This window comes from Magnolia sinica, chromosome 15, assembly GCF_029962835.1.
Source record: "Magnolia sinica isolate HGM2019 chromosome 15, MsV1, whole genome shotgun sequence".
Taxonomy (NCBI): Eukaryota; Viridiplantae; Streptophyta; class Magnoliopsida; order Magnoliales; family Magnoliaceae; genus Magnolia; species Magnolia sinica.
The window spans coordinates 51159959-51304137 of record NC_080587.1 but is presented as its reverse complement, the minus strand read 5'-3'; the positions used below and the strand labels follow the sequence as shown (position 1 = coordinate 51304137).

At 40.5% G+C, this 144179-nt stretch overlaps 1 protein-coding gene across 1 annotated transcript; it reads left to right on the top strand.

Moving 5' to 3' along the window:
• The first annotated feature begins 38857 nt into the window (after window positions 1-38857).
• Window positions 38858-95854, top strand: LOC131227258 (uncharacterized). The gene is made up of 5 exons (XM_058223002.1): window positions 38858-39061; window positions 39146-39195; window positions 86537-86663; window positions 89355-89459; window positions 94822-95854. Exons 1-5 carry the CDS (start codon window positions 38953-38955, stop codon window positions 95445-95447), a joined length of 1017 nt encoding a protein of 338 aa, XP_058078985.1. The 5' UTR covers window positions 38858-38952; the 3' UTR covers window positions 95448-95854.
• Window positions 95855-144179: the final 48325 nt, after the last annotated feature.

The window sequence follows — 144179 nt, the reverse complement described above, 5'->3', positions numbered from 1 at the left end:
AATTCATATCTAAATCATTACAGATAAAAAAATTATTCACCAAATAAGTTAACATTCTCATTAATTAAGGGGAAATACATGTATCATACAACAAGATTAACTTATAATAAAATGGTAATATTTGGGATGTTACAATTGATCATATTCAAGTTAGAGAATATATGTAAGGTTGGGATAGGATAAATTGGTGACATACTGTAATACCTCGAATTTTCATAGCCCGAGTCCATACTCATGCCCGAGAATTCCAAGTGTTAATAATGTAATAATTGGATGCTTCAAAATTGCACCTTATCTTCTTCTTCTTTTTTTCATTTAGATCACATTCACTTATATTCACAAAGGTGACCATTCACAAGAATAAAATCAACTATACTTCATATTCCTTCAAAGTATAAAACCAATCAACTGTTTAACGCCCTTTCAAGTGTGAGCTTATTAAATTATTCAAAGTTTTGCAGTGAAAAATAAATAAAGCTAAATGTAATGATATCCTTCTTTATTCAGAACAATCTTCATAAAACGATTATTATCTGCATATTCGGTCTATGCTTCACTTGCAACGTCTGTATTTTTGGAGAGGGTCAATGCTTTACTCATAGTGATGATTATTATTCAAGATTAACAATAATTTAAGAGATTCATAAGAATAATGTGAGGGTTCTTATACATCTCGTATTTCATGAGTGGTATCGGCATGTGCAACCAATCTACATGAATACATGCCTATCATAATGTGTGCAGTTCATCATATGTAGTGATCATCACAATGTGGAATATAATTCATAGAAAACTCGGCTCGCCCCGCATCCCATACTATGGAGATTCATCGACGTGTCCGACGGTATCGTGGATTTACATGAACACCTCAAAATGATACAATACACGGATAAGATGAATTATATGGCACGATTTGTTCATGAAGCGACTATTTGTGATATCTAATCTCGGAAGTGATATAACATGCATTGCAGATAACTTACATCATTTTATGCACAACTACCCAAAATCCATGGAATTATGTGTCAACTAAGATGGTCACTACCCAGAGCGCATTATGTCCATAATAAAATATATGAACTACTAAATGTGAGACTTCCAACACATCACTTGCATCAATAGAAAAATAAATCGAACCATAGGAGTTTTGAATATCGAAGACATATGGCCAAGCCATAAAGAGAGGTGGCATAAGGTTAACCTAATAAAGGAGAAGAGTGGCATTAAGCTAACTTAATAAAAATAAGGGGAGAGGAGAAAAAGCCAACTCAACATGGAGTGGAAAGACGCATCGCTCTCGAATCGATGAAGGGCAAGGTTTGTATTCATCACCCCACATAAAATTATAAAAATCATAATTAAAATCATACCTTAACCATAATTCTCACAGGGATAAATATTCATAACGGTCCATTAATCAATAGCATGGAAATCACAGTAAAAGGAAAATATGCAAAAATACAATAAATCATGTATAAATCAATTCAAATTAGTGTAAGCTCACCTTAGCTTTATATGTAAACTTTATGTAGATCTCAATGTAGGAGGGCTTCTACATAAACCACGATGTTGCTCGAGGAAGAGGGAGATAACACACGTGTGGGGAAGGAAGAAAATGGATGGGTGACTAGGCTTAGACGTCTCTCTCTCTCTCTCTTTCTCTCTCTCTCTCTATCTATCTATCTCTTCCTTGAACGTGAGAAGGTGGTGGCCGTGGGATTTTGAGTGGAGAAGGGACAAACGCCCCCTTTTGTAAAGGATTTCTCAAATTGGTTTATCATTCCACTTGAATTGGGTTTCTCCAATTTGTCTCTTCTAGTGATCTTTCTTTAAATTTAATTCGTTCACGGAGACGGGGTTGTTGAATAAGTCCAAGGTACATAATTTTGTTGGTGATTCGAAATTTAAATTGGCCTATGTTGAAAAATCTCCCAAAGGGTGCCAAAACTGATTTAATCTCAATTAACTGTCCACGCTTAAGGATTAAGGCCCAATTTTGGCAGAAATTTGTAGTCAAGATAGTCAAATTATTGGGCAAAATTTGGTAGTTGATCGATAATGAAAAAGCTTAAATCTTAAATTTCACATTTTGCACCAAAAGGAAGGAATTGACTCTAAAGCAGTCAACATTCAACGGTGTAGGATTATAGATCAAGGTTCTCACATTTCACACTCGGTCCATATAATAGACAATCCAAGTCATTCATATGAAGGGAAATATCTTACTACGACTACCCATGATCTTTCCTCACTCAATGGACACCAAAATCAACGGTTAAATGGATGATTTGTCAATTGGGTCACTTTTACAATGATCTAAGGGCTAAAATTTGACCTATATAGTTAATTTATGATAAATAAACATGGTATAAAATTTTACATCAAACGAATGATGATAACCATGTGATCTAGAATTCAAGGGTCTGGGTTAATAGCATTTTTTTAATTATTGCTGATATAAGAGTTTTGGAAAATCTAATGGTTTTACATGGTTAAAGGAATATTTCTAAGCAATTCTTACAAAAGAACTCATATCTAAATCATTATGAATAAAGAGTTATTTACCAAATAAGTCAAAATTATCATTAAAGGAAGGTACATATACCAAACATCATCATGGATGGTCAGACAACATGTTAAAAAAAGTAAAACTTAATGGTTAGTATTCTGACTATGTATGTAGGTGGATGTACGGTCAGTTTCGTAAACAGATGAACAGAAAGTGGGTTTGTAGAGTGATCAAGAGGTAGAATATATATATCGTTAGATTCAAGTAATTTGTTCACATATGTAAGTTCATCATATTGTAGTTTTGATGGTGGGTTAAGCATATTCATGGGTGGTGAACAAGATGAATGGATTAATGTCTTGATTCGATATGTGTACGAGCGGATGTAGGATCAGGTAGTTAGTTTACTATGATCGGGTGGTCCAAAATCAAAGTAGACGGTCAGATTTCTTTACCTGGTGGTAAATAGTTGATTAAATGGTTGGTTATGAGGGACAAGTGAGAATACTTGGATATATGATGATCATATCTTAAAAATCAACAGTTAGATGACTTAATCTATGCATAAAGATTATTCTAACTGGTCAAATTCAGGTTAGAGAATAGATGTAAGGTTAAAATAGGCTAAATTGGTGACATACACATGTATAAACTAAATTAAATTTCATGGTAACACTCGAAAACTTTTAATACTTGTGTATTGAAAAGTTTGGGGTGTTACACATACACATGTATATGCTAAATTAAATTTTATGGTAACACTTGAGAACTTTCAATACTCAAGTATTGAAAAGTTCAGGGTGTTACAATGGGTGTTTTGTGCGCCCACGCAATAACGCTCTGTTGTGCGTATTTGGTGGTTCACATGTGCATATGCATATAAATACCCACTCTCCCTCTCATTTGGATCGTCAACAAAGTTTGAGGAGCATACGGGAGCCCTCATAGTTCAGAGTCGAAGACTTCAGGTATCTCGCAACCCGAGTGTAACGCCTTAAATTTTCATGACCAAAGTTTATACTCGTGCCCGAGAAAACTAGGTGGTAATAATTGAATGAATTTGACGATTTAAAAATCGCACCATGTATTATTTTTTTTCATTTAGATTACATCTAGTTACATTCATGAAAGTAACCATTCACGAGAATAAAATCAACTGTATTTATTATTTCATTCAACAAAGTATCAAATACCCTCTCAACGGGAGTTTATTACATTATTGAGTTTACAGTGGAAGTATAAAATTAAATCATAAAACTATCTTCTTATACATTAATTAAAATCTTCCATGAGGAGATGGTCCTATAGGTTTTCAATATGTACATCACTTGAATCATATGTATGGTTGGAGAGGGTCAATGTCCTACTCATAGTGATGGTTATCCTTTAAGATAATTAATAATTCAAAAGATTCATAAAAGTAATGTAAGGGTTCTGATGCGTCTTGTACTCCACCACTACGAGGGGTATCAGTATGCACAACAGTATATATATGAATGCATGCCAAGCAAAGTGTGTACGACTCATTATACGTAGTGATCATCACAATGTAAAATATAATTTATAGAAAACCCGACTTGCCCCGCATCCCATAACTACAGAGATTTATCGGCATGTTTGACACTATCATGGATTTACGTAAACACCTTAAGGCGACACAACAAATGAGTCGGATGAATTACATGACACGATTTGTTCATGGAGTGACTATTTGCGATATCCAATTTCAGAAGTGATGTGACACATATTGCGAATTACTTACATCGATTTGTGCACCACTACCCAAACTCATGGAATTACGTGTCAACCAAGAGGGTCACTACCCAGAGCACATTATGTCTACGATAAATATTTGAATCACTAATTGTGATACCTATAATACATCACTTGCACCAAAGAGGAAATAAATTAAATCATGAGAGTTTTGGAATTCCAAGACACATGCCCAAGCCTTAAAGGGAGGTAGCAAAAGACTAACATAATAAAGAAGAAGAGTAACAATAAGCTAGCTCAATAAAAGAGAAGAGTAACAATGGCCAACTCAACAAAAGAGAAGGGTAGCAACGGTTAACTCAATAAAAGAGGAGAGTAGCAAGGACTAACTCAACAAAATTGGTAAAGGCAAAGGGCAAGGCTTGTATCCATTACCTTACATAAATTAATAAAGATCAAGCATAATTAAAATCATACCTTAACCATAATTCCCAAAGGATAAATAATTGATGGTGGTAAATCAAACAATTGCAGGGAGAAAATTATAGTAACATGAAAGCATGCAAAAGGCAAGATAATTCATATCAACTTAAGTCAAGGTAAGCTTAAAGGAGTCCCTCACTTTAGTCTTAGATCTAAACCCTAGGTAGATATCTATGTAGGAAAGCTTCTACATGAAAAGTTTTCACATGAATCACGACATCGCTTGAGTAAAAGGGAGACGTCATACATATGTAGAAGAAAGAGGGCGTCTAGGCTTCTTCTTCTTCTTCTTCTTCTTCTTCTTCTCTCTCTCTCTCTCTCTCTCTCTCTCTCTCTCTTTCTCTTTCTCTTTCTCCTTGGGCGTTGGAGATTAGGCGTGTGAGTGGAGAGGGGAACACACACCCCTTTTAAAAGGAGCGGGTGTGTGAGTGGAGTGTATTTCACATCCCACTTGGATTGGGCTTCTCCAATTTTTCCTTTTCTGAAGATCTTTCTTTAAATGTACTTCATCCATTGAGTCAAGGTCGTTGAATAGAGCTAAGGTGTATGATTTTCTTAGTGATCCGAAATTTAAATTGACCTATTTTGAAAAATCTCCTAATGGGTGCCAAAACAAACTTGATCTCAATTAACAATCCACAGTTAATGATCAAGGCCCAATTTTGGGAGATATGTGTAGTTAGGATAGGAAAATAGTTGGAAAAAATTTGGTGGTTGATCGATGGAGGAAAAATCTTAAATCTAAAATCTTACCTTTTGTGCCAAAAGAAAGGAACTGGCTTCAACCTTCAACGGTGTAGGATCATAGATCGGATTCTAAATTTTGTATAACCTCATAGTCGTATGAGACCAAAGTTTAGTCCAAATTTAAGTTACGATGGACGAAAGGAAATGATTAAATCGAAAGATCTAAATTTATAAAGAATTGGTAAGCCTTAACAAGATAACTTCACGAATAAGGAAAAGCCTACTAAAGTGATGTCTTCATATTTCAAAATTGGTCCATACTATGGGCAATCCAAGTCATTCATATGAAGGAAAATATCTTACTACGACTACCCACAACATTTCTTCACTCGATGGATACCAAAATCAACGGTTAAGGGGATGATTTAACAATTGGGTTACTTTTACAATGATCTAAGGGTTGAAATTTGACATATATGGTTAATTTATGATACATAGGCTTGGTATAAAATTTCATATCAAACGGATCGTGAGAACCATGTGATCTAGAATTCAGGGGTTTAGGTTAATGGCATTTTCATAATTATTGCTACTATGGGAGTTTTAAGAAATCTAATGGTTCTAGATGGTTATAGGCACGTTTCTAAGTAATTCTTACAAAAGAACTTATATCTAAATCATTATAAATAAGGAATTATTTACCAAATTAATTAAGAGAATGTACATATATCAACCAATATAATGGATGTGGTGAAAGCCCACTACGGTGTGAGTGTGTGAGGGTGTGTAAAAAAAAATCCAATATAATGGATGACACCCTCATCCATAGCTCAAGTGGTAGACTGAGTGAAAGATACCTCGTTTCAACACTTGAGGTCTTGGTATCAATTCCTAGTGGGGGTGGCTAACAATTAAGTGTTAACTGACAGTGGGGTGTACTAACAAGCTAACAAAAAAAACTCAATATAATAGATGGTCAGATGACATGTTAAAAATATAAAAACTTAATGGTTAGTACTTTGATCATGTATGTAAGTGAGTGTACGATCAGTTTATATACAGATGATCACAAGTGAGTTTTTGGAGTGATCAAGAGGTAGAACATATATATCGTTAGATTTGAGTGTCTTGTTCACATGTGTAAGTTTTTCAGATTATAGTTCTGATGAAGGGTTAAGCATATTCATAGGTGATGAACAAGATGAACGGATCAGAATCTCAACTTGATGCATGTATGAGCAGATGTAGAAATCAAGTAGCTAGTTTATTACAATCGGGTGCTCCAAAACCAAAGTGGACGGTTAGATGTCTCTATCTAGTAGTGCATATTTGACTGAGCGGTTGGTTATGCTAGACAAGTGAGAATATTTGAGTATATGATGATCATATCTTAAAATCAATGGTCATATTGCTTGATCTATGAATGGAGATTATTCCTAACTATCATATTCGTGTTGGAGAATAGATGTAAGATTATGATAGCTAGATTAATATCGTACGCATGTACATAATAAGTTAAATTTTATGGTAACACTCGAGAATTTTCAATATTCGGATATTGAAAAGTTATGGGTGTTACACCAAGAGATGGAAGGAAGAAGACAACATCACAGGATGTTGGCCTGTTGCACGCCCGTGCAACAAGGCTTGTTTGTGTGACCATGCAATAGAGGCCCCAATGGCTTATTTGTTGTACGATTTTACAGATTCATCCATGACTCACCCTCCTATGCATGTATTCTTCGAATATCGTGGTGAAGCATCAACCAACACAACTCCTCTGTCATTGCGACGGACGCCATACAAGCCGAGATGTTGTTGAAATAATCATTAGATTATCTCTTCAATTATAACACCTTGTATTTTCTATACTCAGGTGTTACTATAGAGATCTAAATAACTTTATACATGTATGAGAACGCATGTAATTTACACCACACACCTCCATCCAACTATCCTCAATCTATCCATCTTGACCATTAGATTTAAACTATGATAGCCACAACGTATCTGCAAGGTACTTTGAGTTGACCCTTGATCTTTCAACCTAAGATTACATCAACAATGATGATCCAACCGTCAAGTATATTCGTCATCCATAGATTGAACTATCTCTCCATTTAATCTCAAGTAAGACTAGCACATCCTCTAGGATCTCGATCTTCTTGATAAGTGGAATAAACCATCCATCGTCAATAACAAACCCTTGATCATCAAACCCGCCATTCATCAGGCCGTAATAACTAAGATTTATAATCCGAACTCAATCATCACCTGAACACTTTAAGTAAACCAAATGATTAGCTACAAATTTTAACTCAGATCAAACTAGAAAACTCTAATGTTGATAATCAAGCCATCCAACTATTAGATCACTTAACATCACTATTTAAAATTCCTAATTTCGTACTATAGGTACCCTAAATTAATGCAATCGTCATGGAATTGTTGGCATATATCACTAGATCCCTCTATGGTTAGGCTCATATCACTCAATATGGAAATCCAGCACTGACTATCATAATCAAGTTATTTGATCATTAAATCCATCGTTAATTACCCTTTTAAACAAGTCCAAAAACCTTGTACTTCAGTGTGAGTCAAGTTATGAATAGATCTAACCATTAAAAGACACTTAAATCACTAAGTGCGGTCCACCTAATCACCTGATTGACCCCCACTCTGCATCTCGTACCTTAGCAGGACCTAACAAAACTGATGAATGGAATGGATATCATCAATATACATTAGGGTGGGTCCCATTGTAAGTGCGTGTGCACGAGGTGCACATGCGCATGCAACGCACCAAAGTTGTCAACACGGTCAAACCGTGTTGACCTGTGAAATTTCAAAAGGGGAGAGTTTCTCTGCAAATCTCCTGCCCGACTCCAGTTTTTTTTAAAGGGAATAATTGTCGTTCGCAGCCATAGTGGCCCACCATTTGAGATCAGATGGATGATCTGAACCGTTCATCTTGGAGAACTCACGGGTTTGACCAAAACCATACTCGTCCTCCACACTACTATGCATGTGCATACGTGCAAGCTTACGCTTAAGAATGTCACATGCGACTGTGGTTTTAGGAACGGTAGTTCTGTTGCAATCCTAACCATGCACTTGGAGTGATCTCAGCCATTCATTTTGTTGAACCCTAGCCGTTCTTACGAATTCTTCGAGCAACCAGCGCTCTTTCTCTCCACCGCTAGGAAAGATTCAAGGGAATCTTTTAGGTTAAACAGCTGGTGAGATCGTGACTATTTGTAAGCCTTTAGAAACTCTTCGGGAGCATCCTAGGTGTCAATCCTAGGGCATTCTCATAACCTCATTCGCAGGAGTTTGGAGATCTCGCACGAGATCTCCTTCTTACAAGAAAATCGCCTGAAATCAAAAATCTCAGAACCCACCAAGTTTTTGTTTAAGCCACTCTAAATGGTGGGTCCCACGATGATCAGTGATTAAATCCAAACCATCCATATGCCTCAAATCAAGTGATCAGCCCTCCGATGAGAACTTTCCATGATCAACCACCTTCTTCTCCAACCGGCTGGTGAAACCCATCACCTTACATGGGACCCTGATCCTTGATCTGAGTGGTCCATTAGATAAATCAGGACCCCAAAAACTCATACATAACGTCAGAATCTCTCCATACAATCAGTGGACAGGATCATCTTCTCAAAACTCTTACGAACTAAAACGCTAACCTGTAACTGATTGGCTGATTAGTTGGGATAAAAGCATTTAGTAACAAGTTAATAGAACCCTATTTAAAGACTTCTTTTAGGGCAATCTCTTCCCAGAAAGAGAAAGGGAGAGAGAAAAAGAGAGCGTCATCTTGAGTTATGGTGAATATGGGTCGAGTCCAAATCCTCTCTGGTCGAGTGGTGAATGAGAGAGAGAGAGAGAGAAATAGAAGGAAGAAAAAGAAAAAGAAGAACAAGAACAAGAACAAGAAGAGAGAGAGAGAGACGTTACACCAAGTGCCACACCAACTCAACCTAACTGAGTTAGGCCTGACTGGTGTGAGACCCGTATCCTAGCCCGTACCGTTTCATATGCCTTCGCGGTCCTTCCGGTCGAATTTAGGTGACCTGCGATCTATTATTAGGGTTTGCGCGTGATCCTGAGTCGTGTCCTGTATATTAGAGTCGGTTCGACTTAAAACTTATACCCTTACAACCGTGTCGTCGCCGCGGTTCCGACACCGCGTATTACGCGCCAAGGCGATACCTGGGCCAACAGATGTGGGCTCGTGTTCAGTTTGAGAAAAACGCCACGCGTTGCGAATTCTAAGAGAATCTCTACAACATATCCCATCAATCAATCAATCAAGTACACACCCTATCTCAAGTACAAGCACCCATCCCTTCTTTTCCTAAGTCAACTCTCACTCTCCCCACCCATCCCTCTTTTACCCAAATTTCAAACAAACCCATACCTCTCCATCCCCTTCCTTACAACACCCATTCCACCCATCCCCTATCATCCCATCTCATTCTCTCTTCACTCAAGCAACTCCCAAGAGAAGCCAACGTCCAAGGCATTTCCAAGCACCATGAGAGCTTTGTGTGGCCCACTTCCTATCTCCCATCCCCACCCTCCAAAACCAATCTCGAATGTTAAATCTCATCTATTGGAGCTCTAGAATGCATGGATGGAAGGAGAAGTCCATGATCAAAGGTGGGTGTATTTTATGATTTGATTTATGTAATTTTGATGATTTGAGGGCCCACATTTGGTGAGACCCATCATGATGTATGCATTATATCATGGAGGAGCTCATAGTGGCGGAGCTCCTCCCATATCCACTGATCTCTCTCTCTCTCTCTTTCTCTATCTCTCTCTCTCTTGTGATGGGTGTGGCCTACTTGATCCACGCCATGCAACCGCATGGACCACACGTTGATGTATGTATTCTAGATCTACCCCGTCCATGCATGGGACGTGGAGCCCACCTTGATTTAATGTGGGGTGACCCACCCTTCCGTGGACCCCATCGTTATGCATGTCTTCCATCCACACTGTCCAATGCTTTAGACGGTGCTGGACACCGTGAGAAGGTGTTGTGGTGCCCCACTATGATGTATTAGTTTCATCCACACCGTGGACGGTGCTGGACCTATTTAGGACGGTGCAGCCTTAGCTGCTGTTTGACTTCAGCAACTCCATGGACCCCTTGACATACGTATTATATCTGGACCGTCCATCAAATGGACGTCTAGTGGGGACGTGGACCACCGTGATCTATGTGTTTCATCAACGTTGTCCATCCATTTTAACTAAGACGTGATTGTGGCCCACCTGGCATGAATTGATGGACGGTGGGGACCACAGCTATGAAGCTGTGGTATTGACATCAGCAGGTGGTGTGGAACCACCTCAATGTACGTGTTTCATCCCAGCTGAGGGACCCACATTAATGTATGTGTTCTATACTTCCATCGTCCATTGGGCAAGGACGGTGGGACCCCACCTCAGATGATGTATTGTATTCACTCCGTTCATCCTTTTCAGCAACGCGTGGGGCCCATCCCACACGTGTGGCACATGTGGGGTGGGGTCACCTTGATGTATTTATTCTATATCCAATATCGTCCATTCATCTGGCCAGATCAATGGCCCACCTGATCCTGACCGTCCAGGTATTGGACGTCCAGCAGCAACTGCCGCTGGAGCGTTTGAAGGGAAAGATAAATATCAGTTTTGTTCTGAGCTAAGGTGGGCCACACCACGTGGCACCACCCTGATGTATATGTTTTACCTACACCATCCATGGTGCATGGGTTTTATCATGATCGTCCATCTATGGGACCCCACCTCAGATGATGTATCGTATTCACTCCGTCCATCTGGTTGGGCAGTTTGGATGGTGTTGTGCTACCCCACTGTGATGTATTTGTTCATCCACACCGTCCAGATGATCTGGACGGTGTTGGAGATGTTTGTACGGTGATGAGGACTCCACCATGATGTATGTATTTTATGTCCACGCCGTCCTCTGCCGGTCCCACCTTGATGGATGTGATTCATCCACACCGCCCGGCCATGTGATATGGTCCACCTGTGATGTATATTTGAGGCCTATATGTGAGGCCTAATGTGGTGTATATCAGGCCCAAGTGATGGGGCCCGTTGTTATGCATTAGGCCCATGTGATGCAACCCACTTGTTATATATTAGGCTCAGTGTTGAGGCTCATGAGCGAGGCCCAATGTGATGTATTCGAGGCCCATGGGACGTGGCCCTTTGTGATGTATACCAGGCCCATATATACGGCCATTGAGTTGTATTTGTGGCCCATTTGATGAGGCCCAGTAGATGTAATTGTGGCCCATTTGGTGAGGCCTAGTATGATGTATTGTGGCCCATTTGGTGAGGCCCAGTATGATGTATTTGTGGCCCATATGATAAGGCCCAGTGTAATGTATGTAAGGCCTATGTGATAAGGCCCGATGTGACGTATTTATAGCCCATGGGATGTGGCCCATTGTGATGTATTTTTGGCCCATATGGCGTGGCCATTGTGATGTTTTTGTAACCCATTTCATGAGGCCCATTATGATGTGCATTAGGCCCATGGGTCGTGGCTCGTGTGATGTATCTAAGGTCCATGTGCAGGGCCCACCTATTGTGTATAAGGCCCATAAGTGAGGCCTATTATGATGTATTCGAGGTCCATGTGATGCAGCCCATAGTGATGTGTATGTAGCCCTTGTATGAGGCCCATTACGATGTATATTAGGCCTTTGTGTGAGGCCATGGGCCCGCTTTATATTTGGCTCTATGTGGGCCACTACTTGGGAGCGATGTTGGTCGAATGTCCACATTGATGGGCAATGATGGTTAAATGTCCACATTGTGACCTTTCCTTAGACCCTTTGTTAGACCGATTCCAATTGTCGATTCCAATTCTGATTGTCGATACTGATTTTGATTGTTGAGGCCGATTCCAATTCCGATTGTCAAGGCCGATTATCGAGGTCAATTCTGATTATCAAGGTCTTTTTTATTATCAAGGCCGATTCCGATTGTCGAGGCTGATTGTTGAGGTTGATTCTGATTATCAAGACTGATTTCGATTGTCGAGGCCAATTGTTGAGGCCGATTCTGATTGTCGAGGCTGATTATCGAGGCTGATTCTGATTCTCAAGGCTGATTGTCGAGGCCAGATATCGAGGTCGATTGTTGAGGCCCAATATGATGTATATACGGCGCGTATTTGAGGCCCGTTGTGATGTGTATTCAGCCCGTTTTTAAGGCCCAATGTGATATATATGAGGCCTATGTGATGAGGTCCATTGTGATGCATTTGAGGGCCAGGCGATGGATCTCATTATGATGTATGTTAGGCCCATGTGAAAGGCCATCGTGATGTGTATTAAGCTCTTGAGTGAGGCCCATGGTGTTGTATATTTGGCCCTTGTGTGAGGCCATGGGTCCACTATATGTTAGGCTCTATGTGGGTCATTCCTTGGGGGCAATGTTGGTTAAATATCCACATTGTCAGGGTCGATTGTCGATGCCGGTTATTGATATCGATTATGAGTATGTGACTGCATAGCATCATGATACATGCCCATACGCATCATGTGCATGTTTGTTATGAGATGTGGTTGACCATTGCATATGTCATTCGGCAGGTTGTTATAAGACTCCTTGATAGGCGGAGGTTATCTCACATGAGCGCACAGTATGTGCAGGATTGATGCATAACTGGATTGTATGACTCATGCATCTTGCATTGTATTATGATTACTGTACACCCTAGTGACATCAGGGCCATAGCCTCCATAGGCACATCGTGGATGGCCAGATGGGACACCAAAAATATGTTAATAGCATCGAGATGCCATAAATGGCCCCGAGTAAAAATTCTTAAACCTCCGAAGCCAGGAGACGCCCCAATATTGAGATCGAGTGGATACATGAGCACCCGAGTGCCGGATACCATAAGGTCGTGTCTCCCACTATGTCGTGGTCAGTTGGGAAGGGATGTGGCCTTACCCGCCTGAGAGTAGGGGGCATAGCTAGGCTGAGTTTGACCAGCTCGTGATGGGTCCGCTATCGATGTGCCGGCTAGATATTGGCTGACTACTGGTCAGGCAGATAGTGAGGTCTCTTCTACTTGCATGGTCGCGCGTCAGTGGGCGGCGATTTGCATGTACAGTATACTAGACCCCAGTGATGATTCCAGAGATGAACAGTACTGATATGTGGACTTATTAAGCAAGATTTGTATACTCATTCATTCATTATCCACTTGGGCTAGTGGTGCGCAACTATTTGTTACGTATACCTTCGCAATGGCCAGGATTTCGGTTAAGGCGCGCGACTGACCTGAGATCAGGAGTTTGCCACATTGAGTCTGACTATCTAAATTAGGTATGGGACTGGTTTGGATAGAAGTCTCTTATGATGGACCTCATAGCCTGCAATATTACGTACTATCATCCCGACTTCACACTCTTGCATGGTCATTCGCACCGCATATTGCATTGCATCCTCGGTATCTGATGCTTGACTCTTTATGACTGCTCATTTGCATAGCTAATTTGTATTGCATACTCTAATATTGTTTGACTCATGGACTTGTCAGTATTTCTGCTTACTCTGATATCATATAATTCATGATCTTACCAATATTTCTGACATTATATGATTATGATGTTGTATTTGTGCTTGGCACTTATCTTGCGCACACACCTTCACCACCTTCTAAGCTTTCTATAAGCTTATGCACGATAGATGCATGCAGGTGACGTTGATCGCAGTGGCGTTGAGCTTGGAGTGTGCAGCTGTCTTTTAGAGCTTTAATTTTATTTTGACATATGTATTTTCCTTTCAGCATTGTATTCAAAGTTTATATTAGTGGATATATGATGATGATGTTACTTTTGTGATTTGGGTAAACTTGTGGTTATGCTTCTTATGAGATAAATGTACGTTGGAAAAATCCTCCTTGTAGGATCCTAGGATCGAAACCTGACACATGGACGCTGGGAGCCGAGAATGGGGTACTACAGAGGCTGTCAGCACTGGATTTGGCGATCGGGATTCCTGTGAATTTGATTTCCGGGTTTGGGGCATGATAACTGGAGTCTGGTCTAGTCCAGCGACGTAGCTGGGCAGGTTTAAAGAAGAGGGAGAAATGAAATGAGAAGAAGAGAAAACATAGAAAGAGAAGAAGAGATTGAGAGAGGCAGGGACACAGTCCGAGTCGGGACCGAGTCTTTATTGTGAATCTGCTGCCGAATCGAGTTTGGGTGCATCAGTCTTGAAGAGAGGTTGTGTCAGAGATGATTTGCAGGGAGAGAAGGAGAGAAGGAACAGAGAGAGAGAGTGGACGAGTTCGCCAGTTGGCACTACACTAAGTTGAGTTCCAACCGCAAGTTCAATGACTCAGTGAGTCATTGAGTTCGTTGTAATGTCTGCCTGAGTTGGGCTGCTGGACTTGTCTTCAAAAGAAAGAAAAGATAGTGAGAGTAGAAGAAGAAAGCAGAAGGAAGAAGGAAGAAAGAAGAAAGAAGAAAGGAAAGAGTGGAGAGAAGAGAAGAGAGAAGAAGAAGGAGACTCCTAGCCTACCGAGTTGGCTCACTGAGTCAACCAGCTAGTTCGTAGCAAGCTAAGTTGAAGTCAGGCAGGTATAGATCTTCTGTGAGGAATCAATTAAAATCAGCTTGGGTTGGATTAGATCCAAGGTTTCTTGAATTTAAAATCGAGTGTTGGCAAGAAATGTGCCCATACCAAAGGTGAGGAACATCCCACATTGCTTCATCCATTCCAATGAATTATAAGCTAGTTTTAAACCAAATGTGTAGGGACATTATAACTGCGTAAATGTTGATTTCACTCCCTTTTGATCATCAATTGACATTGACAATCATGAATGAATGCTTAGACCTTTTGATAGGAGTTTGCATTATACTCCCTATGCTACATTTTGAATTGCTTACTTACCTGTACGTATGTACTAGCTATGACATGAGGTAAGGAATCTTGTTTCCATCCATCTTAAGAATGGTAAAAGTTCCCCATTACTACCTATATATGCTAGATTCATTTTAGTTTGAATTTAATGTGCTTTAAAATTTAGAATAATGTGAATAGTAATTTATTTCTTTTATTTCTATCTTCTAAGGATGAACTTGAGTTAATGTTTTATTTGCTATTACTCAAATTCTATTTTAATTAATCATGTATATAGGATTTAGACTTGCATTTTTATATTACATTAGTGATTGTTTGAATTGAGCTTTCTTCTATTAATCATGTCATGAGCCTTGAGATTTCATTTCATTTTATCATATAAATTGTATGGTGAGAAATATATGAGAATGTCTTTATTTGTAAGAAAGGTGGAATGAACGTTTAATTGTTCCTATTGGTTTAATCATTTGTTAAGAATCTGAAGATTTGATATGTTTACAATTTAAAGAGCAATCTTGTCACATTTAAGCAGTGTACATGGATACCATAGTGCATAACATCCACGCACATATGAGGCTTTTCCGGGATTTTAGGACCTACTCGGGCGTACCCCGTGTATTTTTCCAGGAGGTTAGACATCATTGGGCACACTCACCTCATGGCCTTTTTTAGGTAGTTAATTTACCGTGGGCAGTCTACATTGCCTTTATCAGATAGTTCATCTACCGTGGGCGGTCTACATGGCCTTTTCCAGGTAGTTAATCTACCGCGTGCGGTCTATATGGCCTTTTCCAGGTAGTTAATCTACCGCGAGCGGTCTGCATGATCTTTTCCAGGTAGCTAGTTTTCCTTAGGCGTACCTTCGAGTACTTTTCCAAGTGACTACTTCTCCTTAGGTGACTCTTTATTTTGACAGTTAGATGTGCATCACCAGATCTATGACTTTAGCGTACATTCATACATCCATTCATTTACAGATAAGTTCATATTATTCTGGTTATGAATTGACGTGTTGGTTTAAACTATGTTGGAACTATTTGATATGCATGAATCTTTGAGGAAAAGTTTCACTGAGTTTTCACTCATTTAATCATGTGGTTGCACCAAATAGGTGCAGGTTTGATGACAAGTGGAGACCCTTATGATGGGATTCCAGGTTTAGCTGAGGAGGAGTATGGCGAGGAGGACTTGTATGCGGATGTAGTCGAGCCGTTGCAGCTCCACTAAAATTTTAGGATTTACTTGCTTTTATATTTCAGACTTTATATTTTGCTTATATTTGAGGATTGTACTTAAAATCCCCTGTTGAGGGATTTCACTTTGCTTCCATTTACTTGTATTAAACTTCTTTGTTATTACTCTTGATATTTTTAGTTTATACAGTGGCTACTTTACTTTATGTTATGAAATCTACTGTTAATTAGATGTATGATGGTCCATTTTATAACATAATACTCAGTTCTCAATGAGGAGCAATTATCCTCAGGTTTTGAGAACTAAAGTGTTACATCAATATATTGTTTGAATGTAATTTGTTTTAGAATCAAGGGAAACGTTAGGGGATGTAATAAGAACTTAAAATCAATAAAATAAGCGATGATGTTTGTTCTTCGATCTTCCTTTGTTATTATTAAATGTTATATTTCAATCTCAAGTACTTATTGTTGTTTAAAATACCCCCTATCACCCATAGACGAGAGGCCAAGCTAAAATATCAAATAGGGAGATCAAACAAATCTTGAAAGACTTGTCACTTGCTTGTGGAGTTGGAGCATAATGCAGATTGAGCTATAAAGACTTTGAATTTCAATCTTGACAAAGCTGACTCACTTCGCAAATTTCAAATGAATGAACTTGAAGAAATCCAGAATGAGTCTTACAAGAACTCATGGATATACAAGGACATAATGAAGGTGTTCCATGACAAGAACATGTTTCAAAAAAAATTTGAACCATACAGAAGGTCATTCTGTATAATTTGAGACTTCATATTTTTTTCAAAAAATTGAGATCTCGTTGGACCAACCCCTTTGTAGTCAAAATGGTTTATCCTCATGGGGTTGTCGAGATAGAGAATCCGGCAAATGACAACATTTTTTAAGTGAACGGTCAACGCCTTAAGCCTTTGCTAAGAACTTTGATTCAGAGGATATGTGCATTCTTGTGAAAGATCCTGTTTACTAGGACTGACATTCTAGTCTGATAGAGGTCCCCCTCCCCATTTACTACTTTCTTAGGTTAGGTTAGAGTAGTTTAGGTTTGCTTGAGTTTTTTTTTTTTTTTTGTGACCTGGAAAACCCCCTTAATAGAAGGAGAATTCATGCAATTACTTTGATCCTTCTCAGGTACTCTCTCTTACACACATCTTCTTTTCTTTTTTCCGTTGTGTCATGTTATGATGCATTGCATATCTTTTGACATTAAGGACAATGTAGATTTTATGTTGAGGGTTGAGATTCGATGGAATTATCAACATTTTTTTCAAAATATTCAATCCTTAAATTTCAAAATGCTTTTTGAAGTCTGATTTTTTGTATACTTGAGTGTGTTTAGGTATATGATGATGAGATACAAGCATAGAGTCTAGTTGATTACTAGATTTTTGAACAAGTTCCTTTAATGAATTGATTGATAGGAAGTCTTAAACATCAGTTGTGTAACACCTCGAAAATCGGAGGTCGAGCAGAAGCTCAACTCCCATATTCCAACGCATCACTTATGCAACATAGATAATAATGTTTAAATGTTGTCCATATTAGTGTATTAAACATGAGTGGGATTATACTAAAACAACATATCATATTCCAAAGATAATTAAGTTAAGCAAGCGGAAGACTGAGATAGGTATATAATGTATAGAAGTGTTTCTCAATCCCTAAAGTATGAGTATGTTACTAGGCTGAATATATACATGTGTTGATCCAAAATTTATAAAATATGAGTATGTTACTAGGCTGAATATATACATGTGTTGATCCAAATTTTACAAAATACAAAAATGTAAATGTCCAACTAATCCTTGTAGTCCCTGTAATCCCATCGATCAGTATATGGTCTACATAGACCCACCTGATAGCTGAATGTAGGAGAATTCTTCCTCTACGTCTATGAAATCCCAATAAGCAACATAGACATCGTCGCCACCTGCATCTACAATAGAGTATGGTTAGTGTTTTAAAATATCATCCCAGAGTGGTAGTGAGTGATCAACTCAGTGGTACTATAAGGGAAAGGTTAACATGTTATCAATTCAGTCAAGCAGTAATGATAAAGCAATACAACAAACATTCTCTAACTACTCAGGTTAATGCAAGGATGATATGTGGTAATGATGCATGCCCTCGCCTGCATTCCCTCAATGACACCATCTCACAGTCGCGCATGCTACTCCCACTGTGCCTTCATCGCCCAAGCACATGCAGTGCGGTGCATGATCGTGTTAGCCGAGTACTTGATTAGGCCTATTCATATGGTAGATTCGGGAAGCTAAGGTACCTCCCTTTATATTACTTACCCAAATGATGATCCATCTAGGGTCGTCAATCCTAGTTAATCACATACGATAGGCAAGTTATAGGGCAACATCACCCCTATTTAAAAACAATGGATAGGTAAGTTTATGAGTTTACACTCGAGGTCACTACGGGAGGCTCGTCACCATCCGCGTAGGCCTATTTATACTCGAGGTTATTACAAGAGACTCGTCACCTGATCGTAGGCCGACAGCTCGAATACAATGTCTCATATCCCGTATTCGGCTCACAAGTTTAAGTTGCTCATTGGTCACTACGGGGAGGCTCATCACCCCAGCATAGGCTGACAGCTCCTACCACGGTGTCTCATACCACCATGTCCAGCTCATGAGTCTTAGCGGATCGTGGTACCAACGTTAAACGGGCTTTACATTGGTAAGTAGTACCTTAGATTTAAGCAGTAGCGTCCATACATGGTAAACACACATTAGGCTAATCGGGTTACTTGACAAGTTTGATTGGTACGAGCGCATGCTAAATTAATCGACATGGAGCACATGCGCACTCCTCGTGGCCTAACCACTGCCGATAATCACCGTATGACTCGGATTCATCGAACGTATTCATTGTGGCGAAACTAGTTCGGTCACTTGATCGGAAACCGTTACCGATTGCCTGGACTACGTATTAGTCTCAATCATACTCAAATATAATAGGCATTCATATGTGATAGTCAAAACAGTATTTAACAACCAATTCAAATATAAATCTCATTTGAGCATTTTAACAAACACATAGTGAACATATTATCATACATATGTATTTCGTACATAAATCACGTAATTGAATTTAAATTACATGAAGGAATCCATTCATATAGCTAAGGTAGTTGAGAATCTTATCTCAACACCCTTATTAAATGCATTTCATCAACAATTACTCATTCAGACATTTTATTAAACACTTAGACTACACATTTCAACATACATGAAATAATTTAGTTAAAACATATATTAGGGCAAATCCATTCACAAAGGAGCTGACATACATACAACAGTCATGTAATCTAGATTAATAGTTATGGCAAACACAAGTCATGATTTTACTTTCATTCAAACATTTCAACAAACACATGGAATGCATTATATTTCAATATAGTTCATATATGTGTAATACATGGATATCGTCGTATCTAAGTACATGTGGTAGCAATCAAGTCAGTCATAAATCATTAACTGACATTGAAAGCCTTGAAAACCATAACCTAAATATTTATAGTTCGCACCTTTCGTCGGTATGCTCGTTACGAACTCGGTTCGTACGCCATGTCTTTGTCTACGGCACAACAACTACCTAAATATTGAAATAAGTTAGTTATTTCACCGATTTCTCTATTTGGATTCCTAAAACAGATTAGGGTTAGGATTTCTTACCCAAAAACGGAGTAAAAACAAGTCAAGTAACTAGACGTAAAGGCGATTCGATGAGTGGAGTAGTAGAACAGGAGTACTGCAGCAAACCCCAAAGGTTTCCCTTAGATCTCCACTCTTATCTCATCTTTTCTCTCTTCTCTCTCTTAGGGTTAGAGAAAATTCGTATGGAATGAGAGAGGGTGGGTTAAGGGCATTATATAGGCCCAGAACTGATGTAAATGGCCCCAGGGCCATGTTATACTTAGGTAATATCCAAAGGATGTCTGTTTCGAGCAAACAGGACTCATCTAGAGGTCCATTACTCGCATACGGCATGGAGTAAGTTCCATGACAATGGATCTAAGCCAGGTTAAGGTTTCGGTTCGATTGTATTTATAGATCGACTGTGGAGGACTTGTATAATTTGGTCAGAATCTGATGGTCTGTAGTATTCAATTTCACCCACAAGTGAATGGTCCAATTTACTTAAGTTTGAGTTCTTTTTCTAAACATATTCGTGTTTCTCACACATTTTGCTCAAGGCTCTAGTTGTGCGTTTCTGGGTACTATTCGGGCTCGATCCTGCGAGGTTGTTAAGCTAGTAAGGTGGTCATAACCTTATAGTTTCGCGGTAATCGGACTTTCAACATGCGGTCTAGGTCCAATACGGAGTTTCAATGTGCTTTCGAGAGCAACTGGATTTTGAGATTGATCCTAGGTTTTTAGGTAATATTGGGTTAGCAATTCTAATGGTGTTGGGTCTTGCAGTTTGTATAAAAAGTGGTTCAAGCTAATTTCACTGATTATTTAGTTTAATACTTAATTAATTATCGTCTAATTTCTAAAGGATTCGGTCCTTAGTAATTTCTGCCTAAGGTGGTACTCGGCTCTTTGTACGAATTTTTCCGAGACGTTATAATTTACCACCCTTAAAGAAAAATTTCGTCATTGAAATTAGTACCTTTTCGTACTCCTCGAGAATCTGAGGGTAGTTCTTATGGACCTCAGCTTCTGTTTCCCAAGTTGCCTCTTCTTCAGTGTGGTGAGTCCACAATACTTTCACAAGAGGAATCACTTTGCTGTGTAGCACTTGTTCCTTCCTATCGAGGATACGTGTTGGTCGCAATACATAAGTAGCATCTTCACTCAACTGTACTTGCTCCCATTTGATAATATGGGAAGGATCGAGAACGTATTTCTTCATCATCGATACATGAAATATGTTGTGCACACCTACGAGTGGTGTGGGCAAAGCGAGACGGTATGCCACCACACCCACTCAGTCTAGTATCTATAATGTGCCAATGAATCTCGGTGTAAGCTTCCCTTTCTTACCAAAACGAAGGACTCCCTTCATTGGAGAAACTTTCAAAAACAAGTGGTCCCCAACCTCAAACTCTAGCTGTCGCGTCGTGTATCGGTGTAACTCTTCTGTCTGCTCTGTGCTGCAAGAAGTCGACACTTAATGATGTCAATGTTCTCAGAGGTCGCCTGTACTAAATCTGGGTCAATCAGGTTTCTCTTACCAACTTCTGCCCAATAATATGGTGCTCGACACGGACGCCCATACAGTGCCTCATAGGGAGTCATGCCAATGCTCGCTTGAAAGTTGTTGTTATAAACAAACTCTACATAGGGAAGACAGTCATCCCAACTATCTTTGAAATCGAGCACACATGCCCGTAACATGTCTTCTAACACCTGATTTACCTGTTCCATCTTCTAACACCTCGTATGAAGCCTGATTCCAACAGACCGTTGATCCGTCTCTTCAATTCCTCCATTTCACATGGAGGCATGTGATATGTCAGTAGCGAGATGGGTGTCACACCAGGCACAAGGTTAATAGTAAAGTCGATCTCACACCGAGGAAGTAGTCCAGGTATTGTCCCGAACACGTCCATAAAATCTCAGACTACAGGCATGTTCCCAAGTGCCGGACCATCAACATTCTCTAGCAACGTCATATAACAACTAATGCAGTAGTACCAACTGACCTAAACTGGAAAAGTAAAGGTCGTGCCCTCAGGTCCATGGGCTGTCACCACTCTAGTATCGCAATTGATCTCTGTCTTCACCTCGGTGAGCCAATCCATACCGATGATGACATCATAATGACACAGCGGGGCAACAATCAGGTTAATGAGTACTATTCTGCTTCCTAAGTTTATCGAGCAACCCTTACAAATCCTTGATAGTGTCTGAGAAGGTCCTTGTGGCGGTAAGGAGTCTCATCCCAACCATAGGAGTAGTTTTCAATACTAGTCGCTTGACTGCTGCGCTTAATATTATTGAAATAGTGGACCCAGTGTCCACCAATAGGAAGACTGGTATACCTTAGATACATGCTGTGACTTCGAAAGCCAATGGTGTTGCGGTTGCTGTCTCGGAAGCCTCAGCTGCAAGTGAGTGCACCTGAGCTTGTTGAGGATGATTTGGCTGCGCTGCCATAGGTCGTTGAGGCAGCCTAGATCAAGGTGCGGGTGGCCGGTAAGATGGCTTTGCAGGCGGTGCTGATCGTAGAGGTGGAGCTGAGATACGTTGCGGCATCAGACGGTTGGTCTTCTGAGGAGGGGCAAAACCATTGTCCCTCATCCTAGTAAAGCAGTAAGTGTCAGTATGGCTCAACCTCTTGCAGTAGGTGCACCACATATCTGATCGCCTCAGCTAGGTCAGTGGAGCCGTAAGTTTGGGAGGTGAATCTATACGTGGCCTCTTGCCGAGGAACAGTCTGCTCGGTAAATCAGGTCGAGGCCTCGGACCCATGGGTACACGTGTACGGGACAGTCTATCCTCATCCTACTCAGCTCACAGGGACATGTTCACTAGCTCAGCATAATTGGGAATGCTAGCGTAACACATCTTCGTACATATTTCAGATCGCAGAGCCTCAGAAAATCGCCGCATTCGCATTGGCTCGTCTGCTAGTATCAAAGGAGCGTATCTGGCCAGCTCCGTGAACCTATTCTCATATATATTCCGACACTATCATCCCTCCCTGTCGGAGGTGAAGAAACTCTCCCTCCTTTTCATTGCGGTAGGTGAGGGGGAAGTACTTCCCATGGAAGCGGGTCTTAAAAGCTTCCCACATCCATACAAACCCAGTAACCACTGTCCATAGGATGTTGTCCCACCATAGACTAGCTTCTTTCTCGAACATGTATGTAACCAACTCGACCTGCTCTGCCTCAGTGCAGTGCAGCGGCTTCAGCATCTTAAAGATGCGGTTAAGCTAGTACTCGGCCTCCTCGGGTCTATGAGTACCCACAAAGGTGGGAGGTCGGAAGAGCTCGAATCGCTCAAATAAACCGCTGGCATTCATGTTTCCAGCAGGGTGTGCAGGTTGTGCAGGCGAGGCCACGCTCATGTTCTGGGTAAGGGCCCCCACGATAGTGGTCCAAATCTACTGCTGCAGCATTAGGAGCATCATCTGCCCCAACCTATCAGGAGAAGAAGCCGCCTAAGGCATGTATGGCGTCGAGGAAGACGTGCGGTTCTGTTTCGGAATCGGTGGTGCACTAGGTGTTGGCCCATTTGTGGGGCTAGTGGCCGATAGAGAATCTGGCATAGTCTTATGATTCGGGCCCAAACTGGGGTCCATATGACTATCGCTTAGGGGAGGTGCCCCGTCACTCGATTCGCCAAGTGCAAGACGTGTCATACTCCGAGTGGCCTTAGGTGGCATTCCCTATATACAACATAGGGTGCAACATGTGTGAGATTCAGAACAAGGTTACTTAATTTGTCAAAAATTTCACACAATCCACAACAAAGGAATCTTCATGCATTTCATTTAACCAAAATTGTCACAATACATGAGATGTAATCTTACATGGATCATAACAGAAGATGCATGTTACTAAGGCTTTAAACACTAAAATACACCAACAACTCTAACATATTACTAAGCCTATCAAGGCTATCACATGAAAAATAGGAAAACAAAGAAAACCCAAAGACGACTACACCATATGACTAGTCGTCCGACTCTAATGATGAAGGAGGAGCACCTTTGTCCTGCATGCAGCACAGGAGGGTCTTTAGAGTGCGGGACATCTTCTTGAACTTCTGTTTCATATAGGCCTTATTCTCCTCAAGCTCTTGCTTCACTTCGGCCCAGGTCTCTCTGATCTCCTGTCTCAGGGCGGCCTGACTCTCCTCAATTTGAGCCAAGTGGACTTCTAAGGCAGACCGATCATGGTGGTGCTCATGTGTTGCAGGAGGAGGGCCCCCATCAGAGTCTTGGGTCTCCTATTCTTCCTCTTCCTACTCTTCCTCATCATCACTTCCCCCTTCATCACTTCCTTCTCCCACACTTCCTTCTTCAAATTCTTCTTCCTCCTCCTCTTCACTGCTTCCTTCCTCTTCCTCTATCTCGTCACCATACTCATCAAGTCGGGCTTGACGTTGTCGCGTCCCAATGCCCATGTTGTTAAGTGTGGTGTCATTGATGAAATAGATCGGCGCAAGCTCATCCGTGTTAAGTCTGTAGCCGAATTCACGAGCAAGCTTGCATGTAAGTCGACCGAATGGGAGTGAAATATCCGTCCTAATGGTCTACATAGACCCACCTAATAGCTAAATATAGGAGAATTCTTCCTCCTCGTCTATGAAATCCCAATAAGCAACGTAGACATCATCACCACCTATATCTACAAAAGAGTCTGGTTGGTGTTTTAAAACACCATCCTAGAGTGGGAGTGAGTGATCAACTCAATGGTACTATAAGGCAAAGGTTAACATGTTATCAATTCAATCAAGTAGTAATGATAAAGCAGTACAACAATCATGTCCTAAGTACTCTTGTTAATGCAAGAATGATATGCTATGATGATGCATGCCCTCGTCTGCACTCCCTCGGTGACACCATCTCACAGTCGCATATACTACTCCCACTGTGCACTTCCTCACCAAAGCACATGCAATGCGGTGTATGCACGTGTTAGCCGAGTTTTTAATTAGGCCTATTCATAGAGCAGATTCAGGAAGCTAAGGTACCTCCCTTTATATCATTAACCCAAACGATGATCCATCTAGGGTCGTCAATCCTAGTTAATCACATACGATAGGCAAGTTATAGGGCAACATCACCCCTAATTTAAAAGCAGTAGATAGGCAAGTTCAGGTCGCTACGGGAGGCTCGTCACCTCAACGTAGGCCTAGTTTATACTCGAGGTCACTATGGGAAGACTCATCACCTCAGTGTAGGCTGACAGCTCGAATACAGTGTCCCATACAACCATATTCGGCTCACGAGTTTGGGTTGCTCACTAGACATTACAGGGAGGATCGTCACCCCAGCGTAGGCCGACAACTCGATCACAGTGTCCCGTACCACTATGACCGGCTCATGAGTCTTAGCGGATCGTGGTACCAAGGTTAAATGAGCTTTACATTGGTAAGTGGTACCTTAGATTCAAGCAGTAGCGTCCATACATGGTAAACACACATTAGGCCAATCGAGTTACTTGACAAGTTTGATTGGTACGAGTGCACGCTAAATTAATCGACATGGAGCACATAAGCACTTCTCGTGGCCTAACCACTACCGATAATCACCGTACGACTCAGATTAATCGAACATCTCCGTTGTGGCGAAACTGGTTTGGCCACTTGATTGGAAACCGTTACCGATTGCCTGGGCTACGTATTAGTCCCAATCATACTCAAATATAATAGGCATTCATATATATAGTCAAAACAATATTTAACAACCAATTCAAATATAAATCTCATTTGAGCATTTTCGCAAACACATAGTGAACATATTATTATACATATGTATTTCATACATAAATCACGTAATTGAATTTAAATTACATGAAGGAATCCATTCATATAGCTAAGGTAGTTGAGAATCTTATCTCAACATCCTTATTAAATGCATTTCATCAGCAATTACTCATTCAGACATTTTATCAAACACTTAGACTACACATTTCAACATACATAAAATAATTTAGTTAAAACATATATTAGGGCAAATCCATTCACAAAGGAGTTGTCATACATAAAACAGTTACGTATTCTAGATTAATAGTCATGGCAGACACAAGTCATGATTTTACTTTCATTCAAACATTTCAACAAACACATGGAATGCATTATATTTCAACATAGGTCATATATGTATAATACATGGATATCGTCGTATCTAAGTACATGTGGCAGCAATCAAGTCAGTCATAAATCATTAACTAACATTGATCGTCAGTACGCCTGCTACGAATAGCTGCACCTTTCGTCAGTACGCTCGTTACGAACTCGGTTCGTACACCACGTCTTTGTCTACGGCACAATGACTACCTAAACATTGAAATAGGTTAGCTATTTCACCGGTTTCTCTATTTGGATTCCTAAAACAGATTAGGGTTAGGATTTCTTACCCAAAAACGGAGTTGAAACAAGTTGAGTAGCTAAACGTAAAGGCGATTCGATGAGTGGAGTAGCAGAACAGGAGTACTGTAGCAAACCCCAAAGGTTTCCCTTCGATCTCCACTCTTATCTCCTCTTTTCTCTCTTCTCTCTCCTAGGGTTAGAGAAAATTCGTATGGAATGAGAGAGGGGTGGGTTAAGGGCATTATATAGGCCCAGAATTGATGTAAATGGCCCTAGGGCCATGGTATACTTAGGTTATAGCCAAAGGATGTCTGTTTCAGGCAAACACGACTCATCTGGAGGTCCATTACTCGCATACATCATGGAGTAAGTTCTTTGACCATGGATCTAAGCCAAGTTAAGGTTTCGGTCCGATCGGATTTGTAGTTTGACCGTGAAGTACCTATTTCAGTTCAATGGTCATCGTCACTCGATCAGGGCCACAAGTATACTGACATGTGTAGGGAAACTTTCCTGATCCAAGGGTATAATTTGGTAAGAATCTGACGGTCTGTAGTCTTCAATTTCACCCGCAAGTGAATGGTCCAATTTACTTAAGTTTGATTTCCTTTTCTAAAGATATTTGCATTTCTCACACATTTTGCTCAGGGCTCTAGTTGTGCGTTTCTGGGTACTATTCGGGCTTGATCCCCGTGTGGTTGTCAAGCCCAGTAAGGTGGTCATAACCTTATAGTTTCGTGGTAATCGGACTTTCGACGCGCGGTCCAGGTCCGATACAGAGTTTCAATGTGCTTCCGAGAGCAACTGGGTTTTGAGATTGATCATAGGTTTTTAGGTAATGTTGGGTTAGCGATTCTAATGGTGTTGAGTCTTGCAATTCGTATAGAAAGTAGTTCAAGCTAATTCCACTGATTATTTAGTTTAATACTTAATTAATTTTCGTCTAATTTCTAACAGTTTCGGTCCTTAGTGATTTCTGCCTAAGGTGGTACTCGGGTCTTTGTACGGATTTTTCCAAGACGTTACAAGTTAACTCTAGTTCACAATCCACATTTGACTCCTAATCCTTAAGGTCAACTTAAAATCCTAGTGTTAGCTTGATTATTACTCAAAAGTGTTAGGAATAAAGTCTGGAGATCCTTTGTCTACCTTGATATTTAAAAAAGAAGCAAAGGGCCAGCTAAAAAACATAGAAGAATCGAAAAGGGATACCTATTACATATGCTTAAATGAAAAAGAAAAGAAGAAGAAGAATAAAGGAGATAGTGTGAAAACCGTCGATGAAAAATCAAAAACTAAAAAATAAGTGGAAAGGGAGATGGGTTCGAAATCAGTGACTTGTGTCGATCTGATTGCTTCTGGGTAATCGTCCTAGCTAACCTTATGGTGGGAAGGATGACTTCTAGTGATGATGAGTTAAATTCACTAAGTACACTGGAAACATAATGTTTGAATGCATTCAATTAGTTGATTGATGAATGAGAACTTAGTTTAATTGTTTACTAGTCATATTAGGTTTTAAATTGACAACATCGTATCTTTGTGTCTCTGAATTCTATATACATATGCATTGGATTACATAAAATGATATTCTTTTGAAAGACATTTGAAGTTTGAGATATGGACTTAGTTTTCGCATGTTTTGCTCAGGACTAGCAAAATGTTGGTTGAGGGGAGAGGGTGTTGAATAAGAAATATTATATATTTACCCTCATTTGTGTATTGGTTTTATACGCTTGTGTGTGCTAAATTGATCTAATTATATGCATTTTGCTATGTGATATGATTTGGAGAGCTAAGATGCAAAGGATGATTAAAGCAAAAAATTTAAAACTTGAAGAATGATTAAGAGAAGGTTTGGATGTTTGGAGGACAAAATTGAAGAATTCAAGTACCAAAGATTCAAGAAAACCAAATGGCAACGATGAAAAAAAGTCTAAAAAATCACATGGTCTAATAACAAAATTAACAAACTGTTCGGTCCCACCGAATGTAGGTTTAGTCCAACCGAAAGTGTTAAAAACAATCTAGCAAGAAACAACGATTTTCAGAATAAATTCGGCTTGATTGATAGGTGCGATCGAGTGATGTTTGGTGCCATCGAAGGAAGGTTCAGTGTGACATAAAGGAGACAAAGATTTCAAACATGGTTTGAAGAATTTTGGCTGCAATAGAAAGTTAATTTGGCTTGACTTTGGTGTGACCAAAGGTTATCATCAGTGCGACCGAAGCGTAACAAAAGTGTGAAAAAATTGAAGTCGGTGCAAAGTTTGTGTAGAATTTTCCTATTTAAATGGGTAATTTAGGTTGTTCTATATATAAATTTAGGTTTGGGAGAGAGAGCAAGATGTTGCAGAGCTTCTATGAAGCCTTTTTCTTTTTCAATCTTTTGGTTTTAAGTTACTTTTCATGTTTTTGTTTGAGTTTAGTTCAATTATGATAATAGTTGGCTAAATTTTTTAACTAGGGCTAAGATGTGAAACTTGTAGTTATTTTTAATATTCTAATTTACTTTGATTCAAGTTATATAGTTTGAATGTTGAACGATTCAGTGATTTTTGTCACGCCCCAAACTCGGAAACTGGGCTCACAAAATTTTCGATCACCAAATCTAACGCCGATAGCTTCCGTAGTACCCCATTCTCGGCTCCCAGCGCCCATTCGCCAAGTTCCGATCCTGGGATGCTACGAGGAGGATTTTCAATATCAGTTTGATTCGTAATAAGCATAACCAAAGACTTAACCCATAAATAACAACCAAAAACTCCATCACATTTCTACTATGATAAAAAACTTTACGAGTACAATGAGCATAAAGGGAAATACAATGATAATGGACAAAAAGCTTCAAGATGATCTGCTAAGCACTCCTTCCTCAGCGCTGCTGCGGTCCAACATCACCTGCACGCAACGGTCGTGCATAAGCTTATGGAAAGCTTAAAGGGCGATGAAAGTGTGTGCCAAGTAGTAGTTATGCAGTATCAGAGTAATGCGGAACATGCTGATAAATCCATGAATATCATTAGCTGTACCAAGGTTATGTGTAAGACCCGTGTCCTAGTCCGTACTGTTCCGTTGGCTTCCGCGGTCCTTCCGGTCAAATTTCGGTAACCTTCGCACCGTATTCGGTGTCTGCGCATGATCCTAAGCCAGGTTCCGCGCACCGATGTCGGCTTGATCCGAAAGTTGTATCATAGCGACCGCGTCGTCGCCGCGGTTCCAACGCCGTGACTTGCGCATCGAACCGATACCCAGGTAAGAAGATGCCGATCTGCGTTTATTCCGAGAAACACCGCGCGTTGCGGATTTCGAGGGAATCTCTACAAGTAGTCCCATCAATCAACCATTAAAGCATCTCATACCTCAAGTACAACAACCCATCTCCACCTTTTCCAAAAGTCTACCATCTTTCCACCTCACCATTCCTCTTTTTCTCATTTTCAACCACAACCATCTCTCTTCTCCACCAATTTCAAACTAAACCATACCTCTCATCACTTCTTTCTTACAACCATCACTCCACCCATCCCTCCATCCATTATTTTTATCTCTCCCTCTCATTCTCTAGCAATTTTTTTAAATCCCATGAGAAATTTCACACATCCAACTCTCTCTCTCAACTTCAAGTGTGGCCCACCCTCTCATCTCTAATCTCAACCATTCATCTTTCATCAACCTCCATTAAAAGTGAAGGTAAGGAGCTAAGGAGTCCAAGGGAGCAAGGAGAAGGAAGATAAGGTGGGTGATTGTCATTATTTTAAATTTTAGGGCCCACTTGTTGGTGGGACCCATTTGGATGTATGTGATTTAATCAAGAGGGCCCATAGTGGCGGGGTTCCTCTATCTCACCGTGTATCTCTCTCTCTCTATCTCTCTCTCTCTTTCTTTCTTTGTAATGGTGTGGATCCCACCAATACGTGTTACATCTCCTCCGTCCATCTACATCAGACGGTGTGGCCCACTCTATTATAGGTGATGATCCACACCATCCACTGTTTGGATGGGCCTAATGCATTTTTTTATATATATACATATATAAATATATATGTTATCTTTTATATAATATATAATATATATATATATATAATATATAACATGATATGTATTATATATATAATTGATATATATATATTTGGTGGGCCACGTCCATGTGGGACCCACCACAAGGTATGAGTTTATCCACACCGTCCAGCGTCACTGGACGCTGGACGGGTGAGCCCATTTGTTTGCTTTTAAAAAAAAGAAAAAAAAGAAAAGAAGAAAGGAGTGGTGGGCCTCTCATGCAAGCCCCACCTTGATGTATAAGTCAAATCCAAGCCGTCCATCCTCTTCCTCAGATTATTTTAGGCGTTGAGCCGGAAGTTGAGATTAATCTGACAATCATACGGGCCATACCATGGGAAACAGTAATGTGTACCATTAAAACCCACTCTGATGTTTTTATTCGCTAAAAACATGCTATATATCGGGCTCGTTTGAATGGTCTTGAGATATGGAAGCTAATGAACGGGATGGATTTCTCTGATGTGGACCCCGTCTGTGGAAAACCACAGAAAAGTCTTTTTTTAAAAAAAAAAAAAGAAAAGGGAAGAAGCAGCGCTGGCAGCGCCCGCGCTGGCTGCGGACGGACGGGTGGGCTGGGGCTCACGGCCCCAGCTGTGGGCCCCACTTGATGCATTTCATCCATCAGGACCGTGCATTTTATGGGTCCCCACGGTCCAACCATTCATTCCAAAAATCAGCCACAAACGGAACTCAGGCGGGCCACACCATCTAAAATCATGTAAAGACATGTCTAATCATATAAAAACCCTTGGTGGGGCCTACCTGAAATTTGGATGCGACTGAAACTTGGTCTGTACCCTCAGCCAAGTGGGACACACATAATGAGTGGGCTGGATTGTGGACCACATCACGGTGGGCTCCCTATCCATGTGTAAAATAAAATAAAATAAAATAAAATAATATATATATATATATATATATATATATATATATATATATATATATATATATATATATAACGGTGGGCTCCCTGACCGTGTACTGGGGATGCAAAAAAAAAATAAAATAACGGTGGGCCCCGCCCACGGCCCATGTGACCTTATGAATAGTTTGGGTGGAAAATAAACATTCCAGTGGGCCCAGTCCAGTGGGCCCTACCTTGGTTCAAGTAGCTTTATGAACAATTGGGTGGAAAATAAACATTATGTTGGGCCTTAAGCTGGGTGGAAAATAAACATTATATTGGGCCTTAGGCTGGGTGAAAAATAAGCATTATGGTGGGCCCCACTTATGTAAGTATTGTAAACCACACCCTCCATTGGTGTGGGCTCCATCAGGATGCATGTGTTTCATTCGACTATCCAACCATTTTGGAGATATTTTAAGGCCCATTGTGGAGGCCCATCTTCATGTATTGGTGATCCTTGTAGAGGCCCACCTTGATTTGTATAAGGCCCATATTATGAGGCCCATTGTAATGTACGCAAGGCCCATGTGACTAGGCCCATGTTGATGCAGGTGTAGCCCGTCATTGAGGCCCACCTTGATATGTATATATGAGACCCATGTATGGGGCCCATTTGATGTGTTGGAGGCCCATAGGTCAAGGCCCAATAGGTCATACATAAGGCCCACTGATAGGCCCATGCTTGCAGTGTAATTCCGCCATGGCATATGTATTGACATTCATAACGGGCCACGCTTTGGGAGCAATGCTGGTTTGGCGTCCACATTGAATGGATAATGTTGGTTAAATGTCCGCATTATAACTCTCCCTAAGGCCCACTGATAGGCCCAAACTTGTGGTAAGTAGGCCGTCTAGGCCCATCTCCATTATACCTAGAACCCATCTCTTATTACATGTTTAGTATAGATGCATGATTCATGATCATTCGCACCATATGTATGCCTGATGTGAGGAATGACCAATCATAGCATATACCTTTGGATAGACTGGTTATGGGCTCCCTGATAGGCGGAGTTGCCTCATATAAGTGCATGGTATATATAGGGCTGTTGCATGACTGATAATATGATTCATGCACTTGCATTTGTGTGATTGTAGTTACTGTATGCCCTAGCGACATCAGGGCCATAGCCTCCACAGATACATCGTGGATGGCAGGATTGGAGACCGAAAATATTTGATTCTAGCATGCGGGCACCATAGATGTCCCTGGGTGAAAATCCCTAAACCCGATGGTACCAGAGGATGACTCCAATGTCGAGACCGAGTGGATATACGTGCGCATGAGGGCCGAATACTAAGAGGCCGCGTCTCCCACTGTGTCGTGGTCGGTTGGAAAGGAGTGTAGCCTTACTCGCCCGAGGGTAGGGGACAATACTAGGCTGAGTTTGACCAACTCGCGAATGAGTCCGCTATCGACGTGCCGGATAGGTATTGGCAGACTATTGGCCAGGCGGATAGTGAGGTTTCTTACGCTCCCTTGGACTGTGCGGTTAGGAGAGCGACAGTGCCATTTGGAGTGTATTGAACCCCGGTGATTATCAAGAATGAGAACTGTACTGATACATGATGAGGATTGGCATGCTTGAGTTGCATCTCGCATGGCTGTGTTATGGCCGATAGCATTCATATCTTGCACCGCATAGCCTTGATACGGCTGATTGCATTCATGTGCTCATCACCATGATTCCGCATTACTCTGACCTTGCATTTTGAGCACGTTTATATTGCGCACACATTTACACCACCCTCTAAGCTTTCCATAAGCTTATGCACGATTGATGCGTGCAGGTGATGCCAGGACGCAGTCACAGCCCTAGTCTCGCTGTAGTTGGAGCGTGCAGCAGAGCTTCTGGAGTTTTGTTTCTTTTGTTGCATTGTATTTCCCCTTTCTGCCGCATTGTACTCAAAAGTTTTTGATCATAGTGGATTTTGTGGTGGTGTTCTTGTGCTTATTGTTTGTGGGTTATGCTTTTGTTATGCTCATTATGAATCATACTAATGATTTGAAACCCTCCTTGTAGTATCCCAGGATCGGAACTTGGTGAATGGGTGCCGGGATCTGAGAATGGGGTTCTACGGAGGCTGTCGGCGCCGGATTCGGCGATCGGGAATTTTGTGAGCCCGGTTTCCGAGTTCGGGCCGTGACATTATGCGATGCAAGGTATGAATGATGTTGGCCATACCAAGGCCATGCGATGCGAGATGCAAGCTCAAGCATACAAATCCTCATCTAAGTCCACATATCAATACAGCTTAACTCTGAAATATAACCGGGGTCTAGTACACTCCAAACTAGATTGTCGCCCCAACGCGCGCAATAAAGTGAGTGGAAGAGACCTCACTATCCGCCTGCCAATATCGGGCTCGGCTCATCGATAGCGGACCTATTCCTCAAGCTGGTCAAACTCAGCCTAGCTTTGTCCCCTCCTTTCGGGCGGATAAGGCCGCACCCCCTTCCAACCGACCACGACATAGTGAAAAGCGTGACCGTTTAGTAATCGGCACTCGGCGCTCATACACCCACTCGGTCTAGATGTTGGAGCAACCTCTTGGTACCACAAGGGTTTAGAGACTTTCACCCAGGGATATCTATAGCACCTCATGTAGGACAAGATTTTCAGTATCCAATCCTGCCAACCACGATACGCCTGTGGATGCTACGGCCCTGATGTCGCTAGGGCGTACAGTACCATATCATACAATGCGAATGCATGAATCACACTATCCAGTCATACAACAATGCTGCGCTCATGTAGAGCAACACTCCCTATCCGGGAGCCCCTAAACAATCTGCCCGAAGGCATATGCTATGATCAGTCATTTCTCATATCAAGCATGCATATGATGCGTATGATCATGAATCATGGAACTATACTAAACATGTTATATGAGGTGGATGCTATTCATAACGGGGATGGGCTTAGACGGCTTACAAGTATGGGCCTAACAATGGGCCCTAGGGAGAATTTTAATGCGGACATTTAACCAATATTATTCTTACAATGTGGACATCAAACCAACATTGTTCCCAAGACACGACCGTCATAAACATCAACACATAAACCACGGTGGAATCACATTATAATGGGCCTTATGTACATCCCATTGGGCCTCGACCCATGGGCTTCCAGTACATCAAATGGGCCTCATAACAACGGGTCTTGTATATATATATATATATATATATATATATATATATATATATATATATATATATATATATTTCAAAGTTAGCAATTTAGCGTAGAATGGACGAATCAACATAAAATGGGCCTTATAATATCAAGGTAGCCTCAACAACGGGTCTTGTATATATCAAAGTGGGCCTCAACAATGGGCCACAAATGTATCAAAATTTATAATTTTTTTATATAAATGAATCACCTCAGAAGATCAACTGGATCGCACTTCAAGTACCAGTGGTAATGATGATCTCCACCGTTAAAATCTTATAGGGCCCACCGTTATGTATTTTTGGGATCTGACCTATTCATAGGTTAAATTGGAGATAGATGGAGTGAGAGCAAAAACATTAGCTCGATTGGAACTACCGTGGCCCTTAAGAAGTTTTGAACGGTGAATGTCACTATCCCCACTATTTTTCAGCGGTGGGGATCCACTTGAACCATGGATCTGACTCATTCTTTAGCTCATACCATGAAATGAGCTTTTAAAATAGTTGGACGATTTGGATGCAACACATGCACCATGGTGGGTCCCATATAAATGGACTGCATGGAGAGAACACATGCATCATTGGGGTCCCACCGTCCAGCACTGGACGGTGTGGTGAAAACACATACACCGTGGTGGTTTCCACCGTCCATAGCCGTGGACAGTATGAGTAAAACACATACATCAATGGTGGGTTCCACATGTGGCCCACCATAACGTTTGTTTGCAATCCAACCCGTTGATCAAGTCACACGGCCCCTGAATGCAGAGGGAAAATAAATTTTATAATGATCCAAAGCTTCTGTGGCCCAGAAAAGGGTTTCAATGGCAAACTTTCATCATCACTGTTTCCTGTGATGTGGGCCACCTGAGTAACGTATATGGCTGATTTTTGGAAGGGGGGCTCACTGCCCTAAGGGGCATCAAATGCAAGGTGTGGATTGCCCGACACACATCACGGTGGGGCCCACAACTGGGACCCAGGTCCCAGCCTATCTGTCAAACACAGCAGCAGGCGCTGCCTGCTTAATTATTTTTTTTTGAAAACAAAGTTTTCTCGCGATTTTTCATAGGTGGGCCCCGCATCAAGTGGATCCGACCCAACCATTGGTTGCTATTGCTTAAGACAAGCCAAACAAGCCCAATATTCAAGGGGTTTTGGCATATAGAATCATTAGGTGATTTTTCAACCGTAAAAATCACAGTTTGCTATGCTATGGCCCACCAAAAATTCAGATCAGCATCATTTTTCGGCTCAACGCCTAAAATGATCTGAAGAATGGAATGGACGGCGTAGATTGAATACATACATCAAGGTGAGGCCTATATGAGTGGGCCACCCCAAAGCTTGGAAACAAGCTAATATTTGTGTTTTCCCTTTTGTCTAGCGTCCCTGGACGCTGGACGGTTTAGCAATGCACATGCATTGAGGTGGGCCCTGCTTAGGTGGGCCACCAAATGATGGATGGTGTGGGTACAACACATTTAAAGTGGGCCCCACTTATAAATGGCTTGGATAAAATACCTGCCTCATGGTGGGGTCCATCCTGATGGGCCACATGACTATATTAACACAAGAAAAGAAAAATGAAAAAGAGAGGGAGAGAGAGAGAGAAAGAGAGAGTGGGACACGCATAATGGAGGGACCCCGACATTATGGGCCCTCCCTTGCAATCAATCATACATCAAGTGAGTCCCAATATATGTGGGCCTATCAAATCAAAGATCAACGGTGGGGATTCCTTTCTCCACCGAAATAGAAGGTCTTGATGACCCCTTTTCAAACTAGAAAGTAAATGTCATGATGGGGTCCATGGATAATGGCCCCATCATTAAGTGATATTGATAATTAAGGTGGGCCATCGGCCACATCTTAGGGTCCAAAGTAAGATCCATACCATCGATCGGTATGCCTCACTTGGTCCATCATGAAAATATGAAAAACTAGCCTATAGAAGCACCCACCGTTTGATCTTCTTGGTCCGTTGGAAAGTCGGTCTCTTTGTGCTTCACTTTAATGGCGAAAGATGAGGTTTGAATGGTTAGGATGATGGATTTGATGGGAAAGTGGGCCACACAACTCACTCTTTTCTCTCTTGAAATGGCTTGGACGTGCACTCTCTTCCCTTGCTTAGAAAGTGTGTTGAGAAATGAGAGAGAGAGAGAGAGAGTTGTAAGGAGAGGTGATGTGTGATGGAGTGATGGATGTGAGGTGATATGATACTTGACATGTATGGGTGTGTAAGAGAGAGGGTGAGAAAGAGTTGACTTTGGAGAGAGAAGGCATGAGTTGCTCTTGTACTTGACATGTGGTGATTAATTGATTGATGAAGTGATTGATGGGATCGATGGATGTGACATGTTGTAAAGATTCTCTTAGGATTCGCAACGTGCGGTATTTTTCTCGCACCGAACACTGGCCCACATATCATAGCAAAAGTATCGGATCGGCGCGCGAGTCGCGGCATCGGAACCGCGGCAACGGCGCGGTCGCAATGGTACAAGTCTTGAGTTGAGTCAATTCAGGTTGACGACGTGTGACTCAAGGTCGCGTGCAATTACCGGTTAAGGGTCGAAGGTTACCGAAATTCGACTGGGAAGACTGCGGAAGTATACGGAATGGTACGGTCTAGGATACAGGGCTTACAATTTTAGTTTAAATAAAGTTTTAATTTTATTTTACTTTGATTTATTGTTGACTCCGCCCATTTTGGATGCCTAGGATAGCTAAGATTGTTGGCATAATATTTTACAAGTAATTAATTTGTAAAATTCATGGATTTATCGTAGACTACGTGCATAATAAATACTTTGAATTGTCTACGATTAATAACTTAGTTCTTTAAGTGTGAACTTAATAAATTGAAATTAAAATTTGTATTGGTTTGTGAATTTTAAATTAATTGCTCTATCATCTGGCTGAATAAGATAGGACTCCGATTTTAGTTGTATTAGCTAATTGAATCAAGTAAATTAGACATTTAGAATTACTATAAGTGAATTCTTGGGGCTCTAATGTTTTATTTTATTGATTTTCTTTCTATATTACTTAGATTTCTATCATTGTTTTATTTATTTATTTATTTTTATTTTTAAATTCAAGTTTCATAATTAATTTTAGCTTTAGGTTTAATTCTAAAATATTTTTAAAATGCACAAATATAAATCTTTGAGAATTCGATGTCGATTTCATTGAGTTAAAATTACATCACAACTCCACTTGGAGTTGTTATTCTTTTGGATTGATCTCATTAAAATAGAGAAGCAACTTAACATGTATAAAATCTACGCTGTTGATTATCGTAGACCACCCTTTTTATCATTATCCCCAAAATAGGATGATTTAAAACTCATGTATGCCACCGAAGATAAAAATTATACCCGAAAACTCTTAAATTTGGTGACATGGCCCATTAAGGTTTAGCATGCGGTGAATTTTATCATACGTAAACACTGAAGTCGGCCTCACACAAATCAGTGAGTGGTACTTTAATTTAATTTTGGATAATCATGTGTTCTAGATTCAATGGTTAAAATGATGCTATCGATGTACGCGGTGGATCTCATGGAAGTTAGAACAGGTGGCTCTCCGTTAGGGAAGAGGATTAGGTGCGACCCGGCCTGGCCAACACAGTGTGGCCTTGATCATGGGTCGCACCTTAATATATTTACTGTATATCTACGCCGTCTGTCCTTTTATCTAGGTCAGTTTAGCTCATGAGCCCAAAAACGAAGAAATCCAAATCTCAGGCGGACCACGATACATCATGGGAAACAATGGTGATTGACCATTAAAAAATATTTTGGATGGAGATGATATTTCTTTTTTTCCTTCATCAGGTCTTTTTGACCCTATCAACATGGTGGATGGCAAAAAATCATTATTCATTAAATTACGCATTTTGGTGGGCCATAGGAAGTTTTTAATGGTGCGCGTTCAATTACTACTGTTTTCTATGGTATGGTTCACCTGAGATTTGGATCTGCTTCAATTTTAGAATCATGCTTAAAATGAGCCGGAAATGGATGGACGGTGTGGATATACAATACATTCACCAAGGTGGGCCCCACTATCAGTGCCGCACCGTGTTTTGTAAGGCGGGGCCCGCACCTAAACCCCTCCGGTGAGTCCAAAGGTGAAGTCCGCGACGTATGGTATTGCAATCGTCGCGATGTATGGTAGCGAAGCTGTTGAAGAAGAATCGAAATCAAGATCCTAGAGAATCGCAATCGCATTGGTGAGGAGTTTGGAGAAGGAAAATGACAGAGAAGAAAGCAGAAGTGTTCGAACTCAACAATGGAACCCTTGTCGTTAAAATCAGTAATTGGGGCGCTACCATTACTTCCCTTCTCCTTCCTGACGTCCATGGTATGGTTATCGTCTCTCTCTTTCTCTCTGGTTACGAGAGCAATTGTATTAATTTCTTCTTTTTTGGGGGTGTGAATGTTTCAGGAAATGTCGCCGATGTGGTTCTTGGATTCGACTCTCTCGACTCATATCTTGTGAGTTCTCTACAACTACCACAATCTGAGCACCCTTTTTGAATTTGAACCCCCCCTTATTGATAGATGCACCCTTTCTTTCTAGTTTTGGTAGTATTGATAGTAGAAGATTGCGCTGTTGTGATTACAAAAGGCAGAAAAGGGAAAGGGTGTATCTATCCATCGGGTGGGTGTAGATATCAATTTCCTAGCTGGGTTTTTATTTTTATTTTTTAAATTAAGGTTAGAAAGATGGTGTTTCACAGAGTAACGGCTGATTGGCGTTAATGGCTATTTAATGGTAAAAATGTATATAAAAAAAAGGAAGAAGCACACTAGAAAAAGGATGGCCTCGTTGTTATTGAGGTCGGTTCCTCTATAAACAATTTTAAAATTAGTCATTTGGATGCCTGTAAATTGGGCTAGATGTAAATGGTTTACAGGCAGGCAGTGTTTGGATGCTGAAAACTGCCTGTAAATCATTTACAGCTTTTAGCTGCAAATGAAATCCCTCTGAAAAGTTGTGATTTCATTTACCTGCAAATTATTTACAGCCTAACGGCTATAATTTTGAACTTTTAGCTGCAAATGAATTCCCTTTAAACAATTTATAGGCTATCCAAACACAGACAACTATTTACCTGTAAATATGTTACAACTTGAAGCCAAACATTACAGGCTGTAAATGATTTATACTTGCATATCATTTGACCACATACAAAATCTACAAGCATCCAAACGAGCCCAAGCTTATTCTACAATTTTTAGTGTGGGGACACCGTGATGTATGGCCCACATCCACTCCGTCCATAAGATGCAACCCTATGAGTTCACCTTTATCCCAAAAAATGAGACAAATCCAAAGCAGGGGTTTAGATTGTGTGTGGGACACACCTTGTTTTATATATGCCATCTAATGCATTCATAAGATGCCTCCCACTAGGATGAGTGGACACCCCCAAAGTCAGGCCATCCTTATACGGTGGTGGGCCACAACATGTGATTTTATTATGATTTTACATTGGAGTGGCCTCCTTGAGCTTTGTTTCCGTTTGAGTTTTTGTATCTAACGAGAACTTGAGGGGGCATACATGATGGACGGAATGGATGTTGTTAGCACATCACTGTCAAACACAATGTTGTACAATAAGCTTTTTGACAAAAGTTGTAGACGAAGCGACCTCTATATACCATAACTGTTGCTGTTATATTTAAAATTGGACTTGTGAAAATGATGGCAGTTATTCTGCTTAGCCTGCTTGTTGACTACACCCATGATTCTGTGTAGAGCTGTACACAAGTCGAGTTCGAGTCGAGCTAGAACAAGCTCGGCTTAGCTCAACCCCACCATGACCCAAGCTCAAACTCAGCTCAACTTGGTCTTTGACCTCACCCCTTTAGCTCAACTCGGCTCGCTGGTTCGAGTCGAGTTGAGCTGGGATTGAGTCGAGTCGAACGAGCTATTCGATTCGATTTGAGTTAATATTATTTTACAAATAAATGATAAAAAATCAAGATTGTTAGAACTGAGACAGGTGCAATGGCAGTGCATAACAAGTTAATACAAGCTAGCAAATAACAATATGAGAATGTTATAAGAAAACCATAAACTCACTCAAAATTTATCGGCATCTTGTTAATATGGTACATATGAGGAACGCCTTCCCGACCGAGGGATAAGAGAGTTATCACCTTCATCTGAACCCGATCCATCAACATCACTTTCGTCGATAGGAAATATGTTTGCAGTTCCAGATGTGTTATCTTCTCTAGGGTAATTGTTTACTTCTTCCGAATCAGAAGGTGGTGAAACTTCATCATCGTGTTCCTGTATAGATTTAGCTAACTTTTTCTATCTTCTTTATGAGTCGATTTATAAGGAGTTCCCAACATCTTATAGAATGATGAGAGCCTGGAGAGAAACTTTGATGTATTGTGGCTCTTATTTGTTTCCATGCTCGGCTCTGCCTCGACGTCATGATATCTTGGAGGACATCGATATCTAGATGCCTTCGCCTCTTCCCTACTTATTTTTAAGGCGAGTTTCAGTTGTTCTTCTTTTAAAGCTTTCAATCTAGCATTTTTCTCTTCTTCTTTCTTACTAATTTGTTACACTCTCTCTATTTATGAATCTTCATCTATTACAATAGGCTTTTTATGATATTTTTAGTGGCTAGTTGAATTTGGTGTGGAGGGGGTGAGAGTTTTCTTATTTGAGTCTAAGAGAGCCTGGAATAGAATTGGTACTTTCTGTGAGGCATTAGGACATGGTTTTGCGTCTCCTCCCCGATCAGATAGATGTATTCTTAGCCGATTTGTCTTGTTGACGAATTTGTCTCCACACAAACGGCATTTAATCTTCATTCTTCTAGATGTTGGAGAGTAGACTTGGGTACCGTAATCCCAAATGTCGGGGGATGGGTCATTAAACGACATTTCTGCACAATGATTTTTGTTAATAATGAATAACATTTTAAGGAGAATTCATGGGGCCGATATAATTTTCAAGAAATAAATTATAGTAGGTTCAAAATTTCAATGTCAATGTCAAGTACTCCAAAAATAACAGAGATTAAAGTCTTACGGAACAAGTAATAAGATCAAGATGTCCAAAATATTTAAAACAATGTTTAAACTTTAAACATATGAAGGTGCAGTGCTAGTCTCATTTAGACTCTTGGTCTCGTCCTCTTCATCAAATGAACTGCCACCCCAAACTGGACGTAACCAATCTTGCGTACAAACGAGCGCTTCAATTGTTTTAGGTGCAAGTGAGCTTTCATACTTGTTCACACCCTACTACCGGTGCTAAATGCGGACTCTGATGCCACTGTTGTTATCGGAATTGATAAAATATTTCGAACCATCAACAACAATGTAGGGTATTTTCCTTCACGAGGTCTAGTCTTCCACCAGTCTAAAACGTCAAAGTCTTGACTGGAGACCTTCATGATTAGCTCCTTGAGATATGCATATAATTCTGATTCATTTGTTTGCTAACTCGCTTCATCTTGTTCTAAGGCTGAGAAGTACTCATCGAGAAAATTGTCATCACCTATAGACGAACTTGAGTCACGTTCATGCATAATTTGTGTATCCTGACTTTTGGTAGAATTACCCACATAAGAAGAGTACAATTCTTCAATTGCCACACGAACATTAAATGTTTCAACTGCTGCCTTGTCAAACAGATAAATCTTCTTATAAACGTAACTAACCAGTCCTATTTTACAGCGAGGTTCAAGTACAACAGCTAAAGCCATCAATAGGTGACATTCGCTCCAGTACTTTTCAAATTTCACTTGCATGCTTAGCGCTGTATTTTGAATATAATCTGAACCTGTTGTGACACTTCTTTGAAGAGCATCCTTAATCTTCTAAAGCTTTGGAAGAAACAGATTTGCCGTTGGATATTTATTGCCAAAAAATAATTTCGTGCAGTCATAGTAAACTCGAAGAAAACTACGAACATCTTTCGCTCTTCTCCAATCATCTTCACTAGGTAACCAAGCATATGTTTTATCACGAACTGCAAATTCTGGGAATGCAATTTTCAACTCAACTGCCGCATCCAACATTTCATATGTTGAATTCTAACGGGTGCACACATCTAACTTCAATGTTTTTTGAGTTCCAACATTTAAACGTTGGAGTACGTCATTTCAGATACTAAGTCTTGATGGTGACCCCTGTATATACTTCACGCTCTCTCTTATGTTCTCAATCGTGCCGTCAATTATTTTTATGAGTGATGTGAGCAACTTGTATGTTGGAGTCGCTTCCTTTAGATGAGGCAAATGAGAGCAATTGTTGGCCTGAACGTGGGATTTTTAGACTCTTAGCACAATTAATAGTATGTCTGTGATAATGTGAAGTTGATCCTCCAGAATGTTTTGCGAATGTTGACTTGCAATGCTTACATCTAACCTTCATAACACGGTTCGAACCTTCTTTCACCTCAACCTCTTCAAAATCGTCTCAAACTGCTGATCTTTTTTTTTTTTTTTTCCCATTTATTCGACATATCTGAATTTAAGTTTCTTTCATCTTGTTCCACTTCAACAACTAGAGGGGATGTGGCAGATGCACCAACACCAGGGGCAGTAGGGACATCCTCACTAGCCATCTTTAAATATGAAAATAAGAAAACACGCGTAAGATATATGAAGTTCGAAGGTGTGATTTGTAAGTAGGCGTTTTCTCACGTCTCCTAACTTTTAATTTCACTTTTTATCCCATTTAGTAATATATCATGTACTTTACTCACACAATTTACATGCGATTCGAAAAATCGGCAGTATTTCCCCATAATTCTCCAAATATATGTAAAAATTCTCTACTGGTTGGGTGTCATCACCATTATCTGTTATTTACAGATGGGAGGCAGTCAACTAGTTGAAAACCATATATTCAGAGAATAAATTGGGTTGATGCACTGAATCTCGAACTCTATGTAAATTGTGTAAGCAATGTTAAGGTACATGATATATTACTAAACGGTCCAACATGGACAATTTAAGAATTCATATATATATATATTTATATATATGATATCAAACCAATAATTGATTTGAATATAATTTATTGTATATGAATTCTTAAACGGGTAGGTAGATTATTAAATTCATCTGTCAAGTGTGTTAAGTGTCAAGTGTTAAGTGAAGTCGCTCTAAAACTAATTAATTTGTGTTTAATTGAAGTATACAACTATAAATCATATATTTAATATATGATTTGTAGTTGAATACTTGAATTAAGCATAAATCAAATTTAAGTAATCTAATACAAGTATACACAAGTTTAGAATTTCTTAAATAATCTCAAATTCAACTACTCAAGTAATTTTCTAAATATATGTAAAAATTCTCTACTGGTTGGGTGTCATCACCATTATCTGTTATTCACAGATGGGAGGCAGTCAACCAGTTGAGAACCATATATTCAGAGAATAAATTGGGTTGATGCACTGAATCTCGAACTTTATGTAAATTGTGTAAGCAATGTTAAGGTACATGATATATTACTAAACTGTCCAACATGGACAATTTAAGAATTCATATATATGTATATATATATATATATATATGATATCAAACCAATAATTGATTTGAATATAGTTTATTGTATATGAATTCTTAAACGGGTATGTAGATTATTAAATTCATCTGTCAAGTGTGTTAAGTGAAGTCGCTCTAAAACTAATTAATTTGTGTTTAATTGAAGTATACAACTATAAATCATATATTTAATATATGATTTGTAGTTGAATACTTGAATTAAGCATAAATCAAATTTAAGTAATCAAATACAAGTATACACAAGTTTAGAATTTCTTAAATAATCTCAAATTCAACTATTCAAGTAATAAAAAATCATATTCAATCCAAGTAAATCACTTTTATAAAACACAAATCCGACGCAACCCAACTTGACGCTGACCCAACCCACACCCCGACCCAACACGACGCTGACCCAACCCGACACAACCTGACCTTGACCCAACCCGACGCTGACCCAACCGTGATCCAACCCGGCCCTGACCCAACCTGACCTAAACCAATGCTGACCTAACCCGACGCTGACCCAACCTTGACCCAACCCGGCCCTGACTCAACCCGACCCAACCCACACCCTAACCCAACCCGACCCTGACCCAACCCGACGCAACGCGACCTAAACCCTGACCCAACCCAACGCAACCCTGACCCAACTCGATTGCATTAAAAAAAATATTTTCCTGAAGTAGAGTAGAGTAGAGAGAGAGAGAGAGAGAGAGAGAGAGAGAGAGAGGGTCTGCGGACGCTTGGCTCGTTGGTTGGGTGGTGCTTGCTGAATTTCCGCTCGGAAGTCGGACGCTTGGCTCGTCGGTCGGGTGGTGCTGCCGAATTTTTGCTTGGAAGTCGGAACGCTTGCATAGTCACTCGGCTCGGGTAGGGTAGCAAAAGGAAAAGACGAGGGGGAAAGTGAAGGGTTTAATAGGGTTTAAAGTTTAAAGTTTGACTCATATATATATATATATATATATATATTGAGCGAGTCGAGTTTGAGTAAGGTTCGAGCTCTGTTTCGAGTCGAGTTGATTCGAACCTGACCAAGCTTGAACTCGACTCGATTTTATTCGAGCTACAGTTATTTGCGCTTGGCCTGATCCGAAGCTTTTTGCAAGTCAAGTTGGAACGAGCTCAAACGAGTCAATTCGAGCGAGTTTATCGAGCTATCTCAACTCATGTACAACTCTAATTCTGTGCATGTACAGTGATGTTGGCTGCCTAAAAAATCTTGAAGATTGGAAGATCCTGACAATTTGATTGGTGGTCTACAAAATATGGTTGAGTAGACAATCCATATTAAAAGGAAAATAGTCCAATAATCAAAGATTAGAATATTTCAATCTAAGGGATTTATTTGGATGTACTCCATCCACAGTGAAAACCATCATATCAACGACTTGGATCCTTGAAATATCTCCTAATATGTACATAATACTACATGTCAACAAAGACTGAGTTTGCTGATGAGCAGAACTGTATAAAGCCTGTCTTCCACATACAACATCCCATATTTGGAAAATAATGACCATTATTTAATGGGCTTTTGTCTTTGCTCGACACTGCTTAGAATGACCCTTCCTGTTGTAACAGTCGTTACGGCCGACATTGTGACTCTTTTTTTTTTTTTTCCCTTCAAAAAAAAAAAAAAAAAACCTTGCTTTTGAGTTTTATTCCTTGATTTTTTACTTCTAGCAAAAGGCTAGACTAGAATATGAGCTTGGCGCAACTTCCTAAATTGTGACTAGTAATCCACCATACAGTGGTGCAGAAGAACACCAAATTGAGATCACCCAAAATGTTGGCTCATTGTGGGTGGCCTAATTGTCTAATTGATGACCATCAGTTGAGAGTTACCACATCAGATGGTAGATATCATTTCATTTGTGTAATTTTTGGTCTAAAATCCATCTGGGCCCACAATTTGGATGGTCCAGATTGTATTCATGCATGCCATACAAATGGTCGAGTTTCCACAATTAGCTAGTTGTTGCCAATTCTCAATTATGGTCTAGAGGAGGTATTTCTCTATATGTGTGTGTGTCGCATGCGCGCTGCATTTCTGTTCTGCGAGCTACTATTGTGTAGTGATTGGCCAGTATTTCTGTGATCTAGGCGGTTAATCTGGTAGAACCCTACCCAAATGATCAGTGAAATTTTCAAGTTGTGACCATTGGCTAAACTGTCCTTTTGCATCCCAAGATTAATACCCTCTATGGAGGAGATTATTCAGGCATGGCCATCCATGGCAGAGCTCGCATGAATTATGCTCGGATCAACAAAAGGTGCATAATGCCTGTAGTGTTGCTAGGCCAAACAAGAACACACTATTTTGCTGGTGAGCATCACGAATGCTAGACTTGTATGTTAGTTTTGCGCAACTTAAAAAAATGGTGGTGGAAACTCTTCAACCGTATGCATTGCACAGTTTTACAGCAATCTGGACTATCCTAATCACTAACCCAACTGCGGATGGAGCTTAACCTACAACTTGCATGTGAAGATAATATTAAATGCCTGATTTTTCCATTCAAAATTTTCATAGTTCACTATTTTACTCTTAACCATCCATTCGATAGCAATTATTTGGATGGTTGGGATTGCTTGATCAGTGTGATTTTACGGATATGCTATATCTGCAATGGGAGCCACAATTTGGATGGTCTTGATAGCTGTACATCACTGCCACATGGATTGGCATGAGCCACTACCATTTTTTTAAAATTGTGCAGAACTAACATAGGAGTCTTCCCCTGCGCCACACCTCATTTTCTCTTCGAACAATGATGCACGTGCTTCAAGCACATATCAAGACCTTTGATTTGTTGCACTAACATGAGAATGAGCTACCTCCCAACAATCAAGTGGTGATGGCTAACACAAAGTTAAGCAAAAAGTGAACAATGGTTCATGTTCAATGCACGAAATTGAAAATGATCGGCCCATTGGTGTTGTCCAACCGTGAATTTTGGGTTATGGCTCATCCATGTGGTCTCCTTCCAGATCAACAGTCCTTGTCAAGGTTTTAATCAATGTTGATTGGTTTCTGAATCATAAGATATTAAAATTGTGAACCAAGGTTTCGATTTCGTAAATTAGCATTGAAACTGAGTTACCCACTTAGTAATATGCCCAATCTTTGAATTTTCCACCTCAAAAGAAGTAAATAACTGATTTTACTGGAACTTTTAGCTGCACATCTGTTCAGTAGAAGCTAAAATTGGTTTCCTTGCATTAGTATTTTAGTGAATAGATGTTAGGGAAATACTTATGTTTATGTACATACAAGACCTGGAATAAAAAAGGAGAAATTGCTTGAGGTAGTGGGCCACGCGGGCTATATGTGCGGAAGTTTGGCGGAGCTAAGGAATGAATGGCTATGTCCTAGAGCATGTATAGTAGTTCAGTTTTCCTGCTCCACTTCCGGCAGATGCCTTCTTCTTGAGTTTATCGATATTCACTATTGGAGGTTTTAAATCAGGTTCACCTTTAACCTATACAAGCGTACACTCCTGTTGGAGGCCTACACAAGGACTTACCACATACATACCCGTGTCAGTGGCCTAAACAAGGACTTACCACATACACATCCGTGTCGGTGGCCTACATAAGGACTTATGATGCAGGACAATTAACTACTTGCTTTAAAAGCTCGAACTGTTAGAGCATGACGAATTAATCTCTTTATCTCATCGCCCAGGCCCCGCATCTCATGGGTTAGGACCTTGGCTGAACCCCTTTCGTGGGCCCCAAATCACATGGGCCGCCCACCCCGAGTGTGTTCCCACATCTCACGGGCTACCCCACTTGAGCCCGGTGTGAAATGGGCATTAATCACCCCTGGTAAGGAGTCTCGAACACGAGACCTCCCCCGTGGGCCCCAAATCGCATGGGTTACCCACCCCGAGTGTGCCCCCACATCTAACAGGCGATCCCACTCGAGCCTAGTGTGAAAATGCCCCTGCATTAATCACCCCCGGTGAGGAGTCTCGAACACGAGACTTCCCGCTTTGATACCAATTTGACGCAGGACAATTAACCACTTGCTATAAAAGCTCGAATTGTTAGAGTATAACAAATTAATCCCTTTATCTCATAGCCCAGGCCCCACATCTCATGGGTTAGGACCTCGGCCGAACCTCCTTCGTGGGCCCCAAATCATATGGGCCGCTCACCCTGAGTGTGTCCCCGCATCCCACGGGCTACCCCACTTGAGCCCGGTGTGAAATGCTCATTAATCACCCCTGGTAAGGAGTCTCGAACACGAGACCTCCCCCGTGGACCCCAAATTGCAGGACATGAAAATTAAATATGATATGCGAGATTTCAGGCTTAAGATCACATTAGTTCAGAAACAATTATACAAATTCCATATCCCACATGAAAGTCCAAACATTCAATTAAGGGGAATCTATGTAGGTCCAGGCCTACAATGATAGGGTTGGATCAATAAAAATTATGAACCAAACGATACTCAAAGATAAGAAATATTCATCCACACATGCATAGTAATTAGTCCCTAATCCAAGGGATTCAGAAATTCTAATTCGGGGAACCCTAGGGTGAGAAAAGGGGCATAAAATTGGAGATTTGAGTAATTTAGGATTAGGTTTAGGTATTTTGGGTAAAAGCGGAGTGAAAGAGAGGAGAGAGACGAGCCAGAGAAGTACCGCATGCGTGGAAAACAATAATGGCCCAGACGCACGTGCGTGTGATTCCGGGCGCACATGTGTGGGGCCCACTATTCGGAAAAAGGCCACCTTGGCCCTGGTCAGCCAGGGATGGACTCCAAAGCTCCCAAATCTCAGCTCGATCTGATGTACGGTTTGTGTGGGTGCTCCACCGAAGTTTCAGCCCTCCTGTGGGGCCAGATTTTGAAATTTTGATGTGGGGAGGAGAATTGCAGTAATAGATAATTGATTTGAAGTGTAGATGATGGGGTAAGGTGAGAAGAATGGATGGTAGAAGATGGGTAGTAGAGATGGTGATGGATGGGGGTAAATCGGGATAGATGTGGCTTCGCACCACGGTAGTTAAACTTTCGATGAAGAGAGGGCTTCGCACCCAATTAGGCTTCACAACTCAGAGAGTAGGAAAACGCAGAATTTTTATTAACCTTCAATGAATGAAAAAAGCTACAAGGGGTGCCTATTTATAAGAAAACCCTATACCTCAAAACTCACGCCATGTGTGCAACCTATTACTTGGCGATGAAGTAAACCAAAATAAAAACTAATTAAATAAATCTAAAGCGTTCATGATGTTCTAAATAACATTAATAAGCAAAACCTAAAATATAAAATCAATCTGACTAGTGGGCCACGATCATGAAATCCCATGATGGGCTTTTCTTCACTAACGGGCATACTCTTTTGAATCAAAACTCCGTCTTCTAGCTAGGAGGCCCTCCCTGAACATCGTCATCGATCCATATCGACGGTGGGGCCCTCCTGGCGTACTTGCGTAGGGGGGCGGCGTGAGTGCGGGTGATGTCCCCATCAATTCTCCCCGGTTGCGAAAATTTCGCCACTGGCGAAATAAAACTCCTGAATCGCTTCAGGATGTCAGGATTAAGTCTCTGAAGCTCCTCCTTAGTGAGCCACGTGCTGTCTAAAGCTGGGCGTGACTTCCATTTAACCAAGTACTTCTGAAACCCACCGTCCGACGTTGAAACTATCTGATGGTCCAGGATATCCTCTATTTCCTTTTTGGGTGTGTGAAGGTTAGGTATGAGAGGTAGAGGTTGAGAAAATGAGTCGGGAAAGATAGGTATGGGAGGTATAGGCTGGGAAGATGGGTCGGGACGGATAGGTATTGGAGGTAGAGGCTGGAAAAATGGGTTGGGAAGAGTAGGTATGGGACGTTGAGGCTGGGAAAATGAGTTGGGACAGGTAGGTATAGGAGGTAGAGGCTGGAAACCCGCCGTCCGACGTTGAAACTATCTGATAGTTTAGGATATCCCCTATTTCCTTTTTGGGTGTGTGAAGGTTAGGTATGAGAGGTAGAGGCTGGAAAAATGGGTCGGGAAGGGGCCATTGTTCAGGAGATAAATATGGGGAATGAGGACGGGTAGGCGAAGGGCCGGACAAAGTATCAGCGGTCCCCTGAAAAGTAACTAGATCTTCCACGTTGAATGTGGAACTAATTCCCATAAAAGGTGGAAGATCTACATCATACGCATTGAGACCGTTTCGTTTTATAATTTTAAAGGGTCCAGCGCTATGCGTGTGTAACTTACGAACGGTCCTCGGAGGGTACCACTCAGGCTAGATGCGGACTATCACAAAGTCCCCAATATTGAATTCTTTGAAACGTTTATGTTGGTTTGCAGAAAATTTGTAATGTTCATTACTAGTAGTGATCTTCTGCCTGATTTCTTGATGCCATGAATGAATGTGATGCGCAAAAGACTCTGTAGGCTTTGACACCCTATGGGACAGTGACATAGGGACAAGATCAATAAGTTTTCCAGGTTTATAAACAGTAACGACTTCATAAGGACTGAGACCTATTGACCTATCGACAGAACTATTAAACGCAAACTCGGCTGTAGGTATTACGGTGTCCCATGTTTTGGTGTGCTCTATATCCCTCCTAGGGGGAGACTCATCTGGTAGATCATCAGAAAAGACATCACGTAACTCATCCATTATCGGAATGGCCTCAGTGGGTAACTTTACACTAGCCTTTGGTGCATTCTCTCCAGCCACAAGGCTGCACATGTCGTACCCCTCAAAATAGTGGTCTTGATGTCTCTCCTGGGGTGGGTGCATGGGTGCACACCTATAATTGATTCATTTACCAACTCCATTCATTGGTTTATCCTCCAGGCTACCTGCTTGAGATTGGACATCTACCCCAATGGTGGGGTTTGTCTGATGATGGTCTTTGGTCGGGTAATGCGTATATCAAGCTGTTCAAAGCATTGGTCCATTTCCAAGCGCTTAATCAAAAACTCCAACTTCTGGGACAACTTGTTTAGTGACTCTTGCAATTGTTCCATGTTTAGTGCAGGGTGCCAACCAAAATTCAGCAATATAGTTGTCAAAATATAAGGTTTTTTTTTTTTCTTTTTTTTTAAATTTTTAATTTTTATAAGAAACAACCTAGTTTCTAAAAACGAAAAAGGAAAGTTTTTTTTAAACAAGTTAAGAAAGTTTCTAAAAAAAAGCAACCTAGTTTCTAAAAACGAAAAAGGAAAGTTTCTAAGAAAAACAAATTAGGAAAGTTTCTTAAAAAAAACAAATTAGGAAAGTTTAAAAAAAAAAACAAATTAGGAAAGTTTCTAAAGAAAAGCAACCTAGTTTCTAAAAACGAAAAAGGAAAGTTTCTAAAAATAGAAAGTAAGTTTCTAAAAAAGAAAAAGGAAAGTAGACTAGTTTTTAAAAAAGAAAAAGGAAAGAAAATTAGTTTCTAAAAAAAGATTAAGAAAATTTCAAAAAAATTAGTTTCTAAAAAAACAGAAAAGGAAAGTTTCTAAACCTATAAATAGAAAGCTAAGTTAATTTATAAAATAATTCAAATAAGGGGATAACAAAAAATTTCAGCAGCTTATGTCAGGGTTTATGGACTTCTAAACAGCCATATATGATGAGAATTGATGCGTAATGGACATAAACAGCCAAACCTTAAACATGTAATGAATTCCCCTACAAGAACCCTAGGCTCTAATACCAATTTGATGCAGGACAATTAACCACTTGCTCTAAAAGCTCGAACTGTTAGAGTATGACGAATTAATCCCTTTATCTCATAGCCCAGGCCCCACATCTCATGGGTTAGGACCTCGGCCGAACCTCCTTCGTGGGCCCCAAATCACATGGGCCGCCCACCTTGAGTGTGTCCCCGCATCCCACGGGCTACCCCACTTGAGCCCGGTGTGAAATCTGCATTAATCACCCCTGGTAAGGAGTCTCGAACACGAGACTTCTCCCGTGGGCCCCAAATCGTATGGGTCACCCACCCCGAGTGTGCCCTTGCATCTAATAGGCGACCCCACTCAAGCCCAGTGTGAAAATGCCCATGCATTAGCTTACCACATACACACCCGTGTTGGTGGCTTACATAAGGACTTATACACGTACTCACTCGTGTGAGTGGCGATACGATCCTACATAAGAACCTACGCGAGTTTGGGTTACAAACTCTACGCTCAATCCTACACAAGAAAGGAGTATGAATGGACTCTTACAATTGACAACTTGCTGGATTGAGCCCCTTTCGTAGCATTGTGCTTGAGTCGCTTCTTAAAAGCTCTCCCGTGCTTGGATCTACTTCTCAATTTCTCCCTTCAACGTTGATGTCGATGCTTCAACTCTTACCGTTGTTTGCCTTGCATATGTTGTGCCAATGAGGTAACCAAGGCAAGGAGGTTGGGTGAATATCTTACAACACATGGAAATGTTGTAATTCATAGGGGATTCACCTAGAAGGGTCTTCTAAGAGTTTAGATAAGGATTTGACTATAGGCATAGTGTTTAATCTCTAGAATGGCGAGAGTTCATCCACATCTTCGAATAAGAGCATGAAATTCTCATTAGAGTGAAGAGTCACAAGAAAATTTGCATGAAACTCTTTGGATGGAGGTTTAGGATGTTTGGTATGAGTGGGAAAACACCTAGCCTCTATTTGCACTAAAAGCCAATGTAAATGCCCAAAAACCGAATGCCCTTTATGAAACATTTGAGATCCAATGATAAAAAAAATGCAGAACTCGGTTCCATCTATCGATCGATCGCATTGTCGATCGATCGACCAGATCCAGCTTATATCCAAAAAAGCTTGCTGGACGATTTGTGTTTCCCTTGATCGATCGATTGAGGGCCATCGATTGATTGAACGAAATTCAGATTTACTTGAAAAGCTTGCTGGACAATTTTGTCCAAGTTCGATCGATCGAGATTGATTGAGGCTCGCTCGATCGAATGATTGATCGATGACCACTCAATTTCTATTGTTTGGGTAGTTTGTTTCACAGAAGCCCAGGACCTCTAAAGCCTTTCTAAGCATGTTCAATTAGGGCTCCGAAGGCTATGGGATAATCAATCATGGGTTTACCTATTAAGCCGTGATCATCTAGAGGTTTGGGCAGTTTGTTTCACAGAAGCCCGAGACTTCTAAAGCCTTTATAAGCATGTTCAATTAGGGTTCCTAAGGCTATGGGATAATCAATCAAGGGTTTACCTATTAAGGCATGATCATCTAGAAGTTTGGGTTGTTTTGGGTCGAGGGTTAGGATCACCAGGGCACCTCATATACCTGTTCTTTGCTCCTTAATGCTCATGTATTAATATGTCTTCGGTCTTCAGCTTCCAATGGCTCAACCGACTCCCTAACACACAGACGTATGTGATTGACAAACAAGTTGCACAAATAAATGCACTAACAATCTCCCAATTTGTTAATTACATGACAAAAATCTAACCTAGACAATGTCATGGTCCATACCAATAACATATTAAAAGAACATAAAATATTGCATATCAAATTACAAATGATTTACAACTCGATACAAACAAAACATGTAAACTTGCAATGCTCTCTCATAATTGCTTCCCCTATCTTTATCAATTCTTTTAACAACAAACAAATCGTGCAAAAGAGAATTTAACTTGTTTTGGTGGGACTCCATCTTTCTTCTCCCTTTTGTCAGTATTTGACAAAGAGTTAATTCAATGAATATAAAAATAAAAACATAAAATGAAAAGAAACTCTATAAGTCATACATGTTACTATAAACACATAGTAACAAGGGTTTAAAAGGTGCACATCAATATTAAGTACATGGAGCATGCTTATTATGGTCATTTAAAGAGATATATAAATCAAAATAGAAATGATCAATGATAGTTTAGCAATAAATATATGATACTTAAAATTAAGCAATTTTAAAGCTTAAACTATAAAAAACAAATGAGGCTATAATCCTCGAATATACCAATTAAGCACAAGATGATGCTAAATCTTCAGATTTATCAATTAAGCTCACACATAAGGCTGAAATCCTTAGATTTAATTATAGAGCAAAAGATAGACCTTCTAAGGTCACCTATTCCTCTACACAACCTACTTGGGTTTGAATTTTTTAGGACCCGGACTATGTTCGAGAGGGGGAATGATTTTCTTAGATTCATCTCTCTTAGGTGAATTCCTAGTTGGAGATCTATGTTCAGTAGGTGATTTAACTATGTGAGTCCTACCTTGATTAACATTGTCTTTGATTCGGATTTTTTCCTTTTCATTAAGTTGAGCAATTATTTTGAGCAACACCTTCATCCGATCGGTCTTTTAAGGAAGGGTTGGAAATTCTCTCTTCTTTTCCAGCGATCCTTTAAGGATGCTTCTCCATCGGTGTGCCAAATTTTCAATAATGAAAATTTTACCAATTTGCTTAGTGATTGGGGTAGATCGGACCCTTTTTCATATCAAGCATTCAAATCTAAAGTGCCCAATATCTCCACAAGCATGGCACACAAGAGAGGATCTTGAGCTGCATCTTGAAGTAAACGACTCCTTTTGGATTACTGGAGGGGTAGATGTAGAGGCAAATGTGTTACTATCAAGTTCAAATCCTCTATTGTCCTTAATAGGCTTACCCATACTATATTTACAAAGTTCTTCATGTTCTAGGATAACCTTATCTTTCCCCTTATGGGAAAATATCTGTTTATACCCTATTTGACCGGTTCCTGTTTTTGGTCAAACTTGTGCGAATCACACGTTTGTGTGATTAACGATCGTAAGATTATTATGAGAACATGCGACCGAATTCCGAAAGAATGCTATCAGATGTCGAGTACATTGTAAGTAGTTGTTGTGGCGTGACCGAGTTCATGTGACTAAACAATTAGTTAGCTAGTAGTCAAGTTCGTATACAGATGTCAAGAATTCAGGGAACGCTAGATCGTGGGAAAAATCTAGAAGCAGAGAGAGGGCAGAAACGATTATGATAACCGTCGAATCATGGGAAGGATCCAGAATGACTGGATCGAAGCTATAAACAGAAGAGGATTTCAGTGGGAAAAGTCATTTCACATCAACCCAAACAAATCAACAAATCAATTATCTTCAATTATCTTTGAATTATCCTATCAAATTTACATTCCATAGTGTAATCTCAACTTTTATTAAGTAATTCCTTTCCTTTAGAGTAATCATTTACTTACCGTATTTGCTACTTGCTTTCTTTAGCTTAATTTGTAGTATAAATATAGTAGTCGATAGTTATAGTTGTAATCAAAGCACTCTTTAGCGGTTGATTTTAATTTTTCTTTTTAACATTCCACTGTTCATGCATAAGAAAGTCCTTTTGTACGGAAGGCAAGGAGAAACCCATCATCAGAGGACGAACCCCTACCTCTGACCATTGCCTGATCCATTTACACTTTGAGCGAGTGGCTGAATAGGTGACCGGTCTCCTTAGATCTCAGTCATACTCAGTGTCTGCCTACTTTGGCGCTCGGGGTCATTGTTGTTCGGTTTGAATTGGAACCGCAATCCCAATTCTGACACGCCTACGCACCCGTCACCCGTGCTAGAGAATGGATCGTCAAAACAACGACGAACAAGTTTCTAGCACGTCGGGTCGGACCCTATTATATACCACCGATTTAGTTATTGCTAGAATGCAAGGAAGGAGTGGTAGAATTGTCGGGAACGAACCTGCAATGCCAACCGCACCACCCCTGGTGGATGATGTGCAGGTTCAGGCACCTCCAAGTGAAATTAATTTGAATGTCAACTCAACCGGAAACCAAGCAGGGCCACCGATGGCTCACCCTATTCTTTTGGATGAGGTATCAATGGGACTAAGGGATGTACATACAAATATTCTAGATGGTGTAGGAAAATGCAAGAATTCAAGTGGAACAACTCCGTCAACAGGTGGAAAATACCAATCGTTATATGTCCAGTCAGACTGAGGCCATGCAATGATTATTGGTTGTTATGACGGAGCGGACGCAACCTACGCAGCAAAATAATGGTTGTTTGGTCGGTAATGCTGTCCCTTTCTCGCCGACGCCACCATTGCAGCGTAATATGCCACCTACTCAAGATGTCAGAAATATGCCGCTTCCGGCAGAGGTCAGACGACTGGAGCAGGAAGCTAGAAATTATGATAATAGAAATCAAGGACCACCAATGGGATTCTACCAATCGTAAGCACGAAGTTTACTGATTTATACGACCTTACTAAGAAGGTCTCTGAAGATTTACTTCGGGAAAGGGCTAGGCAAGCAAACTCGTCAATCGGGATGTATTACAATGATCCTAATTACGAAATTGCTATCGTTGAAGTGGTGGCTAAGAAACCACTAATCTGCCCGGTGTTGGCTAAGGCAGAGTCAGTCGCTCCAACAACTCAAAAGACTCGGAAAGTATACACCTTTGATATTACTCGGGCTGAGGAGATTTTTGACTTGATGTTAGAAACAAAGTTCATCAAAGTTCCTATTAACCACAAGATACCTTCGGCCGAGGAACCTAAGAAGGTTGACTATTGTAAATGGCGTAGATCCCGCTCCCATTCCATTAACAAATGCGTTATTTTCAGGAATTTTATTCAGGAATACATCTACTGTGAATTACTAAAGTTTTCGGAAAAGGAAAAAGAAGCCATGCTGATCGATATTGACCCATCTTCGGCTAGCATGGAGGTAAACACAATCACAATCTACTTGAGAGATCGACCTCGACCGAAGATAGAACTCGGTTCAGGAAATCTGCATAGAATGAGTGGTCAATACGTTCCTAGACAGCAGTGGGCATCTCAATAACAGGGCACACACGGGCAGAAGAACCACCGGTTATGTGATCGCTGTGCCGGAGAAATCCCTTGGCGCCCTAAAGAACGTTCCAAACCGGAAAATCACTATCAAGGCAACGGTTGAGATCGCCAGTGGCCAAGGCAAGTAGCGTCTCATCGCAGCCGCATTGGGGATCGCTTTCGACTAGGATGGTCAAACCCCCCGCTACATGAGAAGGGGTATGGAAGTGACTTACGCATCCAAAATTCCCAGTGGTATCGGAAAATCTGACCAGAACTTGGAAGCACTAGTGACAGAGAAATATGGCTGCAATGAGAGGGGCAAGGAAAGAGAACGAAGATCTTCTTCGACCGAAGCGATTACTTTGCTTGTCGATCAGGAGAAAGGCTACTCTAAAAAATATCGAAACATCGGCCGAGTTTAAAGAAAAAGAAGACGGTGCCGGCAACTTGTCGGATTAGTTTAGTTAGGATTGCCTCCCCACAGAAGAATGGTTGCCCGGTGAATTCACGCCCACCATGAACAAGCTAGAAGATATGATGGTGGATTCGCCGATTGGCCTCACGAGGAACGTAGCCCCTAGTCAGACTGATGGGATCATGTCTGATACATTTGGGGGGCAAGGTTTTGTAATGCAGGGGCATTTTCACACTGGGCTTGAGTGGGGTCGCTTGTGAGATGCAGGGGCACACTCGGGGTGGGTGCGGCCCACGGAGGAGGTCTCGTGTTCGAGACTCCTCATCGGGGGTGATTAATGCGCATTTCACACCAGGCTCGAGTGGGATAGCCCGTGGGATGCGGGGACACACTCGGGGTGGGTGGCCCATGTGATTTGGGGCCCACGAAGGGGGTTCGGCCGAGGTCCTAACCCATGCGATGTGGGGCCTGGGCTATGAGATAAAAGGATTAATTCGCCATACTCTAACAGTTCGAGCTTTTAGAGCAAGTGGTTAATTGTCCTGCATCATTTTGTTAATAGTATTGTGTTTGGTTTATTGCCTTCGACGGTATTTCGTTGTAATACGATGCTCATGCTGTTGTCTGATTTTCAGGCAAGAGCTACTCAACCAAACACAATGCCTGGCGATGTGGAAGAACATGTTTCCCCAGTTGTTATTCAGCACGCTTCTTTCCTGTACGATGAAGGGAAACAAGGCAAAGTATCACACATCGACACGGTCACCGTAGCAACCGATGGGGCCACCGATAGAGTAATTATCGATAGACCCACTACTGACATGATACAACACCTCAAGTCGTTGTATATCTTAGCTCATTTGGACGGATGTCCGATTACTAGAATTTTAGTAGACAACGGGGCTGCAATGAACTTATTGCTAAAGAGAATGATGGCTAAACTAGGGAAAAATGTGGCCGATTTGATCCCTTTCGAAGTAACTGTTAGCAATTTCACCGGCCACGTTACCAATACGCATGGTGTTCTACCGGTCGATCTTACAGTAGGCACTAAGTTTGTTCTGGCACTGTTCTTTGTAGTTGATACTTCGTCAAGCTACAATGCCTTACTAGGAAGAGACTGAATTCACTCTTTTGCATGCATTCATTCTTCTCTTCACCAGTTTGTTATCTTTTGGAATTAGAATAGGGTGGAGCTTGTTTTGGCCGATAACAAGCCCTTTTTGGCCACATCAGATGCCAATGAAGCTTATTACTATGGTGAGGAAATAGGGCCTATCAGGTTCACTAGAAGGAACAAATATGGGCGGCCAATGGGTATTTCAGTAAAGAAGAACCTAGACAGCATGATTCAGGCTATGTTGGCACAAGAAAACGGGACCCAACCGAAGGGCTTAGCCCTCTATTGGTCGGTTGTTAGTTGCATTATCGAAGAGATACCATGATCGTAACGACTGAAGGTGTATCATGCCCGACTGATTTCACGGCCAGGATAAAGAGGCTCGAAGAGAGCCTGGAAGGAAGCGATGAGGGTATCTTTATGAACTTGGCTGAATTGGATGGATCGGGTGAGGAAGATAGTTCTGATATAAAAGATCTACTAGAAGAACTAGAAGAACATCGACCGCAGGTTCAAGACCCGCTAGACAAAGTGAATCTAGGGACAAATCAAGATCCGAAGCCTGCGTTTATAAGCAACATGTTACAACCGCCCGAGAGGGACAAAATAATAAAGTTATTGCAAGAATTCACGGATTGTTTCTCGTGGGGCTATCACGACATGCCAGGATTGGACAGATCGTTGGTTGAGCACAGGTTATCGACCAAAGAGGGATATCGGCTGTATAAACAGCCTCCAAGGAGGATGACGGCTGAAGTCACTCTCAAAGTCAAAGAAGAGATCGAACGGCTTTTGAAAGCCGGGTTTATCGGACTGATCAAATATGCAGAACGTATGTCAAATGTGGTCCCAGTAATGAAGAAGACCGGTAAGATAAGAGTATGTGTAGATTTTAGAAATTTAAATCTAGCCATTCCCAAAGATGAGTATCCTATGCCTATGGTCGACCAGTTAATCGATTGAGCTGCTGGGCATGGGATTGCGTCATTCTTGGACAGGCATTCAGGGTGTAATCAGATATATATAGCCTTGGATGACGTACCAAAAACAATGTTTAGGTGCCCGGGACCCTTGGGTACTTATTGCGGGTAGTGATGCCTTTTGGCTTAAAAAATGCGGGAGCAACATATCAAAGGGTGATGAACGCTATCTTTCATGATATGATTAGCCGATTTATGGAGGTCTGCATTAACGACCTTGTAGTTAAGTCGATCGATGTGGAAGATCATTTGTCCCATTTGCGTAAATCCTTCGAGTGAATGCGGATCCAGAAATTAAGAATGAACCCAATGAAATGTGCCTTTCGAGTGTCGGCCGGTAATTTTCTAGGGTTCCTTGTACATCAGAGACGAATCAAAATCGATCAAAATAAAGCCCATGTTGTGATCGATGCAAGGCCACCAAGAGTAAGGTTGAGTTACTGAGGTTTTTAGGCCAACTTAATTTCTTGCGATGATTCACATCTAATTGTACCGGTAAGACTAACATCTTTTCTCCATTGTTGAAATTAAAGCAAGGGGCCGAATTTTTATGGGAAGAGGAACATTAGTTGGCTTTCAACCGAATTAAGGAGTATTTGGCGAAGCCACCCGTGTTGATGCCTCCTATCAAAGGCCGGCCACTTAGGCTATATATAGCGGCCTCTGCAGGGTCGATTGGAGCCCTCTTAGCATAAGAAGATGATTCGCGGAAAGAGAGAGCAATCTACTATCTAAGCCAAGTGTTGCTCGATCCAGAGACTCGATATTCGTCCATAGAAAAGCTATGTTTATCTTTATACTTCGCAGCTACTAAGTTAAGACATTATTTGTTGGCCGAAATGGTTAATGTAATTTCAATCACTGATCTAATCAAATACATGTTAAGTCGGCCTATTCTAAGCAACCGAGTTGGTAAATGTGTGTAAGCACTATCTGAATTTGATTTGCATTATATACTGCCGAAAGCTGTGAAAGGTGGGGCCATAGTAGAATTCTTGGCCAGCCATCCGTCAGACTTAGAGGAGCATATTCCTCTTGGTATTATGGATGTATGTGTTGTGCAAATCAACCCTTGGAAATTAATCTTTGATGGATCAAGAACCCACGAGACATCTGGGGCCGGTATAGCGTTGATTGCTCCCAGTGGGAATCGACAAGAGTTCGCGTTTCAATTGGAATTCGAGTGCACTAATAATCAAGCCGAATATGGGGCTATGATAATCGGCTTAGAGATATTTGTTAGAATTACAGGTAAAGGATGTGATGATCATCGAGGATTCTTAACAGGTGATAAACCAGATGGTTAGTTCGTTCAAGTGCACTAGCCCATCTTGATTGCCGTATTACGCGGTGGCCATTCAATTGATAGAGCAATTCGATGACGTCCAATTAAGGCACGTTATTCAAAATTACAATATAGATGCCAACGAAATTGCACAATTGGCAATAGGATTGGAAATCTGCAAGAGATTGGCCGGTTGGTCGATCACAGTTCCAAAAAAATCATTGCCTTCGGTCTTCCGAAGGGGAAGCATAGCGGAGGTTTGTCTAATCGATGCAGAAGAAAATGATTGGAGAGCCCCTCTTATGGGTTATTTACAGAGCCCTCGAAGTAGAACCGACAGACACACAAGAAGATCGGCCATAAATTATGTTATGATGGATGACGAGCTGTATCGTAAAGGAGCCAACGGAGTTCTAATTCGATGTTTGTTAAAGAATTAAGCGATGATTGTCATGGAAGGGGTCCACGAAGGTGTTTGTGGGGCCCACCAAGCGGGAATGAAGATGAAACCTGTGCTCAGGTGTTATGGATACTTTTGGCTTGAAATGATGGCTGATTGTGCTCGATATGCAAAAGGTTGTGAGGCTTGTCAGAGGAATGGGCCAGTTCAACATGTTCTAATGGCCGAGTTACATCCTATTATAAAGCCTTGGCCGTTTCGAGGATGGGCGATTGACTTGATTGGGCAGATCTATTCGCCTTCAACTAAGGATTTGTTTATTATTGTAGCAACCAACTTTTTACCAAATGGGTCGAAGCAAAACCCATGCGTAAGGTCGATCAAGAGGATATTATCAGTTTTATAGAAACTAATATCATTCATCGTTTTGGTTTTTTGGAATCCATTACCATGGACCGAGGTGCAACATTCACGGCCAAGGAGACGAAGGCTATGGCCAATCGATATGGGATAAAAATTCTTGATTCAACTCCATATTATCCTCAGGCTAATGGTCAGGCCGAAGCCAGTAACAAGGTGATAAAAAATATCCCGAGGAAAATGATACGAGGAAACCCAAGTGAATGACACCTTAAGCTATCCGAGGCCCTATGGGCCTATAAGATATCACCTCATACTAGCACAGGGGTCAGCCCGTTTATGTTGACTTATGAGCATGAAGCGGTTTTGCTTCTGGAAGTTATGGTTCCATCTATGCGAGTTTCCCATCAATCATAGCTAAGTCCGATTGAATTCACAGAGGCATTGTTGGCCAAGCTGGAAGAAATGGATGAGACTCACATTAAAGCATTGAATTCTATCGTGGCCAACAAGGTGGCCATAGTTCGAGCAGATAACAAAAGGTTAAAGGAAAAGCCTTAAAGGAAGGAGACGGTTTGGAAAATGGTCCTTCCTATCGGTCAAAAGGGCTGAACATTGGGAAAATGGTCACACACATGGGACAAACCATTTGTCATAGAGCAAGTTCTAAGGGTGGGTGCTTACCTCCTTAGAGATTTAGATGGTAATGTTGCTCCATCGCCTATAAACAACCGATTTCTAAAGCAATATTGTCCTCTACTATGGGAGGTCGTAAGAAATCAGGTCGAACCAGTTTAGTAAAAGTATTAAATCGCAATTAAATAAAAGCCCTAGATAATAGGGGCCTAGTTGATCTAATTAAATAAAGGCTTCGAAGGCCATCAATTATCAGTCCCTTATAAGTCATAATATATATATATATATATATATATATATATATATATATATATATATATATATATATATATATATATAAAAGAGGGTCAGACGGGTCACCTCTTAGCCCACTTGGCGTGAGCGAAGGCTCGAGCAACAGCCAACAACGACTCTTGTATCCTTCGCCCGGTTCTTTCTCTCGTTCTAGGACACCCGCAGACTCACGAGCTTAGCTGAAGAGCGCTCGATGTAGGCCAGGCGACTATCTAAGGCCGTTTTTTCCATCTCGGCCGATTTTTCTTCAGATTCGTTGATAGTGACACGACTTCGGTAGAGTTCCAGTTGGGCATCCACAAATGCGCCAAGCTCAGTGCTCCCTGGACGATCACTATCCGGAAATAGTCGATTGGTCTCGGCCAAGTCATGAAGTATGCGGTCGCGAGAATGGGTCAATAACCGCAACATCTTCTGGTTGAACTCGTTCTCGCGGGTCCAATGCAGCTGGTTCTTCCAAGTAGCTTCAGAACGGGCTGATAGAGCACGACACTCTCTGCCGAGAGCCGATAGGCATCTCAAGGCGGTTGTGCAGCGGTCAAATTCGGTGTCTGCTTCAGCAAATACATGCCTGAGGTGTTGGAGTTCTAAGAAGGTATTTAAAAGTTCCCAAGAAGGCCGCTCTTGCTTAGGGACCTTGCTGATGCCCCGGAGAAAAGAGAACTGTTCATCCGTTGAGTTGTGTAAGAAAGTCTTTATAGCTTCGTCAACAGCTTCATCCAGGAGCTTAAAGTAATCCATTAAAGATATAATTTTTGCAGAAGCGTTGATTAAGGTTAGCCCGTTTGACTCTTAAGTCGTTGTTTTATAGACTGAGATTAAAGGTGACTGTCAGTGTTCGAGTTGTCAGTATCGCTATAAGTTTCGTTGGCCGGAGATAAAGATATAATATCGTTATCGTCGATAATATCGCCGATAACCGGAAATTTGGGGAAAATGGAAGAAACATGGGGAAAACAGTGGAATTTCTTAGTGAAACTTCAGGACATGCCTAAATACATATATTCGTATATTTAGGAATAAAAAACTACAAAAAAGACTGCATTACATAATAAGTTTTCATTTAATGGGAAAACATTAATATCATCCAACATGTTCATAGGTTCACATAGATCTGAATGGAACCTTCCTAGGGCCCGCTGTGATGTTTATTTATCATCCAACATGTTCATAGGGTCACATATATCTGTATGGAGGGAAAACATAAATATCATATTGATCCAAAACTTTTGTGGCCCCCAAGAGGTTTTCAGCGGTAGGCATTCAATCCCTACTGTGTCTTATTGTGTAGTCCACTAGAGGATTTGATCTGCCTCATTTGTGGGCTCATCAACTAAAAAGAATGGATGGATGGTGTGGATGAAACAGATCATCACGGTGGGCCGCACAGTGCCCCTGACAGGACAATCTGTCTCTAGCTAGGTCTTGGCAGGTATAATACCCAGTCCACGCCTAGCTGCGACCAATGTTTCCATTGTCGACGAAAAATTGATAATATCGCCGATATTATCAGTGTCACTGGACCAGCGATACCGAAACACCAAAAATTCGTTTCTCTTCCTAATGTCGATGAAATATCGGCAATATTTTCGATTTTATCGGAAAAAAAATAGTTATCAGCGACAACTCTTCCTATTATTTCGAAAAAACAAAATAGATACAGAAAAAAAAAAAATCTCTTACCATTTTTTTCTCAAAATCTGCCTGCGGGAGTGGCTTTCGGATGGATTTGGTGGGCCAATCACGGTCGATAGCGCTGGATTTTCAGAGGTAAGAAATCTCCTTTTTTTTTTTTCTTTGAAAAGAATAGATTCGACCCAATTCCAGCGAGGTTGAAGGGGATTTGGGTTAAGATTTGAAAAAGAGAGAAGTTTCGGGAAAGATATTTGGGATTTTTTTTATGCGGAAAAAACGATTGAGGTTTTCCGGAGAAGATGAGACGAAAGGGAAGGGATTGGCTGGTGTATACACCAGCCTGGGTACGTGTCATGCGATGACGAGCGCTGACGCTTCTCCAGCTCCGAGTTGTACAAACGGTTCAAAGGAGATCAAAGTTAAATGGGCCCCAAAATGATGTATTTATTACATCCATACTGTTCATCCATTTTTCAAGATGATTTTAGGGCACGAGTCAAAAAATAAATCATATCCAAAGCTCAAATGGACCACCCCAGAAATAGTAGTGGGTAATGATTTTCACCGTTAAAACATTCGTAGGGCCCACTATAAAGTTTATTTTCAATCTAATCTGTTCATAAGGTCAAAAATACCTGGATTAAGAGGGAAAATAAATACAATATTGATCTAAAACTTCTGTGACCCCAAAAGGGTTTCAATGGTATGCGTTCAATCCCCCATTGCTTTTTGCGGTGTGGTCCACTTGATCTTTATATCTGTGTTATTTTTCGGATCAAGCCTTAATACGAGCTCATAAAATAAATGGACGGTTTGGATATAACACATACCTCATGATGGGACCCACAGAACTTGCTAACGTCAATGCACCCAACTACTTGGTACACCAGCCCAGACAAAAGCTCTCTTTTGAGAGTGTGAACTTGGTGCAATTACGCTTTACAAATGATGGTGCGGCTCTCACGGCGGGCCCACCTTGATGTATTTATTTTTTATCCATGCTGACCATAGGTTTTTCCAGATCATTATAAGACGCTAGCCCAAAAATGAAGCAGATAGAAATCTAAGCTGGGCCATATTTTAAGAAAGAGTGGTGGTTGAACCTCCACCATTAAAACTTCTTCAAGCCCACATTAATGTTTTTGTAATGTTTATTTTTCATCCAACCCATTAATAAGGTCATGTAAACCTTTATGAATGGAAAGGAACAAATATCAGGTTGGTCCAAAACTTTTGTAACCCATGAGAAGGTTTTAATGGTCAATCACCACTGTTTCTTATGTAAAGGTCCACCAAAGATTTGAATCTGCTTCAAATTTGAGATTATACCCGAAATTGATTTTTTAAAATAGATGAACAGGATAGATATACAACAAATATATCAAGGTGGCCCCATGGTAAGTGTTGTACTGTCTTATGTCAGGCTAAGGTTGCACAAAATCCACTCTACTCTTTGCACCACTAAGTGGCTGGGAGTCAATACGCCGGTCTATTATTTATTTATTTATTTATTATTATTATTATTATTTATTTTTTTTCAATTCATCCCAGCAGGAATGGGACCATGAACAGTTTGAATGTATATAAACATCACGGTGGACTAGGGAGGTTTATTTGTCATCCAAGTTGAAACCTTCCTAGGAGCTATGGCCCGCAGTGGTGTTTATTTGTCATCCAAGTTGTTCATAAGATCACATGGAGATAGATGAAGGTAAAATACAAAAATGACATGGATCCAAAACTTTTGTAGCCCCTAATGATTTTTCAACCATAGGAATGTTCAATTCACATTGTTTCCTATGGTGTGGTCCATTTGAGAATTGGATATGTTTCATCTTTGGGATCACGTCTTAAAATTATCTTGTAAAATGGATGGATGGGGTGGATAAAATACGTAAATCACAATGGGCCCCACACAGTTGATTCAGTACGATAAGCATACTGATTTATACAATGCACATGTGTCACTTGTTTGTATCTGTGGATTGATGGGTCGATGTTCTATGAGGTCATCATAATGATAAATATTTTATCAATGTTGTCCATTTATTTTAATAGATAATTTTAAAGCATGAGTCCAAAATAAGACATTTGCATCTCAGGTGGACCACACTAAGGGAAACAGTGGTGATTAAATGCCCACCATTACAATCAGTGGTATGGCCCACCACCAGATTTTTGGATCTGCCTAACTTCTAGAACATTGTCCTATTGTGGCCTTTCAAAACAGATGGTAGGAGTGGATTTGTAACGTACATCTCTATCACGCAAAAACCACACTAATTGGATAATCTAATCCATCCTTGATTTGGTATCTTTGAGTTCATTCACTTTTTCATGTCTTAATTACTGTACGCCAGCTGCATTTGTAATATATAAACTCATTTTGGTTGCTATTAAAGTGATTTTTTATGGGATCGTATGCCTTTTGTGTTTCATTAAATGAAAACTTATTATGTAATGCATTTTTTTTTATTTTTTATTTTTTGCAATTTTTTCATTCATATGTAAATATGTGTATTCATACATGTCCTAAAGTTTCATTGAAAAATTCCACCATTTTCTCCATGTTTCCCCCTTTTTTCCTGCATTTCCGGTTATCGGCGATAACGATATTATATCTTTATCTCTGGCCAGCGAAACTTGTAGTGATACCGACAACTCGAACACTGGCTGCGATAGAGAACCAACCATGTGAGTGGCACCTCAATAGTAGGGCCCACATCGATGTATGCATGGTATATCCATGCCATCCATCTGTTTTGCCACATGATTTTAGGGATTGTCATAAAAATAAAGTAGATAAAAATTTTAGGTAGATGGTGTAACACTCAACACAAAATAGTGGTTATTGACCAATAAAAATTGTGTGCCACAAACATTATGAATCAAGCTGAAATTTGCTTTTTTTTTTTTTCGTCCATCCAAGTCTATATGAACTTATCAATAGCTTGGATGGTCAATAAACATTATAGTGAACCCTAGGAAGTTTTTAACGGTAGGAGATCAATGACCACTGTTTCTTGTGGCATGATCCACTTGAAACTTGTATCAATTTCATTTTTTGGACCATGCCCTAACATAAGTTGTAAAAGAAGATGGACGACGTGGATAACAAACATCGAAGTGGGCGCTACAGACTCCCCCATTCGTTTACTTCTAAAGGTAGAGGATTAGGTGTGGCCTGGCCTGCCTGACCTAAGACGGTGCAACACTTATGGTTGGGCACACCTTGGTGTATTTATTGTATAACCACACCATCCATACGTGTTTAAAAATCATTTTTGGGCATGATACCAAAATAAATCAGATTTAAATCTCAAGTGGGCCATGCCATAGGAACAATGCCCATTAAAACTTTCTAATGGGTCACAAAAGTTTTGGATCAACCTGATATTTATTATTTTACTTTCATCCATGTTTATATGACCTTATAAAGAGGTTGGATGACAAATAAACATTAAAGAAACATTACGGTGGACCTTAGGAAGTTTTTAACGTAGAGGTTCAAGTAACACTCTTTCTTAGAGTATGGTCTACCTGAGATTTTGATCCAATTCAATTTTTTCCTCATGCCATAGAATGATTTGGAAAAACGTATAGACGGAATGGATATGCAATATATGCATCAAATTGGGCCCTACCGTAAGGGTCACACCATTTCATTGCAGCCCGAGTCGCGCTAAATCGACTCTCTTAAGTGATAGGAGAGGTCGAGAGAGTTCAACAAAAGAGTCTTTTTTGGTAAACCTGCAAACGGCAATGGCGATTTCGATGCTTTTTCCGTTAAAACTCCCAAAAATCTCTCCCCAAATTCATATTTATTTCAAATCCCAAATCAAATCCCTGTAAGCCTAGGTGGAAATTTAGTTTCCTTTCAAAGCAATTTTATTAGAAGGAAAAAAGGGGTTTTAGGTTTTTCTTACTTGTGAAACATCCGGTGCTGTTGACCGCGATTGGCCAACCAAATCCAGCCGAAGGCCACTCCTTGAGGTAGATCTTGAGTAAAAAGGTAAGAGAGTTTTTTTTTTTCCTATATTTTTTCCGAATTTTTGGAATGGTAAGAAGGTCATTGCCTAATGTCGCCGAAAACACCGCATTTGTTTTGCCTATTTTATCGAAATCTACAGGGTAGTTGACTGATTTTGCCAGTGATTCGAAAATCTCGCCGATAATATCGAAAATATCGGCGACATCCAGAAGAGAAATGAAATATTGGGGTTTCGGTATCGTAGGTCTGGCGACACCGATAACATCGGCGATATTATCGATTTCTCGTCGATAACTCAAACACTGGCGACAGTTAATGTGCACGATTAATTAAATGACGATTGAGTTCTTGATAATAAATGAGATATTCCCGGAGTCATGAGAGGAAGCCGAACAATCGGAGCTTTATTCGAGAATAATAGTTCAAGTCCTGAAATGTCTAAGTGCTGCATCTATGGTTTACAATACCAAACACGCATGATTGTGAAGTGGGTGGCTGCGCGTAAGTAAGATAAATGGTTCTAACTTAAGAACCATGGTTTCTTTAAGGGTCAGTGACCAATTCGGGCAAGTAGAACCATTTTCCTTTGATTAAATTTATATATATCTATCATAATAGCGGCCGATTGTTTTGATAATCGGGCTAAAATATGAGGTTATCAAGCATAACTATTCCATGGCTGCAAGGCAAACATTTATAAAAGAAAAGGCTTTTCGACTAAACATGCCTATATCATTTCATTACTCTGCTAGTTTCAAACCGCATGATTACATAAGATTGGAGGATTTCCTTTGATAGTAAGGATGGCACCAAGGTTCAGGTCTACTTATTACAAGATACCTAAATGGAAAGAAAAGGATGGAGGGGACAAGTTGTGGCAAAGAAAATGGTCAATGCTATGACCGTGCATCTCCGGTCGGTCATATATCAACCCACCTTTCATGCCAGGTGATGTTTCCCCTGAAGTAGTCCTACCTATTACGTTCTGCCAAGCCATCTCTTGACAGAAGTGGTAGGGCCCTAGATGGCTTGATTCTCGAATCCCTTTTGGCCGATACATGATCAATCTCGTTGGAGATTGAAATTTCTAGCCGAAAGGTAATCGGGAATTTGGTCAATGAGCTATTTCTTTCTTGATGAGCAGATAAGCTCGGTCTGGGTATAGCTTGTGGACCTAAACCGAGCCATAAGTCATCCTTGTTTACGAAAAGCCTCACCGACCATGGCCTCTCATTAAAAGAGTCATGTCCATGAGATCTCTCCATTACGTTCTGCCAAGCCATTTCTTGAATAGTTGGTGGAATCCCTTAATCCGGAGAAAGAAAGGGAATGATAAAACGGTTGACGCTCGATTGCCACAACATCTGGTTTTTGGGCTAACTGGAAAATTCCCATGATCACCCGTGTTGACCGACCATTTGTTATACAGTCGGTAGTATTTAGAAGAAAGGGGGAGAAAGAGGACATAGGTCTGGGTAAGATCTAAGATTTAAAAAGGTTTTTTGGTTTTGGAGTTGGAGAAGGGAGATTTATCTCAATCAAAGATGGGCGTAAGGAAGATCATTGGTTTGTGAGAACTTGAAGCCCAAAGTCTTCATTTTATAGGCAGGATGAAGCGAATAAGGGTTAATGCGTGTAAAGGAAGGGCGTCGGTTGAGTTTTCCAAGGCATAAATGGAGTTATCATGGAGGCTTTGAAAAACAGCGAGAGGTGATTTCATTTGATGTCACATATCACAGCAAGAGAAGATACGCATGAGAATGGCTTAGTACTGATAGCCATACCATAGTATAGAAGTCAAGAGGAGTGTACAAATAAGTTATTCATCCCATGCATGCGCGTGTTCAGAGTAAAAGATGCGAGGAGACTAAGTACTAGCCGAAAGATTTGTTTTATTATGATGATGGTCACCAACCGCGCTGATACATAAAGAAAGAAACTTAAAAGTGAAAAGGCCAATCAAACTATGCCTTTAGATCTTCAAACTCGTTTAGGAGCGTTTGCATTTCCGCTTCATCTTTTTCCTTGGCGGGCCCCCCACAGTCTCCTTCAATGAGAATTGGTAGGAAATGAAGTAGTTGATCAACGCAAGTAGCGATCGTATGAACCTCAAACCTAGCCGTTCTCTGTGCAGTATAACTCGCAATCGACCGAGCTTGATATATATGAATCTGTTCATATATAAATTCTAAATCTGTTGAATCGGTCGTATCTTTAGCATAAAAGGCGCTGCCTTGTTCTTGTAGTTCATATGTGATGCCAGACCGATACGACTGTAAAATTCAGATCATTGATCGATTGAATTGATGAACCTGAATGCAACTTATTTTGTGGTACCAAGCTCGTTCATAGTTGCCGCTCATTTTGGCCGAATCTTTTATGGCCGCTTCTTGTTGCTCAAGATGGCATTTATTTACACTATGACGGAAGGAAGCTTTTTCATAGCGATCCGCCATGGTGGTTAGCCGCTTTAGTTTCTGGAGTAGTTCTTCTACCCGGTGTTCGAAATATCTCCGATATTATCGAAATATCTCCGATATTATCTTTATCTCCAGCTCAACAATACCGATAATACTGGTAGCAATACCGATAACTTTAGTAGTATCAGAAATTCCAGGTATTAGAAATGTATCGCAAAGTATCGCCAACAAAGCAATAGCGCTAATGTAATCATCAATATCAATTATGTAAATTCCAAGTATCGCTTGTCTTACCAATGCATCAATATCGCCAATATATTGCTAATATTTTCGATTATGTAAATTATAGGTAATAATTGTGTCACAAGTGTATTGGTGATATTTCAATAGTATTGCCAACGTATTGGTATCAAAATTTTGTTTATTAGAAAAAAAATATATTTCATTTTTTTTTTTCATGGGCACATGGTTGTATGTAGTGTTTAATTTGTCATTGATACTATTGATAATATCTCGATATTATCAATATTGCAACATGTGAGATATTGAGACCACAATCTTTCATTTCACTTCCAATTGATGATGATTTCTTTGTGAAATAACATGTGTTGTTGATATTTTGCAATATCGATGAATGTTTGGATGGAAGGTTGGATAGTTAAATAGGTCAGAGGGGATGGTTGAATCGATTTCTTACAACAAAACAAGCGTTTAAGGCCCCATTAAATGGAAACTTGTTATGTATGCATTCTTTTTTGCAAAATTTTTAATTTCTAAATATGCAAATATGTACATTTTAACATCTCCTGATGTTTCGCTGAAAATTCCACCGTTTTTCCTATGTTTCTCTGCATTTCCGGTTATCAGCGATATTATTGGCGATATTGGTATTGTTTCTGTATCCTTGGCTAGCGAAACTTGTAGCGATACCGATACTTTGAACACTGCTTCTAGCTGATCGTTTAGTTCGGCCGAAGGATTACGACCGAGTGAGCATGAGGCGTCGGTAACGATTCTCTTTACGTCGGAGGGTAGGAAAGAAAATGAGAAATCTTTCAACCTATTCTCTAAAATTTCCTGAAGATATAAATCAGCTCCAGTAATCAAAGGAGGCGATTCAATGGCCGTGGTATCGTTGGGATTAATGGTGGAATTTGGAGTATGGGATTATTTAAATAGCCTAATTGGATAGCCCATTTCTCATAATATGCGCGGTTATGGAAGCCTCATGTTCTAAGCTTGTTCACAGTATGGGCAGTTAAGGCAAACTTTACGGAAATGTGCCATGATCGGCTAAAATGGAGGAAACACGTAAGGCGTCTAACTGTATTGTAAGGCACCAAATTCTTATTCTCAAAAAGTATCTTAAGAGCCATTTATTTACATGGAAATATTACAAGCTGGAAGATAAAAATTCTCAGAAAAATTCTTCAGCATTTGCCATTCGTCTTTTGGCCGCCAGCAGTGATGCTTCTCCTTTGACCAAGGATCTGGATGGTTGATTCACATCTTCTAGTTGTGAATGGGCTGCATCGACCAACTGAAATATTGCGTCCGCGGTTTTGGCTCGCTCTGCATGTTCGTCTTCTAATTGTTGGTCTAACATTATCAATTCGGCCTTTAAAATTGTAATTCTCTAGGCTCTCGATCTTTGCTTCAGAGAGCCTCGCTGCAGTATTTTGGGTTGAAAGAGTACGAGCAATCTCTTGTATGCTAGCTTTCTTGAGATCGATCACTCGTTTATCAGCTTCTAAACAACCGACCACTGTTCGAGCATGACAATATATGTCAAGCATACCTTGGAGATCTAGAAGTGATGATGCCTTAATCGTCAAAGATGGATTCGATTGAGATAGCATGTAGGCTGAATCAGTAAGTCGACCAATCTTTTCTGTCAATTCAACATCAAAGGATTCAGATAATCCTTTCCCAAGGAGATCATATAGCTCAGATAGTAGGTTTTGGAAGTCGGTGTGGCAAATAGGGGATTTTTCTCTATGCATCTCTCTAGCCAAAGCTTTCTCTATTTTGGAAAGAGTGTCATTGACTGAAGAAGGTTTGATAGGGGTAGAAGTTCCGTCTCTAGAAGCTATTACCGAATGAGGAGGAGAAGCAGTCACGACAGCCGTCTCAGTTGCGGCCGACGTTGTCATATTTTCAGTTAGATCAATTGTGGTCGATCGCTCAAACTCGACCGATTGATTTTTCTCAACAACTGTCACTACTGGATCAATTATCTCCGCATGAATATCGACAACCGCCGCCTCTTTGAAAGCTATTTTCTCGGTCTCAACCACCCGTTTGGGATTGGTTTGTACATTGGTCGTCACCGGCTCGGTTGGTATTGAAGAGTCATCGGTAGTGGATGGCAAAGGAAGTGCTGAAGCCAGAGTTAGCTTGAAAGGCCGAATGAAAGAAATCAGAATTTTTTGTTGTGAAGGTGATGGAGAAGGAGATGTTTCTTGTGGGGTACTCTCCGCACCACCAGAAAGAATACCGGTCTGGGATACATCACTTGAGAAGGTATCCTCCGTGCTGGTTGTAGTGTTTGAATCTAACACCACTGTAGCCACTGGGGTAGAATCTTCAAGAGTCATGGGAGTGACGACTGCAGTTTCTGTCTCACCAGTGAAGGTGTGAGACACCGGGGGAAGTGCAGCCAACGGAATTACTAATATCGGCTCGGTGTTCTGTCCTTGAGCAAGTGCCGATCTAGGCAATTCCTAAGTCACTTCAAGATCAAAGTAAGTATGATCAGTGCTAAAATGAGAATGTCAGGATAAGTAGGAAAGTAAAGCAAGCAGTCTCCACCTAGACTGAGAGGGAATGTAGTTCGGACTCTCTCCATGAATAGATGCGAGATTTTTTATGGTATTCGAAAATGTTAGAGGTGCAGTGGGAAATGGTGGTGGTTGCAAACAGTGTTCAAAATATCTCCGATATTATCGTTATCTCCAACTCAGCGATACTGATAACATTGGTAGTGATACTGATAACGGTAGTAGTATCAAAAATTTCAGGTATTAGCAATGTATCTCTAAATATTGCCAACGTATCAATATCACTAATGTAATCGCCAATATTTTCAACTATGTAAATTCTAGGTGTCGCTTGTATTTCCAATGCATCAATATTGCCAATGTATCACTAATATTTTCGACTATGTAAATTCTAGGTAATGCTTGTATCATAAATGTATCGACGATATTTCAATAATATCGCCAACGTATTGATATCATCAAAATTTTGTTTATTGGAAAATTTTTTATTTCAAATTTTGTTTTTTTTTTTTTTTTCATGGGCACATGGCTGTATGTAGTGTCCAGTTTGCCATCGATAATATGGAGACTATCACAACATGTGCGATATTGAGACCACAATCTTTCATTTCCTTTCTAGTTGTTGATGATTTCTTGGTGAAATATCATGTGTTGTTGATATTTTGCAATATTGATGGATGTTTAGATGGAAGGTTGGATGGTTAAATAGGATGGATGGGATGGTTAGATTGATTTCTGACAACAACACATTCTTTTAAGGCACCATTAAATGGAAATTTGTTATGTATTCATTCTTTTTTCAAATTTTTTTTTTTTTAAATTTCTAAAAATGCAAATATGTACATTTTAACATCTCCTGAAGTTTCGTTGAAAATTTCACCGTTTTCCCCATGTTTGCTCGCATTTCCGGTTATTAGCGATATTATCGACAATATCGATATTGTTTCCATTTCCGTGGCCAGCGAAACTTGTAGCGATATCGATACTTAGAACACTTGCAAATGATAGGGCTTAAGGTATTTGTCAAGCGGAAGATCAGGGTTGTCCAGTCTCTCTCTGTCTTGGATCCATTTGCAAAAGCATTTATTTATATGAGCTTCTTCATGTTGCTGAATGCTTGTGGCTATTTCTTCAGAATTATCCACTTCGCTATAATAAGGCCAATATTTTACTTTGAAGTATTTTTCAAAAGCTCGAATGGCCTTGATAGAAGAAGTATCTATTGGTTTCTTAGTTCTTTTTTGCGACTGGTGTTTTGTGGATGAAAAGTATTCTAGAGGATTTGATCGTTGCAAAGAAACAAGCATGAGGATTTGGGGGAGGACTGATACCTCCTAGTTCAGAAATCTTCCTCGGAGCCATCCGTTGTGGCCGAGCAGCTGCCAAAATGTCGAGTTGTTCTTGGGTGATTTGTGGAACATCTGGGTACGGAAGTTCAGCCGCTGGGGTAGAGATTGTACTAGTCAATCTTGTCTTCGCCCTTGTCCTCCTCCTGGCAGTGGTAACAGGGAAAGCAGGAAGAGCTCTCTTCTTACTCTCTGTTAGGCCTAGGTGAGAGCAGAGCCGATGTGAAAGTTCCTCGGTGCTTCAACCGCCTAAAAGCTTGGCATATTGACGTTTCCACTAGGATATAAAGTTATCCAGCACTGCGGGGTGTTTTGGATACACTGGCAATTTGTAGAGCGACTACTTCTTTATGGTAAGATAAGTTAAGAGATTTAAAATTCCTTATCAGTGACTACCACGCGACTGAATGGAGGTTGGTTATTAGTTATGTGAATGAGAGGACAAGGGATGTGCTGTACGAAGCCTAATTGCCGAGGGAACAGAGAAGGATGATACTGTTCAATCCCAGCTTTCACATTTTTTCCTTTCTCAATCACACCTCCGAAAGCCAAATCTCAACCAACAACAAAACAATTCCAAGCATGATGAAGCTGGCCGATCGCATGTTCGTTAGTAGGATCAAACTGTCTGTTAAGCCATTCTGGTCTGTAAGTATTTTCTCCTGCAAAGGGTATGAAGGATGGATTATTGTCAGGAAGATCAAGAGAGGAATTCTTGCAGATACTTATCGACGGTAGCAATTTCTACAAGGATATGTAAAATTCGGTCGCCATATGAGGAGAACGATTGATCGATTTGTTCTTGACTAAAGAGTCATGGTTGAAAATACGCGACGAACCACATCTGTACAAGCCATATAGGACTTCCGGCTGAATATAATCCTCTTGAATTAACTTCGTAGAGACCCCTCTACAAATGGTTGAGAACGAATGGCGCTAATGCTATTCGTTGACCTTGGACAAGGCATTCGGCTAAAGCAACATACTCGATCATAACTTGTTAAGCACTAACGCATAGGAGATGGCGGTAGATCTAAAAAAGAAGAAAAGCAAGATGTTCGAGCTCCTCGACCGGTCCTGTGAGTTTGCGGTAAGAGTTCATGAAATTAGTGTACCCTTTAACATTCTTATTGGGGAAATTCTTGCATTGCTCGGCTTTCACTTTTGTGTGATAAGGTATATCGAAAGGGGTAAGTTCGGCGAGATGGCAGATGTCCTTAATGGAAACACTCATCGATCCACAGCCAAACATATAGGTGTTGGTAGAGATACTCCAAAATGATTTTAAGGCTAGAAGAAGAGGGATATTGGGGAAATATTCGAAAAGAGAAATTTGATACATTTGAAGATGGCTAGTTCTTTCCATAGATCTCCGTATTGGGCCAATACTCTGTTGAACCAATCTTCCCATCTAGGAAGAGGTTTCGGCCATAACCTTGGTATTTTGAATGCATTTGCTGTATCAGGTATAATTCCAGATTGGATCAACATATTGCTTCTTGAATAAGATTGGGAAGAATGAATCTAAGAGTTGTAGTGATTCGGCTGAAATGTCTGGAGAGAATGAAGGACCTAAACCATAAGCGTCTTCGTGAACCAGAGATTTAAAAATTATATCCTTTGAACAATGGTCTGCAAAGAGATCTATCACGGATATGACGTCTTTTTGTTTAAAGGTAGGATTAGATGAAGAAGAAGCTAAAAGAAGAAAGAATTGTATGGAATGTGAATACAAAGCCGCACACACGCGCGCGCACGCACACACATACACATAGGTTTAGAGGTTGCATTAATTAGGGAGCACGCCTCTTCGTAGCAGAACAACTCTTTTTGAAGATATGTGTCTATTCAAGTTGCATTCGCCGTTTTATATCAATATGATTGATATTGGCGATAGGCGACACGTGTGAATACTTAGTTTAAAATACTCAAACGTCGCAGCCCTACTCTTCGAAAAGATAGCGACGAGGGGGGCAATGTTTATACCCTATTCGACCGGATCCTGTTTTTGGTTAGACTCATGCGAATCACACGTGTGTGATTAACGGTTGAAAGATTATTGCGAAAATATGCACCGAATTTCGAAAGAATGCTATGAGATGTCGAGTACATTGTAAGTAGTAGTTGTGGTGTGACCGAGTTTAGGTGACTAAACAATCAATTAGCTAGTGTCAAGTTTGTATACAAATGTCAAGAATTCAGGGAATGCTAGATCATGGGAAAAATCTAGAAGTAGAGAGGGCAGAAACGGTTATGATAACCGTCGGATCATGAGAAGGATCCAAAACGACTGGATCGAAGCTATAAATAAAAGAGGTCAGCAGGAAAAGTCGTCTCACACCAACCCAAACAAATCAACAAATCAATTACCTTTGAATTATCCTATCAAATTTACATTCCATAGTGTAATCTCAACTTTTATTAAGTAATTCCTTTCCTTTAGAGTAATCATTTACTTACCGTATTTGCTACTTGCTTTCTTTAGCTTAATTTGTAGTATAAATACAGTACTTGATAGTTATAGTTGTAATCAAAGAACTCTTTAGCGGTCGATTTTAATCTCTTTTTAACATTCCACTCTTCATGCATAAGAAAGTCCTTTTGTACGGAAGGCAGGAGAAACCCATCATCAGAGGACGAACCCCACCCTCTGACCATCGCCTGATCCATTACACTTTGAGCGAGTGGCTGAATAGGCGACCAATCTCCTCAGATCTTGGTCATACTCGGTGTCTGCCTACTTTGGCGCTCGGGGTCATTGTTGTTCGGTTTGAATTGGAACTGCAATCCCAATTCTGGCACACCTACGCACCTGTCACCCGTGCTGGAGAAAGGATCATTAAAACGGCAGCGAACAATATCATTCCAAGGATCTCACTTCGCGCGGTTAAGCCTTTCAGGAGGAATTTGCTTTGATACCAATTAACATTGCACGAGGTGGTGGGCCACACAGGCTATTAAGTGCGGAAGCTTGGCGGAGTTAAGGAATGAATAGCTATGTCCTATAACGGGGAGGGGGGTTGTGCCAATTAAAATGCAATTGTCTTATTTAAACTAATGTACCAATTAAACTAATCAAGACAGATAACACTAAGGCTTCCAAGCCAATAGTGGGTTCAATCACATAGACTACAAAAGATAAGCCAATTATGTAACTGGTCTGCAATTGATAGTGAGCTTGTGTGTGCATTACAAGTGTCTAACATACAATACAATTCAAGCATTCATATAATTTAACTAATCAAACACATAAGCATGAATAAGAATGTACACAATTCATAACCACAAATACAAGTACGTATAATGGTTCAATTTCTTTACTCAACTCCCAAAGAATACATCTTCTTGAGTGTATCAGTATTCATAATCGGAGGTTTTAAATCAGGTTCATCTTTAACCTATGCAAGCGTACACTCCTATCGGAGGTCTACACAAGGACTTACCAAATACACACCCGTGTCGGTGGCTTACACAAGGACTTACTACATACACACCCGTGTCGGTGGTTTACACATGGACTTACACACGTACTCACCCATGTTGGTGGCAATACAGTCATATACAAGAACCTACGCGAGTGCTTGAGTCGTTTTTTCAAAGCTCTCCCATGCTTGAATTTACTCTTAAATTACTCTCCTGAACGTTGATGCCGATGCTTCAGCTCTTACAGTCGTTTGCCTTGCATATGTTGTGCCAATGAAGTGACTAAGGCAACGAAGGTTGGGTGAATCTCCTACAACACATGGGATTGTTATAATTCTAATGGAAATGATTTGACTATAGGCATAGTGTCTAATCTCTAGAAAGGTGAGAGTTCATCAACATCTTCGAAGAGGAGTATGAGATACTCATTAGAGCGAAGAATCATGAGAAGGTTGGCATGAAACTCTTTGGATGCAGGTCTAGGATGTTTGATATGAGTGGAAAAATACCTAGCTTCTATTTGCACCAAAAACCGCTGCAAATGCCCAAAAATCGAATGACCTTTATAAACATTTTAGCTCCAACGGTAAAAAACGGCTGGAATTTGGTTTTGACAATCGATCAACCAAGCTGTTGATCGATTGACTAGATCCATCTTATATCTAGAAAAGCTTGTTGGACGATTTGTGTTGCCCTCGATCGATCGAATGAAATTCAAATTTATCTAAAAAGCTTGCTGGACAGTTTTGTCCAAGTTCGATCGATTGAGATCAATCGAGGGTTGCTCGATCGATCGAACGATCGATTAATGACTGCTCGATGGCTGGGCTGCTGTTTGGTCAATTTGTTTTGCAGCAGCCCGATACCTCTATAGCCTTTCTGAGTATGTTCAATTGGGGCTTCTAAGGCTATGTCATAATCAATCAAGGGTTTGCCTATTAAGACATGATCATCTAGAGGTTCGTGTTGTTTTGGGTCAAGGGTTAGGGTCACCATGATACCTCATATACTTGTTCTTTACTCCTTGATGCTCATGTCTTCATGTGTCTTCGGTCTTCAACTTCCAAGGGCTCAACCGACTCCGTGACACACAAACGCACGTGATTAACAAACAAGGTGCACAAATAAGTGCACTAACAAAAGGAAGCTAGTTATCCAAACAGGCCATCTGGTTTCATTGCATTAACATTTTAGTTAATTGCTATTGAGGAATTGCAAGTGTTTGTGTATAGACAGAGTTTGAAAAAAGTATATTTTAAAAAGGGGAAAAAAGAAAGAAAAACAAGAGAAAATCAGAGTTATTTTATTTGTTTTATGGAAAGTGGAACTATAGGATTTGTGATCAAAGGCTATTCCAAGAATCAGCCATGGTTCAGTAATCTAGACCACTGGTCTGTTACATCACATAATGAGTGCTTCATGTCCAAATATCTCATCAGCAGACAATGGTAACGTACTAATGTTTCAATTTGTATCGAATGTATAAATGGATAGGAAAAGATACAGTTATAGTCAATTGAAAGAAGTCCCAAGATTGGTGGCTAGCATCTTCCAATCTAGGAGATTTTTGGGATATAGTCTACCCATGGTTGAATGCTGCAGCAGACTAGTTGATGCGGACATCAGACCCTTCAAAGTTTATCAAAGACGAAGGCGGCTGACGAATACATCTTTATGGCTTGATGATGGTTCATGGCACAACCGAGGATGATTTTGAAGATACGATTAATTGCAAAACTAAGGATGATTTTGAAGACCTTACACGTGTCCTTGGATTAATTGAAGGCCCCACGTTAGGAGGGCACACGTGTAGGATGAGTTAAAAGACTGATCTGTTATGCATGATTTTTTATTTATTTTATTTATTTTATTTTTTATTTTTTTATAAGAAAGCTTTGTTTTGCGCATTTATTTTTACTTTTGTTATAGGGGTATTTTAGTCCATTTTTTTTAAAAATCGAATTTTATAAATAGGGTGCTTTCTATCCTAAACCTAATAATATTTTTTTTAATGAAAGCTTGGTGCCTCCTTCCACTCTCTCTGTGGTAAGTTCTTCTCTTCTCTTCTTCTAACTTCTATTTCTAGCCCTCCAACCTTCTTCTTTTCTTTTTATGCCTAGTCTCTCTCTCTCTCTCTCTCTCTCTCTCTCTCTCTCTCTCTCTCTCTTTGGTTGAATACCTTGAAAATCTGAGAATTGATCTCAACCCTCTCTCAGATTTTCCAGCCGTCCCTATTCTAGAAATCCTTTGATTTCCTGGACTAGAGAAGCTACATTGATTGTTAGATTAAAACCATGCAAGATCGGGAGGTCTCATCCCTCGCCGGATCCAATCCACACATGATTTGAATACAGTACCACATGATTGTGATAATGGTCTGCAACGATTGCATGTTCCCTTTATTATTCTCTTTCCTATGATGTGGAATGTGAATATGTCAATTGATTTGCTTGGTTTATTTCGCCGGATCATTTTTGTGCTCACACAGGCATTCTAGTTTAGACTGTCCTGCATTAAATTTGGTATCAGAGCTTTAGGTTTTGCATGGTTTTTGTTAGATCGAGTTATCTGAACTTAGGATAATCCGTTTTCTCATCTAGGATTGTCTAGATAATTCCAGATCTACATCCCACAGAAATTGCGAACCTGATTTTTCAGATTCAGAGTCCTGTGAGATATAAATTTGAATTTCCAGATTTGTTTTTTCATTCTAGTTAAATCTGAAAATCTGCAACATTCATACATCATATAGAAATAGGATCATACATCCATATTGAGGTTTGTTCAAACCTTAGAGTCGAGTTTAGGAAAATCAAGTTCGAGTTTTTGGTGTATGTTCGCTAGAAGTGGTAAAGGTTTTGGCCAACACCCCATCATGAGTAACGAGCAATTAAGTGACCACCTCGCTCAATTACTCTAAAAGATAACTGCCATAGAGACATCCAACAAAAATATCGAACGAAAACTGACCGCCACCGAGGCTAGACTTGAGCAATTAGAGGCATCCCAAAGGGAGAACCCCACTGTTGGGGGAGATGTGCAATCGCAGGCGGGTGGTGTTGGTGAGGGGCCAGCCCCAAGACAAACCCCCACCAATGGCGGGCATGTGGGTAGAGAATGGGCATATCAGGACCGCTTTGATCCCGACGAGAGGGCCATGAAGAATGTCAGGATTGATGTCCCGAGCTTTGATGGTCGCTTTGACCCCAATGCATTCCTTGATTGGTTAGCTGACATGGACTACTATTGTGAGTGGCATGAGATGTCAGAGAACCGACAAGTGCGGTTTGCCAAAATGAAGCTTGTGGGGCAAGCGAAGATGTATTGGACCAATAATGAGCGTAGGATTGAACGGGTGGGAGGAGCTCCCGTTACCCAATTGAGTGAGATGAAAACTATGCTAAGAGAGAAGTACCTCCCTCTCCCTTATTGCTAGAAGCTCCTGGAACAATGGCAATCTTTACGCCAAGTATCTATGCCCGTCACGGAATACATCGCAAAATTTGAGGAATTTATGATGCGGTGTGACATTGAGGAAGACCCTCTAGTATCGCTCATGCGTTTCAAGATGGGCCTTCGATCGGTTCTTCAGCGTGAGCTTTGGGCTCGTCCTGTGACCGATTTGGACGATAGGTACCAAGTGGTGCAGGAATTGGAACAGTATCTGAAGACTCCTATCACAAGACGGTTCGATTCCCGAGACTAATGTTAGGACTGGTTCTCAGGGAACTAGATCCGACATTGGCAATCAACCCAGGGCGCAGGCAAATATTTCGCCTAGGCCTAGGTATGACAAGAGAAAATGCGTCCTTAGTGCTGGTCTAAGTGGAGGACAGAATGTGCGATGCTACAAATGTGGGAATATTGGCCATTTTGCAACTTGGTGTCCCATTAAGAGCAAAGGAAAAGCCTTAGTCATAGGCGATTCCCAGGATAGTGAGTATGATCAGGGCGGCTCTGAAGTCGAAGAATATCAGCTCATAGGATCATTGAGTGATGAGGATGAGGTCGGTGATGATGCCACACTAGCAGTTGTTAGGTGTGTGCTAGCCCAGACTAGAAGTAGTGTTGACTGGCGTCGCAATACTATCTTCTACACGATTGCCAAGTGTGGCGAGAAAAATTGTAAGGTGATAGTGGACAGTGGGAGTTGCCAGAATGTAATTTCCACTAGCATCTCAGGCCGTCTAAAGTTAGAGGCCACCCCTCATCCTGACCTGTACAAAGTCGCATGGGTAGACAAGACTTGCCTTCCTGTCACCCATCAATGTCTTCTACCCATCAAGTTCGAGTCTTATAAGGAGTCCCGGTGGTGTGATGTGTTGCCCATGGATGTAGGTCACATTATCCTAGGCAGACCGTGGCTATTCGATAATGATGTCACAATTTACGACCGTTCTAATGTGTGTACCTTTATGCACAGAAGAAAGGTGAGAAGGCTAGTGAGCCTGAAGAATTGAGAAAATCCACACCGAAGTCTTTCCACATCATCACAGCTAAAGAGTTTGAAAGAGAGACTGAGGAGGATTCTACGGTGTATGCCTTAGTGGCTAGAGAGGCTACACTAGAGGTACTAGTAAGGTTACCCCATGAGGTAGCCTCGGTCTTAGAGGAGTACAGAGATGTATTCCTTGAGGATTTGCCGGATGAGTTGCCACCCATGAGGGACATCCACAATGCCATTGATCTTGTCACTAGGTCCACTCTACCAAACCTTCTTCGCTATAGGATGAACCCTGCAGAGCATGCAGAGTTGAAGAAGCAGGTAGATGAGCTCCTGGGAAGGGGTTTCATCCAGGAGAGCATGAGCCCCGTGTGTCGTACCTGCTTTACTGACACCTAAGAAAGACGGCACTTGGCGCATGTGTGTAGACAATAGAGCCATCAACAAAATTATAGTCTAGTATAGGTTTCCCATACCTAGGCTTGATGACATGTTAGACATGATGGCTAAGTCCACCATTTTCTCCAAAATAAATCTCAAGAGTGGATATCACCAAATTCGTATACGCCCCAGTGATGAATGGAAGACAACCTTCCAGACGAAGGATGAGCTATATGAGTGGTTAGTCATGCCTTTTGACTTGACTAACGCACCCAACACTTTCATGTGGGTGATGACCCAGGTTTTGAGACCGTTAATGGGAAAATTCTTAGTGGTGTACTTTGACGATATCTTAATCTATAGCACCACTAGAGAATCACACCTTGAATATTTGAAGTTGGTCTGTAGCGTCCTTAGGGCAGAAAAATTATACGCTAACCTTAAAAAATGTTTGTTCATAGTGTCAACAGAAGGGATGTGTGTAGACCCAGAGAAAGTCAAGACCATAGTTGATTGGCTTGAACTGAGGAACATCTATGAAGTGCGAAGCTTCCATGGCTTAGGCACATTCTATCGTCGGTTCATTAGGAGTTTTAGCAAGATTATGGCTCCCATTACAGAGTGTATGAAGAAGGGAGAATTCGTGTGGTCGAAAGTCGTATTTAAGGCTTTCAAAGAAATTGAGGGCAAGATGGTCGAAGCTCCCGTCATGCACCTTCCCGACTTTTCTAAAGTCTTTGAAGTTGCATGTGATGCATTTGGTATTGGTATAGGTGGAGTCCTGAGTTAAGAGAGTTATCATGTTGCCTATTTCAGTGAGAAACTGAATGAGGCAAAACAAAAATACTGTACTTATGATAAGGAATTTTATGTGGTAGTGTAGTCTTTGAGACATTGGCGCTACTACCTCCTACCGCAAGAATTTGTCTTATTCTCTGATCATGAGGTCTTACATTATCTTCACTCCCAGAAGAAACTTAACCCAAGGCATGCTAAGTGGGTTGCGTTCCTTTAAGAGTATTCGTTTGTCTTGAAACACAAGGCCGGAGTAGAGAATAAACCAGCCGATGCCCTTAGTCGTAAAGTGGCGTTACTCAATTCTTTGAGTGTAGGAATTGTCGGCTTTGAGCAACTGAGAGAGATGAGTACTCCACATGTCCAGATTTTGGGGGTACCTATACGCTACTCTCGAGTGATCAACATGGTGCGGGGGATTTCGTGTTGAGAGACGGATTCCTTTTTAAAGGAAATCGTTTATGTATTCCCCGTACGTCCCTCCGTGAATTCCTCGTCTGGGAGCTTCATTCGGGAGGAATAGCTAGCCACTTTGGCCACGATAAGACTATTACCCTCGTAGAGGATTGTTTCTATTGGCCAAGTCTCAAGTGAGATATTGCCAAAATTTTAAGGCATTGTAGAACGTGTCAGATGACGAAACAACAAAAGAAAAATTCTAGATTATATACACCATTACCTGTGCCACATGCTCCGTGGCAAGATATTAGCATGGATTTTGTGCTTGGGCTTCCCAAGACGAATAAAAAGCACGATTCTATTTTTGTTGTTGTGGACCGCTTCTCTAAGTGGTGCGTTTCATCCCATGTTCTAAAACTTCGGATGCGTCCAATGTTGCTAAGGTCTTTTTCGGTGGTGTGGTCCGACTCCATGGTTTACCTAAGACCATAGTGTTTGACCAAAATGTTAGATTTACCAGCTATTTTTGGAAGACACTATGACACATGATGAGAACACGTTTGCAGTTTTCTACTGCATACCACCCCCAAACTGATGGCCAAACTGAGATGGTTAATCGTAGCCTTGGAAACCTCTTACGATGCTTAGTGGGTGAACACGTGAAAACTTGGGATTTGATTCTGCCTATAGTTGAGTTTGCCTACAATAGTTCAGTCAATAGATCTACAGGGTTGAGTCCATTTGAAATTGTTAGTGGGTACAAACCTCGAATGCCCATAGACTTGTTACCCATGTCAGTTACCCAAAATCTTTTGAGTCAGCCGATGCATTTGCTCGACACATTCATGATTTGCATGCCCATGTTAAACAACGAATAAATGTGAGTAATGATAATTATAAATGTTCAGTTGACCAACATCGTAGGTGGACAGAATTTAATGAAGGGGATTATGTAATGGTTATGATTAGACCAGAACGGTTTCTTTCGGGTTCGGCTAAGAAATTACAAGCTCGCAGTACTGGACCATTGAAAGTATTGCATAAAATTGGGTCTGATGTGTACAGGGTAGACCTTCCACCTGAAATGGGATTAAATCCGATGATCAATGTGGAAGATCTAGTCCTCTATCCTAATCCTTCCATTGTTTCTTCTTCCCACCCTTGGCCACTTTCTGACTTTACTTCTCAACCTACTCCACCCCTTCTGCCATCAATTGACAGTAAGGAAGAGATTGAAAGGATAGTGAATGAGGAGATTATTTCTACACGAGATGGGGGCTTCCAAAGGTACCTCGTCAAATGGAAGAACAAGCCACCATCCGATTCCACATGGCTTAGAGAAGCGGAACTGCATCGGATTGATTTGGACCTTCTCGAGACGCACAAAAGTTTTAACTCGACGGAGCCGAGTTCTTCTCACCCCAGGGGAGTTGATGCGGACATCAGACCCTTCAAAGTTTATCAAAGACGAAGGCGGCTGACGAATACATTTTTATGGCTCGATAATGGTTCATGGCACAACCGAGGATGATTTTGAAGATATGGTTAATTGCAAAAGTAAGGATGATTTTGAAGACCTTACACATGTCCTTGGATTAATTGAAGGCCCTGCATTAGGAGGGCACACGTGTAGGATGATTTAGAAGACTGATCTGTTACGCATGATTTTTTATTTTATTTTTTAGAAAGCTTTGTTTTGTGCATTTATTTTTACTTTTGTTATAGGGGTATTTTAGTCATTTTCTTTTAAATTCGAATTTTATAAATAAAGTGCTTTCTACCCTAAATCTAATAATATTTTTTTAATGAAAGCTTGGTGCCTCCTTTCCCTTTCTCTCTGTGGTAAGTTCTTCTCTTCCCCTAATCTCTTCTCTTCTTCTAACTTCTATTTCTAGCCCTCCAACCTTCTTCTTCTCTTTTTATGCTTGCTCTCTCTCTCTCTCTCTCTCTCTCTCTCTCTCTCTCTCTCTTAGTTGCTATTGACCTTGAAAATATAAGAATTGATTCCAACCCTCTCTCGGATTTTTCAGTTGTCCCTATTCTAGAAATCCTTTGATTTCCTGGATTAGAGAAGCTGTATTGATTGTTGGATTGAAAACATGCAAGATTGGGAGGTCCCATCCCTCACCGGATCCAATCCACGCATGATTTGAATACAATACCACAGGATTGTGATGATGGTCTGCAACCATTGCATGTTCCCTTTATTATTATCTTTCCTATGATGTGGAATGTGAATATTTCAATTGATTTGCTTAGTTGATTTCGCTGGATCATTTTTGTGCTTACACATGCATTCTAGTTTAGACCGTCCTGCATCACTAATGCTTCAAATTACCAAACCATCGGCCTCACTTGTTATGTATCACAGTTTCTGTTCCAAAAATTCAGTGATAACTACAATTACATATTCTTACCCTCGATTTACATTCTTTGATCAGAAAGGCAATGCACCATACTTCGGCTGCATTGTTGGTCGAGTGGCAAACAGAATCAAAGAGGGGAAGTTTACTCTCAAAGGGGTGGAATATTCATTGCCCATCAACAATCCGCCTAACAGTCTCCATGGTAAGGGATCATTACATCCGGAAATTTTGAAATGTTTTCGTCATCCAATCATATGACTGTAACATAAGTTAGAAGGTCCTGATTATGTTTGAAATGTTGAACTTGTCTGATTGCATTTAAATGGGATTGAGCACAAGTATAGTCTTGCAGGTTTGTACTGTCAATTATAAATGGAAATCTATATAACTTCTGATTATGACAAATTGATAAAATTTAGTGAATCTTGATTTCTTAGTCGTGAACTGAATAGCCTTAAAAATGGCCTCAAGAAAAAAGGGATCCCCCTGAAATGATGAAGCACTGAAAATAAAAAATAAAAAATCCCATTTTTATTGTGGAATTTAGAGGATTATATGATACATAGCCTAAGGCTTTGCACTGTCTTAGGGGCTTTCAAATCTGACAAGTGGGGCTTATACTTTGTTAATCCAGTGCATTGTTCTGTTATGCCCCATCTTAGCCTCCAATCTTTTTGGCCTTTTTTTTCCCAGTTGAATGCAAATGCTTTGACAAGTAACTTCTTCATATTCATAACTAGTATTTAGTTCTTTTCTCCTAGAAAGGCCATGAAGAATTCTGTCCCATAGTTATCTGGCTTGTGGTCAGTTTACTCTAACACAGTTCGCATTTTGCTACCCTCTTAGAGACTAGAGTGAAATAGCTTAAAGGCCTGTTTGATTTTCTAAAGTAAATGTAATTGCATTGTAAATAGGTAATAATTATTTACATGTGTAATTACGACATCATTTTCTAGGATTGATTTGACTCTTACTTTTCTCAACGCTAAAATCAAGGATACTGCCAAATATTTGTGGGCCCCACTGTGATGTATGTGGATTATCCACACCGTCCATCTGTTAGGCCAACTGAATTTAGGGCATGAGCCAAAAAATTAGCCAGATTTAAAGTTCAAGTGGACCACACCACAGGAAAAAGGGAATCAAACACCCACTGTTAAAACCTTCTTAGGGCCACTGTTTACTTTGGTGTGGGCCACTTCAACGTTGGATTTGCCTCATTTTTCGGCTCATGCCTCAAAATGTCATAGTAAAGCAGATGGACAACATGGATATGTCATATACATCATGGTGGGGCCCACAAATTTAAGTTAATCCTTTTGGACCGTTTTCCCAAGCAGAAGTACCTGCCTATTTCCAAACAGGGTGAAATTGTAATAAGTAGGTATTTACAGGGCATTTACAATGAATTTGAAAAATCAAACAGGCCCTAAGGCTGTGTTCTATATATAGTATTGGGTAGAACTGCAATAATTACTTGAATAGAGAAGAAATGAGCAATTTGTTGTTATCTAAGTATTCATTACATCTACCCTTCCGAGGGCCTTGGGCCTAAAATCAGGCTAATCCATGGCTTAGGTGGCCCACACCATAGACAAGAGTTGAGAGTGGATGCCCAGCCGTTGAAACCTTCCTGGTTGTTTATAGGGTCAACCAAGATGTGGTTCAGACATCCAACCCATCCATTGTGTGTCCTATTTGGATCAGGGCTCACCCCAAATTTCAGGCCATTCCAAAACTCAGGTGGGCATTGCCAAGTGCTTTATACACCCCTTCCCCCACTCCAGAGAGAGATTTCATCTCCAACTTGAAAGTAACATAATCGCAATTTGTAGGTTAGGTCATTACGGATATCAATGAAAGTTATTTCAATTTGGTCATTGCTGCTGCTTTATTGAAATAATTTTTTGCAACTCAGTTCGCTAGTGCATCCAAAATGCAGCCTACATAAACTACTTGGTTTGCAAAATCAATTAGCAGTTCATGCTTGTAAGGAACGAACTTGGTAATTATCGTCTCTACAAACTCCAAAACTGCAAAAGCATTTTCTTTTCACGAATGATCTGCCATAGCTTTAATTCCTTGTTTCGAGTAAACCTTTAATTTCTTTAATTTAATTGGCAGATGACTATCATATTTGAGTTTTCCTGCTATTTGTAGTGAGGAAGAAGCCTTCAAATTGCAGTTACATTGCTTTTAAACCAAACTTGAAAAAATAATTGCAATTTGGAGCACAAACTCTCAATCATGCCAAAGAAGAAATTGCAATTTGGTTATTTCACTTAGGGCGTGTTTGGTTGCACCAAATATCATGAAAATGCACCCTTATACTGCGCTAATAATTGCAGTTCCATATGACAATGCATCCAAATGTACTCTTAAAAAAATCCAAGACATCTTTATACCTTTTTGATGAAGAATGTAAGCAAGCTTAAAATTCAGACATCCTTAGACTGTGTATGAATGCACAAGTGATTTGAATTATGAATATTCTTCTGGGACTTGAAGAAATAGCAAAACTTAATGATGTTTTCTACCACTCATCATGGGATGTAGGACTCAAAATGAATGTACTTTTCTTTCAAATCCAACTTGAAGGTAATGTAATTGCAGTTTGGAGATCCTCAATATGAATGCTGAGGAAATCACAGTTTGGGTTTTTCCACTTCATTACACTAATTATTGCAATTCAATTTGATATTGCATCCAAATGCACCCATAAGTACTTCAATCATTTTGAAAACACAAAATGTTGACAATGTTGCTGGCTTGCATACATGTCAAATTAGATTAGATTCTTTCCTACTTCACATTGAACTGCAGTTCCGAGATAAAGAATTCTCAAAATCCTAATTTCTAAAACCCCCATTTTCTGAATTTTTCTTCGATTCAGGGGGAAACAAGGGTTTCGATAAAGTGCTTTGGGATGTAGCGGAACGTAAAGATGGTGAAACCCCATCTATCACCTTCAAATATCATAGTCCAGATGGTGAGGAAGGTAAATCTTTTCCTTTTTCCCTACAGAATAGAAAATAGAGAAATTTTAAAGTTTGCTTGTAGCACAAAATTACAGTTATATGAGTTGCATTTGGACACTTGACTCTCTAGTCAATTGATCTGTTCTCTCGATATGGCCCAACCCACTCCGCATGCGCCACATGCAAAAATCACACTGATGGACCACCCCATCCATCCATTCAATGTCTGCCAAATTGGATGGTCTGGATATATATATATATATATATATATATATATATATATATATATATATATATGGGAAAAGGTACTATGCGCTCGAGTTGACAAGACTGTCCCATGAGGTCGAGCTGTGTGGGCCCCACCGTGATGCGTTTCGAACATCTACCCCATCAGTCTGATGCACCATTCCATCGTGGGCCTAGGTCTCAAAAATCAAGTCAATCTGTGACTTATGTGGGCCACACCAGATACAGAAGTGGGGAGGGGCCCTGCACCATTAAACCATTCATAATCATTTTTTGGGCGCACCGAGATGTGGTTTGCAAATCCAGCCCATCCATTATGTGTGTCCCACTTGGATGAGGGTTCAAACCAAGTTTCAGCAGCATTCAAAACTTAGTTGGGCCCCACCAAGTGCTTTTATATGTTTTAACGGTGTCTTCACATGATTTTAGATGGTATGGCCCACCTGAGTTCCGTATACGGCTGATTTTTGGGATATCCGATAATTTAGAGGGGACCCATCAAATGCACAGTGTTGATGGTCGACACGCATCACGGTGGGACCCACACAGCTCGACCTCATGGGAGCTTATTGTGAGGTCGAGCGCATAGTACCTTTTCCCGATATATATATATATATATATATAGAGGGAGAGAGAGAGAGAGAGAGAGAGAGAGAGAGAGAGAGGAATGCTCACCGATTCGCATGTTATTACGTACGAACCTTGATGTCAGCTGAAAGATTTGATGATCTGACGTATAGTCTAGATGACGTTCGAGTTTGAGAGTGAGTTTCGGTCACACGCACCTCGCGAAGAGAGAGACGTTCTCCCACTCGCACGCCTCCTGACGCGGGCTTCCTACGGAAGCCTTTTGTAGGAAGTTACTGCGCTGGGATGCTAGGTGGGGTCCACCATGATGTTTGTGAGAAATCCAACCCATCCATCCGTTTTGCGAGATCATTTTAGTACATTAGATCAAAACTGGAGTGGATCCAAAACCCTAGTGTGCTACACGAGAGGAAACAATGGGGATTCAGTGACTACCGTTAAAACATTCATACGACCACAAAAGCTACTTATCAGGCTAATTTTTTTTTTTTATGATTTTACTTCATCCCATTAGGAATGACCTTATAAATGGTTTGGATGGCATATAAAGATTAAGGTGGAGCCCAAGAAGGTTTGAATGGTAGGGAAGTTTTTCCCCAGTTTTCCATCTTGTATGGCCCACTCGAGTTTTGAATCTGCCCCATTTTTGGTCGTATGGCCTAAGATGATCTCAGAAAACAGATGAACGGGATGAATTTCTGACAAACATCACGGTTGGCCACATATAGCATCCTAGCACGCCTACTTCCTGCGATAGGCTTCTACAAGAAACCCATTGTAAATGGAAACGGATTGGCTACTTCCCCTGCCACTAGCCAATGGCTAATGGTCGGTGCTTTGTGGACCCCAACATGGTGTATGTGTTTCATCCATGCTGTCCATCCATTTTTTCAGATAATTTTATGGTATGAACCCAAAACTAAGGTATATCAAAATATCAAGTGGGGCACACAGTGTTGATTGAACTCTCACCATTAAAAACTTCTTGGGGCTACACAAGTTTTGGATCAAGTTGATGTTTGTTTTTTGCCTTCATCTAGGTCTATATGACCTGATCTACATGTTGGATGTGAAATAAACATTACAGTGGGCCGTAGGAGGTTTTTAATGGTAGACGTTCATATCACTACTGTTTTCCCATGGTGTGGTCCACCTGAGATTTTGATATGCCTCATTTATGGGATAAATTATTAAAATGATGTGTAAAAATAGATGAACAGTGTGGATAAAACACATAGATCATGGTGGGGCCCACATAGCACCGACCACTAGCCACCTAGTTAGTGGTAGCGTCACTAGCCAAACCGCACCCTCAGTACGCAACCGGATTGGATGCGAATTACGTCCTACCCCCGCCCGTCTCCAGTTGGGAAAGGGCAGCTACTTCGATGGCCACCGTGATGTGTAGGTCTTATCCACGCCGTCCATCCATTGTTTCGTATCATTTTAGGGTATAAACCCAAAAATGAGGCATATCCAAGGCTCAAGTGGACTACATAATGGGGATTAAACTTTTATCGTTGAAAACTTCTTGGGGGCCACAGAAGTTTTGGATGGAGCTGATATTTGTGTTTTCTCTCCATCCAGGTCTATATAAATTTATGAATAGGTTGGATGGCAAATAAATGTCACGGTGGGCCCTAGTAAAATTTCAATGGTGAGAATCATTATCACGGATACTTCCTGTGATGTGGTATCTGGCTCATTTTTGGGCTTATCCCCTAAAATGATACAAAAAAATGGATGGACAGTGTGGATAAGACCCCATACATCACGGTGGCCACTCAAAGCTGCTGCCCATTCCCAGCTGGAGATGGGCAGGGGTAGGACGCAAACGGCGAGAATCTAGTAGCGGATTGCGTACTGATACGTATGTAGCGAGGTGGCTACTGAGAGTGCTTTGTTGGCCCCACATGATATATATTGTTTTTATCGAAGCTGTCCATCTAGTTTTTCAGATCATTATCAATTACTAGCCCGAAATGAGAGAGATCCAAATCCTAAGTGGACCACACCACAAGAAAATAGTGGTGATTGAATGCCCACCATTAAAAACTTCCTAAGGCTCGCTGTAATGTTTATTTGTCATCCAACCTGTTGATTAAGTCACGTACACCTGGATGAAGAAAAAATGAAAATATGATTTTTATCCAAAACTTTTGTGGCCCCTAAGAAGTTTTTAATAGTAAGTGTTCAATTAGCACTCTTTCCTGTGGTGTGGTCCATATGAGATTTGGATCTTTCTCATTTTTGGGGCTCATGCCATAAAATAATTTGGAAAACAGATGGAAGGCGTGGATAGGATACATACATCATGATGGGGGCTACAAAGCACCGTCAGTAGCCACCACGTTACCAACACTTGCGTCCGATAATCTATAGAGGCTTGGCAATGGGTTTCCCGCATAAGCCTGTCACAGGAAGTTGGCGTGCTGGGATGCTATCTGGGGCCCACCGTGATGTTTGTGAGAAATCCACCCCGTTCATTTGTTTTGCGAGATCATCTTAGGACATATGACCAAAAATAGGGTAGATTCAGAACTTGAGTAGGCCATACAAGATGGAAAAGTGGGGAAAGACTTTTGTGGCCGAATGAATGTTTCAACGGTAGTCACTGAATCCCCATTGTTTCCTCTTGTGCAACACACTAGAGTTTTGGATCCACTTCAGTTTTGGTCTAATGTACTAAAATGTTCTCACAAAATAGATGGACGAGTTGGATTTCTCACAAACATCATGGTGGGCCCCACCTTGCATCCCAACACAGTAACTTCCTGCAAAAGGCTTCCGTAGGAAACCCGCATTAGGAGGGTGTGAGTGGGAGAGCATCTCTCTCCGTGATGTGCGCGTGACCGAAACTCAATCTAAAACTCGCACGTAATCTAAACCATACGTCAGATTCTACGACTAACATCAATGTTCGTATGTAATGACGTGCGAACCGGTGCGCAGGTGAGCATTCTTCTCTCTCTCTCTCTCTCTCTCTCTCTCTCTCTCTCTCTCTCTCGCTATATATAGCAAAAGGCTTCCGTAGGAAACCCGCATTAGGAGGGTGTGCGTGGGAGAGCATCTCTCTCTGTGATGTGCGCAAGACCGAAACTCAATCTAAAAGTCGCACGTAATCTAGACCATATGTCAGATCCTACGATTGACATCAAGGTTCGCATGTAATAACGTGCGAACCAGTGCGCAGGTGAGCATTCCTCTCTCTCTCTCTCTCTCTCTCTCTCTCTCTATATATATATATATATATATATATATATATATATATATAATGGGAAATGGTACTATAAGGTCAGCCTCATGGGAACTTCCCATGAGGTCGAGCTGTGTGGGCCCCACCGTGATGTCTATTGAACATCAACACCGTGCATTTGATGGGTCCCCTTTAGTTTATGGGATATCTCAAAAATAAGCCGTATAAGGAACTCAGGTGAGCCATAGCATCTAAAACTATGTGAAGACATGCCTAAAACATATAAAAGCACTTGGTGGGACCCACCCGAGTTTTGAATACGGCTGAAACTTGGTATGATCCCTCATCCTAGTGGGACACACACAATGGATGGGCTGGATTTGTGAATCACATCTCAGCGGGCCCAATAAATGATTATCAAGATTTTAATGGGAGGATAACCCCTCTCAACTGTTGTATGTGGTGTGCTCCACCCAAGTCATGAGTTGACTTGATTTTTAAGCACGTGGGCCACCATGAAATGGTGCATCTGCGGTGGCCCCCACACAACTCAACCTCATAGTACCATTTCCCTATATATATATATATATATATAGAGAGAGAGAGAGAGAGAGAGAGAGAGAGAGAGAGAGAGAGAGAGAGAGAGAGAGGAATGCTCAACTGCCCACCAGTTCTCGTGATAACTTTTTGAGAACTCATTTCTGGTGATATGAGTCCAAAATCTGAACCGTTCACCTGATGTAGTATCCCATAAAACCTTCAAGGCTCAACTTTTATCCTGATCCAAAACTCTGGTGGCCCATTGTAGAAGGAAATAGTTTCCCCCCTTGATTTTCCTATATCTTTCATCATGGCCCACCAAAGTTTTGGATCAGGGTAAAAGTTAGGCCTCAGGGGTTTCATAGGGTGCTGCATCAAGTAGACGGTTCAGATTTTGGGCTCATATCACCTGAAATGAGTTCTCAAAAAGTTCTCATGAGAACTGGTGCGCAGCTGAGCATTCCCTGTGTGTGTGTGTGTGTGTGTGTAGAGAGAGGGGGCAATGCCATATATTGCCCATGGGTCTCAAGAATCATTTGAGCAGATGATCAAGATCATCCCATATGTGGCTTGCAAAACTGATGGTCGCAAGAGCTCAATTTTTTGACAGATGGGAATATGATCTGTGGGGTGGCCCATGAAGAGCAAACTAGACAAAATGAACCAACTGTCCTGTCCGATTTATCGGAATGTGCCCATGTCAACCTGTTGCAATGCCAGCTTTAGCACTGCTGTAAAATCAATGGACCATTTTGAATAAATAGATAGGACTAGTGCATTTTCATGACTAATTTGTTGATTTAAGAAACCAGGTTACCCTGGCGATGTCAATGTGACAGCAACATACTCATTGACTTCGAGCATGACATTACGACTCGACATGGAAGCCGTGCCTAAGAATAAAGCAACTCCAATCAATTTAGCTCAGCACACCTACTGGAACCTAGCTGGCCACAACTCCGGTGACATTCTCAATCATTCAGTTCAAATATTGGCAAACCACATTACCCCGGTCGATCAGAATTCGATCCCAACAGGTGAGATCATGCCAGTTAAGGACACTCCCTTTGATCTCACGACTGCGAAAAAGATTGGCTCTACGATCGGTCATGTCCCTGGCGGGTATGATCACAATTACATACTTGATTTTGGAGAAGAGAAATTGGGTTTGAAACATGTGGCTAGAGTGCGGGACCCAACAAGCACGAGGGTCCTCAATGTGTGGGCCGATGTGCCTGGGGTGCAGTTTTACAGCGCGAACTACGTCGATGGTGTTGTTGGTAAAGGTGGGGCCATCTATGGGAAGCATGCAGGGTTGTGTTTGGAGACACAGGGATTCCCGAATGCCATAAACCAGCCAAACTTCCCTTCTGTGGTGGTAGAGCCTGGTGAGAAGTATAGGCACACCATGTTGTTTGAGTTCTCATTGGGAGAGTAATCTTCAAAGGAATTCATGGTGGGTGACTGGGCTCGATTACCTTGGCAGTTCCTCACCATTTCTAAAACGATAGTGGCCCGACCATCCATCGTGTGCAAGTCATAGTTGTATGGCAATCTAGACCGTCCAAATAGCTTATCCAGCTGTGGATGAAACATAGCCCAAAAATTACTGAGATAGTGACGGTAGCCATCTGATTTTGTCTTTTGAATCTGGACAATTGTTTTACTTTTAACCATTATTGTATTTATCCATCCATTGGATGGTTAGAATTGCTTGATCAGTGTGATTTTTGAGCTATGCTTCCTTCACATGTGCCACATGCGATATCCTTGCACGTGTGCAACATGCTAGGACGAGTCATCAGTTGTTTTTCTAAAATGATGGTGAACTACCACCGGTTTCTTGTCTGGCTTGAATAAGCTTCTTCTTTTATTTATTTATTTTTATTTTTATTTTTTAAAATTTATTATTTACTTTTTTGTTCTCCCCTATTTGGGTTTTAATCATATTTTTAGCATGAATGATGGCATTAGGCTTCAGCTAATAATGTAATTGAATTTTGATTTGGGAGATGAATTGGCACTTTCATGTAGGGGATTGCCATGTGTGCGTGTGTATTACAGTCACTTGTAAACTGGGTTACCTCCACAGAGGATGGTTAGCAGCTCGTGTGGGCCCCACGAGAATGTGTATGTGAAATTCAGTTAGGCCCAAGGCCCAAAAAGCAGGCAGGTCTGTGATTCAGGTGAGCCATACAAAGGTAAACAGTTGGGAGAATGATGTCCACCCTTGATTTTTATAGGGCCATTGTTACGTTTGTTCAGGCCTAAAAATTACAGTCCCCATTATCCAAAAGGCTTAAGAAAATGGTTAGGAGATGTAATTAGATTCCTTAGAGATTCTACGTGTAAGACAATTCGGGTCAATTTGGGTAATTCGTTGGACCTCTGACCAGTCTGTACCTTGTGACAGTCCTGCCTTGAAAACATATCCAAAGAAGAATCTCACCTTAGGGTAGGCAGTAACTAGAGCTGGGCACGGGTTAACTGACTCGGTAGACTTGACTTGTTTATACAGACTCGATCCAAAGTAGACTTTGTTCAATATGAACTCAAACCAAGTGGAGTTTGGGTCACCCAGTGACTCGACAGTCGACCTGAAATCCAACTTGGGTTGGAACTGACCCGAGTCATCCAAAACCCGGCTATATCTATATATATATATATATATATAGGGAAAAGGTTCTATGCACTCGACCTCACGAGTCCGTCCCATGAGGTCGAGCTGTGTGGGCCCCACCGTGATGCGTTTCGAACATCTAACCCATTAGTCAGATGCACCATTCCATCATGCACCATTCCATTGTGGGCCTAGATCTCAAAAATCAAGTCAATCCGTGACTTGTGTGGGCCACACCACATACAGAAGTGGGGAGGGGCAATGCACCATTAAAACATTCATAATCAGTTTTTTGGGCTCACCGAGATGTAGTTTGCAAATCCAGCCCATCCATTATGTGTGTCACACTTGCATGAGGGTTCAGACCAAGTTTCAGCAGCATTAAAAACTCAGGTGGGCCCCACCAAGTGCTTTTATATGTTTTAACGGTGTTTCACATGATTTTAGATGGTATGGCCCACCTGAGTTCCGTATACGGCTGATTTTTTGGATATCCCATAATTTAGAGGGTACCCATCAAATGCATGGTGTTGATGGTCGACACGCATCACGGTGGGGCCCACACAGTTCGACCTCCAGGGAGCTAATCGTGAGGTCGAGTCGCATAGTACCTTTTCCCATATATATATATATATATATATATATATATATATATATATCATGGTGGGGCTCACGTACTGGGTGTAGCACATCATTAAGGTGGCCCCACATTGCAAAATAAACGGACAGTGTGGGTATAAAACACTTACATCAAGGGGTGGCCAGCACGTCAGATGGATGGACGATTTAGATGAAATACATCCATCAGTGGTGGCCCCATCTACCACCATCTAGATGGACGGATGGATAAAACACATACAGCGAGCTTCATGGCACTGTCTAGATCTATCTGGATGGTGCTGATGCTCAACATAAAAGGTGGGTCCCACATGGGAGTGGCTCACCCAATACGCAATATAATAAATTATATAATATTATATATGTGGGAAAAGGTACTATGCGCTCCACCTCACGATTAGCTCCTGTGAGGTCGAGCTGTGTAGGCCCCACTGTGATGCGTGTCGACCATCAACATCGTGCATTTGATGGGTACCCTCTAAATTATGGGATATCCAAAAAATCAGCCGTATACGAAACTCAGGTGGGCCATACCATCTAAAATCATGTGAAGACACCGTTAAAACATATAAAAGCACTTGGTGGGGCCCACTTGAGTTTTGAATGCTGCTGAAACTTGGTCTGAACCCTCATTCAAGTGGGACACACATAATGGATGGGCTGGATTTGCAAACCACATCTCGGTGGGCTCAAAAAATGATTATGAATGTTTTAATGGTGCATGGCCCCTCCCCACTTCTGTATGTGGTGTGGCTCACACACGTCACGGATTGACTTCATTTTTGAGACCTAGGCCCACGATGGAATGGTGCATCTGATTGATGGGGTAGATGTTCGAAACGCATCACGACGGGGCCCACACAGCTCGACCTCATGGGAGTTAATCGTGACGCCGCAGTTAAGCGTTCCTCTCTCTCTCTCTCTCTCTCTCTCTCTCTCTATATATATATATATATATATATATATATATATGGAAATGGTACTATGAGGTTGACCTCATGAGAACTATCCAAGAGGTTGAGCTGTGTGGGCCCCACCGTGATGTGTGGTGGACATCTACCCCATCAGTCAGATGCACCTTCCATGGTGGGCCATGGGTTTAAAAAATTAAGTCAATCCATGACTTGGGTGGGCCACACCACATACAACAGTTGAGAAGGGGTTAACCTCCCATTGAAACATTCATAATCATTTATTGGGCCCATCGAGATGTGGTTCACAAATCCAGCCCATCCATTGTGTGTCCTATTTGGATGAGGCGTCAAATCAAGTTTCAATCACATTCAAAACTCAAATGGGCCCTACCATATGTTTTATGCATCTCTTTGCATGGTTTTAGATGGTATGGCCCACCTAAGTTCAATATATAGCTGGTTTTTGGTATATCACATAGTTAAAGGGGACCCATAAAATGCAGTGTTGATCTTCGACACACATCACAGTGGGGATATCCCATAATGAAAGGGGACTCATAAAATGCACGGTTTTGATGTTTGACACACATCACAGTGGGGCCCCACACAGGTCGACCTCATGGGAAGTTCCGGTGAGGCCGACCTCATAGATCTCTCTCCCTTCTCTATATATTCATAATTTTCTATTAATGAAATTTATTCAAGAATTCTCTATAATATAGCTTCTTTTTTATTTCACTGCCTTGTAATTTTTATTTCTTGAATTGAAAATATTTTCTCTGTAAAATCAGTGTTTGTTTCTCTCTCCATCATCTTTTTTTTCTTTCCATTTTATAATTACTGATTTTGTAGGTTAATTTGCATAAATAAGTATGCGTTGTAAAAATTTCCAAGTAGGCTAGGGAAAGGGAAATAGTTCCACATCTTCCCACAAAAATATGGGCAATAGGAAGATGGTAAGCCAATCTCACCTAGACTTCCCCATTCTTATTGAGAAGACCATTGGTTGTCCATTTATTCCAACGGTGTGGCCCACCTAATGAGCCGAATGGCATGAGTTTTGTCGTGACTAATCTTCATGGTGAGGTCTACCATTTCCTTTAGTTGCCAGGAAAGATGGTACCGTACCACAAGTGGTACCTACCTGAATGTGATCAGTTCTCAAAATCTTGTACGGGTGGGTCCACATTCGGTGGTCCAAACCGTTGATAACAAGGACTGTACACTAGAAAGCTGATGCAACGAAGATCTTCCTTGTCGGAAAAATCCTAGCCTTTCAATTGATGTCCTGAAAATAAATGGTTAAAGATGAAAGTATCTCAAATAGTCCATTATCAACCAAAAACGGCCCAAGGTTGATGGTTAGGATCTCAAGTAGAGGAGATTATGTGAATGGGTCGACGTTGAGGGACCCATCAGGTCTATTGCTTGGGTTAGTAAACCACGGGCCTACTCTTTGAAACTGAGAACCCCGAGTGGACAGCAGATATTGTGTTATGAGATGAGGTGCACGCCATATCCCATCCGTCACAGAAGAACCGGGACATGTGGGTCCCACGTCTCGTCCATCCATAAAGGAATTTGGATGATCCCATGCAGACAAGATTTGATAGAGAAACAGTACCGTCTGTCCAAACTTACCAGGGTTTTGGTACAGTTCAGCTGTAAGCGCTGGAAAGCGGACTAGCTGCAACCCTTAACGTGGGGCTCACCTAGATGCATCTGTTTTATATCGATGCCTTCTATCCATTTTTTAAGCTTATTTTATGCCATGAACCTAAAAATCAGGTAGATCTAAATCTCAAGTGGATCACACGGTAGGAATTGAATTTTCACCATTTAAAACTTTTTGTGGGCCACAAAAGTTTGGGATCAAGCTGATGTTTGTGGTTTCCTATCATTCAGATCTGTGTGACTTAATCAACAGGTTGGATGGAAAATAAACATTACAGCGGGCCCTAGTAAGTTTTTTTAATGTGCAAGTTCAAAAGCCACCGTTTTCTGGTCTTGGCATCGATCCCTAGTGGGGGTTGCTAACATGGAGTGTGTACTAACAATCTAACCCAAAGAAGAAAAAGAAAAAAGCCACCGTTTTCTACGGCGCGGTCACGGGAAATTTGGATTTACCTCATTTTTTGTTTCATGTCATAAGAATGCAGACGCGCAGATGAGTTCCTGCGCAAGGATGATGGGTGGGGCCACCCTGATGTTTGTGAGAAATCTACTCCGTCCATCCGTTACTCGATATCATTTTAAGACATGGGACGAAAAAATGAGCTGCATAAAAAACTAAAGTGGGTCACGCAAGAGGTAAAATTGGGAAAGAAATTCCTACAGTTGAAATTTTCTTGGGCTCCACTTTGATGTTTATATGCCATCCACACCGTTTATAAGGTCAATCCCACTGTGATGAAGTGAAAACACAAAAAACAATAGCCTGATACAAAATTTATGGCCATATGATTGTTTCAACGGTGTTCATTGAATCCCTACTTTTCCTCTCGTGTGGCCCAATTGAATTTTCGCACCACCTCGTTTTTAGTCTCGTATCCTAAAATGAGCTCTAAAAACGGATGGACGGGTTGGATTTCTCACAAACATCGAACTGCGCCCCACCCAGTATCCTTACACATAAACTTCCAGCTTAGCAGGAAACCCGCGTACAAAGTGAGCTGTAAAAAAAAAAATGGATGGACGGCGTGGATATACACAACACACATCAAGGTGGCCCCTACTATCAGGGTCGCACCACATTGCTAGATCCGGGGTCGCAGCTAATCCGCTTCCTATGCGCTGTAGCTAAGACACATGTTAGTTTTCCCACCGTACACGTGGCATGTACTTTGAAACCCAGCCACCCAAATAATTTGGACGCGGATTTCCTGCGAAAGGAAGTTCCTGCGCTGGAAACGTGGGTGGGGCCCAACGTGATGTTTTTGAGAAATCCACCCTGGCCATCCGTTTTCGGAGATATTTTTAGGATGATAGGCCAAAAATGAACCGTATCCAATACTCAAGTGTTCCTAAAATGTGATTATCGAAGGTACACAGTTGAAATATTTGTGGGCCACAGAAGTTTTGAATCAGGCTAACATTTATGTTTTCAGTTCATCCAAGTAGGAATGACGTTATTAACGGTATGGATGTCATGTAAATATCACTTTCTACCCCAGAAAGTTTTCAACGGTAGGAATTTTCCTACCCACCTTTTACTCTAGTGCGGCCCACTTGAGTCTTGGATCTTTCTCATTTTTGATCTCAAGTATTAAAATGAGCTCAGAAAACGGATGTACGGGGTGGATTTCTTAAAAACATCACGTTGGGCCCCACCCAGTTTTCCAGCGCAGGAACTTCCTGCGAAAGGCTTTCGCAGGAAATCCGCGTCCAAATAATTTGCCCCTCCTCTAGATTGGTCCCGCAGTCAAAATCACATTTATTAGAAGATCTTGTCTTCAGATTATGAATCGGCCCCACTATTTGGGTGTTGCAGATTTGAAATGCAAGTCATGCGTAAGGCTGCAGCGCATACTGGTTGGTTCCATCAAACCGGAAACGGATTGGCTACTCCCCTGCTACCAACCATTTGGTTGATGGTCGATGCTCCGTGGCCCCACCATGATGTATGTGTTTCATCCATGCTGTCCATCTATTTTTCTAGATTATTTAAGTGTATGAGACCAAAAATGAGTTATATACCAATCTCAAGTGAACCACATTACAGGAAACAGTGTTGAATGAACTTCGCCCATTAAAAACTTTTTGGGGCAATAAAAGTTTTGGATTAAGCTGATATTTGTTTTTTCCCTTCATCTAGGTTTGTATGACCTAATCAACATATTGGATGTCAAATAAACTGTACAGTGAACCTTCGGTGGATTTTAATGGTGGATATCCAATCACTATTGTTTTCCTGTGGTGTGGTCCACCTGAGATTTATATCCCTATCATTCTTTTATGTCAAGCCATAAAATGATCTTTAAAAATGTATGAACGGCATGGATGAAACACATACATCATGGTGGGCCCCACAGAGCGCCGATCACCAGCCATTGGCGGAGTAGCCAATCCGTTTCCACCTTTGAGACCATGACGGCCGTGAATTGGGATACTGGCACAAGAACAAATGCTTTTATGCTGCACATAGCATCTCATGTCGATTGGTGGGCCATTGGGATGGTTTATAGTCTCCGTGAGGGCTTTAATGAGTTAAATTGCCACCGTACCACGACTACAATACAAGATAGGTTTTCACTCCTGAATTATATCTTAAATGATTATTTGAATGGTTCATATTCCAGATCGTATGCTGTAGGACATTCTAAGAAACATCCGTTGACACAAGATGATTATGTATGGAGATGACTTTGGAACATGGAAAGTTTGAATGACTCTATTCAAAACCATGGGCTTGTTTGGATGCAAGGCATTCTTGGGAGCACCATATATTTGACTTTGATTTACAAATACACGGGCAGCAAAGGAAGTTAAAGCGCTCTTTATGGCTTGTAAATGAAGGTAAATAGGAAATGAAATTGAAGGTAAATAAATAGGAGAAACTAGCTTAGTTGTGTTTGGATGTGAGTAAATCAAATGCTTTTGGAATTCAAATAATATATTTGTATGGAGTAAAAAGTATTGCAATACAATGGAAATTTTACATATATTTAGGAAATTACGTGATACTTAATAAAATGATTGTAATAAGCTCATTGAAATATATACTTTAGTAAAAAAATGAAGAAATATTGAGCTTCAATTAGCTACAATGTAAGGATCAAAATCAAGCAACTTGCTTAGCGTTTTTTACTATTATTTAGGCAGGCAATTTTTGAATGGTTTGGATCATTTATTATTGTGATTTAAATAATTTAGTTGATAATTGAATTGTTTATGAGTATGGTCAGTATCCCACATGTGTAATGGATGTGTGCCTAGCGTAACCTTTGTTTACTTATGCGACTCTCTTAAAAACTTTAAAAAGGCATTTTACCTCATATATTTTCAAATCTTCTGGTATAGAGATGATTTCATTTATGAGATAATTAACTCTCATTTATTTCATTTCCATACATTTACTCTCATTTAAATACACTTCAATTGTTATTTATTTTCATTTACTCTCAATTCCCCACGTTTACCTACTGTGGCCCACCATATCAATCATAAAAAGGTCACCATGCAGCTTTGTCATGTGTATGCTGAACCAGTTGCACCGGCGGGTTCTTCAGTTTTAAAAGAACATAGCGTCCCAATATCAAACAGTGATTTGCGTTAATTGGTTTTTACTTTTTTATCCCCAGGAAATGAGTTTCTTAGGTGGGATTTGACAGTCAACCAGGACACGTGCGGATGCATCTCACAGGTACATGATATGGACCGTTTATCAGAAACTTCTGTCCCATAAAATGATTGAGGCTGTAAAATCAACCATTCCGGTTCTTCACACGGGTTATAGCTGTTGAGGGAATCTAAGCCGTAATTGAGTTTGAGAATAGGTCTTAACAGCTATGTAAAGCGTGCCTGGCAATATCAAGAAAAGATGGTCTTTGGGTGTTGCCAGATGGGCCATGAAGCTTTTAACCGTATGACGTATGGCTCATAAATGTTATCAGACAGATGACTTAAATTTGATTTTTTGGGGTTGCTTGACCCGTCAAGGGTCAGGCTCGACCGGTCGAGGGAGCTGCACGACTGGTCGTGGCCCGCTTGACTCAAAGTCCAGCGAGCTCAGTTTTTTGGTGTCCAGGATGCTCGACCGGTCGAGGAGATTGCACGACCGGTCGAGCGGGTTGCTTGACCAGTCGTGGCCATCCTTCGATCAGTCGAGGTTATGTAGATTCGAGTCCGGATCTTGTGCGGACTACTGAAATTTGAGGCGATTTCGCAAGGGTGTGAAAGGAAAGTTTCATAAACTATAAATAGAGGTCCCTATGGCCATTCTAATGGATTAAAAAAAGCTTTCTAAAAGTTTTTCAAGGGTTCCTAAAGGGTTCTACGGTTATCAAAGGGTGTAGCAAGGGTGAGATTCGAGGTTGTTCGAATCGGGTAAGTCTCCTCTCTTATAATTTCTATTTCATAGTGGATTTCTGTCACTTTATGCCGTAGTTTTTTCCCGCAAGAGTTTTCCATGTTAAATCTTTGTGTTCTTCTGTGATTGCTTGTTACTATTGAATTGTTATCCTATATCTAGATCTGTGTGATTTCGCAGCACAAATCCTCAACAAGTGGCATCAGAGCAATCGTTGGGGAACAGATCTGAATCTGAGGGATTAGTAATAATGGCGAGCACCAGGTATGATATTGAGAAGTATTCAGGGAAAAATAATTTTGAGTTATGGAAGATCAAGATGATGAGTTCCTTAATCAAACAAGGCGAAGATGGTGCTCTTGAGGAGCGAAAGTCTGCTATGACTGATGCTTAATGGAATACTCTTGATAAGAAGGCATGATCATCGATCCGTTTATGTCTCACGGATGAGGTTCTTTACAACGTCATGAGGGAGAAAACTGCGGCTAAGGTATAGGCAAAGTTAGAGGATGTCTATGCGAAAAAATCCTTGAAAAATTGCCTACACTTGAAGCGGCAGTGGTATAACTTCAACATGGCAGATAGTGGAGATCTGGAGGCTCACATCAGCAACTTTAATAAATTAGTTTGCAAATTGCTAGATATGAAGGAAGTAATGAAAGATGAAGAATAAGCATGTATGTTGCTGAATTCTCTTTCGGCGTCGTATGAGTCATTCAAGGATACTATGTGCAGCACGAATAAAACCCTGAGTGTCGACACCGTTATCTTAAGGCTATGAGAAAGCTAAATGGCAATATGAGGACATCTTCTAATGCATTGTTTATAAAGGGTAGGAATTTTGAACAAGGTACGGGTTCTTTAGGTTCTGGATCTAAATTCAAGGGCAAGGGCAAAGGAAAGGTAAAGTGCTGGAATTGTGGAAAGGAAAGACACGTGAAGAAGGATTATGAAAATCTTAAATCAAAGAGAGAAGATTCTAAGGCTTCGTACAGGGAGGCCAATGCTGCCATGTCAGATAGATCGAGTGGATGTGATGGTAATGTTTTATTTGTGTCTACTATCAGGCGCCATATGATGATCGTAAGGACGAGTGGATGCTAGAACAGGGGCATCTTTTCACATGACTCCTCATCGGAGTTGGTTCGCCAGTTACAGGGAGTGTGATGGTGGACAGGTGTTTATGGGCAATGGCTTTGCCTGTAATGTTGTGACTGTTGGTACGGTGTACATTAAGATGTTTGATGGGGTGGAGCGTACCTTGACTGATGTCAGGCACGTTCCTGATTTGAAGCAGAATCTGATTTCTCTTGGTGTACTTGAGGCAAAAGGATGCAAGTACATAAGTATTGATGGTGCTTTTAAAGTATCTAAGGGGGCATGGGTAATCATGAAAGCGCAACGACTCGGTAACTTGTATAGGTTAATCAGGAGTACTTCAATAGGTGGAGCTGCAGTGGATGTAGCGAATTTTACCTTTGCACGTGTGTGGCATGTTGGACATGGCCACATGAGCGGGCAGGGCAGGAAGACTGAGACGTGCAGACAAGGATACAGTGCAGGTAGAGCAACCACCTGTGAGAAGAATCACACGGCATGATCGCAAGATATCGGCGAGGTATATAAATGACTTCAATATCACAGGGGATTCATCTTCTATTCAGATGACTCTAGGTGAGCCTGGTGCTGAGAAGTGAAAGGTGACTATGGGCGATGTGATGGATTTGTTGTATCTGAGCGACATATGGGAGCGGGTGGAGCTTCCAGTGGGCCGGAGAGAGGTTGGATGCACATGGTTTTTTCAAGAGGATACAACATAGATACAGGGCGAGATTGGTAGCAAAAGGTTATACTCAAAGAGAAGAGATCGACTTCTCAGAGATATTCACATCGACGATATAGTAGGTGTCTATTAGATTCGTGATTGGCATTGGTTGGCCAATGTGATCTTGAGCTGGAAGGATGGATGTGGAGTCTGCACTTCTATAAGAAAAAGTGAAGAACAGATCTACATGAAGCAACCAGAGCAGTTTGAAGTTAAAGGGGTTGAGAAAAGACTTTGCACGAGATCGTGGTTTGACCTGTCGCCTAGGCAGTGGTTTGATTCCTTCATGGTGAGTCAGGAATTGATGACATGTAGATCGCCAATTATGACATGTCTGAAATCAATGTACTGGAGACTCGGTTAAGTGAGATATTCAGGATGAAGGATCGGGGGGCTGTAAAGATGGTTTTCGGCGTTGAGACTGGAGTAGGCTTTGGTAATCACAGGAGGAATACCTTGTGTGTAGGTATTAATAAGGGATTTGATGGGCCAAGTAAAGCTAGAGAGCGTTCCCTACGCGTCTCTCTTTAAGTTTTCCTTAGGACATGTCTCAAAACAGATGAGGAAAAACAAGATATCTTATGAGTCTTATTTGAATGCAGTTGGCAATGTATGCCAGGGTCTGGATTAGATCGGTTATTTCACAGGCTATCAGTGTTGTGAGCAAGTACCCTGGCAAGCAATGTTGGGTAGCGGTGAGATGGTAAGAAGACTACGTCTTTTCTTTTGGGAAGACAGGAGCAAAGGTGGTTAGGCATATGGATTTTGATCCGGCAGACATGCTCACCTAGATCTTCCTGCAAAGAAGCTCAAGTTTTGTGTAACTTCTCTGGGCTTGGCGATGGCGTAAAAGAAGGACAGAGTGTGCATGAGAAGCGTTGATTGAAGCTATGATGCGATGAAGAGATAAGAAAAGAGGTAAAAGAGATACACGGTTGAAGATTGAAGGCATGATGAAGATTGTTGTCGGATGATGCCTTAAATTTGATTTTTTGGGGATACTCGACCGGTTAAGGGTCAGGCTTGACCAGTTGAGGGAGTTGCACGACCGGTCGTGGCCCGCTTAACTCAAAGTCCAGCGAGCTCAGTTTTTTGTGTCTGGGATGCTCGACCAGTTGAGGGGATTGCACGACCGGTCGAGCGGGTTGCTCGACCAGTCGTGGCCATCCTTCGATCAGTCGAGGTTACGCAGATTCAAGTCCGGATTTTGTGCGGACTGCAGAAACCTGATGCGGTTTCACAAGGGTGCGAAAGGGAAGTTTCTTAAACTATAAATAGGGGTCCCTAGGGCCATTCTAATGGATTAAAAAAAGCTTTCTAAAAGTTTTTCAAGAGTTCCTAAAGGGCTCTAGGGTTATCAAAGGGTGTAGCAATGGTGAGATTCGAGGTTGTTCGAATCGAGTAAGTCCTCTCTCTTGTAATTTCTATTTCATAGTGGATTTCTGTTGCTTTATGCCGTGGCTTTTTCCTGCAAGGGTTTTCCACGTTAAATCTTCGTGTTCTTTTGTGATTGCTTGTTACTATTGAATTGCTATCTTAGATCTAGATCTGTGTGATTTCACAGCACAAATCCCCAACAAGTGGTATCAGAGCAATTGTTGGGGGAGAGATCTAAATCTGAGGGATTAGTAATAATGGCGAGCACCAGGTATGATATTGAGAAGTATTCAGAAAAAAATAATTTTGAGTTATGGAAGATCAAGATGATGAGTTCCTTAATCAAGCAAAACAAAGATGGTGCTCTTGAGGAGCGAAAGTCTGCTATGACTAATGCTTAATAGAATACTTTTGATAAGAAGGCATTATCATCGATCCGTTTATGTCTCACGGATGAGGTTCTCTACAACGTCATGAGGGAGAAAACTGCGGCTAAGGTATGGGCAAAGTTAGAGGATGACTATGCGAAAAAATTCTCAAAAAGTTGCCTACACTTGAAGCGGCAGTGGTATAACTTCAAGATAGCAGATGGTGGAGATCTGGAGGCTCACATCAGCAACTTTAATAAATTAGTTTGCAAATTGCTGGATATGAAGGAAGTAATGAAAGATGAAGAACAAGCATGTATGTTGCTGAATTCTCTTCCGGCATCGTATGAGTCATTCAAGAATACTATGTGCAGCACGAATAAAACCCTGAGTGTCGACACCGTTATCTCAGCCCTTCAAGGGAAGGCTATGAGAAAGCTAAACGGCAACATGAGGACATCTTCTAATGCATTGTTTACAAAGGGTAAGAATTTTGAACAAGGTTTGGGTTCTTTAGGTTCTGGATCCAAATTCAAGGGCAAGGGCAAAGGAAAGGTTAAGTACTGGAATTGTGGGAAGGAAAGACACGCGAAGAAGGATTGTGAAAATTCTAAATCAAAGAGAGAAGATTCTAAGGCTTCGTACAAGGAGGCCAATGTTGCCACGTCAGATGGATCGAGTGGATGTGATGGTAACATTTTATTTGTCTACTATCAGGCGCCATATGATGATCGCAAGGACGAGTGGATGTGAAGGTAATATTTTATTTGTCTACTATCAGGCATCATATGATGATCGTAAGGACGAGTGGATGCTAGAACAGGGGCATCTTTTCACATGACTCCTCATCGGAGTCTCGTATCCTAAAATGAGCTCTAAAAACGGATGGACGGGTTGGATTTCTCACAAACATCGAACTGCGCCCCACCCAGTATCCTTACACATAAACTTCCAGCTTAGCAGGAAACCCGCGTACAAAGTGAGCTGTAAAAAAAAAAATGGATGGACGGCGTGGATATACACAACACACATCAAGGTGGCCCCTACTATCAGGGTCGCACCACATTGCTGGATCCGGGGTCGCAGCTAATCCGCTTCCTATGCGCTGTAGCTAAGACACATGTTAGTTTTCCCACCGTACACGTGGCATGTACTTTGAAACCCAGCCACCCAAATAATTTGGACGCGGATTTCCTGCGAAAGGAAGTTCCTGCGCTGGAAACCTGGGTGGGGCCCAACGTGATGTTTTTGAGAAATCCACCCTGGCCATCCGTTTTCGGAGATATTTTTAGGATGATAGGCCAAAAATGAACCGTATCCAATACTCAAGTGGACCTAAAATGTGATTATCGAAGGTACACAGTTGAAATATTTGTGGGCCACAGAAGTTTTGAATCAGGCTAATATTTATGTTTTCAGTTCATCCAAGTAGGAATGACGTTATTAACAGTATGGATGTCATGTAAACATCACTTTCTACCCTAGAAAGTTTTCAACGGTAGGAATTTTCCTACCCACCTTTTACTCTAGTGCGGCCCACTTGAGTCTTGGATCCTTCTCACTTTTGGTCTCAAGTCGTAAGATGAGCTCAAAAAACGGATGTAGGGGGTGGATTTCTCAAAAACGTCACGTTGGGCCCCACCCAGGTTTCCAGCATAGGAACTTCCCGTGAAAGGCTTTCGCAAGAAATCCGCGTCCAAATAATTTGCCCCTCCTCTAGATTGGTCCCGCAGTCAAAATCACATTTATTAGAAGATCTTGTCTTCAGATTATGAATCGGCCCCACTATTTGGGTGTTGCAGATTTGAAATGCAAGTCATGCGTAAGGCTGCAGCGCATACTGGTTGGTTCCATCAAACCGGAAACGGATTGGCTACTCCCCTGCTACCAACAATTTGGTTGATGGTCGATGCTCCGTGGCCCCACCATGATGTATGTGTTTCATCCATGCTGTCCATCTATTTTTCTAGATTATTTAAGTGTATGAGACCAAAAATGAGTTATATACCAATCTCAAGTGAACCACATTACAGGAAACAGTGTTGAATGAACTTCGCCCATTAAAAGCGTCCGCGCAAATGACACTCCTTTGGAGCCTTCCCATATAAACTCTCTTTAAAAACAGAGTATTCATCCATACATGATACAACTGTTCAACCAACTCTTATATAAGAAGAGAGAGGACGAGAGGAACAGAGTATTCATCCGTACAACCGTTCAACCAACTCTAAAATGATATGTAAAAATGTATGAACGTAATGGATGAAACACATACATCATGGTGGGCCCACAGAGCACCGACCACCAGGCTGATAGCAGGCGGAGTAGCCAATCCGTTTCCACCTTTGAGACAATGACGGCCGTGAATTGGGATACTGGCACAAGAACAAATGCTTTTATGCTGCACATAGCATCTCATGTCGATTGGTGGGCCATTGGGATGGTTTATAGTCTCCGTGAGGGCTTTAATGGGTTAAATTGCCACCGTACCACGACTACAATACAAGATAGGTTTTCACTCCTGAATTATATCTTAAATGATTATTTGAATGGTTCATATTCCAGATCGTATGCTGTAGGACATTCTAAGAAACATCCGTTGACACAAGATGATTATGTATGGAGATGACTTTGGAACATGGAAAGTTTGAATGATTCTATTCAAAACCATGGGCTTGTTTGGATGCAAGGCATTCTTGGGAGCACCATATATTTGACTTTGATTTACAAATACACGGGCAGCAAAGGAAGTTAACGCGCTCTTTATGGCTTGTAAATGAAGGTAAATAGGAAATGAAATTGAAGGTAAATAAATAGGAGAAACTAGCTTAGTTGTGTTTGGATGTGAGTAAATCAAATGCTTTTGGAATTCAAATAATATATTTGTATGGAGTAAAAAGTATTGCAATACAATGGAAATTTTACATATATTTAGGAAATTACGTGATACTTAATAAAATGATTGTAATAAGCTCATTGAAATATATACTTTAGTAAAAAAATGAAGAAATATTGAGCTTCAATTAGCTACAATGTAAGGATCAAAATCAAGCAACTTGCTTAGCGTTTTTTACTATTATTTAGGCAGGCAATTTTTGAATGGTTTGGATCATTTATTATTGTGATTTAAATAATTTAGTTGATAATTGAATTGTTTATGAGTATGGCCAGTATCCCACATGTGTAATGGATGTGTGCCTAGCGTAACCTTTGTTTACTTATGCGACTCTCTTAAAAACTTTAAAAAGGCATTTTACCTCATATATTTTCAAATCTTCTGGTATAGAGATGATTTCATTTATGAGATAATTAACTCTCATTTATTTCATTTCCATACATTTACTCTCATTTAAATACACTTCAATTGTTATTTATTTTCATTTACTCTCAATTCCCCACGTTTACCTACTGTGGCCCACCATATCAATCATAAAAAGGTCACCATGCAGCTTTGTCATGTGTATGCTGAACCAGTTGCACCGGCGGGTTCTTCAGTTTTAAAAGAACATAGCGTCCCAATATCAAACAGTGATTTGCGTTAATTGGTTTTTACTTTTTTATCCCCAGGAAATGAGTTTCTTAGGTGGGATTTGACAGTCAACCAGGACACGTGCGGATGCATCTCACAGGTACATGATATGGACCGTTTATCAGAAACTTCTGTCCCATAAAATGATTGAGGCTGTAAAATCAACCATTCCGGTTCTTCACACGGGTTATAGCTGTTGAGGGAATCTAAGCCGTAATTGAGTTTGAGAATAGGTCTTAACAGCTATGTAAAGCGTGCCTGGCAATATCAAGAAAAGATGGTCTTTGGGTGTTGCCAGATGGGCCATGAAGCTTTTAACCGTATGACGTATGGCTCATAAATGTTATCAGACAGATGATTCCTTAAATTTGATTTTTTGGGGTTACTCGACCGGTCGAGGGTTAGGCTCGACCAGTTGAGGGAGTTGCACGACCGGTCGTGGCCCGCTTGACTCAAAGTCTAGCGAGCTCAGTTTTTTGGTGTCCGGGATGCTCGACCGGTCGAGGGGATTGCACGACCGGTCGAGTGGGTTGCTCGACCAGTCGTGGCCATCCTTCGACTAGTCGAGGTTACGCAAATTCGAGGCGGTTTCGCAATGGTGCGTAAGTGGAGTTTCTTAAACTATAAATAGGGGTCCATAGGGCTATTCTAAGGAATTCTAAAGCTTTCTAAAAGTTTTCCAAGGGTTCCTAAAGGGTTCTGGGATTATCAAAGGGTGTAGCAAGGGTGAGATTCGAGTTTCGAATTGGGTAAGTACTCTCTCTTATAATTTCTATTTCATAGTGAATTTTTGTCGCTTTGTGCCGTGATGTTTTCCCCCAAGAGTTTTTCACGTTAAATCTGTGTTCTCTTGTGTTTGCTTGGTGCTCTTAGATTGCTATCCTAGATCTAGATCTGTGTGATTCCGTAGCACAAATCCCCAACAAGTGGTATCAAAGCAATCGTTGGGGCACAGATCTGAATCTGAGGGATTAGTAATAATGGCAAGCACTAGGTATGATATTGAGAAGTACTCAGGAAAAAATAATTTTGAGTTATGGAAGATCAAGATGATGAGTTCCTTAATCAAGCAAGGCGAAGATGGTGCTCTTGAGGAGCGAAAGTCTACTATGACTGATGATGAATGGAATACTCTTGATAAGAAGGCTTTATCATCGATCCGTTTATGTCTCACGGATGAGGTTCTCTACAATGTCATGAGGGAGAAAACTGCGGTTAAGTTATGGGTGAAGTTAGAGGATGTCTATGCGAAAAAATTCTTGAAAAATCGCCTACACTTGAAGTGGCAGTGGTATAACTTCAAGATGGCAGAGGGTGGAGATCTGGAGGCTCACATCAGCAACTTTAATAAATTAGTTTGCAAATTGCTGGATATGGAGGAAGTGATGAAAGATGAAGAACAAGCATGTATGTTGCTGAATTCTCTCCCGACGTCGTATAAGTCATTCAATGATACTATGTGCAACATGAATAAAACCCTGAGTGTCGACACCGTTATCTCAGCCCTTCAAGGGAAGGCTATGAGAAAGCTAAACGGCGACATGGGAACATCTTCGATGCATTGTTTACAAAGGGTGGAAATTTTGAATAAGGTTTGGTTCTTTAGGTTACGGATCCAAATCCAAGGGCAAGGGCAAAGGAAAGGTAAAGTCGGAATTGTGGGAAAGAAAGACACGTGAAGAAGGATTGTGAAAATCTAAAATTAAAGAGAGAAGATTCTAAGGCTTCGTACAGGGAAGCCAATGCTGTCATGTTAGATGAATCGAGTGGATGTGATGGTAATGTTTTATTTGTGTCTACTATCAGTGGCCATATAATGATCGTAAGGACGAGTGGATGCTAGATACGGGGGCATCTTTTTACATGACTTCTCATCGAGTTGGTTCGCGGCTACGGGAGTGCGATGGTGGGCCAGTGTTTATGGGCAATGGCTTTGCATGTAATGGGTTTTGGTACGGTGTGCATCAAGATGTTTGATGGGGTGGAGCGTACCCTGACTGATGTCAGGTATGTTCTTGATTTGAAGCAGAATCTGATTTCTCTTGGTGTACTTGAGGCAAAAGGATGAAAGGTCATAGGTATTAATGGTGCTCTTAAGGTATCTAAGGGAGCACGGGTAATCATGAAAGCGCAAAGACTCGGTAACTTGTACAAGTTGATCGGGAGCACTTCAAAAGGTGGAGCTGCAATGGATGTAACGTATTCCACCTCTGCATATGTGTGGCATGTCGGGCATAACCACATGAGCGGGCGGGATAAGAAGGCTGAGATGTGTGGATAAGAATACAGGAGTAGCCACCCGTGAGAAGAATCACATGGCATGATCGCAGGATATCAGCGAGGTACATAGACGACTCCAATATCACAGAGGATTCATCTTTTATTCAGATGACTCTAGGTGAGCCTGGTGCTGAGAAGTGTAAGGTGACTATGGGCGATGTGATGGATTCGTTGTACCAGACTGACATATGGGAGCGAGTGGAGCTTCTAGTGGGTCGGAGAGTGGTCAGATGTATGTGGATCTTCAGGAAGATATAACATAGATACATGATGAGGTTTGTAGTGAAGAGTTATGCTCAAAGAGAAGGGATCTGCTTATCAAAGATATTCACGTCGACAGTATAGTAGGTGTCTATTAGATCTATGATTGGCACTGGTTGGCCAATGTGATCTTGAGCTGGAAAGATGGATGTGGAGTCTGCACTTCTATAAGGAAAAGTGAAAAGCAGATCTACATGAAGCAACCAGAGCAGTTCGAAATTAAAGGGGCTGAGAAAAGACTTTGCACGAGATCGTGGTTTGACCTGTCACCTAGGCAGTAGTTTGATTCCTTCATGGTGAGTCAGGAATTGATGACATGTAGATCGCCAATTATAACATGTCTGAAATCAATGTACTGGAGACTCGGTTAAGTGGGACATTCAGGATGAAGGATCGGGGGGCTGCGAAGATGGTTTTCGGCGTTGAGACTGAAAGATGAGTAGGCTTTGGTAATCACAGGAGGAATACCTTGTGTGTAGGTATTAATGAAGGATGTGATGGGCTAAGTAAAGCTAGAGAGCGTTCCCTACGCGTCTCTCTTTAAGTTTTCCTTAGGATATGTCCCAAAACAGATGAGGAAAAACAAGATATCTCATAAGTCTTATTCGAATGCGGTTGGCAGTGTATGCCAGGGTCTGGATTAGATCGGTTATTTCACAGACTATCAGTGTTGTGAGCAAGTACCCCGGCAAGCAATATTGGGTAGCGGTGAAATGGTAAGAAGACTACGTCTTTTCTTTTGGGAAGACAGGAGCAAAGGTGGTTAGGCACGTGGATTTTGATCCGGCAGACATGCTCACCTAGATCGTTCCTACAGAGAAACTCAAGTTTTTGTGTAACTTCTCTGGGTTTAGCGATGGCGTAAAAGAAGAACGAAGTGTGCACGAGAAGCGTTGATTGAAACTATGATGCGATGAAGAGATAAGAAAAGAGGTAAAAGAGCTACACGGTTGAAGATTGAAGGCATGGTGGAGATTGTTGTCAGATGATTCCTTAAATTTGATTTTTTGGGGTTACTCGACCGGTCGAGGGTCACATTCAACCGGTCGAGAGCGGCTCGACTAGTCATAGCCCGCTTGACTCAAAGTCTAGCGAGCTCAGTTTTTTGGTGTCCGGGATGCTCGACCGGTCGAGGGGATTGCACGACCGGTCGAGTGGGTTGCTCGACCAGTCGTGGCCATCCTTCGATCAATTGAGGTTATGCAGATTCGAGTCCGGATCTTGTGACGACTGCGGAAATCTGAGGCGATTTCACAAGGGTGTGAAATGGAAGTTTCCTAAACTATAAATAGGGGTCCCTAGGGCCATTCTAATGGATTAAAAAAAACTTTCTAAAAGTTTTTCAAGAGTTCCTAAATGGCTCTAGGGTTATCAAAGGGTGTAGCAATGGTGAGATTCGAGGTTATTCGAATCGAGTAAGTCCTCTCTCTTGTAATTTCTTTTTCATAGTGGATTTCTGTCGCTTTGTGCCGTGGTTTTTTCCCGTAAAGATTTTCCACGTTAAATCTTTGTGTTCTTTTGTTATTGCTTGTTACTATTGAATTGCTATCCTAGATCTAGATCTTTGTGATTTTGCAACACAAATCTCCAACAATAAACACCGGTCATCGTAACAACTCGACTCCATTAATTTAAAGGGTTAGGATCATCTGATTCTGTATACTTCTTTGCACACCATGGTTTGATGGTTGGACATTCCACATGTCATTTAAAAGGCTATGAGAGGTTAGCAAAACCCTTTTAAAAAATAGTATTATTTTTAAGTAGTCTCAATTCTAACTAGTTGGACCACTGGTTATCGTCCACCCAGCGGATAAAACTTCTAACTTACTAAGTGTATGGGACAGCCAACCCATTCAATAGATTAGATCCTACATGAGAAACAGTTCATGCAAAAATCAGCCCAAGTAGACCATATTTGTATATATATATATTTTTTAAATTTATCAATGACTATACACTATTCTCTTTGTTGTGGCTTACTTGATGATTGGACAAGGCTAATTTTTGCAATAGGTTAACCTCATGGTGGGCCCAACTGATTAGGAGGATTGGATTTCACAAGCACTTAATGGGTTTCTCAGTAACCTACTAGGTGGACCATAAACTTAAGTCCAACCAATTGGACTCGAGACCTTCTCATTTTCTTATTAGTAAGCTTTTGCTTTCATTAGTTTTATGTTGTTTTCCCACTTTCATAAAATGAAAGTTAAACTGCACCTTATTCAACCTATAATGCTATTCTCCACTTTATGCAGCATTTAGCTATGAATAAGGGGTGAACTCCCATAAAGATTATGTAGCACAAAAACGAGGCCCACCCAAGCATCAGTGGAGGATATGAAATGTTTCAATATTTATTTTTGAGTTTTTGCTCATTTTTCAAATTTTCAAGTGGGGCATTCAAATATGCACCGACGGACAGTGCGGCTCCAGTCCCCCTTGCCTATAGGACTAACATGCCATACTTGCTTAACATCCAAGCCGTCCAACAACACTAAAAATCATGCTAGTTATTGAACTGGCAATATATATATATATATATATATATATATATATATATATATATATATATATATATATATATATATAACGTAGATATCTCATTATTTTCAGGTCTGCCCACCAGGATGAGTGGATCTGACAGTTTTTTGTTCCGGATGGTCTTCATGGGTGCCACCATTAATGGTAGGTCCCACCATGGAGATCACCATTCTCAGGTTGATGCCAACTGGTTTGTGTAGTGTAGAACACATCACCGACCTCAGTAAAAAACGTCTGTGGGCCCCACTATGATATCCATGCCATCCATTCATTTTGCCATACCATTTTAGGGTATGAGCTCAAAAATGAGATAGATCCAAAGTTCAATTGGATGAGAACAATGATACACACCAAAACCTTTCTAGGGCCAACCATGATGTTTATTTGCCATTAAACTTGTTTATAAAATTACACATACCTGGACGAAGAGAAAACACAAATATCAGCTTGCTTCAAAACTTTTGTGCCCCAAATATATTTTTAATGATAGGCATACAATCCCCACTGTTTCCAATGTTGTGGTCCACCTGAGGTTTGGATTGCCTCATTTTTTTTATTTTTTTTTTGAGTTCATGCCCTAAAATAATATAGAAAATGGATGGATAACCTAGATAAAAATACATACCTTATGTAGGCCATTGTAATGTTTATCAGAAATCTACGGTGGTGTGTGTACGCGGATTTCCTGCCAAAGCCTTCCTGCGCTGGGATGCAAGGTGGGGCCCACCGTGATGCTTGTGAGAAATCCAATCCGTTCATCCATTTTTCAAATTCATTTTAGCATGTGAGACCAAAAAATGAGGAGTATTCAAAACTCAACTGGGCCATATAAGATGAAACAGTGGGGAAAGGAATTCCTACATTAAAAACTTACTAGGCTCTACCTTAATGTTTATATGCCATCCAAACCGTTTATAAGGTCATTTTCACTGGGATGAAGTGAAAAAACCAAAAACTGAGACAAATATAAAACTTTTGTGGCCACATAAATATTTCAACGGTTCTCACTAAATCTACACTGTTTCCTCTCATGTGGCCCATTTGAGTTTTGGATCCACCTTAATTTTGATAAAATGTCCTAAAATGATCTTGGAAATCGGATGGACGGGTTGGATTTCTTACAAAACATCGCAATGAGCCCCACCCAGAATCCTTGTGCAGGAACTTACCGCGGAAGGCTTTATTAGGTAATCCGCGTCCATGGTGTGTGGTACACGGGCCAATCCGCTTCAGTATTAGATAACTACTGGGCAAGATTCCAAGCCAACATAATATACTTTCATGGTCCCACCACGTGGCATGCCAAATCATTCCTTGAGTTTGAGACGACCCTCCGAAAGATAAAGGCACGAGCAGGAGAGCAGGTGCGTGCACCATCTTCCATCATTTAAAATAGTTGGCAGGAATTTAGATAGCATTTCACGGACTGGATTTTCAAATTTTATTGGAAAATGGGTGTGTTAAGATGAGAACTTGATTGGATTTTCAAATCTTAGGGGGAAATGGGTGTGTTAAGATGAGAACTTGATTATTGCAGCCGGGAGTACCCTAGCTGGTCGTCCAAACAGGTCTTTTCAACTAGTGGAAGGTTGGTAAATTGTCTTCCAACCTAAGGATGGTCAATGGGTGCTCGGACCTGTAAGTACCCAATGGAATTGACCCCATGTTAATGAATCTAGGTCCCATTTTGGACTCTGTAAGAATTACTCGACCAAAGTTGGGGAAGTATCCATTTTTGGACTTGCATTTTTGTGTTTAGATGCAGTGGAAACTGAGCATAATCTAAAGATTCAATTAATTCATTTCACTCAGTATTTCTATTTTTGATAATATCATATTTGTCATTAAAACAAATCAAAAGGAATGGTTTAGATCTTACCTTGTTGTGATTGAATCGTGAAGACAAATTTTCAACATCGATTGCTAATGTGGATCCTTCTAACAGAAGGTGTCTCTTGTAACGCCCTGGTTTCCAGAATCTGAGTACGGGACTCGTTTCAGAAATCCGAGTGTTAATAAATCAGATAACTAGCGAAATATCAAAATTAGAGTGTGATAGTATAAACAAGCGAGAATAGTATCATATAATCCAAATATTTGGCCCACCCAGCTGGAGGCCTTAATTACAAAATTTAAGTTTCAAAGTACCAAACATCCATAAAGAAATACTGTGTCTATTGGTTAAGTCCAAAGTATTCAGCCGCTTCTTGCCACATCTCATCTTCATAATATCCATCTTAGGTTCCACCATCGCGCCCTCAAGGCTGGTGCTACTATAATCTCCATCTACTACATACTTTATACGGTTGGATATTCGTTGAATGAGTGACCAACTCAGTGTGAATTTTCCTCAAGATTACACACCACCGCCTTAGCAAACATAGTTTAAAGAAAAAACAATAAAACATTTCAAAACATATACAATGCAATCTTATTAAAATACATGGATGTATGAATGCACATCGACCGGGAGATGCTCATCCAGTCAAACTTGGGCTCGTCACCCATGCATGAGACTGGTCACTAGCGTAGCATAACTCGTACAACATAGAGACCAAGTCATCTCGTAGGTCGATAGTCGGTGGTCTGGGAGCTAGCGAAACGATACCCCAATAAATCCAAGGCACATGCTATAGCATCTAGAATTATCCACCCGTCATCACCAATATGTTATGAATGTATAATTAGCCGGATAGTTATTATTCCAGTTACAATCATCCGGTTTGAGAAACTCAATGGTCATTATGGGGGGCTCGTTACCTAGTGTAAGCCGACAACTCGGGCATAGTGTCCCATGACCACCATCCCCGGCTCACGAGGTTCCACCTTAGGATGTTTAATAGAACTCCTCCACAAGTAGTCGATCAAAAATAACTTCAAGTCGAGGGTCTCATTTCCTACATTATCTGTCTAGTTGCATCTCAAGTATGGCTCACATGCAATAGTGGAATTTTTTCACGTATAATGCTGTGAATTGAATCTTATGGGTGACTCACAACGATCCAATTAACATGCAGAGGTACATAAAATTTAATAATAGCAATAGAATTTGTAACGAGGCATCATGAAATTAAAGTACGAACTATCAAGTAGTGCGATGTTAAAACATGGAAATCAATGATCATTACATGTAAACAATATTTATGAATTATCAACTATTATGTGAACTTAGCACGTGACCCTTATTTCATGCAAATGTGGTTTATCAATCATAGGTCAAGATAGGACCGCTAATAGAAATTTTAACACAAATAATCCGAACCTTGAACTAACGATTATGATCTAGATGGATACTATGTTTAGACAAACTTAAGGATGGAAAGCCCAAGGGGGAAAGTCATCACCTGGTGGCTCATAGCTCTTTCCTTGATTCAGATTTCTGCAGTTAACTAACGGTCCAACACCATATGCTTGATTACTTAGAATTATGTCTAACCCAAGAGTTGTATTAGATAGTGTTCTCAAGACCACTAATCTGTCTGAGTCATAGCAAGTGAGTAAGTTTGTAAGAGCCCTTCTACATGTGAATTGGGCCAGATTTGGCCCAACAATCAAGGCCCGAACTGGGCCTGGCTTGGCCCAAATGGATTCAGGCTCTGATTTAAAGCCAAGAAAAGATCATATCGTCCCATGTAAGGGTCCTTTCTAATGTGCATGTAAAGGACACGTGTGTACTGTAGTTGATGGCCCACAACGGCCTCTTCCTCAACGGCCCGAGCCGAGGATCTGTTGGTCACATTTCGAGCCTAAAAAAAATGAACTTGGCCTAATTTTTATCCTAGGCTTGGGTTGATTTCAACCCGTTTCTGGGACTGATTTTGGCCCAGTTCTAGGGCTGATTTCAGCCCAACACATGGCCCAAATTAGTTGTTGCCCTCGACCCACACTTTAGCCCAATTTGTGATTAGGCTAGGGCCCAAATCGTAGTTGGACTCAACCCAGACCCTAGCCTAGATTAGCGGCTGGGCTCAGTCTAGACCCAACTGTTGTGGCTAGGCTGATTGGCTCTGTCACGCCCCAAATTCGGAAACCGGGCTCACAAAATTCCCGAACTCCAGTGCTCTCTGACGTCGATAGCGCCACAAGATGGGCCGCATACTGCGCCACGGTCATGTCCCCCTGCACTAAAGTCTCGAACTCCAGTACCATCTGACGTCGAATGTGGTCAGGGAAGTACTGCTCCTCGAATCGGTCAATAAAGTCCTCCCATATCCAGACATAATTAGGTCTTGCGACACGGGTAACAGAAGTCCACCAGTGCTCGGCCTTGCCCTAGAAAAGAAATACTGCCAACCGAATTCACTGCTCGGTCGTACATGACATGGTATCAAAAATCTTCTCCACATCGGAGCGCCATCTCTCAGCTGCTGTCGGATCTGACTCACCCTGAAAACGCGGAGGATCGAGCTGTCGAAACTCATGAAGAAGGGCGCTCGCGCGCTCCTACTCGGCCTGGGCTGGAGAAACAACTGGGCACCTGCCCTGCCCCTGAAGCGCAGCAGTCACAGTCTGCAACATCTGCTGTAACTGCGAGGCACTCACAGGCACGGTCGGATCCGCACTGACATCAGGTGAAGGAACGTCATCCTCAAGCAGGGGAGCAGGGATCTCTAGCGGTGGAACGGGAGGCGCAGGTAGTAAAGCAGGAGCATCAGGTGGTGGAGCGGGAGTCGATCGGGTCACTCTCCTACGCGGCATGTCCTATATGAAGAATAAGGATGCCGATCAACCTTGAGAATCGCACGTTAGGGAATTCAATCGGAAGGTTACGCACTCGGAACCTAAACTCATAGCAAACGTGTGATGTTGTTCTCGATTATTCTCAAGTTATGCTTTGATACCAACTTTTGTCACGCCTCGAACTCGAAAACTAGGCTCATAAAATTTTCGATCGCCGAATTCGGCGCCGACAGCCTCCGTAGTACCCCATTCTCGGCTGCCGATACTCATACACCAGGTTCCAATCCTGGGATGCTACAAGGAGGATTTCTAATCATGATTTGATTCGTAATGAGCATAACCATAAGCATAACCTACGAACAATAACCATAAGAATACCATCACAAAATTCACTATGATAAAAAACTTTGAGTACAAGGCGTATAAAAAGGAAATACAATATAATGAAAATAACAAAAACTCCAGAAGCTCGGCTACATGCTCTAACTGCGGCGAGACTATGGTTGTGTCCTAGTGTCACCTGCACGCATCAATCGTGCATAAGCTTATAGAAAGCTTAGAGGGTGGTGTAAGTGTGTGCGCAATATAAGCGTGCTCAGAATGAAAGGTTAGGAAAATGCGGAATCATGCTGATGAGTACATGAATGAAATCAGCCGTACCAAGGCAATGCGGTGCAAGATATGAATGCTATCGGCCATGTCCAGACCATGCGATGCGAGATGCAACTCAAGCATGCCAATCCTCATTATATATCAGTACAGTTCTCATTCTGGATAATCACCGGGGTTCAATACACCCTAAATGGCACTGCCGCTCTCCTAGCCGCACAGTCCAAGTGAGCGTAAGAAACCTCACTATCCGCCTGGCCAATAGTCTGCCAATACCTATCTAGCACGTCGATAGCCGACCCATTCAGGAGCTGGTCAAACTTAGCCTAGTATTGCTCTTACTCTCGGGCGAGTAAGGCCATACCCCTTTCCAACCGACCACGACACAATGGGAGACGCGGTCTCCTGGTATTTGGCCCTCATGTGCTCATATATCCACTCGGTTTCGACGTTAGAGTCATCCTCTGGTACCATCGGGTTTAGGAATTTTCACCCAGGGACATCTATGGCGCCCCGATGCTTAGTAACAATATTTTTTATATCCAATCTAGCCACCCACGATGTGTCTGTGGAGGCTATGGCCCTGATGTCGTTAGGGCAACAATAATCATAATCACATAAATGCAAGTGCATGAATCATACTATCAGACATGCAACAATCCTACGCGTACCGAGCGCTCATGTGAGGCAACTCCGCCTATCAGGGAGCCCATAAACAATCTGCCCGGAAGCATATGCTATAATCAGTCACTCCTCACATCAGGCATACATATGATGTGTATGATCATGAATCATGGATCTATACTAAACATGTTATATGGTGATGGGCTCTGATCATAACGAAGATGGATCTAGACTACCTACACACTACAAGTATGGATTCATCAATGGGCCTTAGGGAGAGTGACAATGCAGACATTTAACCAACATCATTCATACAATGTGGACGACAAACCATCATTGCTCCCAAGGCGTATCCTGCTATAAAGGTCAACCCATAAACCATGAGGAATCACACTACAATGGGCCTTATGTACATCCTATTGGGCCTCGACCCATGGGCCTCACATATGTCAAAGTGGGCCTCGACAATGGGCCACAATTACATCAAGATGGGCCTAGTCACATGAGCCTCATATATATCATGAATCATATCGAAAGATTAACTGGACCACGCTCCAAATAATAGTGGTGATAATGATTTCCACCATTAAAATTCTTAAGGCCCACCATAACATTTATTTTCTATCCAATCTGGTCATGGGGCCACACAAACTTGGACTAAGGAAAAATAATAATTTCCTAACAATCCAAACTTTTGTGACTATAAAAGTATTTCAATGGTAGAAGCTCAATCCCCACTGCCTTTTTACTGGGTGGTCCACTTGATCCTATATCTGTCTCATTTTTTAGTCTCAAGCCGTGAGACGGACTTTCAAATGGTTGGATGGTTGGGATGCAACACATGCATCATGGTAGGGCCCATAAAAGCCCACCATCATATATATATATATATATATATATATATATATATATATGTGTGTGTGTGTGTGTGTATAATATATATATATATATATATAATATACAATATAATATATATACACACATGCACACACACGAGGTGCAGCCCCCACATGTGGGGTGGGTCCCATATAGATGGACGGCATGGATGAAACATATACCTCATGGTGGGGTCCCCCAGATGTCCAGCAGCCACCTACGATGGCTGGACAACATGGATTAAACACATGCATCTAGGTGGGCTCCACCGTCCATGGCAGTGGACGGTGTGAATAAAACAGGTACATCACTGTGGGCTCCATGTGGGGCCCACCATAATGTTTACAAGCCATCCAATCCGTTCATAAGGTCACGCAGACCTGGATAAAAAGTAAAAAAAAAAATTCATATTGATTCAAAACCTCTGCTGACCCAACAAGGTTCCAATGGCAGACATTAAATCTCCACTGTTTCCTGTGATGTGGGCCACTTGAGCGTCAGATCGGCCTGATCTTTAGAGGGATTACAGCCCTAAGGGGCCCCATCAAAATGCACGGTGTGGATGATCGAGACACATCAAGGTGGGGCCCACGGCTGGGACCATGGGTCCCTGCTAGGTCGTCCGTCCGCCAGCGCGCAGGCAGCGCCTGCTACGCTCTAACAGCAGCAGCTGATGCTGCTGCACCTTATTTTTTTATTTTTGTTTTCTCGAGGTTTTTCACATGTGGGGCCTGCATCAAGGAAATCTGCCCCGCCCATTAGTCTTTTTGGACTCACTACAAACCTGTCAAGTCCAATATTGGATGGATTTTGATGTACGAAAATATCGGGGTGTATTTCAACAGCAAGAATACCATTCTCTATGCTATGGCCCGCCAGTAAATCAGATTGAGTTCATTTTTTGGCTCAACGCCTAAAATGATTTGAGGAAAAGGATGGACGGCTTGGATTAACTTCGTACATCTTTGTTAGCCGTTAGTACACAGCCATGTCAGTACATGCACTCCTTGTTAGCCACACCCCATTCCCATTCACGTCCAGCGTCCAGAGACGCTGGACGGCACGGATAAACTGGGTCATCATGGTGGGTCCCACATGCACGTGACCCACCTGTTTGGACCACCTTATATTTATGTTTTCCTTCCATCCGAGCCTGCTAATGGGCTGAATGGCGTAGATCCAACACATTCATCCGATGGGTCCCACATATAATATGTGATTCATGGTGGGCCACACTCACCCCTTCATCATCATCACCATTCAAAGAGAGAGAGAGAGAGACGATGATAAAGGGACCCCGCCACTATGGGCCCCTCATGGATACAACACATACATCAAATGGGTCCCACAACAAGTGGGCCCTTAATGGAAATTAACGGTGGATCACCCACCTCTAAGCCTTCTCTTTGCTCCCCTAGCTTCCTTAGCTCTTTGCCTTCAAGTTTGATGGTGGTAGATGATGAATGAACAGTTGAGATGTGAGATGAGAGGGTAAGGAAAGTGGGCCACACTTGTTGTTTGGAAGGGGAAGAGCTTGGACGTATGGAGCTTGGGAGAATAGAGATAGAATGAGGGAAAGAGAAAAAAAATATTAAAGGGATGGGTGATATGGTGGTTGTAATGAAGAGGTATGGGTGAGTTTGAATTTTTGTAAAAAGGGGATGAATTTATTTAAAAAATTATAAAAGAGGGATGGTAAGGGGAGAGAGAGAGTTGACTTTTGAAAAGGTAGGGATGGGTTGTTGTACTTGGTGTATGGCTTGTACTTGACATTGATTGATTGATCGATTGATGGGACATGACGTAGAGATTCCCTCGAAATTCGTAACGCGCGCCGTTTCTTCGGAACGAACACTGGCCCACCTCTCCTGGCCTGGGCATCGGTTCGGTGCGCGAGTCGCGCCGTTGGAACTGCGGCGACGACGCGGTCGCTATAATACCAGTTTTGGTTCGAGCTGACTTCGGTATGCGGGACCCAGTTAGGATCACGCGTAAACATCGGATACGGGTCGAGGGTTGCCGGAATTCGACCGAAAGGACCGCGGAAGCCAACAGAATAATACGGAATAGGACACGGGTCTTACAGCTCTCCCCTGCAAATAAAAATTTCATCCTCAAAATTTGCACATTTATCGTAAGGAAACATAACCTATAATAAAAGAGGAAACAAGGCATCATTAATAAAATTAGAGATGGCATACAGATTACAACATATAATCAACCATCAAAGAGATGGGGATAGCGCTCTCGAATTTTAACATCGCGCTCCCAAAACGCCTCATTAACAAAATGATGACCCCACTGAACCTTCACCAAGGGAATGACCTTGGTTCGGAGTACCTTCTCTTTCCGATCAAGGATACGAACTGGCCGCTCAATGTAAGAAGCGTCCTCACGAACCTCCAACGGTTGCCAATCGATAATAGGGGCTACATCTGACCTATACTTCTTCAACATAGAGACATGAAAAATGTTGTGGATGCAAACAACTGAGATGGCAAGGCAAGCCGATAAGCCACAACGCCAATGCGCTTAGTGATCTCGAAAGATCCTATGAATCTCGGGGCAAGCTTGCCCTTCACTCCAAATTGAACTACGCCCTTCATGGGCGAGACCTTGAAATATACGTGGTCCCCTACATCAAACTCCAAGGGACGATGCCGGCGATCAGCAAAATTTTTCTGCTAGCTCTGAGCTATACGCATTCTCTGCTGATGATATCGATAGTCTCTGACATCTGTTGCACAAGCTCGGGACATAGGAGACGCTGCTCTCCAACCTCGGTACAACAACTCAGAGATCTGCACGGTGTGCTATATAATGCCTCAAAAGGAGTCATGTCAATGGTTATTTGATAGCTGTTGTTGTATGCGAACTCAGCCAATTTTTATACATTTAGTTACTGAATTTTTTTTTATAAACTTTTTTAGTAAATTATCATTATATTTTGTCCCAAAATTTTTTATTACATTTCAAGTTTCGTAAAAAAATACAAAAATTTCAAAAATACCAGTTGTCTAAAACTAATGATTTTTTATATGATTCCAAAATGTCTCTATTACTTGTATCGTTCTTGGTAATTTTATTAAAAAAATTTTATGCTAATTTATCATTAATTTTATACTTATCTTACAAAAATTTCATTTCATTTCATGTTCTAGAAAAATTATTACAATTCTAGAAGTACCAGATGTCTGAAACTAACAATTTCTATATAGTTTCCAAAACATTCTAAAATTAACTATATTTTAAATTTTATTATTATTTATTTTTATATAATACTAGACTAATCAAACTTCGATTTGGCTTTTGAATCACCCAAATTGGAGTTGTATTAAACGCAATACGAATTTTTAAAGTTTGCACACTAATGTAAATTGTTGAATAGTGGTGGCACTGCGACCGCCACCGTTTATCCAATTTCGATGGTGGAGCTGCTACTCCAGTGGTGGCATTGCCACTGTCTACCCAAATTCGATAATGATGTCGCTACCGTCTGCCCGAATCCGGCGGTGAAGCTGCCGTTGCCTGTTCGATTCTTGCAGTGGCGCCACCATTGCTTGCCTGAATCCAGCGTTGGAGCTGTTACATGTCTGATTTCAATGGTGGCGCCGCTATAAATTTTTTTAGGGTCTTCACTTCCCACTTCAACGGCTCTTAGAATCTCTAATATATATATTTTTTCTCTTTTTTCTTTCTTTTAATTTTTTTTATTTCTTTATTCATTTCATTTATTCATCAACATTCATTTAAAAAAAAAATCATTCATTCATTCATTCGTCATCACGTCATTCATTCATTTTTTTCATTTCATCATTCATTCATTTTTTTTTCACTCATTCATTTCCCATTTTTTTCAAATTTTCTTAATAGTCACTTGGTGGCACTGAGCCCTACTGTCCATATTTTTGTAAAAGTTAAACTTTGCACTTGTTGGTTGGGTTTCTACCGAGCCCAGATAACTAATCCTACTTAGTCTTCGAACCCCTATGCTAAATTTGTTTCCCTAAAGCTATGATTTACCGAATTTACTCATTCTAAGTTGAAATAACTTCCACTCAAACACTTCATACGCGATAAAACTAAGGCGATTCTTATGTTCAAATTTTTAGATTTAGGTTCGAAAGCATCACAAAATTCAGAATTTGATCCTATTGTTCATCATTTTTATGTTTAAGTTTAGAGTTGTAGAAAACCGAGGATTTTGGTCCTAGGGTTCATTGTTCCTAATTTACTGAATTTTCTACACTGTCAGATACTCCTAAAACAAGGGAGATCCGCGTAAGGTTCGAACTTCTAATTTTAAGTGTCTTAATACTGATTTATTATGGTTTGTATAATCCTTATTACCAAGGTCTTGGTTATCTCAATACTTTGCTCTGATACCAACTTTTCACACCTTAAAAATTGGAACCCGAGCACGGAGAATCTGATCCCGAGTTCTCGGGTGTGAACCTAGAAAAATGCACGTGGACCAGTTCCTATATGCTCGCCTAGTCCGGTTAACATTCACAGATGATTAATAATCATAGTAGCTTTAAATCAACAGTATCAAAAGTTAAGCAGAGATAATTAAACCCATAAATATATGCCTTGTGTTTAAAATATACAAGTCCAAAAGTGGTGTTTGCCTAGATAGGGGCTATATAAGACACAATACACATTCAACTAATGGAGTCCACCTAGTTGAGGACTCCAAAAATAACATTTCTCAAAATGAACAAAAAGGAGAGAAGCTAGGCACTCCGCCCAAGCCTACCCATCCAACAACTAGAAGTACAAAACACCATCAATAGGGTCCATTATGTCTTGTCTAATGTGTTGATATTGATGGTATTTGTATCATTAATAGAATATGGTTGGTGTTTTAAAACACCATCCAATGTAGGAGTGAGTGGTTAAATCAATGATTCCATTAGTTCTAAGCTACACATGTTATCAACTCAATCAGTGTAAGTAATAATAAAGCAGGCAAACAACCACTTCCTAAATACTCTTATTAAATGTAAATATGAAATTATGAAATGATGCATGCCTTTACAATCTAGCACTCACTCACAAGCAACTTTACTCCCTGCATCAGCACAACTGTCAATCACTAAAGAACCAGTAACCCTTGAGGAAAAAGAGCCTCCATGTTACAAGTTAGTTCCTTATCACTATCTGGAGTATGACAAAGTAGGAAACATGAACCTTAACATACATTGTACTTGAAGAGACAATGGAGATCACAATGGCGCTCTGTTAGGGCTAGGAAGAGAGACACCATATGATGTGGCAACACAGCTTAAAACAATCCTAACATAAATATCCATATGGAAGTTGTTATGCACATCACAAATGCACCAGATGGTCTTTGCAAAAACATTGAGCGACACTTATATCACCTCGGACACTCCACCCGAAATGATTTCATTCATGATTAAATAACTCCTTGCTCTCGGGGCCATCACCTTAATGGACGATGAGCTTCTTCCTAAAGGTCAAAATCATGGAAGGTCAACATAGCTTTGCGTTATGAGAACCTACAAGTTCCACTGGTCCTCCTCGACAATGGCTCAATCCTGAAAAAATAAGGATCGTCCTAGAAAAACTACGTACTTCAGTTAAAAATCTTTTCTTATCTTATGATGTCCAATGGTTCGACAATTTACCTGTCATAAGATAATTTGCTATGTCAATGTATCAAGGTAATTAGGAGACAACAAATGATTGTTCATCTAGAAAAGTGTCTTTGATTGGTGAACTCTCAATGGAATATAAAAGAACTAATTAAGACAAGTGATCTGCTACTACGTTCTCTACTCCTTTCTTGTCACGTATCTCTAAGTCAAATTCTTAGAGTATAAGGATTCATCTCAGAAGAGCAGGCTTATCATCCTTCTTTAAAAGAAGATACTTAAGCGTCACATGGTTAGTGAAAATTATAATTTTTGACCCAATTAAGTAAGATATGAATTTGTCCAGAGAAAATACTATGACAAGTAGTTCCTTTTCCATGGTGAAGTAATTTATCTTGGCACCATTCAATATTCTGCTTGCATAGTAGATAACATAAGGTTTATTGTCCTTCGTTTAGCCTAACATAGCTCCAATAACATGGTCATTAGCATCACACATGATTTCAAAAGGACTACTCCAATCAGGTGGCTGGATGATTGGTGTGGTTGTTAACATACCCTTTTGCTTTGTAAAATCCTCTTGACATGAATCAATCCACTCAAATGGGACATCCTTTTGAAAGAGGTTATTCAATGGTCTAGAGATTTGGTTAAAGTCCTCAATGAACCTCCTATAAAATCCCGCATGACCCAAAACAAAGCGAATGTCACGTATGTTTTTGGGAGCTGGCAAATTGGCAATTAGATCTTTTTTGGCCTTATCCACTTCAATTCCATTAAACGAGATCATTAGTCCCAGGATAATTCCCTTTTGAACCATGAAGTGGCATTTTATTTCAATTCAAGACAATTTTCTTCTCTTTACACCTTGTCAAAACTGAATTCAAGTGCTTGAGGCACTTGTCAAATGTACTTCCAAAAATAGAGAATTCGTCCATGAATACTTTTAGAAAATGCCCGACCATCTTGGGTATTCGCCACATTTCGCTGGTTGAACTGGGCTTGACACTGACCCCGTTGTGGGCATTCGTCAGTATTGTCCCTTCCGGTCAGGAAAGTTGGTGCTTGAAATTGATTTGAGATCCCGGTTGCGAGATGTGTTAGAAATTGACTGGAGATCTTGCTTACAAGATCAGTTTGAAATTGATTTGAAACCCCAATTGCGAGGTTAGATGGAAATTGAATGGAAACCCAGGCTGCAAGGTTGTTTTAAAATTAGTTGGGAATCCCGGTTGAAGGATTATTTTGAAATTGACTCCCGGTTGTGGGAGACTACTGAAAGAAGTGCCCTGTGGTCGAGGGTGGTGTTGGTTGGTATTGGTGGTCCTATGCAGACTTCGATGGCTGTGCTTGATTTAAGTTGGAGGTTGGAAAGAGCCTAGTAGTTGATTATTATTATTGTTGAACTGGGTCAACTTAGTTGCTGGCTTTGGTGGCTTACACCTGCATGAACTGTAGGAACATTTCCTGTAATGCTTTTATGCCTTGTGCCAATTCCTGGATATAGGCCATTGATGCGACTTCTGCCTATTGTAGCTATGAAAGCTAACCTTTAGGGAGATCGAGAGTGTGGAAGGGTTGGACATCTTCCCCATGGTTGGTCGTAGCTATTTATGATCTAGTGCGGATTATGCTATGATAAGAGGGGGTTTTTTAAGCCCCTGACTCATAGAGGTGGAATTTTTTTATTCTTTTTTAGTTTTTTGGAATGGATGTGATGCTGATGCTGATGTGTGAGAACTGGTATTCCCTAGGAATTCATACAAACTTGTTTTTCAAGTCGGGTCATAGCTAGTGTGACTAGTTTGTCCCCAGCAGAGTTGTCATTCTATGGACAATGGATCCCGGGTGGGGTAATCAACTCATTTTCTATGAGTTGCCTCGCTTGAGGGATTTTTGGGGGTTAAGAGGGTGTTATGTTTGACTAAAGTCGTCACTAACCAATTATTTCAATCCTATGGTCTATTGGACCCTGTAGAAACCCTTAGTATTGAGAATTCAAAGATCCTTTGCCCTAATATGACTCTCGAGTTTGCGTTCTAGAGATTCTGAGTAAAGGACCATGATTACAGAGAAGGAATGTCTTAGGCACCCACTTTTCCTAGATAGATGTATGGTCTTTACTTCACAAGATATGACTAATTTTTAAGAAATAATTTTGGTTCTCACACACAAAAATTGAAATGTAATACAATAATAATGATGGCTAATTAATCCAAAATTCTAATGGGTAAGATCCTATTATATCGACAGGTCATCGAGCATGCATTTGAATCGACCAAGTGTAAGGTACAAAGTATGAGAGATGAAATATGCGGGATGCTTGATGCTATGTTGATGCTTATGACAAAACAATGACTAACTGGTTGGGTTTCTAGTGGTTAGGATCCGATTATATTGGCAAACCATAGAGCATACGCCTGCTAATTAGATACGAGAAAATGATGAAATGCAATGCTGATGCATTTGAGGAGTAAGGGGGTCGAGAAGGGAATGAGTGTTGCACAATGATAATGCTCTGACTTAGATGTAGTTGATTGAAACTTGAATGGATGGATGGTAATGTCGTAAAGGTTAGATCGAGTGGCTCAAATTAGGACTTGGGCGGATGAGGAGACTCAAGTTCTAGCTAGTCTAGGCTAAAACAGGGTTGGACTCTCTTTTTACTTGGTGGAGGGATGGCTGAATGTAGTTAATGCTTTCCCACACTACTTGCTGATTCCTGGATGCTTTGAAATGAGAAGGGGAGGGGCTATTTGTAGCCTCCAAACCCAATTTTCTTGTAATTCCTGCAAATTCTGAGGGCAAAAGGTGGTTGAAGGGCTAGGATTGGAGATTTCCACATAACATCATCTCATGGATTAGATGAGGTGATAAAAAGGTAAATTTGGACAAGGAGATGGGCATCAGAGTAAGTACACATCAACTGCACACTTAGAGTATGAAAAAGAGGGGCTCCACATGCTTGAGGGATGTCATCCTGAAGAGAAGGAATGTCACATGGCCGGTAGTAATCAGGTTGTCGTCGGTCCACCCCCCCTGGAAGGTCACCTCTCTCACTTGTATGGAGGCTCTCTTGTGAAAGGCGTTACATTAAGTTGTGCATTGTACTCCAATTGGGCTTGATTTTGGGCTTAGGTTTGGGCTTAACTAGGTGATTTGACTGGACTAGGTAGGCTGACCAAATGAGTTAACTAGGTGAGCTGACTCATCTAGTTGACTCAAGGCTCTAGGATTTTAGGGTTCTAGGGTTTAGGATTAGGTCAATTAGGTTGACTGGGTTGAGTTTAGGGTTTAGGATTAGGGTTTTAGTTGACTATCCATTAGTTTAAACTCAATCATATTATTAGCCTTACGTGGGGTATCTATAGTATGTAGGCAACTCTCTCATTGGTTGTGGAGAATATAGTAAAAAAAAAAAAAACACTACCACTTAAATAATTGAATTAATGTAAGTATTATTATTGTAATACATATTTTATCTACTGGTTCATGTTGCCTCTAAAAAAATGATGTTAACAATTTTGTTAGGCAATCATTTGAAATGAGTAATATAGGAAAAAAAAAAATCGAAGAAGTCGATCTTCTTACTTATGTTCACTTCTATTACCATAGAAGTATTGGATAGTAAGTTGAATTGCACATTATTATATCTTTCTTGTATGAAAATTTGTATACATGTGATTTATGTTACGATTGAAATTGCAGTAATGACCACTCTAATAGAAGTAGAAATAGGTCAAAGTGTTCTCGAGGGGGGTGAATAGGACTTTATAAAATTTTTATAACAATTTAAAATCCTATTACAATTATCTTGATCTAATATAACAATTATCAAGATATCTTTAATTTAACTCCAATGGCTTCCAAGCCAAATAGAGGATCTAATCACAAGACTATTTAATATCTACATAATATCTAAATTTATTCTATGATGGATACACTGAGTGACTGTGTGTGAGATGTGATACTTATCAGTTCGAAATAATCATGCATCATATGATCATTTAAAGTAAACACAATAAGAGAATATACAAATAACAATATCAAACATAGTCATTTTATAGTGGTTCGGCTATATGCCTACTCCGCTCCTGGTGAACGCACTCAACCCTTGAGTGTACTTGTAACGTCTCGGAAAAATCCGTACAAAGACTCGAGTACCACCTCAGGCAGAAATCACTAAGGGCCGAATTCTTTAGAAATTAGGAAAAAATTAATTAAGTACTGAACTAAATAAATAAGAGAATTAGCTTGAACCACTTTCTATATGAACTGTAAGACCCAAAACCATTAGAATTGCTAACCTAACATTACCTAGAAACCTAGGATCAATCTCAAAATCCAGTTTCTCTCGGGAGCACATTGAAACTCCGTATCAGGCCTGGACCGCGCATCGAAAGTCTGATAATCGTGAAACTATAAGGTTATGACTACCTTACTGGGCTTGACAACCATCGCGGGAATCGAGTCCAAATAGTATTCAGAAACACATAACTTAAGCTTGGAGCGAAGTGTGTGAGAAACGCGAATATCTTTAGAAAATGAACTCAAACTTAAGTGAATTGGCCATTTGCTTACCAGCTAAATTTAAGGTTTCAGACCGTCAGATTCTAACCCAACTACCCCCTTGAATTAGAAAAATTTTTCTTCACCCATTGGTATACTTGTGGCCCTGATCGAGAGACGATGACCGTTGAACTGAAACTGGTCCTCCACGATCGATCCACTAATCCGATTAGACCGAAATCTTAACTTAGCATAGATCCATTGTCAGGGAACTTTCTTCAGACCGTATGCGAGCAATGGACCTCCAGATGAGCTCCGTTGGCCCGAAACAGCCATCCTTTAGCTATACCTTAAGTATACCATGGCCCTGGGGCCAGTGACATCAGTTCTGGGCCTATATAAGGACCTTAACCCACCCCTCTCTCATTCCATACAAATTTTTCCTAACCCTAGGAGAGAGAAGAGAGAAAAGAGGAGAAAGGAGTGAGGAGAAGAGAGAGAGAGTTAAGGAGATCATTACTGAGATTCATTCTCACTACTCCTCGTGTTGAATCACCACCCCACCGTCAATTCTAGCTTCGATTTGGGTAAGAAATTCTAACCCTAATCTCGTTTTAGGAATCCAAATAGAGGGATCGGTGAAATAGTTAACCTATTTCAATGGTTAGGTAGTCGTTGTGCCGTAAACAAAGACGTGGTGTACGAACCGAGTTCGTAACAAGCATACCAGTGAAAGGTGCGGACTATAAACGTTTAGGTTATGGTTTTCAAGGCTTTCAATTTCAACAATGAATTATGTCTGACTTGATTGCTGCCACATGATCTTAGTTACGATGTTTTCGATATATCATGTATGTGTAAACTAAGTTGTATACTAAAATACATTCTATGTGTTTGCTGAAATGTTTGAATGAATAGAAAATTATGATTTATGCTTCCCTTGATTATTAATCTAGATTGCATGTTTGTTGTATGTATGACAACTCCTTTGTGAAAGGATTGTCATAATATGTGTTATAACTAATTTATTACATGTATGTTGAGAGGTGTAGTCTAAGTGTTTGATAAAATGTCCGAATGAGAAATTGCTAGTTGAAATGTATTTAATGAGGATGTTGAGATAGGATTCTCAATTACCTTATCTATAGTTACAGTTTCCTTCATGTAACCTATCTTGCTACTACTTGATTTATGGATGAAATGCCTACGTATGATAACGTGTTCAATATATTTGTTAAATGCTCAAATGAGGATCATATATAAATTGGTTGTTAGATACTGTTATGACTATCACATATGATTACCTGATGCATTTAAGTGTGATTGGGACTACTACGTGGTCCAGGCAATCGGTAACGGATCCCGATCGAGTGGCCGAACTAGTCTCGCCACAAGGGATATGTTTGGTGAATCCGAGTCGTACGGTGATTGTCGACAGTGGTTAGGCCATGAGGAGTGCTCATGCGCTCCATATCGATTAATTCAGTGTGCTCTCGTACTAAGCGAACTTGTAAAATAACCCGATTAGCCTATTGTGTGTTTACCATGTATAGACGCTACTGCTTGAATATAAGGTACCACTTACCAATGTAAAGCTCGTTTCAACCTTGGTACCATGATCTGCTAAAAATCATGAGCCGGCCATGGTGGTATGAGACACCGTGGTCGAGCTGTCGGCTTACGCTGGGGTGACGAGTCTCCCCGTAGTGTCCAGTGAGCAATCCAAACTCGTGAGCCAAATATAGTGGTATGGGACACTGTATTCGAGCTGTCAGCCTACGCTAAGGTGACGAGCCTTCCCATAGTGACCTCGACTATAAACTAGGCCTACGCTGAGGTGACGAGTCTCCCGTAGCAACCTGAACTTGACTATTCACTACTTTTCAAATCAGGGGTGATGTTGCCCTATAACTTGCCTATCGTATGTGATTTACTAGGATTGACGACCCTAGATGGATCATTGTTTAGGTAAATGATAAAAAGGGAGGTACCTTAGCTTTTCGAATCTGTAGTATGAATAAGATTAATCAAAAACTTGGCTAACACATACATACAGTACATTGCATGTGCTTTGGCGAGGAAGTGCACAGTGGGAGTAGCATGTGCGACCGTGAGATGCTGTTGCTGAGGGAGTACAGGTAAGGGCATGTATCATTATAGTATATCATCCCTGTATTAAAAAGAGTACTTAGGACATGATTGTTGCACTACTTTATCATTACTGCTTGACTGAATTGATAACATGTTAACCTTTGCCTTATAGTATCACTGAGTTGATCACTCACTCCCACTCTGGGACGGTGTTTTAAAACACCAACCAGACTCTGTTTTAGCTGCAGATGATGGCGAGACATATGAGACGGAGCCAGACTTTTATGACAATGAAGAGTTCTCCTATATGCAGCTATTAGGCGGGTCTATATAGACCATGTGCTAATTGGCGGGGTTATAGGGATACGAATTAGTTGGACATTATACTTTGTCATTTTATATATTTTGGAATAAACATGTATATATCTAGCCTGGTGACATGATTATACTCTGGGGTTTATAACCACTTATATACTTTATATAACTATCATAGTCTTCTGCTTGCTTAATTTAATCATCTCTGGAGTATGAAATACTGATTTAGTGTAATCCCATTTATGTTTAATGCACAAATACAGACAACATTTAATCATCATTATTTATGGTGCATAAGTGATGCGTTAGAACTCGGGAGTTGAGCTGCTGCTCGACCCCCGATTTTTGGGGCGTTACAGTACCGGATTTCACTAATGGAGGTTTCAAATCAGGTTCACCTCAAACCGTTACAACCTACACAAGGTTAACTCTATGACCTACACAAGGTACCTAAGATATGCCTACACAAAATACAAGTTCATGCCCTACACAAGAGCAAAAGTCAACACGAAGCACCTAAGTTTTATGCCCTACACAAGAGCAAAGGATCCACACAAGGAACCTCCGTTTTAAGCCACACAGGCCAAAGATCCACATAAGGAACCTCCATTTTAGGCCACACAGGCCAAGAATCCACACAAAGAATCTAGAGTTTATGCCCTACACAAGAGCAATGGTCAACACACAATACCCAAACGTACTCTCCCTTCGAAGGCCTCCTATGAGGACTTGAAAGGGGTGAGAAGCACCTATGACCCAAACCTACACAAGGAATGGTCAATAAGGTCTTTAGACTGTAATGACTTACAGATAAGTGGGTGAGACCCATTAAGCACGTTGATGAAGATCTCCTCCTTGATAATGAAGATTCTTCAGCTTCATTGATCCGCAACACTTGATAATGTTCCAATAAAGGCGACGGGTTGGGTTAAGGTTATGTTGGAATCCTACTCTATTAAATGTTTTCCTATTTTAGAGACAGAGTGATTTCAAGCATTCAAACAGTCAAGGTATCCCAGCTCAATGATTTACCATTAAGATAGTAGGTGGATGATCCTTGAATGAAGAAGTTCATTCTTCAATCCACTCTATTGAATATCAATGATGAGGGTGGATTGAAGGATAAACTTCCATGAGAAAAGGAGCTTAGGGTAAGTAGTATGCAAAAACTCTCTCAAGGCTCTCTCTATTTTTCTCACTCCAGCAACCAAGAGCAAGCTTCTTATATATAAGCAAAAAGCCCCAACGGTAATATATATGTCAAGTCTGATTGAGTTCGATCTCATCAGTCCTGACTCGATGTCATTAAACGTATACTTTCAATTCCATTGAGTCAGGGTTCGATGATGCAAACTCAGCTGAAGCACATACCCGGAACTTTTTTACTGAAGATCAATGACATCGGACTTCGTCGATGTTATCGAAATTTGAATTCCGATATCATCGACAGTGGTTTCGATTCATCGATCTTTTCAATGAATATTTTAAGAAAGCTTGCTAGACACTTTTTAACTTAATTCGATGATATTGATTTCATCGATTTTTGAATTATGATCATATCGAGACAATATCGATTCCTCGATCATTCACATAACATTTTTCCTTTTCAAGTTTGCTGGAACAGTATTGTCCTGATTTGATCGTATCGAGTCTATATCGATATCATCGTGATTTGAATTTCGATGATATCGATGTGGGTTTCGATTCCTCGAACATTTAGATGTTTTTCTTTCAAAAACTCATTGGACACAACTTGTCCCATTTCGATGTCATCGATACTGTGTCGATATTATCGAGATTTGGATTTCGATGATATCGATTGTCCTTCGATTCTTCGAACAATATCAATAATATTTACCAAGCCTTTGCTGGATAGAGCTCTGAAACTTTTCGATATCATCGATATTTAAAATTCGATATTATCGAAGGTACTTTCGATTTATCGAATATGTTATCTAAAATACTTTGTGATTATTGGACATAAAGAGGACTCAATTTGATGCTATCGAGACCAGTTCGATATCATCGAGATTGAGTGTTCGATTATATCAACCAAGAATCGATGATATCGAACTTAGCTGAAAACTTAGAGAATTTTCCATTTTGAAACTAGATTTTCAAACTTTTAACACCTATGTTGTTCTAAGTTTTTCTTAAGGCTTTTGTTTACCTAGGTGTTTTGGGATTTGGGATGTGAGGCTAAGTTTACCTGTGATAAGCTTTGAACACACATCCAATTGAGGCAATGTCCTGAACAATCTTCATATGGGGCCCACTTAACTCATTAACTCAACATTCATGTTAATTGACAACCAGGGCACTTTCAACGATGATTGAAGCCAATAATCACATAATATGGTTGTTCATTGTCAGGGCGAGGAAGATCGGCAAACCAATATAAAATTCAGTACTGGTTTCGCTCAAGCAGATGCTGAAGGATTATTGCATGGCATCTTTGATCTGTCAGACTTGAGCGGATGAATATTGACCAATATGGATGGACAGAAAATGGTTCAAAAAGAACACCATACACATGATGTTTGTAAGTCTGTAGAAGAAGACGAACATGTAAGAATTTCAATATATTTTAATTGTATTGCATTTTATTTTAATTGAAAAAGAAAAAAAATTGTGAATTATGGTGATTTTAGATTATATAAACTATGTTTATCAGATATATTATGGATTATAGATTTGTGATTAGGTATGTTTGGATTTCTATTTTTCTTCTGTTAAACGTGTATTCAAGTTTCAGGCTATCATTTCGAAGCTAGGTATAGTTTATTCTGATTGTGAATGTGTGGCCTAGATGATAGTAATGTTTATCATTCGTTCATTCACTGGAAGATGGTCGACATCTTCTACCGTAGATCAACCATCACTATTAATTTGAAAAAGAGAAAGATGAACTACAGTGACCTGATCTTATCACAATGATAAGTATGTAGGAAGCTCTCTCGTTTGTTATTGGAGAGTTTAGTCAAAATAAAAAATTAAAACTCAAACCCTCATTATAAACTACTTACAGTGAAATCATCTGTCTTTTCGGTTTCATTTGAATGCATGGTTTGGATTGAATTTCATTAATTAATTTTTAGAAATGACCAAATTATAATTACTTAAGCATTCTCATTGTTCGACCATTTACTTTATATTTATGGCTTATTTAATTTTCTAATTACAATCGAAAATGGTTGTAAATGTGTTATAATTATTTTCTTTTGTAATTATGACAAGTTTGTAATTCTAACAAGTTTTGTAATTATTTACTTTTGTAATTACTTTACATTTGGAGCTTGTTTGATAATTTTGTTGCATTGTTTATTTTATCTTGAAATCATTTTTAAAATGGTAGTTTCGTGTCATTTATGAGTGTCCAACAATGTATGAGTTTTTGTTATCTATAAGTGTCTAACAATATATGAGTTTGTCATTCATGAGTGTTTGTGTAATAAAAAATAAACTTTCATAATTTGGCCCTTTTTTGTTAGTAATAGATCTTTATTGCATTTAAAAACAAAGGCCCATTGATAATCAATAGTATGATTTGACCGATATTCAAGCTAAATGGTCCAGTTTGAAAAACACTAAAGATGAATGGTTTGATATCGTTGAAATTAGAGATGAATAGTCCAATTGAGTCAATATTGAGGTTCAACGGTCAGTTTTGGCCAACATTAAAGATGAACAGTTAGATTGGACTAATAATGAAGAGGAACAATATGATTGAACTGAAATTGTAGAGAGGAATAGTCTGATTGGGTTGATATTGGAGATCAATAGTTTTATTAGGTGGTTTTGAAGACCAACAATTTGATTGACCTAATGTTAAAACCCAATGATTTAATTAGAATGATATCAGAATTAACAGTTTGATTAGGCAAAAAATGAATATCAACGATTTGACTATACTGATATCGAAAATCAATGGTCTAATTGGCCCAAAGTTGGAAATGAATGGTCTGCTTGTTACAATATTGAACATTAATAGTTCGACTTGACTAATATTAAAGATGAATGGGTTGATTTGATATTAATTTGATAGTTCGATTAGACTGATATTGAACGGTTAGATTTGCCAAAACTAGAGATGAATGATATGATTGATTGGATATTAAAGATCAGCGGTTTGAATGACAAATGTATAAGACTAATGATATAATTGGACTGATATCAAAGATAATTGCCTAATTTGTCCAAAATTGGAGATGAATGGTCTGATTTGTTAGATATTGAAGATCAATGCTATGATTGGGTGAACGATGAAGATCAACTATATGATTGGGTTGATATAAAAGATGAGTGGTCCAATTGAGTCCAAACTAAACATCAATGGTCTAACTGCACTGATATCAAAGATCAATGGTTTGACTAAGTCAATGTTAAAGATAATCAATATGATTAAACTAATATTAAAGATGGATGCTCTAATTTGGTTAAAACTAAAGATGAATGGTTTGATTGTTTGATTGTTTGATGTTGAAGATCAACAGTTCAATTGAAGATCGATGATATTGTTGGACAATATCAAAGATGAGGAGTGTGATTTGGCCAAAATTGGAGATGAATGATGCGAATGGGGCCATATTGAAGACCAATGTTTTATTGGAAAAATATTCAAGATCAACGATATGATTGGACTGTTATTATAAGTGAGCAATCTAAGTAGGCTAAAATTCAAGATGAACAGTTTGATTGAGTCTTTTTAATGATCAAATGTCCAATTGGGTGGATATCAAAAATCAATAGTTTGATTAAGTTGATGTCGAAGTTAAATAGTCTAAATTGGTAAAAAAATTAAGATGAATAGTCGATTGGTTCGATATTGAAGACAGACTATGATTGAATAGATATTAAAATTCAATGATATGATTGAACTAATATTAAAGATGAATGGTCTTATATTGGTCTAATTTATATAGTTGATCTTCAATTTTAGCCTTTGTCAATATTGTTTCAATTGAACTAGTCAACTTTGACATCATTCTAGTTAGTCATGGGCCTTTAATATCAACTCAATTGGACCCTTCAACGAATTAACTATAAAATAATCTAATTTCACCTAATAAGTAACTAGCATTGACTATTGAAAAAATAAAAAATTTATAACGGTTAGGTTTCATGTCCCTTTTAAATAGTTAACGTCAGCTCCTAAAAAATGGGTAACGGGCTTAAATTGCACCTAATCAAAACTTTTCATATATGATCTATATATCATGCATGGCAAAAATAAAAATAAAAAAATGATCATAATATCATTTGAATTAGATCATTCAACTTTAACATTAATCCAATAAAATTATTCATATTTATTATTGGCGTATCCAACCACTTACTTCAATATTGGCCAAATTAGTCCACTAATCAACTATATTATCCAAATCAGACCATTTATTTCCAATTTTTGGCTCATCAGACTATTCATTTTTGATATTGATCCCCACTAACCATTGATCTTCAATATTGACACAACTTGACTATTGATCTTGAATTTCAGCCTAATGAAACCATTCATCTTTGAGAGTTCTACCCAATCTGACTACTGGTCTTTAATTTAGTCCAATCAGGTCACTTATCTTCAACTTTGGCTTAATTAGGCTATCGATCTTCAATATCATTTGAATTAGACCATTGGACTTTAACATCAATCAATCAGACTATTCATGTTTAATATTGGCCCAATTGGTTTAATCATTAATTTTGTTCAATCGGACAATTCATCTCCAATTTGGCGCAGTAAGACTACTCACCATTAATGTCAATCCATTCAATCTATTAATCTTCAATATACACCCAATCAAACTATTGTTCTTGAATATTATAAGGTCAATGGAACCGTGCATTTCTAATTTTAATCAATTCCTGATTTGTAGTTTCCACCTTGTGGGGTCTACCTTTCATAATCAATCCCTACTAAAAATATCACTTTTGATCTAATGACCTTTAACCATCCAATAAACGGTGGAGCCACGAGCAATTAAAGATGCCAATGGAGGATCCTAGCAATACATGTGGGCATGGTTTTACTAAATAATTTACAAAAGAATTGTTTTCCAAATAGAAAAAGAATTTAAAACAACTTTAAATTATAATCTTTAGTGGGATTACCCAATGGCCTACTTGCATTTGAAATTGAATACGACATCTATTTATAAATAAAATGAGATAGATACTGAAAGGATATTAACTTAAAAAGTTAAGTTGTGTCCAAACAGTCCCTCAATGTACATAGGTATCCACCGTGTGAGCTAGGTTTTGCATAACGTCAATGTGATATTCCATTCTTAGATTTAAGTCGGGTAATGGCCAGCTTGACTCAATTACAATTAAATGGGTCAAGTCAAGATTGATAGAGTTTAAGTGGGTCAAGACGAGTTAGGGGGTAATGAGTCATGGGCCGAGTATAGGCAAGTGGGTCAAGATGAGTTAGAGGGTAATGAGTCATGGGTCAAGTATGGGTAAGATTTTAACGTGTCTAGTAAATGGGTTGGACTTGGGCTGACCCTGAGCCAGTCCGAACCCAACCCAATGCCCCCCAATTGGTGTACGGTGAACCATGGTTCTATAAATAGTGGGGAACTACCACCCTACTGTGGGCCATGGATCATTAATCTATCTAACATCACTTGAGCATAAGAGAGTGGGGCTACGGTCACCATTTGCCCTAACCTTCACTTCTACTCCATACCTTCATTTGAATATGCATTATGTAGTTGATGTAATCAAGTTTCCTAAGTGATGTACATCATGCTGCTTCTCATACAAAAAAATGAAAAAATAAAATAGTGAGGAGAACTTTGATACTGTAGTAGTGTCATCAACGATACACAGGCGCTATGAAATTGCATACGTGGCAAGCAGGTAGCTTAAATTAGACCGTCAAAGTTGTGGGTCCCAATTTAGCTAGTTTGTAAACCATAATTTTCACTGATTTTGAGTTTTTAACAGGCTGATTAGAGGATATCTTATGGACGGTCAAAGTGGAAACATTCAACCGTCTGAATTCGACAAAGAGATGACCATTAATCAGAAGGTCAGGATAGTTTAATCAATCTTCCTTTCGAATGATGACCTATCTGTAGTGGATATATCCTTTAGATTGAGTTGATGTATGCCACGGTTAGGATGTCTTTGTGCCTGATTATCAACCATCATATTCGGCCAGAGTATTAAATGGCTTCCTTACAAAAATAGCTCATCTCATCTTAAATCAAATGTAGGAATATTCTAGTTGTGATGTGACTGATCAAAAGCTCTTCCTATATTACTCATTTGAGCGGCATTTTTTTTCCTTAGTTTTCACGGATCAGGTACCTTCAAGGGACCCAAAATATGTCCTTTTTTATTATTTTATATTATTCTTATTAGATTTTTTATCCAAACACTGGATAATATTAAATTAGAATCTTGATTGATCTAGTGCGTTCTCAATTAATTAGCCCAAGATCGTACGTTAGAACTTCACTATTGGACAACCCTAGGTGCATGTTTCATGGACTTTGGACCTGGTCTTTTTCTTGTACCATTCATTTGAAGGACTCATTCAATGCAACAAAAATCGATCCAGCGGTTCAAGTTTTCATACCATAGGCCATCAGAAATTGGAACCAGTAGATGGTGATCTTGATTCAAGAGCATACAACCACATGTGGTGATTAGTCTCAAAATCCAAGTGGGTCCATCTTGAATTATGGCAATGAATTTTACGGTTTTCAATATATCCTTTCGTAACCAAACAGCTTACAATGCATGATGTGAGTTTGGAAAAAGGCAACGTCCTATATTTAATAATATCAGCGTCCATACCATGAACCATTTTAGGAATAGATACAGGCTATCCAATTAGCGGATGGCATCTATATGATGAAGGATTGCACAAATATATTGCCAGTTGGATGTCCATAAGATGTTGTATTGGTCGCAGTCAAACAAATTAGATCAATGGTCTGAAATAATTCCACCAATCAAATAGATCAAAGCTGTTGTTACGGCTGCAAAATTTGCTTTTTGGCCCGTTTATGAGGTGGGCATTCAATTGGTTGGTCCTGATTAATCCAAGCAATTTTCATTTCAATGAGTTAGGACTGATATTATTCATTAACCGATGGATGGCATACATTAGAAAAAATAAGAAAGATTTAATGAAATATATAAACATATTTTTGCTTTTACGATTCAAAATTTTGCCGAAGAGTATAAGACATAAAAAAATTTAAAGCACGCTTAAAATTATTATGATGGCGCTTCTTAGTTTGAATTTTCATCAAAAGATAGATCTTAAATTCAAACATTTCAGTCCTACAACGTAAGAGACATGGCCAGCTATTTTACCTTCATGGGCCCACATGGTCTGCCAAACAACGGAGACACGAGGGCATTATTGAAAAGAAATTATAGGATCCCACCCATGTATGTGCATGGTGTCCTCAGGATTTTAGATTGTTGAATGGGAAGCATGGATTATTGATCCAAACCATTGGT

Excerpts from the sequence above, each read along its gene's own strand:
- LOC131227258 (XM_058223002.1), top strand. The coding sequence starts at position 38,953 with ATGACAGAGAAGAAAGCAGAAGTGTTCGAACTCAACAATGGAACCCTT. Across the intron at positions 39,196-86,536 it reads ACTCTCTCGACTCATATCTT|AAAGGCAATGCACCATACTT; the intron begins GTGAGTTCTCTA and ends TTCTTTGATCAG. Across the intron at positions 89,460-94,821 it reads TAGTCCAGATGGTGAGGAAG|GTTACCCTGGCGATGTCAAT; the intron begins GTAAATCTTTTC and ends TTAAGAAACCAG.